At 36.3% G+C, this 144179-nt stretch overlaps 1 protein-coding gene across 3 annotated transcripts; it reads right to left on the bottom strand.

Annotated features, from left to right (window-relative positions):
- Positions 1-60654: 60654 nt before the first annotated feature.
- LOC121302429 (zinc finger protein 608-like) lies at positions 60655-107344 on the bottom strand. Of its 3 annotated transcripts, none has more exons than XM_041232410.1 (10): positions 107173-107344; positions 103839-104811; positions 86639-86891; positions 68760-68847; positions 65543-67988; positions 64170-64584; positions 63650-63804; positions 62788-62938; positions 61796-61877; positions 60655-61548 (listed from the first exon to the last, which is right to left on the bottom strand). In XM_041232410.1, exons 2-10 carry the CDS (start codon positions 104640-104642, stop codon positions 61542-61544), a joined length of 4401 nt encoding a protein of 1466 aa, XP_041088344.1. In that variant the 5' UTR covers positions 104643-104811; positions 107173-107344; the 3' UTR covers positions 60655-61541. The 3 variants fall into 3 exon arrangements, with proteins under 3 accessions (XP_041088344.1, XP_041088335.1, XP_041088353.1); XM_041232401.1 differs by lacking the exon at positions 107173-107344 and adding an exon at positions 105557-106261; XM_041232419.1 differs by lacking the exon at positions 103839-104811 and having other exon boundaries at positions 107173-107343.
- Between the last annotated feature and the right edge of the window lie 36835 nt (positions 107345-144179).

The following is a 144179-nucleotide window of genomic DNA, read 5'->3' as shown; positions in this document are numbered from 1 at the left end:
GCGAACACCAAACGTGTTTGCTTATTTTTTTCTTTAAGCAATGGCTTTTTTTCTGGCCAATCTTCTGTAAAGCCCAGCTCTGTGGAGTGTACGGCTTAAAGTGGTCCTATGGACAGATACTCCAATCTCTGCTGTGGAGCTTTGCAGCTCCTTCAGGGTTATCTTTGGTCTCTTTGTTGCCTCTCTGATTAATGCCCTCCTTGCCTGGTCTGTGAGTTTTGGTGGGCGGCCCTCTCTTGCCAGGTTTGTTGTCGTGCCACATTCTTTCCATTTTTTAATAATGGCTTTAATGGTGCGCCGTGGGATGTTCAAAGTTTCGGATATTTTTTTATAACCCAACCCTGATCTGTACTTCTCCACAACTTTGTCCCTGACCTGTTTGGAGAGCTCCTTGGTCTTCATGGTGCCGCTTGCTTGGTGGTGTCCCTTGCTTAGTGGTGTTGCAGACTCTGGGGCCTTTCAGAACAGGTGTATACATACTGAGATCATGTGACAGATCATGTGACACTTAGATTGCACGCAGGTGGACTTTATTTAACTAATTATGTGACTTCCGAAGGTAATTGGTTGCACCAGATCTTATTTAGAGGCTTAATAGCAAAGGGGGTGAATACATATGCACGCACCACTTTTCCGTTATTTATTTTTTAGAATTTTTTGAAACAAGTTTTTTTTTTCATTTCACTTCACCAATTTGGACTATTTTGTGTATGTCCATTACATGAAATCCAAATAAAAATCCATTTTAATTCCAGGTTGTAAGGCAACAAAATAGGAAAAATGCCAAGGGGGGGTCAATACTTTTGCAAGCCACTGTGTGTGTGTATATATAATATATATATATATATATATATATATATATATATATATATACACACACACACACACAACTTCAGCAGCTGTGATACTCCTTGATCCAAAGTGGTTACAAAATTTAAAATTATCCTGTTTGTATGCTAATAGTCTTGAGGCTTGTTTCATATAAACATGTAAATTGACACAATCTAGTTTTTATAGACAAAATTGCCTGTCCTTTAAAAAAATAATGAATAACGTATTTATTGGTTGACTTGACAGTACCAAGAGCTGAGGTTTGATAAACTACAATTTAGGAAGCTGTTAATTATAGACCTGCAACTAGGCTGTGATTGAATGTTGTGGATGTAAAACAAAGGTTATTTAATGGTAAGGAAATGATTAAAAAGTAACATTTTTCACCTCCTACCCCACTAGTTCATTCCACATAGCATCCAGAAGGTTTTACATTTAGGGACTTTGTCTACCCTTTTACATTAACATGAGTTGTCAATTTAATATCTGTAATATATGTTCCTATATTGGGTGAGTATATTTGAAGACTGAGTAAGGATCTAGGGACAGTTGGCTGGCTGGCTAATGTCATTACACTTTCAGTCTACCCCTGGTAAGCCAAAACTAAACGTCCAGCCAAGTAGGATTCAATGGTGGCTTTTGTTTTCTAATTTTGTGTAATTCATCTTTGTAGTGGTACGGACAAAAGACAACAAGGAAGGATGAGAACCATAATTGTATTTTTTAATTAATAACACTGCAATTAGGGACTCAGTACTTGCAACATAATGGTTTATGCATTGATTTGTGTGGTTATCTGTGTGCAGCTTTCTAATATGTTTGGTCTAGCATCAGTTAATACTCAGTAACTGAAAACAAGGATGTGTTCATCCCCTGTTTATTGTACATCAAATGGAAGTCTCAGAATAGTGTACTAATTATTACTTTTTTCATGAAAGACCTAGTTTTCTACAACGTGGTTTATTGTCAACTACAGAATTGATTTTCTCATAACTGTCTTTGTTCTAATCTGCTGCCTCTTTCAGCTTACTGACCTTGCAACTGAAACTTTTATATAGTAGTAATAATGATCATATTTTTTGCAGTCAGTGTAAAGTCATCAGATAATTATGTTCTAGATTATAAAAATAGTGTCACCAAATGACTCCCTGTGATAAGGAAAGAAAGAATCAGAGTTGTAAATCTCCTTCCCATCCAGAAAGGGTGCTGTGTAAGGCTGATTGGACGTTTCTCCATAGACTTGTTGACTCAACGGTAGATGGAGTCCGGAAGTCGGACATTTTGGGGGAAGCGCGCAGCCTGCAAGTGCTCTGAACAACTCCATCAGCTGCGGGGCAGGCAGAGATTGGATAGGCCAGGGCGCCGGGCTGATTAGAGCTTTTGTGTTGTGTTTGTTACGTGTTATTTGTTGGAATTTAGAAGAGGAGTGAGGAACCAGGAGCTGTCGCCACAAGCCAGCACTGACCCCTGAGCACTTCCTTCAGGGCACATCACCAGCACGCACCACGATTTCCACGGATTAGGAAGAGCACTGTTTCTTGCACTGTGGACGTAGGTTGGATTATTATGTATTTTTGTTTTGAGTTTTGCAAGACTGCTGTGGAACCATTGCTGGCAGAAGGGTGGCTCTTTATTTTTGTATTTTATAAACACAGATGTTTTTGGAGAATTACTGTCTGGATCATCAGTTTGTACACTGCACCAGTCGCACTTGACCTCACTCCCACAATTTGTAGCTTTTATTATAAACTATTCTGAATGTAGAACTTGTAGAATTTCACATTTAAAACCAATCTGAGGGAGTCTTTCTCCCAAAGATCTAGGTCGGTGCATAGCATTGATGTATAACTATCAGCCTTCTTAAAGAGTAAGTAGGGGTTCTGAAAAAAAAATATGTATATAATTACAATAATACAAATAAATACATACATAAATAAAATATACACAACTGGAGGGCACCCCATCACATTTATATATCCATACATCTGTACTCCCTTCAGCCACAAAACAATTGTCTTACATATTCCTTCTTTAAAATGTAGAAGACCTCATTGACTGGTTGCTAGAGGATATGTTATGTCTGGCCTCAGGTCATCAATAATTTGCGTAACTCAAAGGCTGTTGGTTTTAAGCAAGTTTAGTTAAAGGGAGAATATTGTGAATATTTAAGGGAGTCATTTCATCCATTGCCCTTGAGGTAATCCTGCGGCAACATTTAGTCCTGCAAGTAAACTGATCCACTGCCCAAAACCCAGTGAGGAAGATTTTCTCAATGAACATGCTGTTCAAATACAATAAGTGTCCTCTCCTCCTTCAGCAAACTGGTTCATTCAGTACTCAGTAAGAATGTTTAGTAAAGCATTCTCAGTGCACAGGGTTAGGCTCAAGCAGGAAAAGGTGTCGTAGTTTTTACTTTTAATAATTCTTTCATATCCAAAATATAATAGATTTAAAAACCTTTGCACATAATGTATATGTATACGCAAATAAAAATAAAAATCATACAATGAATAAAAGAGAGTCACATCAAACTAAAATCAGATCTTAATTATTTATAGTACATAATTGAAAGTCAAGATATACAAAGCAAATACTTCATTTTTATTGTATGAACACAGTGTTCAAGGAACACTGCTCAAAAAGAACATATCTGAACAGGAACAGGGTGGAACAGTAGGTATCAAGTCCTCCTTACACTGGATGTGTGACAAACTAAGAGAGCAAGGCAAAGCGATTAACTCCTTCCCATTGGTGTTTCCACATGAAAGACACTCACTCCTGGTTCCTCACTGTTCAGTTCCAAAGTAACTTGGGCAATTGAGCAGAAACAAATAAAACCAATCCATTTCCAAAATTGCACACTCGCATTGCTTGCTTCGTGCCACAGCCAGTGTGACTGTTCTTACTGATATAAATGTTTTTTTCTGCTCACCATGGGCTTTATGGGCTGGCTTCACAGAATCCAATTGCAACTTGTATTTGACTACCTTACCAAGGTAACATTATGCAGTCCAGGATTAGTCCTCATGAGTAGCTTATGAAGTTCTGATGAATAGTCAAATACTCTATGAAGACAGTCATATAACGTTTACACATACAGGAGGTGTGTCATCTCCAACAATTTAGCTCATTTTTAGTGTTTTTTTTTTTTTCTTGTGTGAAAGTTCCCATTGTATCTGAATAAGAAATGTAGCAGACACTTGTCTTAAGTGTTGTGAGTATATGGGTGGTATCTACTTCTTAATGATGTGTAGATCAACCATAACAGTAAAACATGCAATTGTAAGATATATTGAATTATATAACCTTTTGTAATTTCCAAAAAAGCTAGACATTTAGAAATACATAAAGAATGTTGCTAGTTTTGTATTTCTTGTCTAGCGGAAGTATTGGAAGGATGGATCCTTTAATTTGTATCTTTTGTTTTTAAGTAGAGATTCTTACTACTATCTGAGTACAACATTATAGAATTAAAGAGACATCTAATCTTTCATTTGAATGTTATCTTTGAAGTATAGCTTGAAGTGGTCAGGCCTTGCCATCAAGTCTAACTACTTGTGTGATTCCAGGACCAGAATCTAGATTCAGCTATTGGAACATTTCAGGAAAGCAGGGAAAGGTGAACAAAAAAATTTACTGTCTTAATAAAGGCTGGACTTGTTAACTGCAGGTGACATTCTCATGATGAACATACCTGGGGCCTGCAGGTTGTGTATTGATCTGATCCTCTACCTGCCTTGTTCTATGTGTTCATTTTGGCAAGGCAATTCTTCTCTGAAACCGATTAAAAACTGAAGATTTGTTGGTAAAACAATGTCTTGACACAACTGGTCCTAAATACCTTGACCTTGCCAAAGGATAGTTGAATAACTCTATATGATTTTTGCAAGGCTGTTGTGCTTTTCATGTTTGTATCAGTGAAATGAGGATTGATTCCCTTTAATTAATCATTCCAAAAAAACGCCCTACACCATTTCCCTGAGGAGAAGGTGCATGTTTCTACATATGTCCTTCTAATAGGTTTCTTGATGCAGCCTGGTCTGTGATGAGATAATGTTGCCAAGCATGTGTGGCTGCCATAGATAGAGAAACCTGCTCTGTAACTGATAGTCTGTCCTGCTCCTGTGACCAGGGTCACACTGTAAGCATTGAAGAGTTATTGTTTTATAAGGTCACATCCCTTTAAAGGTCACTATCAATCTTTTATATGCATACATAGTTAGATTTGCTGCAACCTTATAAAGTAGAGGGTAAAAACAACAGGTTAACAGTCTACAGAAGCACATATTGTAGCAATTACTTTGACTCAGACTGATAATAGTCCAGTACAGTAAAAAAACAAACAAACAGTTAACACAGTCCTCTTAGCAATATGCCACCCAGATGAATTACCGAGAAGAATCGTTATTTAAGTGCCATAATCATTCACACTCTTTCAGCAGCTTGTCAATCGAGTAAATTCTTAACAGATACAAATCAGCTGATGTTTAAATCTTTTAAATAGGGCCTGTTGTACAACCACATTCATAGAAATATTGTCTATGATTGTGCAAGCAAGTCTTTATAGGATTTTTGTTAGTAAATGTATACAAGAATTTCAATTTGCCACAGTTTAAATCAGTTTAATACAGATCTGGATCTTTTAGCTGGGTGTACATAACATAGGCAATATTTAATAGTTTAGAGGTGTGTGCTGCCATAGAAGGGAACATAATGCTGAAGACCAACTATGATACGTATTATAAACCTCACTGATCAGCTCAGGCAGGCAGATGTCCTCTAAACTTACTTTAAGTGGCACACATTTCAAGCTGTCAATTTGAAAACTGTCTTTAAACACAGTTTTTTTTGACCTTGTCAGCAGTTAAATGTCTCAAGCTCATGATGAAGTTTGTCTATCAGGAAATGCGGCATCAGGCTTTACTACTTCAGTGTAAAAAATCCAAAAGGGTTTTGGAAAGGTAAATATTAGTGATCCACCACAAGTTTTTTTTTTTTTAAATGTGTGTAATTTATTGCAGGTGCCTAATAAATCACACACATTTTTCTGTTAATACACCATACACAGGATGACAACATGTCAACCTATTAAAGTATCAATTTATGGGTAATATTGTGACATTTGAAGTTAACCTTTTTTATTTCACAACTCTTGGTTCATATAAATGAGAGAGAGAGAGAGGGGGGGGGGTATTCTGCCAATCTAATTTAAAGGGAGAAAAAGCAGCCACTATCATTATATTGATTTCCAATTAACAGACAACATCTGTCTCTTAGAGCTTGTAACAACCTGGCAAAATGTCAGAAATCCACTTAAATGCCATTTGTACAATTTAGAAACTTCTTATTGATAGTTAGACAACAATAGAAACCAAACAGAAATGTAATACTTTTTAGTACTTAAGAATCTATATGTGATTCATAACAAGCTTGGTAGATAATGCAACTATCAACTAATTCATTATTAATTGTATAAAAAAAGGGTAATACTTTACATTGTGTCTTTAATTACTGCAGATTTTAATTGCAGTTACTTAGTAAATACATCTGTACTTACACATAATTACATAATTATAATGTGTAAATATTTGGATATTCATGATATTACCCTTACCCTAAACCTAACCCTAACCCTAACATTATGTCTAACCCTAACCCTTTTCTGGTACAATTGTGTACTTACTTAAAGCATTAAAAAAATGTACACATTAAATAAATTGTAACTCTGCATAATAACATTGTACACATCTATTTACTAAGAAACTTCTATGTAAATACACAGTAATTAGAGACACCATGTAAAGTGTTACTAAAAACAAAACTGGTTGCATCCAACTGTGAGTAGGAAACACTATTGGATTACTTTATTTTATGGGAAAGCACTTGGAAATCACTTGGGTACTTACAACCTGGCTATACTATGGGTTTTAATTACATCGCTGTACTGCAAACATATATTTTAGAGTATCAAGGATGAAGAGATTATGGAAGGTATGCTTTTGAAAAGTCCTCTGCCCCCAATTTCTCTGCTTTTTGAACACCATCCATTTCATAGAAACCTACACATCTCCAATCCTGTGTCAGCTTCTGCAATTTCCTTCTCAGTGTCTGTGGTCTAGTGCCACGTTCTGTCTCTACTGCTTTAAAAAGGAAATACATTTACCGAGTTTGCATTTTAATTGCCACTTCAGAATCGATTGACCACTTTCATGTTTGGTGACCTGCTGTAATTTTAAAACATCGCTCTTAATCTACAGTACAAGGGTATTTCAAGGTTGTTACTGATGCTAAAGAAAGTCTATTTATTTCCTATTAGATTCCACTCAACAGTAGGAAGTATTTATTGTTGTCAGTAAAATGATTTAAACGTATTCATAGTTCTAGAGATCATTGTGATATGCATTGTATTATAAAAGCATAATAAAAGATTATTAACACATCTGTTTTGTAAATACCTGAATTCCAATCTCAAATGTTAATTAGCAGCATAATGACATTGTTTTTTGTTTTATTCCAGTTTTAAAAGGACAGTACTTTCTGACTACATTAATTACTTAAATAGCTAATCAAAATATTGCAACTCTATTACAGAATGCAGCACTTCTCTGTGGGGCAATTAAGTGGACCTGAGTAATCCCGGCTAATTAAGCCTCTTCCCACATAATGATTTTTATTTTAAAAATGTCTTTTAATCAGACATCTGTTCCCTGCTCTAAATTTGAAAGAGTTGTGCATGCATAGGATGACAAGATACCCGGAAGGGCACTTGCATGCACTGCAGCTCTGTGTCTTGGTGACAAATGTTGTAATTTGTTCAGTATGTGTGTGTGTGCAAGCAGCAGGTGTCATAATATTACTGGCCAGCTTGTGCCAGCACATTTGGGCAAAGACAGTGGTGATTGTGCTTGACCACTGGACAAAAGCTCTTTAGTTCAAGGAAAATGATGGTGTACCTCATACTAAGGCCTTGTGGGTGCTCATTCTTGAATGTCCTGGTGTACAATGTACTGCAGGGTTTTGTTAATATATTTCTGCTTCAGATATAAAACAAATAACAATGGTGGGTTTTTGCTGTTTATTGCTGTTAAAGGCAGTATATAAAAATACCTTTTCATTAAATTCTCATATATATATATATATATATATATATATATATATATATATATATATATATATATATATATATATATAATACATACATTTACTTTGTATCATCTTTTCTATTTTTCAATTTAGACCTTTTTAAAAAGTTAAGGCTTATAGTGAAGCAGGATAATATATGCATTGTTTCTATGTATTGTTTTTAATGTCATGTAAATGTGCATATTTCTCAAACTCCAACCATTTTAAAACACAGAAATAATAATGTATAAGATGGACTTCCTTAACACTAAAGACGCTACGGTTATACGCATTCCTAAAACCACAGCCAGAGGTCATTGTAACGGTTACATTCTAAACCACCTCAATATCAAAATAAAAGACAAACTCAAAAGTTTTATTCGAGCACATCATATCAAACATCTGCACAGCCGAAACACTGTATTTAAATGAACAATTAAACATAAACCAATTTATTTTCTAACTTACCACATATAAAACACTACTTAAAAAAAATGAAAAACTATAATAAAATAAGCATTGCTAGGTCCAGTACATTGTAAAATACAGCAACTGGCCACTGACAAGAACCAGCTTTCACTGAGTACTGACGTGCCATCTGCTCTAAAATGTTCCCTCCATACTTTGTGTCATCGTAGAAATCCACAGTCTCCAGTTTTTTCTTGTCAACAGTCCTGATAGCAACTGATGTATGAAGGGAGCTGAGAATAATTACATTTTTTCTTGACTTGCACTTGTAAACAGTTGGCATAGCACAATCGTTGTGTTTCAGAATTATACTAGAGTACAGCTATGGTTGCAAGATTTGCACAGAAGATGGAAGCTCTCTTTTTGCTTTATTCACTGTTCCAAACAGGCAGTTTTTTTTTTTTTCAACTCTTTTGCCAATCATGGTTACATCATGCAGTACAGCATTGAATGTGGTGTAGCATTCGCATATCGATCAACAAATGAAAAGCACTGAGTGCTAGCGTTGTTGCGTTTTGCATGTGCCGTGGAACCTGAGATTTCAGTCAAAATATTTTGTGCAGCCCATCTTCCCACAGCGTTTACACTGGGATTTATAATTTCCAAAATAATGCCATCCTTCCCTGTCTCCTGAATGCCTGTTCATTCTGGCGATGCAGCTGGAGTCGCTGTCCTTGGTACCGCTGCGGATGAAGCGGTTGGCAATAGGATAGTCTAGGTTATATTCAAAATAAAAACATGTATTGTAAAAGGTAGTCAAAATGACTGCTTTGGCAGTTTTAGGTGGTCGGGATTTTAACTTTGTTATTTTTGCAACTGTGTCTTTCATCGCAGTCTTAATTAATAACTTTCAGACACTCAGGGTAACTTAAATTTGAAAACCTCAGACTGTCAAAATGACTGACATGGCGGTTTTAGTGTTAAGGTATACTGGACCTGCAGTGCCTATAGAAAGTCAACACCCCCTTTCAAAAATTTTACCTTTTTTTGACTTATAGCCTGGAATTAAAATGCATTAAAATAGTCGTTTTTTTTTTTAAATTTATCTACACATCCTACCCCACAACTTCCATGTGAAAAAAATATTCTAGATATTTGTAGAAAATTAATTAAACACAAAAACTGAAATAGCTCGGTTGGATAAGTGTCCACCCTCCTTGTAATAGCAATCCTTAATTAGCTCATGTGTAACCAATCGCCTTCAAAATCACACACCAAGTCAAGTGGCCTCCACCTGTGTTAAATTATAGTGATTAACATGATTTTGGGATAAATTCAGCAGTTCCTGTAGGTTCCCTCTCCTGGGTAGTGCATTTCAAAGCAAAGACTCAACCATGAGCATCAAGGCGCATTCAAAAGAACTCTGGGACAAAGTTGTTGAAAGACACAGATCAGTGAATGAATATAAAAAAATAGCAAAGGCCTTAAATATCCCTTGGAGCGCGGTCAAGACGATTATTAAGAAATGAAAGGTGTATGGCACTACCAAGACCCTGCCTAGATCAGGCTGTCCCTCCAAACTGGATGACTGAGCAAGAAGGAGACTGATCAGAGAGGCTACCAGGAGGCCAATGGCAACTTTGCAAGAGCTACAGGACTGGTCAAAGTTTGTACGTGACAACAATATCCCAAGCACTCCACAAATCTGGCCTGTTTGGTATGGTGAAAAGAAGGAAGCCATTAATCAAGAAAGCCCATCTTGAATCCCATTTGAAGTATGCAAAAAAACACTCAACAGATTCTGTAGCCATGTGGCAAAAAGTTTTGTGGTCTGACAAAACTAAAATGGAACTTTTGGCCTAAATGCAAAGCGTTATGTTTGGCGCAAACCCAACAAAGCGCATCAACCAAAGAATGCCAGAAGCATGGTGGTGGCAGCATCATGTTATGGGGATGTTTCTCATTGGCAGGGATGGGGGCACTTGTCAGGATAGAAGGGAAAATGAATGGAGCAAAGTACAGAGAAGTCCTTGAGAAAAACCTGCTGCCCTCTGCAAGAAAGCTGAAACTGGGACAGAAGTTCACCTTTCAGCATGACAATGACCCAAAGCGCACAGCCAAAGCTACACTGGAGTGGCTAAGAAACAAAAAGGTAAATGTCCTTGAATGGCCCAGTCACAGCCCCTAAATCCAATCTAAAATTTGAGGCACAAGTTGAAGATTGTTGTCCATCAATACTACCCAAGGAACTTGACAGAGCTTGAACAGTGTTGTAAAGAAGAATGGTCAAATATTGTCAAATCTAGGTGTGCAAAGTTGGTAGAGACCTATCCCAACAGACTCACAGCTGTAATTGCTGCCAAAGGTGCTTCCACCAAGTATTAACTCAGGTGGGTGGAGACTTATCCAATTATGATCTTTAAGTTTTGTATTTTTAATATACAATTTTTGTTCTCAATAAAAACTTGTGTAGATAAGTGGGAAAAATATTTAAATGCATGAAACTCAGAGGCACTGACACAACAAAATTTGGAAAAAGTTCAAGGGGGTGTAAATTTTCTATACACTTTATATCAGACCACTCAGCGCGTCTGGTCCAGTTTGCATCCCTACCAGGGGTGCAAATCTTTTTGAAAATTGGTGCTAAACTGCTCTTCAATTAGTTTTTAGTATTTTGTGGATGAATGTGTGTGGGTCATGTGAGTAGTCCAGACCCAATGAGAAACTATCTTCATCTATGGTTGCAAAGTAATTAAAAAATAAATAAATAAATAAAAATTAAACCAGAATGTAACATTACTGGCACTATATGAGGTACCCTGTTACTAGAATCTAGCATCATACTAGTGCCAAATTTGCACCCCTGATCCCTACTTTTTAGCATAGCATAGAGGATATTTCAATGAATGCTGGCTTCATGCCAAAGTAATTTCACAAGTGTAAAAGACCCAAATGTATGTCAATAACATCAGGGCTACACCACTGTTTGGTGATAAAATGTGGTTTCTTCTTTGTATTTAAGAATGTAAGCTGTAATTGTGCATATAAGAAAAGATTGTTACGCAGATCTGAGCCTTTTCATAATAGTTGGCATGTAGCCTTCATCCTCTGCTATTTCACGTGTAAGATAACAGCTTGGCATTTAAGTGTAACAGTTGCTTATCCTTTCCCCGAAGATAAGGTTTAGGCAATTCTATATACATTCAAAGTCTTTAGATTTTATGAAACTAGAAGGTTGAAGTTAAAATTACTGTATGTTGATGTAGTGTAGCTATATTGTGTTAATAAAATAACATTGTAAGATAATAAACAGTAAACAAGTTGTACTTTACAAGTTGTAACCTAATAATTTAAGTGAGAAGGAACTAAATGTTCTACAAACATATACAGACCATGTTAGGCTATTTTTTTAGGGGTGGGCATTGATATGAAAATTTGATATTGTGTACATATTTCATCATCGATATCGATAATATTGAAAATCTTCCAAAAGGCAGAAAAAAAATAATAACACAATTGCAATATGAAACATGAATACATACAGGCGTTAACAGATATTTACATAACTTACTTTAACTAGCTTTGCTCCACAATATCCAAGGAGAAAAGCAAGGTCTTGTTATATTTTTTTACTACTCCATGCCATCACCCACCTTAAAACCAAAATATTTATATACTTCATTCTACACGGAAGTAATTGAATGTTCTCTACATATAAATGCACTACACATCTAAAAGTATGAAGTACGGTGTCATGCTGAATGTTGCATTATTTTGAGATGTGTTCTGATGTTTTAAAAGTACATCTCATTTATAATATCGAAAGTTCACATTTAAAAAAATACATTAATAACAGTGTACATAGGCAGCGCATGAGTCTTTCGTTTGGGAAGGCTAGTATTCCACACTCTTCCCCCTGCATTTATTGAACGGTGTACAGTAAGATACACACACACACACACACACACACACACACACACACACACACATATATATATATATATATATATATATATATATATATATATATATATATATATATATATATATATATATATATATATATACACACACACTAAGAACACTAAGTTTCATTCATTGAGTTGAGTTTGAAAAATAGTTGGACTGACGGACACAAATAAAAGCTGTAAACTGGATTCATTCTCCTAAGTCTTTTTGAGAACTTGTATAATGTATCGCACAAAACAAATCTCGAAACCACTTGGGTGCTACATATATATTTGACATTGTTTTTTTGTTTTTTTTGTTCCCAACATAAGGTTGGCCAAATAAATTAAGTTTAACATAGCACTAGCTCATACTTTAAAATATCTTATGCCTATTTAAGCAAATTAGAAAAACAGTAAGGATAACGAGCTGCACTGTTTTTTAAAACCTTTAAATCTGTTAACCTGTTCTGCAGTCCTACAGTACCTACACCAATTTCAAACACTATTTCCATCACTTCACACCAATTTAAATCAATTATTAATACTGACTATTAACCTTCTAAATACACACATACTATCGTACTTATAATCAAGGGGCATTAAACGTATTTCATAAAGTATATTTGCAAAAAAAACCCCAAAAAACTGCACTCTTACAGTAAACTTTTGAATATCTATATGGCACTCAGATTGGCGGGAAGAATGGATGTTGAACCAGCCAAGTATTTTCTCCTCGAATAACATTGAAATGCACCTAAATCACCCGCACACACCGTTATAGACATATAGATGGACGAATGTACAAACAGGCAGACACCGCCCTATCTTTCAATAATCTGATATTCTCAATAAATGTAACTAAATAATGTTAATAGCAAGTTTCATGACAACTGGCTAAGTGATTCTTCAAAAATATGCAAAAATGTAAATGTGGCGTTGTGACAAAATGCCCGCCCCTTTGTGTATTTTCTGTATATGTTGCATGTGGTGTGTTAAATGTTGATGTATAGTCATTGGTACATGGAATATAAACAGGTCTGTGTAACACGAGTGTTTAAAATGTATATTTCTATTTAGGCACAAGGATTGCACACTTCACGTGCAAGTAAAAAGTAATAATATGTAAGTATGGGGAATTGCACTTTATTAATTCACGTGTAGTTGTACCAAGACTCCAGTTGAATGATTGATTAGCAATCGAGTCTTGGTACAGCTGCATAAAAGCAATATGTTTTCACCCACTCTGGGTTGTGTGTTCGGTGAGTGGAGAACAGGATTGGAGACGGTGGTAAAGAGAATAAAACTAATAATAGCGTAAAGTAAAAGAAGCTCACCGTGTTTTGTTTAGTCCGTTTTGTTTGTCTATTTATTTTGGCGAATGTGCCGTGTCCTGTTTTTGTATTGTTACAACCGTTTGTTTTCTGTCTGTTTATTTATTAAATGCTGAGCGAATGCTTTCGCTCAGCATTTAATAAATAAACAGACAGAAAACAAACCAAACTCCACCAAACTCCACCTCTCTGTTGCTTATTTCCTGGCTCTAGTCTGACACCACCCACTCCGGCCGTCTTTGTGACAGGCGTACAGATAGACAGATATATACATTTATATTCCCAAAATATCATTTTTTTACTTTCAAGAATTAAATGGCAATAATTGTTACTTAAATGCTGTATGTAGCAGACAATTTACCTTTTATTCTGAAAACTATTCAATGTCTCTTCACACATCTACAGGTAATTTTAGCCAACTGGAAAACTGAACAGAAATCATTACAGACAGACCTTTCACAAATGCTGTGTTTCATTTTAGCACATCATAGCCCTTTAGTCTCTCAATAAAAGGTCTTCAAGTTTCCATTTTTTTTTTTACAGCCATTTTAGTACAAAGCAAAATGGTGGACAAACCTGCATCTCGACCTCCTGGACAGCAATTTTATGCCATAACAGAAAATTAATTACAAAATATACTGCCAAACAAAGATCGCAAACACTAAAATTCTCAGAAAAACTTTGCTTCCAGTGTTTCCTGACTTCTTAAAATTCAAACAAATCCAACTCGACTATGTAAATAAATACGACATTCACAAACTCAGCTGACTCCTCCGAGAACCCTATGCAGCAGTGAGAATGTCAGACAGACAGTTCTCGACCAAAAAAAACCTTTAATTACTATGTTCCCCATTGGAAACTATAATTCTTCCCTCTGGGGTCATATTTTCCCACTATTAGCCTCCTCTCCAGTCCATATTTACTATATATATATATATATATATATATATATATATATATATATATATATATATATATATATATATATATATATATATATATATATATATATATTGTAATTTGAAAACACTTTGTATGAAGTTGTATACTTCAACAAGTATGTGTGTTGTATACTTCAAAATTATTATTTTTTCCTTAATATAAAAATATGGTCTCATTCGTATACCAGAGTTAAGCAGTCCTATATATATATACTATATATATCTATATATATATCTATATAAGTAGATAATGACAATTGGGTGTATTATAGGTAGGGCTTCTGATTTTTCGGTTTTAAACGATAAAGAATGATAAAACACCCCAGATACAAAAAGCAATGGTGTATATCCAATAAACACCAGAAAAATACACTGGACATGGTTAATCAATTCACATTGACTTGACCCCTTTTCCAGTGAAAAAATAAAATAACATACAAAAAAAATAACATCTTTCCCAGTGCAGTTGGGCAGTGTCTCTCCTTCCTGACTTGCATCTCGCATTGATTCGTTCTGAATACTTTAAACCTGCCCCAATTACTGAGTGGCAGCAAATTCCAACATTTCTATTGGAGGCTTGTAACATGTTTGGAAGATTTAAAACAAGATTACAAGGAAACAGAGGATTGTTCTTGCTTGTGGGATTTAATGCTATATTACAATTCAATAGGGAGTATTACTTACTCGTGGAATATAAAACAGAATTGCAAATTGTGGTGAAATCGGAAAAATAAATATCTAAACACATAAAAAAACCCAGAAGAATATGCCCGTGACCATAAGGATTTCATTGTGGACTATACATAGTGTGACAGAAAAAACCGAAAGTAACCAAAAACAATACTTTTCATACAGTATATGAAATAGCTAAAAATAAAAACCAAAAAATGAAATTAATAAAAACAGAAAACCAGAAACCCTAATTATAGGGTAAAGCAGTCTAATGTACCATATAATAATACATACCTCTGCACAACTGTAAAAAATTCCTACATAAGTCAATGTACAGATTGGACCAGAGAGGTAACTTTCATATTCATGTCTACTATCAATCAATTGGTAACTGCCAATAATATTAAATCCACAGGCAGTGCACACATACATTGGTATCCATCTCATATGCTTTTATGTTTGTTACCTCCTGTGACGAAGTGCCCGCCCCTGTGTATATTTTCTGTTATGTTGTGTTTTTAATGTTGGTGTATAGTCATTGGTACACGAGATATAAACGGGTCTGTGTAACACAAGTGTTTAAAATGTATATTTGTATTTAGGCATGAGGATTGCACAGCAATTCACATGCAAGTAAAAAGTAATAATACGTGAGCACGAGGAATTGCACTTTATTAATTCACGTGCAGTTGTACCGAGACTCAAATTGAATGATTGATTAGCAGTCGAGTCTTGGTACAGTTGCATAAAAACAACTTGTTTTCACCCACTCGCGGTTGGGTGTTCGGTGAGTGGAGAACGGGAGAGAGAGGAGGAGAAATCGTTTACAATTGCTGGTGGGACCAGCATGATACTTGTGTGTTCAAAACTCACCGTGTTTGTCAATGTGTCTGTCCGTGCACTGTTTTGTTAAGTATAGTCTGTTTTTGTTTGTCTCTTTTATTTTGGCGTAGAGTGCCTTGTCTTGTTTTCTGTTTGTTTGTTCAGCCCTTTTATTTTACAATAAACCGGCGCAAGCAAGCGCCATCATGATTTCATTTCATCCATCCTGTCTGTCATTCCTTCTTGGTTCTGACGCCGCCCACTTCGGCCATCTCTGTGACACCTCCCCACAATGTCCACCTCATTTTTGGACTTCTTGTGGGGAGATTGGCAGTAAGCACTGGCTGAGAGTCATTAATCAAAATTACGAGTTTCAAGGCAAAGGTCTCAAAGGTGAGTCAGTCTGAACGCGCCATATATATATATATATATATATATATATATATATATATATATTATATATATATATATATATGAATATTCATATATATAGCAGTACATTATATATTTAATCTCAAGTTATGTTTCGTTTTTAAATATTTTTTGAGCTCGTTTTGCAAAATTCTTTTTGAGCACAGTTTCATTCAGTTTGTTTATCTTTATTGAATCTGTTTTAATGGGGGGGTTTGAAAAATGACTTTCACTGATATGCATCAAACAGTATTATGATATGCTAAACCCTGATGCACTGAACAAGCCTGCAGCTGTCCAAAGCTTAATTATGCATGAATGCAAAGCCCAGATGCTTGGATAATAGTGCCTCAGCAGAATAGCGTTTCTCACTCGCTTTGTTCCAATTATAATTGGGTAGATTTATATTTCCCCATGTATTCAGTTGCTCTTGCATTCCTCCCCTCCCCCCCCTTTTTTTTTACCTAGTTGTTGTCTTTGTTTGATTCGTTGTCTCTAAAGGAGCTATTTGATTCTGAAGTGTCTAATGGATCTTAGATGAGTCATTAATGTATTCTGAAAATCCTTTCAACTCACTGACAATTAGAAGGTAGGGGAAAATTAAGCCTCTTCTACCAATTTTATTCCCGATGGTCCACTACTTTTAAAACATGCATTCTTTAGTATAACCTGGCATCTGGTTCAAACAAAGGAGGATTTGAGCCAGACTTTTAAAAGAGAAAGAAGAATTGTGTAATAAAAATGCCACACCTGCTGAAAGACGATAACAGAGATAGTGACAGAGTGTTGGTAACTTCCTTTATGTATTTAATTTAAAGGCCCTTATCAGGATTTATGTAGAACAAGAGGACTGGGTAGGATCAGATTAGCATTTCAGGTATGAATAAGTAACTTTCAGCTCTTATTATACAGCCTTTACAGAGCACCTCATCTATTCAAATATGTCATAGGCGAAAATGTTACATACAGTACAGTATGTCTATAGCAATTCAGTAATAACAGGTTCATTTTCAAACCGTGTACTTTCAAAAACTAGCTTTCAATCTGTAATTCAGCTTCTTCAAGTAAATTGTAACCAAATGTACCTCTGATTTATAGAAGCAGCGTTTGACAGAATCCATTTCAGCACTTTGAATTGAATAACCAGATTAACTGATTTATTCTCATTGGGATTCGCACAACCTGATTTTCAATTTTCTGTCTCTGCCCTAAGCAACAAGATGTCTCCAGTGGCTATGCATCCTTTAGTATCCCAGTGTACCATTAGATGTATGTACAGGGTTATGGGTGAGTCGTATAGTATATATTCTCTTGAACTTCACTGATTGTGCATGATAATGTCATGTTGATCTGATGTAGCCCATAACTCAACAGCAGTGGCATCATCTGTATTAATCCCGTCCATGTGACAAATCAAAATGAAATGGTTACACAGTATCTCTTGTCATGTGTACCTCAGTGATATATTTTTCAACATAATCCTAATTGTTTTGATATTTTCTTCACACATCCTGGACAGTTTCTGTTTCCACAGTTGAAATCAAAGCATTAGGAAGTAGCACTGATCTGGATAGCCTAGTTATGTTCAGGTGACAAATAATTGAATGCTCCCAAAATACGTTAAAATAAAAAAAGCTTTTGGTTTAATTCCCCAACAGATTTATGACTATGTGTAAACAATTTTTTTTTTCAAAAGTGATTATACAAAAAAATATCTATCACATAAGACACAGCAATGTTAAGTGTTTGGTTTCTTGTAAATACTACAGGGTGTTCTTTAACCCTTTAATACTCTACTGCAGGGGCAGAGCCTGGGCCTGGGCTAGCTGTAGACTTTTGCGATGTCTTTCTTTGATTGTGTGATGTTAAATAAAATATCGAAATTATGTTCATATCGTTTTTTGTAGTTTTAATTACGCCTATGTATCAATCCTAAAATTCTAATGATGCAAAACTTTTAGCCATAGCTATTTAGGTAGAGTAGGGGGAGAAAGGAGAAAAGTTGTAGTTCAAGGAGGGAGCTGCAAGACTACAACTCCCTGAATGTCCCGGGATTGCCAAAGAGGAAGCACCTGTGTCGGTGTGTAAGGGTGGAAAAGTAAGCCTCAGCCTTAAGGTTTCATTACACTGTATATAATGGAACATATGATGAATCTTTACAGTATATATAAATCATTAGGAAATGTAGGATTCAAATACGGTTACTGTATTTTAACCAAACTGAATGTACATCTTCTTCAATTGAGGTTTTCTAACATGGAAAAAACAAGAAAAAAATAGAAGGGTGTTTACAGGGTAAATCCTGTCAATGTGCGCTCGCTGGATTAAGAGAGGAGCCCTTTTCAAAGGACTTGTTCCAGGACCCAAAATTCCTGGCTGCGGCCCTGTTCCCAATTTAAACCAGGAAAAGTCAGGGGAGTGATTTTCTTTTATTTAATAAAGAAAGTACTGTACAAATGTAGCTGGCAATCAACTAATAAACACACCACAAAGAATGTTATCTTAGGGCTCCTATCAGCACATAATTTGCTTTTTAATGTCTTTTTTTTTCCAACACTGTGTTTCCTACGTACCTTCAAGGCTTTGAAATCAGAATCAAAATGTTAGTACCAGGCCTTTGAAGAAAGATTTACTTTAGTGGAAAAACATTTTGAAAAAAAATAAAAAATAAAATAAACAATAATCATTCCACATAAAAATAGAGGTCAATTTTACATGGAGAGTGGGCAGCATCTCAGGGCAACATATATCCACAGCTCATCCCCAGAGACATGGTTAATCGAAACCTTTAATGGATTTGGTCTGATCTGTGACTAGCTTTGTTCAAGTTGCTGGATAGAGCTACAAGTTATCAAAAGACACATTAATTGCCTAGATTGTATGAGGCTAAATCTTAATGAGCTGTCATAGATGAAAGTCAACCCTAGTTTTTGGGATTATATACCAATGAAGAGATCATGTTTTGCGAGGTTACCGATTGCTAAATGTTTTCACAACCGCACACGTCTCAATCCCAATTAATGCTGTTAAGCAGATTGGTATCAATTTGCACAATTATTTCCTATTTACTAATCACTTTTACAGATCAAGAGCAGTGACTCGTTCATTAAACAGGAAGGTCACAATGTTTGTCTTTGTTGGTATTGGCATTGTTGTAATGCAATGTTTTCAAACTATTAATCCTGTTAGAGCAATTCTACTCTGAATCAAAGTCTCTCAACCCATGGTATACATACATTATTGGGTCTGAGAGAGTTCCCAGTATCTGTAACAGTTTAAATCATTCCACAAACCTACTTTCTGCTAATATTCGGTAATCAGTAAAGAGCCTCAGTGTAGCTACTGGGGGTTGAAGACTATCACTCATTCCTAATGTTATACAATATATATTAGAGGAATCCTGCCTACACATTAAAAGACTATTAGTGAATGACAATAGCGTGGGAAGGTGGAAGAGGGGATTCAAATTGGCTGTCTAATATCTAACACAAAGTTAAAACAGTTAATGGCTTTGCATTACGTTAACTGATATAACAAACCTCTAAGCTCCACAATCCTAGGTGCTCAGGAGAACATTTGTAAAAAAACACATCAGAATGTTTTTTCATTCAGCATCACTGCCAGACTTGTTAATTGTCAGAACTGATTATAATTTGCAGTTGCAATGGAACCAATAATGGCAAACAAATTGCAAATCTTGCTCTACTCTGAGCTGACTGTGATCCCACATCCAGTAAGAAATCACTGCTGAGTGTTTCTGCACACATTTGATGACAGAAAATACAAGTAAATCAGGTCTTAGAATAGGAACAAGCATGTTAGTGACATACATCACCTCTACGGTTGTAAATACAAAATTAGAGCTATCAGTAACATGAAAAAATAGATTACAATGGCATCCACTGTATGCACGTGTGGCTCCATATATTTGCAAGACTCCAGACTGTGACATACCTAACACTTACACCTGTCTCTACAATATCCCTGTTACTGTAATTGTATATTATTGCTATGGTTGTAAGATGTTCTCTCTTACATCAGTTCGAAGTGGAAATTGACATTTCTTGTAACAGTTAACTGCTGTTATCACTCCTTGGACAGAACGAGAAATGACTTGACTGCCTTCCCTTCCAGAACAAAAAAAAAATAGACAAAATATTATTTTCCTTTTCTGTATGTTTGCATGAACATCTACTCATTTCATACTACAAGCAGCTTATTAAAGGGAAGTGCTAAACAAACACAAACAGTAACATATACAACATGTTATAATATGGCTTGTTTATTGATAGATATATTGACATGTGCATGTTAACAGTTAAAATATTCTTTGCTCGGCTTTGTTTTAAATGTAGTGCGGGATACTAGGGAATGTTTTTCATGTTTTGTCATCAGACATTGCTGAGCTCAATTGTCACAGTGAAACCAGCTGCTACGAGACTTTTGGAAAGTAAACGCTCGCTATAGCAGGGCAATGCTTCACAATGTAATGCTTAGTGCTAATTGGTTGAAACACTAAATGCCAGTCCTCACACAACTGATTCATGACAATATTACAGGCAGTACAGATCAACTATATACTGTTCATGCATTAACAAGAGAAGTGTGTTCAGCTGCAATGACAGCACTTATCTCATCCTTAGGCACCAAAATAAATCAATGCACAAAAATTGATGCGCGAAGTATATGAAATTTACCTGCCACAGACCAATATAGTGGTTGATATACTGAAATCTAAGTGATGTCAGTATATCATGAGCTACATTGGTAAATATTGAGTTGCCCTTTTTATCAATCAGCATTTATTTCTATTTTTTTATTCATTCAGGGACATAACATACCTAAATGTTTATTATTAAAAATGATTGTGAGTTTAAATGATTAGTAAGTACACACATTTCGATATGAAAGCTGAACATCAACATCAGCAAAGAACAACTAAGTTACACGTTTTTAATGAAACAAAAATTGTAGCCAATGTTTTCAATAAAGTAAAATCAGGCTTGTGTGATTTTAAAGTGCCACCTTTTGATATACTGTATTTACTACTGCTTAATATAAGTTAAAAATACTTGTTCATGGCCCTGCGGCAACATTACCCAATTTTTTTTATTTTAAAACCCAACAATATTAAATTTTTAATAACGGTCTGACATTCTCTCTCTTCCTTAACTTCTTTCTTTTAATAATGGACTTTCTCTTATTTCAGACATTTTTTGTGAGTAATAAATAAATATATGCCTATATTTAAGTATTAATATTTCATGCAGTCGTCTCTACTGACTGCCTGCCGAGTTGACATTCACTTAGCAATGTTATTTCTTACTGTTAGCTAATAACTTCTGCTCCATGGGTTAGGCAAATTGGTGAAATAGGTGAAATTCAACAAGCTTGTGGTTTGAATTTGTCAACATATCAACATACTAACAATTCCATAGCTGTTAATATTGATATATAGGATAAAGGAGAAAGAATATATATATATATATATATATATATATATATATATATATATATATATATATATATATATATATATATACACACACACACAGTACTGTGCAAAAGTTTTAGGCAGGTGTGAAAAAATGCTATAAAGTAAGAATGCTTTCAAAAATAGACATGTTAATAGTTTATATTTATCAATTAACAAAATGCAAAGTGAGTGAACAGAAGAAAAATCTACATCAAATCAATATTTGGTGCGATCACCATAGAGGATGTGAATTCATCACAATGATCATGTGAATCCCGTTATTTCCCAGAGCACTCTTGGAAATTAAGTAAAACGTTTCTATAGGTGAGGGGAAAACTAAATTACGGACCTAGCAATAATTTTGTGTTTTGAACAAAGGAACAAATTTAACACAAATCATGTCTGAAACAGCAGGTTTTTAAAGGGAAATTTGAGAGGACTCAGAAAGGCTGGAAACATCCTATGAATATAAATATAAAGCTTATTGGTGTGCCCATTGTGCTGTGTTGATACATTCTGTGTAACACATTTTAGGTTAAAAAAAACTGATTTACTTTTAAGGAGTAGCTGGCATTGAAATGAATGGCCTTATTTTTAGCTTTTTTTTTTCACTGAAGCATTCAATGAATGCAATTGACTGCAGTAAACAGTGTCAGGTTCTGTTATATCAGAAGCTCTTAAAAAGATGAACAATCTCTTATCAGTGTTAGACCACACAAAGCCTTAAAGGCCAGGAAATTAGTTTGTTTCCTGACAATGGTTTCCATGACACTGGGAGAAAAAAAAAAAAAAAAAAAAAAGATTACTTACTAATTACAAGTGTTGCCACACATTGTGATATGATACTGCTTCATTAATGAACAGAAATAAAAGCTTATGTGAGTTTGCAGAAAATTTAATTATTGAGCAAATTAAACTACACTACTAAAGATGGATCACCTAGATAATTTGAAAAAATTATGTTTTGTTTGCAGTCTGTCATTTATTTGTATTTGTTGCTTAGTGCTATTTATTAAAATGAGAACAGAAATAGTTTTTAATTTTTTTTTTTTTTTTTATACCGCAATGCATGAATATAAGGTATAGTTTACCAGGAATAATCATTGCTGTGCTCAGTTGATGTTTGCTATGAAGGAAATAAATGAGCACAGTCTTATTAATGCTGCAATGACAATAAAACTTTTTTTGAAAAACAGGCTTTCACACTTGATCTCACATCAACTAACAAAACAGAACAAGCAATTACCTGAATATCCCATTCCCCCTTTCTGTTTAGGGCATAGCCATACAAACAAAGGTGTCCAGAGAAGTATTCTGCAATGTTTGCTTGAAATTTCACAAGAAAGCATTTAGTTCAGTCTGTATTGCATTACTTAGTTGTTAATAGGTGTTCAACATTTTTAAACAAAAAGCTTTGTAAATATTAATTTGGGTCTATTCAATTGATCTGAATAGTGGCAGATCTAAATGCAGCTGACATTTAAGTCATTCTTATGTTTTATATGTGTTCACTGAAAGAAATGCACTTAATATACATGTGAATTGTTATGGGGTTAGGGGGTGTGCTGAGTAATGGGTAGGAATGAGTATTCATAAAGCATGGAGGTTTTTCTACATATGTGTACAGAGTCCACTTCAGTTGATTCATTTTTTGGGCTTCAAAAGGATCAAAATCTCAAAGTATCAAATTTTGTCACTTTTTGAAGCCCAGTAATGCATTTTAATGTACTTCTGATTTTATTGCTGCTAGGTGTATATTGTGCTGACAATACTTAACCCATGCCTACTGTGGAAATGCATGTTTTTTTCAGGTCTGACTGACATAACTTTAGGACTTGTATCAGGACAAATAGCCACTGAACATATACTGTATTATACCTTTCTAAACAGCTGAGAGTCTGGAAATTATTAAGAGAATAACATGTTGATGAATGTGATGGAATGTACGAATATTTAATTTGAAAAAATATTTTTCTTTAGAAATGTCCTCATATGTGTAAATCTGCTGTAAAATGACCAGTGGTAGCAACAAAACTCAAGAACTACGATCTGATATCATTTTATAAGTAATGTGTAAGGTTTTGATTTTACACTAAATTGTTTGATGGGTGTGCAGGCTTGTCTACTGTCAACTCATCAACATCTTTTGTAAAAAAAAAAAAAAAATATATATATATATATATATATATATATATATATATATATATATATATATATAATATATATATATATATATATACTAAGTGTGCAAAACATTAGGAACACCTACTCTTTCCATGAAATAGACTGACAGGGTGAATCCAGGTGAAAACTTTGATCCCTTATTGATGCAACCTGTTAAGTACACTTCAATCAGTGTAGATGATGGGGGGACATGTTAAAGAAGGATTGACACAATCGAGACATGGATTGTGTATGTGTACCATTTAGAAGGTAAATGAACAAGACAAAAGATTTAAGTAGGTGCCAGGCGCGCCGGTTTCAGTGTGTCAAGAACTGCAACGCTGCTGGGTTTTTCATGCTCAGCAGTTTCCCATATGTATCAAGGATGGTCCACTGCCCAAAGGAAATCCAGCCAACGACAGGCCAGTGGTCGAAAATGGCTCATTGATGAAAGAGGCCAAGGGAGGCTGACACGAATTGTGCAGAGGAACAGACGGGCTACAGTTAGTCAACTGACAGCCCAGTACAACATTGGTGCCAAAAGACCCAGAAAAGAATGCACAACTCGTCATACCTTGACAGAGGAACAGAATTCCAAAACACAAGAAACTGCGGTTGTAGTGGGCGAAGGAATGAAAACACTGAACACTGAAGGACTGGAAAAACATTGCCTGGTCTGATGAATCCCGGTTCCTGCTGTTTCATGCTGATGGGAGGACTAGGGTATGGAGAAAACCACATGAGTACATGCATCCATCATGCCGCATTTCAACATTGCAGGCTGGTGGTGGTGGTGTGATGGTGTGTGTATACATATATATATATAGATAGATAGATAGATAGATAGATAGATAGATAGATAGATAGATAGATAGATATAATATACAGTGCCTTGCAATAGTATTCAGACCCCTGACCAATTCTCTCATATTACTGAATTACAAATGGCACATTGAAATTTCATTCTGTTCATTATTTTATTTTTAAACACTGAAACTCAAAATCAATTATTGTAAGGTGACATTGGTTTTATGCTGGGAAATATTTTTAAGAAAAAAACTGAAATATCTTGCTTGCATAAGTATTCAACCCACACACATTAATATTTGGTAGAGCCACCTTTCGCTGCAATAACAGCTTTAAGTATTTTGGGGTAAGTATGTACCAGCTTTGCACACAGTGTCGGAGTGATTTTGGCCCATTCTTCTTGGCAGATTTGCTCCAGGTTGTTCAGGTTGGTTGGACGACGCTTGTGGACCGCAATTTTCAAATAGTGCCACAGATTCTCAATGGGATTGAGATCAGGACTTTGACTGGGCCACTGTAGGACATTCACATTTTTGTTCTTGAGCCACTCCAATGTTGCTTTGGCCTTGTGCTTGGGATCATTGTCCTGCTGAAAGGTAAATTTCCTCCCAAGCTTCAGTTTTTTAGCGGACTGAAGCAGATTCTCTTGCAGTATTTTCCTGTATTTTGCTCCATCCATTCTTCCTTCAATTGTAACAAGATGCCCAGTCCCTGCTGATGAGAAGCATCCCCACAGCATGATTCTGCCACCACCATACTTCACTGTAGGGATGGTGTGTCTTGAGGCATGGGCAGTGTTAGGTTTGCGCTACACATAGCGCTTTGAGTTTTGGCCAAAAAGCTCTATCTTGGTCTTATCTGACCACAAAACCTTTTACCACATCGCAGCTGGGTCACTCTCATGCTTTCTGGCAAACTCCAGAAGTGCTTTCACATGGTACTTTTTGAGTAACGGCTTCTTTCTTGCCACCCTCCCATACAGGCCTGTGTTATGCAGAGCTCTTGATATGGTTGACTGGTGCACCATTACTCCACTCCCAGCCACTGAACTCTGTAGCTCCTTCAAAGTGATTGTTGGCCTCTCTGTGGCTTCTCTCACAAGTCTCCTTCTTGTTTGAGCACTGAGTTTTGAGGGATGGCCTTTTCTTGGCAGTGCCTGGGTGGTGTGATGCAGCTTCCACTTCCTGATTATTGATCCAACTGTGCTCCCTGGGATATCCAAACACGGATATTATTTTGTACCCTTTCCCTAATCTATGTATTTGTATTACTTTATCTCTAACTTCTGCAGAATGCTCTTTGGTCTTCATTTTCCTTCAGATTCACAGCCTTACCAATGATCCTTCAACAGTTGGGTTTTTATCCAGAAAATGTGACAGCAACTTTAATGGTTCACAGGTGGAGGCCAATGGTAAGGTAATTGTGTCCTTGTTAGGGCAATTTCTTTCATCGGTGCAAACTGGGAGCTTCCAGAGCACAGGGGTTGAATACTTATGCAAGCAAAATATTTCAGGTTTTTTTTTTTTTTTTTTTTTTTATTTCCCAACTTAAAACCAATGTCACCTTACAATAACTGATTCTGAGTTTCAGTGTTTAAAAATAAAATATCAAACAGAACGAAATTTCAGTGTACCATTTGTAATTTGGCAATATGAGAGAATTGGTCAGGAGTCTGAATACTTTTGCAAGGCACTGTGTATATATTTATATATATATATATATATATAATTATATAATAATATTCTATATATATATATATATATATATATATAATATATATATACCAGCCGGTAAGCATTCTTGATACATAAGGCAAATTTATTGAAGAGTCAGTATTTCCTGCACTTGAAGTCGTGGTATGCAATAATCAAAACCTTAAATACTATTGGCTTTGGGCTTCAGTGAAATGGGTTTTGATTCACCAGTTGATATTTTGTTAATTTGTTTTTGGGTTTATGAACATTTTGGATGATTTATTATGATTTCTGGTAAGCTTTGTACTTGTGCTCACCGAATCTCCCGACAGAAAACAAAAAAACTCAAACTCACTCAACTAGGTTTCCATCCATCTGACTTTACTTTCATTTTGAAACTTGCTGTATCGACTACAACTAAATAAAGCCATCCTTGATTGGTTGTTGAAGCCTTTAGAGTCATTAGGTAAGAAACAAATGGTTTATAAAGACTTGAAATGGCTTAAAAGCATCTTGAGATAATGAACTAACGCAGTATTTTGAATTGAAACTGCTCCACAAAACTGATCTGTTGCTAACACTTGTGCTGCAATGCTACAGCTTGCCAAAATATCCAACTCAGTTTGGAAGCCATAAAACTGCCAGATAATAATAATAATAATAATAATAATAATAATAATAATAATAATAATAATAACTAGAACTGCCAGACAGTTTTACGGCTCCCAAGCCCCAGTATCAGTACCTGTCTAAGCATGTTTAGTTCTCAATGTGCCAAGTTTAAAATCAGCAACTTCAACTGTTCCACAGAAGATGATTTCGAAAGGTTTTATCAAACAATGCGTACCGGTGCCAATTGCAATGACACTGCAGCAAAATGTTTTAAGCATCTGACAGCCAATGTATCCAGCTTGTTACCTGCCAAGTCAGAACCTGATCAGTCACGCAGCTTCAAAGCAGCAACAGTTTAAAATTTTGGGAAGACAAAAGAAAAAAAAAAAAACTTTAACAATAACAATAGGCTTCCCAGCCTTTGGCTTGGAAGCCTAATAAAAATGAAAAAAAAAAAAAAATAGAACTGCCAGGCAGTTTTACGGTTCCCAAGCCCCAGTATCAGTATCGGTCTAAGCGTGTTTAGTTCTCAATGTGCCAAGTTTAAAATCAGCAGCTTCAACTGTTCCACAGAAGATTTTGAAAGGTTTTTTTTTTTCAAAAATGTGTCAGGCAGCCATCTTGTTTAACCCGAGTTTCTTAAAAGTCAGTTGTATTCCTACAGTGTCAAGGATGATGCTTGTGAAGTTTCGAGTTAGTCAAGTAAACCGTTTGTCAACTGATGCAGGTTTAAATTTCAAATGTAAATGTATAAGTGGCGGCCATCTTGTTTTATAAAACATAACCATTTTGACATATTTGTATTCGATTGTTACTGGGACAATAACTACCAAGTTTGGAGTTTGTTGGTCAAATGGTGTTCAAATAGCAGCAGTTTGTTGAAAAAAAAAAAAAAATCTTAACAATAACAATAGGCTTCCCAGCCTTTGGCTTGGAAGCCTAAGAAAAATGCTGAAAGTATTTCATAAAGAACCCCATCCATTTTGTAATCAGAAAACTATACAACAACCTGATAAATTTAGGATTGCCTGATTGCACTTCAACAGCTCAGTCAATGTATGATGACATTGGAGATGATAAAGAAAACCATAGCTGAAATGAACACTAGTTGTATTTATGCTGTAGCTGTCCTCAGGTCTTTTGAAGACAGCAATATAATATAATATAATATTTTGGTCAATATAACATTTATGGAAAGAGAATTATTTTGCGCTTTCCTTTTACCTCTGTATAAATGAGTCATTTCAAGAATTGCGTCATTTTAGATATTTCTCTTTGCTCTGACTTCTTCCTCTGTGCCTTAACCCCCAGGCTCTGCTTTATATTTGATCAGTATAATGTATCTCATATTCCTGGCAGCACTGCTTCCCCAGAGTAAAACAAGATTTTAAATTGCTGCTCACGATTCCTCAAGCAAACTGAAAGGGCACAGAGTGAAATAGTGTTTCCCACACTGCTTCTCGATAGTTATTCATTATTTTGCATTGCTTTTTTTTTTTTTTTATAGTGGATGCATATTTTAAACCTTTGTCTAAGATAATAGATACCAACCCTTTAAATGCTAAATTAAGTGTGCTTCGAGTGAACCAGCGGTAGCTGTTTATGGTGTTTTATCTTTGTTTTCCATACATGACATACATCCATACTTGGGAGTTCATCTTTTTTTTAAAGGGGGAGCAGTAATAATGAGAACTTTTTGTGTTTCAAAACATAAAAAAGATAGAACAATATGCACTTTAAAAAAAACTTTTAAAAAGACGAATATTTAACTGAAGATGTGCACAAGCTGATTTCATTGTCATTATCAACATTAGCTCATCTATATGAACCCAGTAAACTGAACATGGGCACTAAATGAACCCAGACTAAACTTGCAGTTTATATTATGGTTTATATATATATATATATAATTATATATATATATATATATATATATATATATATATATATATACACACACACACACACACACACATATATATATATATATATATATATATGTGTGTGTGTGTGTGTGTGTGTGTGTGTGTGTGTGTGTGTGTGTGTGTTATAGTATGTTTACTATGAAACAATATGATCGAAACTGTATGTTTAAAACAAAATCATGAATAATTACTGTGTTAGCTATTAGGTCACAAACATCTGTCACCTGTTTCCTCTGGTTATTTTTAGGGTGCTAACCTTCAGTTTGTGTCAGTCTTTTTCTACTTCTATCACTTAACACTTTCTTTGGCAGACATAAATAATCTAATAGAATGTAATATATCTGAGGATAAAAATAAAACATAATGGAACAATATTTTCAATCATCATTTTCAAAGTAATGTAATTCAAATGCTATTGGGTCAAACTTAATAAAATGAAAATGGTTTTATAATAAATCAAAGCTCGCCTAACGACAGTATTTCTGTGTCAAAGACAGATGACAGAAAGCAAAAAAGCTAAATAAACATACAACCAGTATTCAGCAATAATTAATGACAAAATGACTAGTTATAAATGTGTAATACTGTGTATACTCTGTAAACTCACAAAAAGAATACATCATAATGAACATTGCATTTTTTAATTCTGTTTGTAACGGCTTCCACTCATTGAACTGTGTACAGTTTTCTATATCCTGACCCTGATCTGCTGTGTCCCAGAGCAGCCTGAGGCTTATATTAACAGCTTGCAGGCAATTTCTTGGAGAACACTTCTGGTCCTCATTACCCTGCAGCATTGTCATAGACAGTTGTTAATAAACTATTAAAGCTGAGGCCAGCAAGGTCATCGGAAACATGAGTGAGATAGGCAGTCAGAACATTGTGAGGATGGGGTGTCACTTGTATCAGCTAGTGGAACAGTTTATGTCTGCCTGCAAGTGTATGTTGTTGTTTTTGTTTTGGATTGGGTATTATTTTCATTTATCAGCGCTGGAACACTCTGGAAGTTAAATGTATTACCTACATTCTATTAATAAAAATTGGTATTAGAAATTCCTATGTACTTTATAGGATCTGATTCTGAAATATTTGTAATCAAAATTGTTATTGGCACTTCCAATTCAAATAAGAAACAACATATGGTTACCTACAAGCTCCTGAATTAAATGTCTGAGTTGTTTAATTTTGGCTTTGTTACTTTACTGGTGTGTATCCTTTGTTTCTGATTTATTTTATTTTATTTTATTTTGCTAATGACTGTTTAATGACTAGCAGAACACCAAATAAGTAATCTTTTGCATATGCCAGTTCTAGTGATTTCCACCAATGAGGATATTCAGAGCTCAGCCAATTGAGTTGCAGTTCAGTTGAGAAAACAGAATGCAAGGGAAACAAGAAACACTATTCAAGAGATAAAAAAAAAAAAAAAAACATGAAAAGTCTCACAACACAAGATGAAATGCTTTTCCTTGTTGACATCTGAATGTTCTATGATAGTAATATATTTAATAAATTACCAAGGGCACCTTGTGCTTTTGCATTGAAATTACTGTTATAAACACCAGTAGATGTTGCTTTCAGGCCCATGAAATGTAATGACTTTTCTCAATGCTTCAGATAACATTTGCTTTGCACTCTTTACATAACTGAATATGTAAGTCTGAAATCACCTGATTTTTGCTATTTATAAATTAACTCACCTTCGATATTTCCACGACAGCTTAATTTATTCAAAGCCTCTTTTTCTGCCTATTTTTTTATGCCATCCGAGATTAGAAACTCTCTAGCATCCTTATTTGACTCTTATTTGGTAACTTCTACCATCAGTGCGAGTTGGAGAGATCGAGTTCTACTATCAGTGCGAGTTGGAGAGATTGAGTTCTGCCATCGGTGCCAGTTGGAGAGATTGAGTTCTTTTGAGATTTGTTTGATCCTGATCTGCTGCTGATAGAAAAGAACTTCTAATTAATTACCCATGCGTGCATGTTGTAGTAAGCTTCATTTTGATTAAGTGCATTTCACAGTTGATGGATGACATTTACAGATAATTATAAAACATGTTTGGTGGATTCTAAAATGTTTTTGCTTTCTTTTTCAGTACTGCATATATTTGTATTTCACCCACTATGCAGTCTGTTGATCAGTTCCACATACAAACCATGTTTCTTGAGAAGGATGCAAATCATTAAAAACATCTGCATAGTATTTTAAAACTGCATTCCAGAACTGAGCATTGCAACTTTCTTGCAAGTTTCTCAGTACTGACTCAAAAAACCCACTGATCTGAGAGGTTGGCTGCTTAGTAAAGACTGCCCTCAGCTAGCATTCGAAGTCCACAGCCATACAGATGAAGGTACTCTAAAGATTTTTTTTTAACAGTTATGAGATCTGTAAAATGTTCAAAACATGTCATGCAACATTGAACCCAGAGGTTTCAATTCAAGATATTAAAGAATTAGAGACCAACCACCTGACTTTTAACATAAAGACTACTGGTGCTTATGTCTTCTCCACAAACTACAATTACATCTTTTTACTGTATTTACTGAAGACAATTTCAATATAAAACATCATAATGTAATCGTATCTAAGATTCAAGACTATACACAATTCTGATGTATTTTTATACTTTTAGCTTAGTTTGCAGCCCGCTGGTTTATTTTTGGAAAGGTTAAGTCAATAATAAATGGCCATAATAAAAAGACCAATAGCTAGTCTCTTGTTTGGTAAATATTTAATGATTTTTAGACTCTGGGTTCAAGACTATGAAGGCAGAACCATTTGAAGAGTGAAAGGATAATTAGCTCGTGTTCTAGCTCCAATGTTGCCCACACAAAATAATCTTTCTATATTTTGTTAAATTAAACAGAAAATAACCTTTTTCTTGAAGTTTAGATTTTTGTATTACACGCACTCACATTATCAGGACTTGTCTATTTAACAAGGAAGCCCTTGTAAATTAAGTTATTCCCATAGGTAGTTGCCACAATGCTGTAACTTATTTTTTTCATATTAAACAACATAGAGAACAGCTAATCTAGCCTGACAAAAATTAAGAATTTATGGGTAACAGCGAGTTATAAAACAAGGGAACGAAATATTTGTCCTTAAAAATATATAAAATGGGCAATTGTGCCTGAAAACAGTACAAAAACATTACACCACACCAACATTTAGTTCATTTATTGTTAAAGTGCATACATTGTTCTGATGTGATTTTGTGGTTTTACAGTTCAGTTTCTCAATATTTCTTTAGTCATATTCATGAACCAAGAACAGATCATAATATCCACAACAGAACATATTCACATACATTTACTGCCATTTATCATTCCACTGACTTCCTATCCCAGAGGAGAGTTGTGAAATGATAATGTTTTACGGGAGAAATTAATTCTGTGACAAGTGTGCAGTTTATTAGCCTGCTGTCACTTGTGTATTGTCAAATTGAAGAAAGCATTTTCTTATGCTAGCAAGTAATGGTTGCATTTAACTCCTATAGTCCCAGTCAAATGCAACTATAAACATGTAAGAGCAGATTGCTGTATATAGGTTTTAATAGAAAAACCTGTATTAAGTGCTTAGCATTTATCAATTGCGTCAGATGACCTTTAGGGAACCTTTCAAGACAATTTATTCTGAACATAGATTGCTATGGCAGAATAAAAAGATGGTGATAAAATTAAGAATGCTACTGTGTAGCCCTGTTTCCATTCTCTGTCCAGCACATGTTAGCTTGCTTCTTTGACATATGTTGTGATTACAATTGACTACTGCATAGAATAAAATTGTAATTGCAGCATCTACACTATATTGTATTATCTGTAACACATCAGTTGTATAAGCATTGTGGAGAAACTACCTCCATTGTAAATGCAGTAGATACAAATTCATCAAGTAGCATGTGGCAGGCTGGCGAGTGGATAGAGGCCCAGAGACAGACTGCAGTTCAAAAAAAATAAAAATTTTATTATAAATAAACACAAAAATAAAGTGCACAAGGGCAAAATAACGGGATTTAAACACAAATAAAGCAATACAAAAAAACAAAACTTACAAAATAACAATTTCCAGGCTGGGCAATGCCTTCACTGGAATCACAACTCACAAATCACAAATCACAAATCACAAATCACAAATCTGCTTCCTCAGCTCTCTCCTCCCAAATGAGAAGCAGAGGCCTCCTTTTATGTCAGGTGGCTGGGTGCTGATTGATCGTTAATTAACCTAATCAACTAATCAACCCCAGCCACCTGAACATCATAAACCCAGGCAGGTAGGGGAAATTAACCCCATCCCTGCCAATTTAAAAAGGGCAGAGCTTTGCTCTGCCACATAGCATTATGTTAATCTTGAACTAACAAATATTGAATAAGGCTATGGAATAGTCTGGACAAGAATATCTGGGATATGATCGAGTATCAGATAAATAACCCAAATGTATCAGCTAAATGAAGAATAATGACTAAGATTACATTTATTTTAATGAGTAGGTTCCAAGAATTTTAGAGTGATGTTATATTTAGGGATGTGAAATGACTGCTGTCTGTTTTTGATCATCTTGCCAGGGCACTCTTGTAAAAAAGGGCTATATCTCAATGTTTTTTTTTTTCCTGGTTAAAGAATACTAAATATATAAAAATAAATATGATTTCATATGTGAGGCAATAGTAACATACATACAAAGGAATAAACAAGTTTCTTTGGGGGGAAAGCATCTTACACTATACATTTGATGAGTACCAAAGGTCATGGGTAATCTCAAACAGATTGCTAAAAAGATTAAAAACTAGTGGAACAAGATAGGTTTGTCTTTAAGTCAGTAGGGCAGGCAAGATTGTGTTGCCTCGTGGTGCCATTGGAGGAAAAAGGCTTGACATTGTTGCATTTATCTAACCTTCACCAGGAATTTAATATTGCTCTGAGCTCAACAGAACCAAATGTAGTTTATTTCACAATATTACCTTGGGAAAGTAAACCTAAAAATAATCCCAGTGGAGAGCACACATGCCCATCAGTTCTGCTTCTATGGAGTCTGCAGTTCCCCAGCAAGTTCATTACCTTTCTTTGTTATCCAGGTGTACATGAATACCCAATACATACCTGTCACAATGCTCTACGTTGTTAAACCAGGATCTGTGATATAGACAAAGACATACTTCAGTGGTAAAACACAGCTTTATTCACATTTTTCCACCTGGCACTTCCACATCTCATCCATCACTTTCACAAAGAGTGCAAATGAATGTAACTGTTTCATAGCTTCAGGCACTGCACATTATGTGAGTTCAGAGGGACTTGTATAGTATTGTATGTGACTTCAGCTTGTTTTCTTATCAGGGTCTCTAAGCAGCATATATGATACAACACATTAACTCTTGTTCTTATCTAGCATGAAGGCCACAGGGTACTAGATAAGGTAACTGTTTGGCAGGCATTTCTCCAATACTTCATTAAAATGGGAGGCTGATTTAAATAATGTTTATATTTTCAATGATTTCAATTAAGATTGGTGAATATTTCACAGTTCTAAGGCTTAATACATTCTTATTCATGCACATTATTTATTTTCAGAATCATATCTTAAATTTGACCTGCTTTGCCACCAAAGATATTTGTATTCAGCCTTTGTAGTTGTACTTAACCATCATTTTTCTCCATCAGCTGTGACGATCTGTGTACTGTGTCTACATAACAACCCAAACAACTATGTTAATGACAACATCTAATATAAACAAGAGCTATTCAATAGCTAACACTGGTCATAACTATTTGAGGGCAAACACTAAAATAAACAGAAATAGTATATTCAGCTGCAGTACAAATACAATGTGGAGTCAGTTTTAACTCTTGAAATATAGCCAATGACCATATGTCCATCAGATGTTACTTTTTAATATTTTTTTATAAGCCAGTTGCTTTCCTCAGCCAACCAAAAACACGATGATACAATACTGCTTTGAAACATGTGGTATCTTGAGGGTTTGAATATCTTCCAGGAACATGTAGTTTTATCGCAACAAGGAGTAAATGATTCAGTGTTTGGAAATGTCTCAGGAACCATATTGATCACTGATTGCAAAACATGAAATTGCAATTAAACAATAACATTCTACTTCTCAGAAAGTGACCTATGGGTTTATAAATACACTGGCTACATTGTAAAGCAGGCCTTTAAACGTAGCACAATTCCATTTATATTCACAAATAAGCAATACATGGTGTTAATCAAAAATAGTGCATGTCATATCTGCTGTTTATTGTTTATTCATCTACAATTTATGTAAGTCATTTAAAATTCTTCATAAAATGTGTCATGTTGATTAATGGTTAAATAAGAATATGAGCTCTGACATGAACATGCTTTTGTACATTTTTGTTTTATTTCAGACATAATTATACTTTAATTACGTACACTTCCTATAAAGCATTATTAAATCATGTATTCATAAATTCTAGTCTGCAGGGCACACTTCTCAGATAGGCTTTGGGTGACAACATGTAAAGTAACTGGAGAAATGGGTGACTAGGTGCATACACTGGTTGGATGGATGAAAAGCATGATAAGTAAGTCTGTGTAAATATGTTGCTCTGAAAAGAAGTCAGTTAGCATGTTAACATTTCTGTATTTAGTTGGCATAATGAAAAGCTCTTCTCCACGTCGAGATGTTGTTTGATATTCATAGCACTGAGGGGAAATTGTGATCTATAACCTGGCCTTTTTGTGTTGTAACAGCACAGTGCTGCCATGAAAGTGAAACAGCAGATCTTTCATTTACCACGGACATTCCACAAAGAGCTTATAATTCAGTGTTAGCTTATCAACCGTCAAATCTTCCACTCCAGGGAATGTGTCAGTCAGCAGAAGGTACAGAGGCAGCGGCTTGAATTGTAATGGTTTCCATTTCAGCTGGCTTGCAGTCCAATGAAGACAAGCAGAAGCCATCTTTCTAGTTTCTATAGTCGTAGGTGCTGCAGTTTCCTTTCCTGCAACTCAGTTTAAAATGTAATCTCATGACTCACGGCTCATAAAAGCCCCTCCTGTCATATTTTTATACATTGCAAAATCAGTTGAGTTGCAGTTTATGTGCAAGAAGGATGAAGCTGTGTTTTGCATTTTAATAACACTGATCTTTATATTTAAAACACACAAGAGTCAGATAAAAGCATTATTTTCAATCCTGTGTTTGTATAAGGTTTTTTCTTCCTTTATGAAGATTGAAAGCATTGTTCTGGGAAGACAGGTTCACTTTATTCCAGGAGAATGTTCATTTTAAGTTACAAAGTCAAACATAATTGGGGGCTTAAATTGCTTTCCAGAATATTAACCCCAAATACCTCTTAGAGCCTATTGAAAGCAGTATGTTTTTCGTCCCAAATGCCTCTCACATTCAATCTTCTTCAGGTTACTGGCATTTCACTTAGTGTTTATAGTGAAAAAGGAACCAAGTATGTGTAGAGTAATGTGTATAGGTATATTTCCTCTCTTCCTTTTTTACTGGCTATATCAAACACTTCAACCCAAATTGCAATAGTGTCTTTCTCACCTCAGCATATTTATTTCCTGCACTGCAATCTTTTCTGTTGTGATTAAAAATGAAACAACCAGCTGCATCTCCACAGCAACCTACCAAATGGATTTATGTTCAGCATGAATAGCTTTGTGGATTGTGCACCGTGCATGGCTTTGATCCTTGGTCGTGGTTGGCACAACCTAAGCTCCTGTCAATAATTAATACTTGTTCACAGACTAGCTGCTTATGTTAAGGGTAGGTAACGACTGCACAACTAGGTTTGAATTCAAATTGTAATGGGGATCAAAGTTGTCTCTCGTAGCCCCTGCTCTAGGGCAGTTGTTTATTACCACTGAAAGCATTTAGCCCCAGCAGGCCTTTTACAATTCTGAACACAAACCGGGGTACCAATATAAATACCTAATTTTAAATACTATTGTTCACATATAAGCTCATTAAATATAATTTAGAATGCAGGAAAATATTTGTTTGGGCTGATTTGTATGTAACAGAACCAACATAAATTAGTACACTTAAATTTACTTAACCTATTGCATTTGCCAACACTTTTGATCCAGCTAAAACATCCAGTGGCCTTTATATTAATAATGTTGTCTGGGTTCCTGGACCCTGGACTACCAGTTGGTAATGCTGTCATCAAGCTTTATGTTTTAAATTTTTTATTCATTTTACATAACAGATCTGCTGTTGTCAAAGTCACCAAGGCAAAAAAAAACAACCAAACAAAAAAGAAACATTGGGAGCGGTCTGTGGCAAAAATTCGGGTTAATACAAGAATATTAACTAAATCTGTATGTAATGTAATAATTGGAAAAGATATGACAAGAACAGAATAGTGCATCTGGTTTAATCAACAGTATAAAATGTGTCTGTAATTAAAAGCTCAACCTGACATTTCTGCTATACCACTACAGGGTTCTACTGATATTTTGAATCTAATAGGTTTTTACAGGAACACACTCTGTGTGGCATTTCCATCACGGGGTTAAACAAAAAATAAAGGTTAGTTTTCCCTGGGGTGGCTGACTTAAGATTTATTATTTGACTTTCATTTTGATTTAGCTTTAATTGTTCATTATAATAACTTATAATTCCCCATTTAATTAAACAATGTAAACAAGTAATTTTAATAAACTGCAAATTCATCTGGGACTCTGGTATTCACCAGTGTAAATACAGGACGTGTGCAAATCTCAGTTGCTGTTCCTTTCAGTAAGCATCAAAAGCAATGTGTCAGGAGCACGACCTTGTCAACAGCAGACGGCATTGTTTGTTAGTTTTTTTTTTTAATTTGTTTATTTTTATAAACCCTTCAGCAGGTTACTTTCATTAGACGTTTTTCTTATTTTTTACTGATTAAAAAACAGTTTGTTTTGTGCAGGTCTGAAGGAAATATTCTTCATGGATATCAGTCTCTGTAAGAATTCATTTTTACATACACTGCATTATTAAGTGTATGTAAAATGCAATGTAAAAGTACAGCAAAATTGTAGGTTATGCCATAAACAATGGCAGTACTAAATGTTGCTGTTTGAATGGGAGTGTTTCTTCAGTACTGTGCTTGTGTATTAACACACCAAAGCTGCTTCAATGACAGTAATTTCAAAAGTAGTATTAGTGAAAGAAATAGAGTCAAGGGATAAGTTAACTTAAATATACAAAGGACACATAAAATCCTTCCTTCCTCTTTGAACTACTCTTCAAATTATACCTCCCAGAAATCTAAATAATGAATATATTATAGGTCATTCAAATACAATTTTGGCTAATGTCCTATGTGTTGGTATAGTCGGCCTGTTTAATATAATCTCTGTATTCAGAGACAACATTGTCACCCAAGAGATTTTTTTAACATAGAGCTAAATAATTTTCCATACAGTTGTGCAGTTTTTACTATGCTGACACTGCATAGTCCTCACACAATCAACATGTTTTATAGGTTTTGAACAGTTTCCACAAATTTATATTCTCTCTCTTTTTTATTGATAATTTAACTACAGTATTTTTTAAATATGACATGCACCCTGTTAATAAAGTGCATTACTGAGCAGACTTGGCTTATTTACATCTCCTGTATAACCAGTGTTGGGCACATTACTGAAAAAAGTAACTTATTACATGCTACTCGTTTCTTCAGAAAAAAATGAATATAATGTCCTTACTTATTACCTAATAACAAAGTAGTGTGTTATATTACTCATTCCCTATTACTCGTTATATTTATTTCTCTTGTCTTGTCCTGCGAAACAGTTGTTGTGACTATCGTTTACTGTTTTACTGTATTAATTTATTAAATGTGTCCAACAGTTTTAGTTTTTTTTTTAATATATATATATATTGTTGTAGTATGACAAACAAACAAACACTTAATAATGTACTGGATATAGCAAATAGTAAATTGTAATCATTACAATACATGTGACTTTGCGGCAGTCATAAGGAGTGAAAATTAAAAAAAATAGCAACTGAAGTTACATAATGGCTTATAAGAGAACAGCAAACATTAGTTGGAGAAAAACATTGAGTTAGATATGTTACTTATTGTAATAGATACACACACACACACACACACATATATATATATAAAAGAAGATATTCACTAGTGAGAAAAATGGCACACTAAAATCATCTAAGTTTGAGCTGGAAAGATATTTGGAGGAAACATACAGATTCAAAAAGGCAAGAGCCTATGTCAATTCCTTCAGACATCCCACCTATTAATCCACCAGAATACCAAATCGAGGACTGTGCACCTAAGTGGAAAAAAGCGAGCAAGCTGTTAAAAAAGCAAGGGCGTCATCATCTCCAGGGCCTAATGGAGTTCCGTAAAGAGTACAAGAGTGCTTCAGGAGCTCTACGAATCCTGTGGAAATTGATGAAAGTGGCATGGGACAAACAGATTGTACCAAGAGCATGGCGCCGAGCAGGTGGAGTCTTTATACCAAAAGAAAAAGATTCTGTAAGCATCAGATAGTTTCGCCTTATTTCCCTATTAAACGTAGAAGGCAAGATTTTCTTCAGCATTGTTGCTCAGAGATTGTCAACCTACCTATTAAAGAACTGCTTCATTGATACTTCAGTACAAAAAGCGGGAATTCCAGAACACATCAGCGTAATCTGGCAACAAATTAAATCAGCTAAAACGGAGAAGAGCTTCATGTGACATTCTTGTATTTGGCTAATGCATATGGTTCAGTGCCACATGAACTTCTTTGGGCAGCATTTGATTTTTTCAGCGTACCGATGACAATAACAAATTTAGTGAAAGCCTTCTTTGGAGATTTGCAATTTAGTTTTTCAACTTCAGAACACTACATGGCATTGCCTAGAAGTTGGAATAATGGCAGGATGTACCATTTCTCCACTGGTTTTTACCATGGTAATGGAAGTAATTATTTGGGCATCAAAATGGGTAGTGGGAGGAGAGCGCTTGGCTTCTGGAATGCGACTACCACCAATTCGAGCATACAGAGGGAGTTGATCCTGGGACGCCAGAGTCAATGTTGAGCCCTCTTGAGGTGTCGTGGGCTAGTCGACGAAACACTGAGGACAAAAGGTGCCCACTTCAAGACCCCAGAGATGTACACTACTTAGCTCAATCCAGACGGTTGTCATGCTTATGTGCTGGGGAGACCACACCGTGGTTGATCCCCAGAGCCAGCATCACAGCCATTGTGTGTGCTAATGCGCTGGAGAGGCAAAATAAGCTGATCCTTGGAGCCATTATTACACTTCAGCCATCAACACCAGAAAGAAGGATATCTACATCAACAGATGGAAAGGAACATAAATGGATGGAGATGCAGATGGATCACATTAGTTTACTGTAAAGCTACGTCTTAGTTGGTGCTTATCTTGGCGAGAGCCGAGTTCAAATCAGCAGGAAGTTTTTAACATCTATTCTCATGTAATGGAATTATGCATCAATTATACTGTAGTATTTTTGGTATACATGCAAGCTGAGTTCTTCAAAGCATGCATTCAGTAAACTATTTTAAAGATTTTGTTTTTAAATCAAAATTGTCCTTGTTGTATCGCATCAAAATGAGTTTAGGTTACTGTAGAAGAAGCTGTTTATTAACCTGTCAGGATCTCTGTTATGACTTTATTAAGCTCTGTATTCAAGGCAGTTAATCCTGATTGTGTGCATGAACGCAATGGAAGCTGTTATTACTACTGGACTAATTTGGGTATTTTAAAAGCCTAAAGAATGTGTGCTAGTATATCCTCTGTTTATAGTGAGAGCTGTTCATGGCATATTCACATCACCTTTTATTTGTAGTTGTGTTTTTCACTGTGTTTTATTTTGCATTTTTTGTTTCCTTTATCATACACTGTTGTGTATGGATGGCTATGGTGATTACCATTGGTGGTACTAGCCTGAGTCACTTGTTGAGTGCTGCTGTAAAATAAAACCTGAGCGCATCAGCGGCATTTCGACTGCACTTCCGTGTCTTCTCAGTTTGTTAATGGATTACCCACACTCCCTTTCACAGGATTTATTTTTTTGTGTAGTGTTGAAATAGGGGTTATAAATGATCAACGTGGAGGTTTCTTTGTTACTGTAACTTATGTTGCTAGTTATTTGAGTTACTAGTACAGTATGTAGTTGATTTACAGTATTTTCATAAAACTTTAACATGCATTGCTCTGTTATTTGTTTTTTTTTTGTCAATATGACAAGGTTTTAATAGTTCTTACATTTGAAAAAAAAGGAAATAGTCCAAACCATATACAATAAACAGATGGCCATCTAAAAAAACATTTTGTCTCACAGCTGTCCGGAAAATATTATAATAACCTGCCAAGGAGCATTAAGATTACTCATTTTGGTCTCTCCTGAGTTTAGACTACAGTCAAAGATGGTTTGTCATTACCTTGCTACTGCAGCACAATCCTGAAGCATAGTTTTTATTGGGTTGTCAAGATCCATAATTCACAAATCATTAACTGCTTCATTAACAGTGCTGCTGCTCTTTGGACCCTTAATGTATTGTGGTCACAAGACGATATAAGCAAACACTTATTATCTAAGGCACGCATGCATCATTTCTGGCTTGTGCAATGGGTTATTGAAAGCAGTGAACATAATAGCATATATCTTTTAATAAACACCCCAGCGGGATCATTTTGACTTTTTAGCAATTGAAACATTCCTAATATTCCAGCAGAGTTCACATGTTTCAGATATTTGTATCAAATGTTCACTATTTCTTACGTGTTGCTGGGGACAGGTTTACAGTTACACTGGGAGTGTAGACATGATTCTGAGAGCTAATATGAAGTAATAATGTCTTATACTTCCTGGAGATGTGTAAACAAAACACTCCTAGGTGTGAAACCACTTGAAAAGACCTCAACAAATTATTTCCCAAGTCTCGTTTGTAATGTATAATGAATAAATAAACACAGAGCTTTACCTCCTGCCAACACCCTATCAAGAGAGCTGAAATCATTACCATCTTTTCAGCTTTTCATTTTAACTGAGTGTCTGAATTATCCAGTAATGAAGCAGTCTCATGAGGGATGTTATTTGTTCTGTTTCTTGACCTGGAACAGAAAACCGAGGGCATCTTAAAATGAATGACAAGTAGCACCAAAATAAATAATTTTTCTTATCAACTCACTTCCAGTTTTTTTTTTTTTTTTTTTTTAAGTATGATATTTTTATTCATTAATCGAATCCTCCACTGCAAAACCACTGTTTTCAGGGAGAAGAATGAGTATAATTAAAGCATGGCCAATAAGCAGATCAGAGCTAAGTTGAAAATGTAACTATTTTAGGGCTTTATCACCTCTTCTAGTAGCTGTTTTGAGAAATCACCTCCCTTACTCTATTAGACCATGAACCAAGGCCTGAGAAATTTCATACTTCCAAACATTAACCCACAGGGACCAGTAAACAGCGTCGGAAGCTCTTAAACACATTCCTCAGTCAGGTGTCAAACAGAGCTATGGCACTAACACAGCAGTAAGTTTTGTTTAGAGTAGCTCAGAAAACCAGCCAAGTGGCAAATTTAGACATCTGCGCGAGACTACAGTCCTCTTGTTTTTTTGGGGGGGTTAATCTGTCAAGATAACCATTTCCCCTTTCTCTTATGCAAACACAGACTTCCTTGTTTAAACACTATAACAGAACACACAGCTTTTAATCAGTCAGTGCTAAGTACACTGGCAGGAGACTGAGCAAGGTATAAAACAGCTTGAAAGTAAACGTTGAGCATTTCTGATAGTTTTCAAACTCATTCTAGGACAGTGAGTAGCTTGGGGTAAAAAAAAAAGTGGCACATTTTAAAGTGTATGCTGAGGGTTTATTTTTTGTACAAATGTACAATGTTATTTAGCCTTCGCTGTAACAATAAAAAGTAAAAATATGTCATTAAAACAAAAACAAAAATGAAATCATACAGTAATTTTGTATTGTATTTTTTGTTTAAATATTTTTTTTTTTATTTTAATCCTTAATGGTAGTAATGTGAACACCAGTTATGGTATTCAAACAATTATATCTATTCTGTAAACATCATGTTTTTAAAAAGTGCAGTTATAAATACTAACTTCTACAGAAAGGAATATATATTATATATATATATATATATTATATAATATATATCTTATATATATTATATATATATATTATATATACAAAAAAATATATATTAAAAAAAAATTAACCAATGAGCAATGTTTTCTTGTAACAGGAAAGAATGATATTGTTTCTAATGGTTACATATCATTTAAAAGATTCCTTCTAAGAAGGGTCTGGAAACTACACTTATGTTTTAGTAGTCAATCTATTGTAAGTAAATCAACCTTTATGTGGTTTAGTTATCAAGGGATGGTAGCAAGAAAGTAAAATTCATAATTTTGCTATTCTTGAACATACAGGAACCGTACTCAGGAGGTCTATAAGGACAGTTCTGCTCCGTTCCGTTCCCTACTTCTCTTAATAGACTTTGACACGTGCGGGATTTCTCTGTTCGACAAGACCTTACGGATTTGGGAACTCTAGTACCTTCTTTCAGAGACTAATGCTAAACCCGTTGACATCAATGGAAGAAAGTCTCTGAATGAGATCATCTTGACTTCCCCACTCACATGCTCAATGCCATTCTTTCCACTTAAAAACAGGTCAGCCATGCACAAGAGTTCAGCGCTGAACTGTGACATTTCTGAACGCCCAGCGACAAAGGATGTGATTCAGGCTTCGTTTTACAAGGCACACAAAAATGCAATTAGAACTGGTGTCATACAATAATCCTGAGTCTTCACATGCCCACACAGTGTTTTCAAAAGCCAAGCTTTGAAGCTTCAATAACATTTTCTCTTCATTACTTTGGATGCTGCTGAGTAAACAATATACTCCTACAAGTTCTAAAATAGGCAAGTGGTTACAATTTTCAGTCAAAAGGTCACAATAGTAAGATTTTTTTTTTTGTAAAAAGGTTTTTACAGTTCCACAAACTGTCACATTAGTTGTAATAACCACTTTTACATTACTAAACCAGAAGCATCCGTTTTATTTTGTTTAAAGCTGTAAATATTGTATATGCTTACCATATTTTTGTTTTTACAGATGATTTTAAAACTCAGATACCTGAATTAATATATGTTACAGTATAGTACTGTACCACAGTAGCCATAAAGGCACGCATCTGGTTTGTTAAGTGTTTTTTTTTTTTTTTTTTTTTAGTGTTTCACTGTGCCCTCATGCACAAACCACATCCCAGAGGCATTAAGTTGGTAGAACAGCTGTCTTATTTAAGTGGACAAAAACAGCACTTGATAGCTTGTTTTAATTTTGCTGATATACTTTTCAACTTAAAAGACAACAAATACAACCAAAACATCTCTGTCAAGCGTTCTATTCTGCTTTTAAATAAACTGTAAAGACATGTTGTATTATGTTATGGAATGTTCTTGGAGATTACATGGGGAAACGTGGAAGGCATTCATCCAAATGAAACTGAATAAATGTAGTGAAGTGAGCTATAAAAAGCCATAATACTTTATTGGCCATAGCCTCTCTGAGGTAATGAACCAGTCAGTTTTAAAGAAAAATCAAAGACGTCATCATGGGAAATAAGACAGTGTATTATGGAACTGGAATATAAAACCAAAATGTAGCCTTAAGGCATTGTGCCCCGCCCATGTGTGTGTTGTGTCATTAAATGTTGCATGTTTTGTGTTAATGTTGGTGTATAGGTATTAGTGCACAACATATAAATGGATTTGTGTAACACAAGTAATTTAAAATATATAGTTGTATTTAGGCACAGGGATTGCACAATCACTTCATGTGCAGATAAAGTAGGTTTTCCAGAATATACTTTACAGGGAGCTGTTTTTTTGGGATGGCACCTATTTTAATTATCCAAACAGTGGTGAATCTAATCATTGCCACTGTTTAACATTAAGATCATTTAGTTCTACATCAATGGTCTTTGCTAATAAGATATTGATTATTTTTAACAGGACATGTGACTGACTGGTGAATTTGTATAGAATAGCAGGATGGACACTCTTTAAACATTGGCTTAAATTCAAACAGTTTAAAATGATCTCCACACATTAATAAAGACTTCCTAGGGATTATTTATTAATCCAGTGTTGGTAATTGCAGTGGAATCCATAACAAGTGGGCAATCCGGGGAACAGTGTAGCGTGCTGGGGCTGATGCGACAGCATGAAGGCCCCGACAATATGTACAGTAAACAGTTGCCGCAAAGGAGTATGGGATCGTTGAGTAATTATTGTTACTGTTGTTTACTGTATATAGTTGAATAAGCTCTCCCTTGTTTCTAAATGTGTTCCCAGTGTCTTCCTGTGTGAGTATTTGCTAGTTGTTTGTGTTGCTTCTATGTAGTCATCATTGTGGGGTTCTCTGGTCTGTATAGTGGCCCCCTGTGCTCAAGCCTTCTATCCCTTTTTTGTGCTATTTCCTGTTAGCAACATAGCATTAAAGGGGCAGAATCCTACCCCAGAGGCTGTAAGGCTGGGGATGTTGCCTAATAAAAGACCATGTTTTTCATAAGAGCAATTCTATTGTTCCTTGGTTTCATTATTGACTCGACAGGAGGCAACTTTTTATACAATATGTATTCTTTACTTACTTAGAGTGTTGTAGCCTGCAATGTTAACAACAAACTCATTGCTTTACCTTGGTTGTATCCTGTGTTGTCTGTAACCCAGCAATATATTTTTCAAAATAACCTGATTGAGAATTCATCAAAACAAAGCACATCACTATTACGTATGAATGGTTGCTACAGTAGTTCTTGCTGCCTTCTGCAACCATGCTGGTGCTCTGACTAGAATGAATAGCATATAGTGAGAACAGAAAACAAAGAACAGCAATGGTAGAGGGACAAGATCTGCATACACTACGATGCTTATAATTGAAATTCTCTTTCTCCTTGAGAATGCTCTAGACATGGGACACAGCGAAGTACAGTCATGTGCTACTGCGGAGTGTTCTGTAACACTTAAAGGCATCAGGGTTGAAATCTTCAAATTCATTCAACGTTTTTCTTTCGTACGTTCTAATTAATTCACTGTATATTATTGTGCTTCTCCTTTATAAAGCTGTAGTCTGCAGCCAAACGTAAGAGACCATGCAATTTGTTTTCCAAGTGCTAGTGTAAAATGGGAGCCATGACCATTGTGCCTTATAACCTGTTCTGTGGTATTAAGGGTCTGTGAGAGGGAGACCCTTTGGTGCTTAGGTGCATGTGTGCCTTTATGGAAGCAGATGGGAAGTAAATGAGCAGGTCGGCTTGCCCGTGCTGAGCTGAACAGGAGGTTTGGATTGGCTAGAGGGCGTGCCCGGGGATGCTGCGTGGAGCTCAAAAAGCATCAGCACTATAGCTCGAGGCTACTGCACAGCCATTGCTACACAGATGGGCCCTGAGCGAGAGCTGGCGCTGTGTTTACATCAAGGAGGTGGTCCGCTCCGAGGGATTAACTACAACAAAACCCTTCTACTGCAAGACAGTGCTCGTGAAGACATTGCCCAGCCGAGGTTGTTTGGAAAGGTTCTTTGAAGAGACAAGAGTTGCCATGAGAAGGCCGGGACTCTGGGAACCCAGAACTAGGTCAGTTTAGGGGATGCTGATCCCAAACAGTATAGAGAGGGTTTGTGCAGAATAGTACGTTCTTGGAGTGGAACGTTCGTTTTAGTGGGACTAGCACTCGCCATTTGTGTGGCAACATTTGTGTTAGCTTTGTTTTGTTTTATTTTCTTTAATAAGTGGGACACTAGGGTTACCATCTCCGAGCCTGTGTCTGTCTGCCTTATTATTATCTAATGACGACCCACACGTGGCAAACCCACCTGACACAGGGGAGCTGTATGTTTATTATATGGTAAAAAAAAAAAAAGAATCCTTATATTCAATTCTTAGTAGTTATTATTTTAACAGAGTATTGTACGCATACATGGTTATTTAAAAAAAAATTATATATATATATATATATATATATATATATATATATATATATATATATATATATATATATATACGCAATGAACAACAGTCTGCTTTCATTCCAAGACCACATGGAGTGTGTAATGTATGCTTTATTAATTCCTACATACATGCAGCTGCCTGATAATGGGGACATATTGGAAGTATCTACATGTAAGTTAAACATAGAATGGTTATAAAGCCAAATTTAGTTATTTTTTTCTTTAAAAAATGAAATACAAAGAGATATCCATATATATACAACATCCATATATTGATGCTCTTAATTGTTTTAAAGGCTGCCCTTAGCAATTGAATTGGCAGTTCTCTAGATAAGTGATACAAATGGACAACAGGTGCCACAACTAGCAAGGGGTCATGTTTATTGGAATCATATTATCTCCTCAATCACAAACACCAAAAAAATAAAAAAAGTTACCTCCACCCTTTAAATGTACTTGTAATATCAAATGAATTAATGGTGTAATTATCATTTTCATGACTTGTTTGTATTTACCTGATCACTGATATAAGCAAGACTTACAGTATCTATATATGAGATATTGTTACTTAGAGAACAGTGCAGTATGGTGGAACAGATTTGTTATATTTGTTTGTAAATACTTCTCTATTTTCCCCTGCCTGCCCTCATCTCCCTAGGTTTGCATGGCTCTTAAAAGGAGTGTCTAGCAAAGCAATACACGCCGCCCCCCCCCCCCCCCCCATGTTGATTTATAATATCTCTTTCTCTCTCTCTCTCTCTCTCTCTCTCTATATATATATATATATATATATATATATATATATATATATATATATATATATATACACAAAGTTGTTCATCATTTTTAAGGTGGTTCAAGAACGAAGGAAGTACATAGGACATTCCACTCATTGGTCAGTGGTATAAAAATATGCTAAACCAAAATGTGTCATTTCAAAATTGCCTGTAAGATTGGTATATTGGATTTTAAAATTATAATTTAGATTTGTGGCCTGCATTAAATCATGAGATACCGGTACCTTTGTGTACTTCTGAAATAAGAAGTGCTGTCTCATATAAACTGCATGATCCATGGACAAGCAAACACTATCTTGCAGACATGATTTCCTGTTTACCTAACTGCTCAGCTGCTCTTGATTTGGTTTGCGCATTATATTTTTCACTTTTCCATCTAATCAATAACAGTAATAATTAAAATTGATAGCTGCAAATAACTTGGGACAAGGCTGTTGCCAGAATACTGATTGTGTATTTGGCTTCAAAAGATAAGCAGCAGTGTGGAACACTTATTTTCCAATTTGCTTTTAGCTGTGCACAAATTGCTTTAACTGTATCCAGCTGATTTAGACCTTGCCTGGAGGTGAACTAGATTAATTGAGAGCAGCACATTCATTGCTTATAGAATGGACTCTGTAATTGGAGGGATTTGTTCGTAACGATTATAAAATAACAACGTTTTTTTCACTTGGCTTTTATTTGTTCTTGGGGGAAAAAAACAAAACAAAACACAATTCAGATCAAGCTGAAACCAAAATTACCCTGTGAGTCTTATTTAAAGCACCAGCACAATTGAAGTCAATATTTTTTACACTGTAACATTAGCTCAATAATGTGATATTGATTTTTTTTTTTTCAAGCAATATAGAAAACAATACAAAATCCTGTTCATTTTTCTGTGACTAAGATTTTAAAAAGCAGACATGAAATGAGATCCTGGAGCAGTCTGTGAGCATCAAAAATTAAATGCAGTTTCCTCATAGTGGTAATATATCAGTTAAAGAGGTCAATTTGGATTTTCTTGCACAGTATAAATGTCAAAACAATCTGGCTACCATTAGTATTCACCTAGATACTACGACTAATTGAGGAAGGTGACATTTGTCTAAGAACCAGAACTAATTCAATATTAAAAATAAAAATGACATACTCAATTTTATACCTCTTGTTTTACATGATATGTTTTACTACTGTACAATACTATCATATTGTTTGTTTTTCAGCTAGTGTATGTGCTGTCCTTACAAGCTAAACAAAGCAGGTAAATAGATCTGTTATCGTGGAGGTTTTGTAAACAATTACATAAAACTCTGGTTTTAATTATCAGAAAGATGTTCACATACACAAGAGAAGGGGGTTTCAAAAGGTCTTAAATGATAACTCCAGTGTTAATCAACAAATCGGTATGTAGCGTTGACGCTGACATTTTCAAGCGGTCGTTATGCCTATCTCGTTATTAAATAATCGTGCTAATGTGATTTCTTAAATTAAGTTGATTTATGAAATAATGCAAATATCTTAATGAGTAGTGCTTCTTGCGACTATTTATTTTGTTTGTGTGAGAATTTAATAGGAAACCTGTGTTAATTGTCATAATTTATCAGGAGTTAATTTGCACTTGGAAAAGGAGGGTTTTAATTAACAAAAAAGTATATAACTCACCTTGAAACAGTATTTAAGTTCTTTGGTGTTAAAAAAAAAAAAATAGAATAAACAAACTACAGTATGGCTTTGCTGGGAGTGGAGGAAGTAGCAGCAAATGAAATTTTAGTGCCTGAGCCTGAGATTGACAGACCCCGGCTGCGACAGAGGCGATACCATGAGCTGGTGTACAGGACCAAGGTTAATTCCTTAGATTTACTAGAGGACAATCTAAAACCTCAATTGCGTCTGGATAGGGCAGCTATTGTCGGCCTCTGTCAGACTGCAGACTTTCAATTGCCTATGACAAGGGCCATGCTGTACCCCCACATATGAAGGTGTCGGCAGCATTGTTCTTCTATGTCTGGTTCATTTCAAAGGGTCACGGGTGACTTGATAAAAAGGGTTAACGATTATATTAGTATCCTACTTCATTAGAAGCAGCTACAAAATATTAAAAGGGGGTTGTATGACACTGTACTCAAATCACAGCAGCACCATACATCCTATAACATCTGGAATGTATGTGCAGATTTCCCTGGTTCCTGTCATGACTTACATTTTGACACAATCTGCTGTGTTTAATCATTTCAGAGACCCAATACACCAGATGGCATATTAGTAGGTCAGTATTGTAAGACTACCTAGATAATTCCACATTTGTAGTTATGAAAATATTTTTGCCTTTTCTACACTTGTGGTTCTGTATGAGATTTATTCACTTGTTTTAACTGTTTGTAACCTTATGGAACATTTGTTGTATTGCTAAAATGATATATTGTTATTTACACCCAGTTTAATGTTACTGCCAAGAAATAAGTAATGCAACTATAGCCTATCTGAACTCTGGATATGTACATTATATGGCAGCTGACCTCTACTATAGATTTTATCTATAACAAAATCAATGCCAATGTAAAAAAAAACAAGTTAGAAAAATGCAAAAGCAGTTTAAAGTGGTGATATCCAACACAAAATCCCAAGTTAGGAAAAGTAATTGGGGCAACCTGGTCAAGCAACAAGCAAATAGACAAAATTGGAAAGGTGCTGGGGCCCAACATTTACACAATTGTTGCTTCTAACCTGGCTTCTTTTTTTGATTGCTCCATTTTATCGCTCCACTTTACATTGAAATGCTAATTCCCTTATCAGCTGGGATTAACCAGAGTAAAGATGCTGAGACATATATGTGTCAAGAAAAGTACTCAACACAGACTGAAGTGTTCTTGGTTATCCTTACACGCACTACTACAGAGAGAAAGACAGACAAGGAATGGGAGAGGCGTTATGACAGACGCAGACAAGTATGCTTTGGGAAGACACATGGACAACATGCATGTAAGGCACAAGGAGATCAGGGCACACATGGACAGATATTTAGCCCATACATAGAAGAATACATGAAAGAGCATGAAGCAATATATTTCCAGCAATGAAGCTGATGAACAAGACCAATAATGGCAACGAGTGCAAGGGATAATGAGAATGGAAGGTAAGTGTATTGGAAGTGACAGTTGATGGGGCCGGCGTTACAGATCCAGGGCTGGGGTATTGGAACCTTTTTTTTTGGTTGTGCATTGTCAATGTTTTGTGATGCAGATGTGACTTTTGAATGGTCACAATCCCCTTGAAGTTGTACAAAGAGCCTTTCAATGTAAAGTGGAGCGATGAAAAAAAGAAGCCAAGTTAGAAGCAACAACTGTGTGAATGTTGGGCCCCAACACCTTTCCAATTGTGCCTATTTACTTGATGATTGACAAGTTTGCCCCATTTGCTTCTCCCAACTTGGGCTTTTGTTTGATATCACCACTAATAATTGCTGTTTGGTAGGTATTGATATATTGATATTTAAGTAGGTACAAATGAATGGTTAAAAAGGTACATATGCATGTCAGTGCTAAAGGGTAGTATACTAACACATTTTAATGCTGAAAAAAAACATTATGCATTATGTTATAGAGGTGTTATAAAGTTAGGCCAATGTAAGACATTTGTAAAGCATTCAATCTCTTCATAAAAGGCCATATCCATGTCCTTTGCCTTTCTTGGCCATGGTTTGACTTCAATGAGTGCATCATTTGCATGCACCCATTTTCCAGTTGCACCTATAGCAAGAAGATTCACACACACACACACACAAATAACACTCTGTCCAGTGGCCACACCCCTGCTCGTGCCACAGTTCTGACTGAGGTCTCAGCTGTCAGTCTCACGTGCAGGAACACCCAGTGTGAGTGTAGCGGAGCGAGCCAATTGCATATGAAGTGGGGAAGCGGAGCGGTGTAGTTCCTTGAGCGGACATTTCCGACGGTGTTCGGCCATGAATTTTGGACAAAAGAGTGACAAATACAGAGGTAGTCACTTTACAGTATTTTCCATCGTGCCTGTGCATGGTAACCATTCATTTTCAAGTTTCAAACCACAATTAGACACTTTTACATTTTCAGACTTGAGAATTGCATTTAAAAAAAAAATGTGATTGACGTGGCACTTTATTAATTATGATTGATATATATGATTGATGTATCTACTATAGATACTAATGAGAGCAAAACAAATACAAAAGAAAATCAAGGGAACAGCAGATCTTTTCAAGAAATCTGGGAGACTTTGTATAAATTGATTTTATATTTTTAAACGCTGCAATAACAGTTCTGCTTGTGAAGCATCCACACTATAATTTGACAGAACAGGTGATTTATTTGTACTGTGCAGAACCTTATTTTCCCATTGGTGCTTGAGCCCTGGAGTACTCACGAATCATCACCTGTGCACCTATTATCAGTGATTAAAGCCTGGTTTTCAAACAAAATGATTATCGTTCACCAATACTGTATTGGTATAAGAAAAGTGTGCTTTTAAGAAAGTAATTTCAGTGTTCAATCACTTAAAATATGCTGACGATAATGTAAACACCAATCTACAGACAGTGAGTCCCAAGCTTTAAACATATTGCTGTTTATAGATAAGAACTTAAGTTTGTTATGAATGTTGTGTTATTATGTTTTAAGCAACATACTACAATAGTGTTCATTATGGTAATTATTTGTTTATTAGTTTTAAAATGTTTAGTAAAAGGTGACCTATTGTTTGACTTAGAAGAGAAAGGACAATGTAAATAATTAAATATACCTAAGGATGAAAAGTTTTACGCAGAGGTACCCAGTGGCTCACCTAGCACTGCCTTTATGAATGCTGTGTGTGTCATGCAAACATATCCCACTCACACCAAGTTGCTTATTCATGCGTTCCACCCACAGGAAGCCCTGCTTTGGAATTTGTGTTCCTACATGATTTGGGATGTAATGTGAGGCAAGTTGACCTCACTGTGCTTCAGAGACAATGACTGGCTAGGCGGTAGACAACTCCAGGCACAAACTACCCAGTTTCGGTGGGTGAAAAGAAATGATTGTCTTGACAGCAGGAGCCCAGGTTCGCCATTGATCTTCAGTCCTCCTAATCAATATGTGGTGTGCAGCTGTGATATTTCCATTTGGCTTGAAAAACAGGTGTAAAATTCAGAAAAGCTATTCAGTTCAACCAGCCTCTGTTTTTGTACTGCTTTTGTTTTTTCCATGGTTAAGCATCATCTGTAATGTCGTTGGTGCACTTGTGGATGTTAACAAACCCATTCTAATATTTAACAATAGAAACGCATAACTGATAGTGTAGATTGCTCCTTTATAATTTGTATGTTTTATTTTAAAATATTTAACTAATTATTTAATGTGTCATTTTCATCCTTCCATTTGTGTCTTTCTAAATTAATACCATACAGGTCTACTAGAAATTTAGATTATTGACCTGTTTAAATTGTATGTTTTATATATTGAAATTCAAATTGATTCCTAAACCTAATTAGTCTTAAAATTAGAAACACAATCTTCAATGTTACATTGCTTTAGACCCACACTGAACCTGGGCCATGACCCATGATGTCATTACAAACCCAAGGGAACAGGCTGACATGTTTATTGTTCTGAGAAACAGAACTATGGGGGAAAATGTCACATCAAGTAGGTTTATTTATTTGTATAAATTGAGGAATATGAATTTTTTTTTTCCTCCTACAAATCAAATGCATGCTGTTTTTCTTTTTTTTGAGGGATTCGTCTGAATATGTATCAAATGTGTATGATTAAATAATGCTGTAGGAATTTGAAATATCATGTATGTATTACCCTGATTCAGACCACTAACAACATGCTTTTCAAAAGGGGGCAATTAAAAATGGCACCATTGCAAATGCTATGAGTTGGTTCATAAAGTAAACTGTACTGAATTGATTGATATTCACTTCAATAAAAAGGAAACAAGTCTAGATTACTTTAGAGATAATGACTCCAGTGTAATCCATTCAGCAGCTTTATTAGGTTTTCAATGGAAGTGTTCTGCATGGTTACACCTTTGATGATATGTCTTGTGTAGAACTCATTAGGCTAGAACAACAAAGGTTACCTACAAAGTCAATGTCTTCTGAAAGTAAAATAAGCACCCCCATAAGGAGCCACCTGGCATGGAAACTGATTTTGCTAACTCTAATTACTTATATTGTTATTCATACCCAGACCAACTGGGTAAAAATGAAACAAAAAAGAACAGATTTTGTACATTTTACATGACTGCTCACATATACCAATCTTTTGTGTACAGCATACAGCTCATTTCTATTTCTGCTATTACAATTCCTACTTGGTTTGTAGATTTCCTTGTGGTGGAGGTCACAACATTGTAAAGTAATGTAAAACACATCATTCAGGCGCTGAATTACGTGTTTTAAATACTGTAAATGTAAATATAGAAAAACAAAATTTCAACAGCTCAACCTTTGTATTTCTGTGAAGAGTTCATTATGATTATGTGGACACTTGAACTCATCTTCCCTCTTCTTGAACCTGAGCAGGATTCTAGGAGGAATTAATATTTGTTAGGGTTTTGTAAGTTATTAAAACATAATACTTTAAACACTGCACTTTACCATGGTATTTTTGCACAGTATTTTTGTACTTCTCCCATGCTTTCCCCATGGTAATACCATGTATTAACCATAATTTAGCCTGGTTTACCATGTTTTTTAATATGCTTTATCATACCTCATTGTTCTTTACATTGCTTCCCTATGCTTCACCATGCTTTCACTATGCTTTTCACTATGCTTTATTACTATGGTAAACTTTTATAAGGGAGACCATGCCAGTAATATTAAACAGCAAGAAAATAAATTATTCTGATGAAGGATAAGATAAGAAGGAGACTCACATTACAATAATAGAATAGGATTAGCTAGAAGAGGGCAGCCTGGCAGCCTGAGGCCAGCTGTAACATTTATGAATAAAAATAAATAAATACAAATTAACCTTTAACCACAGTGCCAGTGCACCATTGGTAGTTTTTAGTATAATAGTAGGTTGTACCATAATGTAATAGATAAATAAAATTCCTAATCTTTAAACAAATAATTAATTATAGCAAAATAATACTGCAACATCTTAATAAGTATAAGAACCTATTCTAGAAAGCCTAATCTCACTTAGCATTTAGTGCTTTAGCTCTGTTTCAGGCAACATGTTTTCATTGTTCATTCCAGTCATTGCCCTTTGTGTAATCCTCATGGGTCCAGTTCTTTTATTGGATGGCCTAAACCTATTGTTCTCCTTATAAGCTGATGTTGAAATTGTGATAGCTCGCAAGCCAAAACTATTCCTTCTCTACTGTGCACTACAAAGAACCGTAATTTCCCTTTCTATGTTGACTTTTTCTCTTATCTCCTTTGACTTCCACATGTATGATCTGGGTATTACAACCAGCCCAAAAGCCTTGATATATTTGTCAGTGCTCCAGCAATTCAACACTTAGACTATAAGCAGACATATGTAATTTGAGGTCATAAGTAACCAATAATATAACCGTGAGATTTAATTTGAATAGCTCAAAAACGTTGTCTTTCCTGTTCCATGCTCTGTTGCAAAATTGGTTCAATACTTTGCTGAAAAAAATAAGTTTCCTTATATATATTTTAAATGGAGTTATATAACTGACAAGACGAAAGGAATGGGAACCCACGCATTACAGTAACATGCTGACAGCGGAGAGAAACTGTAATTTAGAGATTGGATGGATACTTATCCGCTGTCTTAGTTGTGGGAATTAAGACATAGTGTCAAGGTCACCACAGGTCATCATTTTCACTTTCTCAAAAGCTTGCCAAAATGGTTGTAATATTCTCCTACTCTTACCATATTCTTATAGGAATGAAAAAGAGTGTGTGACCTCAATCAAATGCTATCACAAGCTGAAAAAGCCCTCAGAAATCATTTTAAAAGGTGTCATTGTGTCAACGCCTTAGTCACATATTCCATTAGTGGTTTTGTCTGAGTTTGAACAAGCACTGCTATGGTAGTAGTTAAAGCAATAATCCTTCTCCATGTCCCTTCAAGTTAAAAAAAAAAAAAAAAAAAAACTTTTGGTAAGATAAATGGCAGATTTGCCTTTAATGTTTCAAACAGATGTTAATGTTTACATGTTTACATTCTTGCTGACTTTGCATCATCAACAGGCAAAATAGAGGGAAACTGGTTTCTGTGACTTATTTGGTTTCCTTTGTTGTATAGGTTGCTAGAATCTGCGTTGAATATAACCTGTTATTGGGTCACCTGAATTAAGGGGTTATCTGCTTTTCACAGCAAACTCCTGAAAGATACAAACAAATGACAAAGAGACCTTTGTTCAGTCCCTTTGGTTAATTTGGGATTCACTGTTAAAGGCTACAATAGCTGGATTGTTCCTGTGTGTAATAAATCTTATGCTCAAGAACGATAAGGCAATCAGCTGCAGTGCTGGGTCTCATCTTCCTTCATGCAAATCATCCCTGTCCAGGAGATATCTTTGTTTCTTGGGGTTTTAGAGGTAATTAAGTCTCCATAACATCTTGGTAGCAAAGGCTGCCAATTGTCCTTAACTCCCCAAATCAGCCCCTGGCATTTGTGAGTCCTTCTGAATGGAGACAAACAATGTAGTAAAAGAAAATCATAGGTTTCAATATCCAGTAAGAAAACAGATTTATTTTAAATGGAGCACGATTTGTAAAATAATCAAAGTCACTTTGACTTTTGGGGAGCTTCTCAGTGATGATCACACACCACCACAGTAATGGCAGACAAGCTTGTGCCACATGGAATTCATTTGATAGCGTACATAAAATTGTGTAAGGTAATATCTACAATAATGAAACTGGAAGTAGGGTCAACGTGAAATCTTTAAAACATGAGTCAAATTGTTTTAATCTTGACCTAGCATAATGAAGTTGAGCAGCTTCTTCAAACAAACAAAACAAAAATGTCCTAAAGCGATTATTGGAAATAATCTGATAGTTCTGTTTATAGAGTAAATACTCAAATTAGTAATATATTATAGTGCCAATAAAAAGTCACAAGGTAAACTTTATTCCAGTTTATAGCTAGTACCATTGTTATTCCACTCTGTATACTGAAAAACCCAAATTAGGTTTTATTAAATGGCTCTAAACTGGATTTAGCGAAATATAATTTTTATGAGAATTCCATTTTACCTTCCACTAAAGCGAAGAACCTGGGTAGATATATATGCCATAGACATAGATGCCAGACTGCTTTCTCATACTTGTCATTCTCAACATATTACTCCAGTGCTCAGGTCCTTACATTGGTTACCAATGAGCTGCCAAATTAGGACCACCTTGTCTCCAAGAACTACTAACTTCATATATTCCTAATCGTTCTTTGAGATCAGAAAATGCAGAACTTTTAGTTGTTCCAAAAAGTCACCTTACATCAACTGGAGCCAGATCTCTTTGCTGTTGTCCGTCTCGGTTGTAGAACTCTATTCCAGCTACCAATAGGCAAGTTAAAACATTGAATTATTTTAAGTCGGGCTGTAATGAACAGTACATTTTGACCTTGAAGGTTCAGAACACATTTTCAAACAAAAGTTTGAACCTTTGATGGTACTAATTTGCATAATTTACGGGTTCCTTCGGACTCATTCGGTGAGAACCCCCCTAGTGCGAGATCGAGGTAGCGTGGCTGACCAGGTCGGGGGAGTGAATCCACACTTACCCCCACCCCCCCCCACCCCGCAGAAACCCTCACCGTGAGACAAACTATAGTCATACCAGTGCATAACATAAAAACAAGACACCTAGAAAGGAGACGGGAAAAGGATGTACCAGACAAATGGGAGAGGGTTAAGATAGAGTTAGTGTGGGATGGTAATGTAAATGCCTGATGCCTGCCGCTCAGTGGAGACGGAAAAAAAAAAAAACTTTTCTAGTAGGGGAAAACCTCTGGTGGCCTTGGTGGTCAGGTAGCCCCCACTCCAGGCATGCTCACTATTTTTTGATGGGCTGCTGCTATGTCTGTAGGGGGTGAACAGATGTATGAGTCGATTGCTGTGAAGGTCCATCGCCCCATGTTCTTGATTAGTTGGAGATTGATGCTGGCTTTAGCTGTGGAAGTAGCTGCCCTGATTCTAAATGAATGAGGGGTATAGAATTGGGGCAGAAGGCCAGTTCTTGAAACAAGGGTAGTGAGATGGGATGCAAACCAGTAATGGGATATAATTGTGTGGGAGGAATCAAAGGTCTGAGGGAAGGTTCTTTAAGGGAGAGGTACTTTGTCATGGAGGAGTAAAGGCATATTGGAGAATTGAGTTTTGATAGTTGGTTGAAATGATCTTGCGAGAGTTGGTCTGTTTTGAAGGTCAGGAGCCAGATGAGGAGGTGTGAGTCAGGGAACATGAAGAGGTTGTGGGAACAGATGCCAGATGCAGGGAAGCTGGAGGCTGATGAAACAGTGAATTCTGAGCATCTGAGAAAACCGAAGAAAGTTGTTAGGCACAAGACTTCCATGACAAGATCCTCGAAGGGGGAAAAGCAGCCTTTCCAAAGAGTTGAGATAAGGCAAAGCAGGACTTCGGTTGATATGTTGTTATGTTGATCAGACGGTAGTGTAGGATGATCTAGTAGCTGGGACTAAGAGAAAGAGCACCATATTATGGGTACCAGGGAGGTGGCAGGTACACTGCAGTTCATTTTGCACGCCAGCAAAGCATACATACACAATTGTCGTTGTTACTTTCATCACACAACAAACCTAAAGGACGAGCTATGGCACCTACTTTAAAACAAGAAAAACACCCTCTAAATTCAATGTCATCATTAAACAAAAGGCAAAATACACAAAATTGTGGTATTGCAACATAATTCATTACTCTGTACATATTTGGTGGCTCAATAATACCACTGTCAGTAACATTTCATTGCCAACTATATTTTAAATGAACACTCTAGGACTGTACATAAACCCCTATTATCAATCTGAATTTCTCCATTTTCCTTTGCAACAAAAGATGTTATTAATTGAAGCTCTGGTATTCTGAGGTCACTGGCTTTTTGGTGGTTTTATGATCTCTTGTGCTTACCCCAAACACCATTCTTTGCTCCCACAGTTAAAATCAGTCCTGCGTAGTTTACAGAAAATAACACTTTTCCCCAGTGTTGCTTCGGATTATGTGAGAATATGTTGGTGTCCAAGCAGCTTGCAATTTGCATCAATATTTTTGTTTTTTTTACCGGGAGGGCTTATCGCACTCAAAGCCATCATAGATGGTCAAAGTATGTGAGCTTGCCTCACGCACTGAGTGCATGCCTGCCACAGGGCTTCCCTAGGTCCTAAACCTTTGAAGGTTTGTCAGGCGGCATTCACACACTGTTTTTTTTTTTCCTCTTAACAGAAACTATTTTTACAATGTGCGAATACTAGAAATCACACATGAAATGTCACTCGCATGCAAAATTCGATCTTTTGATTTCTAGAATGCATATTATTAAAACAAAACTTGTACTAAAATCCACTACCAAATTATTATAGGTAGCAACTATATGGCGCCGCTGCCATGCATTAGAGCAGGGTATATTATGCCAAAGCATTGGGGGGGGGGTACCTTAAACTCCTTTAGGTCAGCAAACCTTTAATATCTGCAAAAGTAAGGTATGGCCTGTGGTTACTGCAATCCCCATCTGTACCAAGCAGGGTTTAAAACTACCTTTGAATTGTGGCTAGCGAACGAACCTTTGAACACAGCCCTATTGAAGTCTAAATTGAAAACACTTTTTTAATGTCCTTTTATATAATTGGATGTAACTGGAGTGTATTACATATTGAGCGGTTTTGTTTTGTTTTTAACTTTGTGCCGCACTCTGGGATGCCATGGTGTGACTGGTGCTATTTAAAAATAAATGTTTATTGTACTGTATTGTAAACACTAATACAAAAGTTGTAGTTATGGTTAACTTAAGAATAATAAAAAAAAAAAACAAGTATATAAAGTTAACAAATAGGGATCCTCCTATTGCAATGATAAACAACAGATGGTCTTGGAAAATCTCTTTTAATGTTATATATTAAGACATCAGTAAGTGTGACAGCTGGGTTTACCTGTTAAAGTATAATTAATGAGGAATCCCAACATCCATTAATATTGCTACAGAGAAGGATGGATGTTGACATATCACAGCAGTCATTTGTGGTATTTTCTGGTGCTGTAACAATGTAAGCATGTGGCTATATCATTGGTGCTTTGGTCAATCTAAAGAAAAAGCTGGATACTAAGGACATGTAAAATGGTGGGACACAGAGGTTTGCATTGGTGTCCTGGTTTGCCCTTACTTATCCCTGTGGCTGTGCTGTTTGCAGATACCTGCATTATACCTTTTCAGATCATTGCTTTTAGTGAATCACAATTTGATAACAGATTACAACTCAATGTTCAAATTATTGATTATTATTATTTATTCAGACCTGTTGTGAGGATACCACAGTCATGTAAATGTGACCAAAATCTTGGGTATTATCCTAGTATAATGCAGTGGCATTAAACAAAACAAGACAGGCAAATCTTTATAGATGCATCACAGAATTACGCACAAACATTAACACACGCAGAGACAAGCATACAAAAAACAAACTTTTATTTTGATTGCCAAATTATTATCATTATTATAATTATTATTATTATTATTTTAAGGCCGGTATAAAAAAAAAAAAAAAGAAAGCATTCAATATACACTTTACATAAAATAAACTAGATTACAGCATGGAACAAGTAACCAGGCAACGGCATTTAAGTCTCTCCCCTAAATGTGGATAATTGTAAACATTTAAAAGACTGCAGGACTATTCAAGTAATAGAACAATCACAAATGTCTTCAGCTATGCAGGCTATCAGGTAAATTGCCATTCAAGGTCATATAAAACAAACTTTCTTTAATATTATTCACAGACTCTTATTATATTCTGCCATTTAAAATCTATACAGTATATACACCACAGTTTTATGGTACTGGCACCCAAAGCCCTCAGAATGAAGATTCTTCACAATACACAGTACAACAAACAGAATACAGTCAAATTTACACAGATGCAATTTCCTTTTCTTTTTAAATACAAACCCAAGGAGCCACTAATAGTATACATATACATTGTACCAAAGTGTCACTTTTACAGCTAGCCTCTTAGAGGGCATGTAGGGAATATTACAATATACATACGTTCAGGCACACCGTTACATAACAATATACTTCTATACAAAATAATAAAGTGGCCATTTTGTGGCTAACACTTTTCCAAATGTGACAAACACATTTATTTTCCAATGCTTGCCATTAGCAGCTGACCCTGCATGTGTGAGCCTGGTTACTGTTACAAATAAAAGGTAAGAATATATATTTCAACAAAAAAGTCTAAATTACAGCAACATTGGTAACTCTTATAAAATATTCAATTCAAAAAACAAAAATGACAGTTTTTTTTTTTTGCCTGCCATCAAGGCAATCACATGTCAACACCATGGAACTGATGTCTGTAATAAAGCATTTGGTCATGTGATCCAGTCACATGTCTATGTACAGTTCTCCAAATCATTCTCTGAAAAAGAAAAAACACATTTAAAAAACGGACTTTCATATGCACATGCGATAAAGGTCACTGAAATATCTGACAATCGTTTTTTAAGCAATTTGATAAGCATAAATACATTTGCTTGATTTTTAAATGTTTAAACATCTTTTGGAACTCCATACTTTCACTGTCAATTATTCACACCAGATTTTAAGCCTGTCATATGTCTGTTATATTGCATCTAAAAACAATTACAAATTAGGAGGATATTTACCTCCTTTGTGTGGGAAAAATACCAGATGCAGAAGCCTGAGCAGCCACCTGCTGACTGGCAACAAGGGCAGCAGAGGTTAACCCTGGGGGAGGAAAGCGGAAACTTAGTAAAGGCTCTGACTATTCCTGCAAAGACAGATTACATCTAATTGACTGTGTGCTATTGGAAATGAACAGTGTAGCAGCTTATGGCATTACAGCCACAACCTTCAGTAAAAAAACAAAAAAACAGTCTAACATTCAGTACACTTACACAATGAACCGTGGTGCTGGGGCGGAGATAACAAGATTTTTTTTTTTTTTTTGCCCATTACAAAAAAAAAAAAAAAAAAAAACTGTGATCCCGCTGATAGATTTCTTTTTTATTTTTATTAATTTTTTTAATATTGTTCTTTAAATGGTGCGCTGACAATACAAAATACTGGGAATATGCAGAAGGCTGTGGTAATGTCCTTACTGGAAGGATTTCATTATATACAATGTCATTAACCTTTTTGCTCTTGTATGCCAGAAGGCAGCAAACTCTGATGGTTTTTGACAACCAACAAATTCACTGCCAATTACCACAGGCTGCAAATACGGCTTGCAGCAGTTCCCAGTTAGACAATTGAAAACAATTATTTTTTAATGAGGGCCTTTTCTGGGGGATTCTAGGGGTTTGTTAGGGCCCACCTGCTTGGTTAAAAAAATGACCGGCAACAAACTTCATCAGTCATTAGTTAAATAGGCTGACCAGCTCTGTGAAGACTAAGTTGGACATCGCTACAAAATAGTGAAAAAGACAGCTTCCATTAAAAATATAGAAGAGAAAAAACACTCCACATGTGGCAAACTTGCAATTAAATGCATAGCTGTGTATTTTCGTAAACTTGGTTTATATAAAAGTAATAAAACAATACTAGTATCTGCCTCATAACTCGCTAACAGGTACAAGGACAAAGGGAAAGATAGGGTTATAGGCAAAAACTCTCACTAAATTATTTTTGTTCTTACCTGGGTAAGGGTCATACTGGCCCGGTATGAGGGGATAGCCCATTCCGAGATGTGTGTGATGATGTGTGTGAAGGTGTCTTGCAAATGGGGAATGGCGATCTCTCTCCCGCTCTGCTTCTCTCTCTCGTTCAGAAGGACCCCTCTCTGCAGGCTAAAAAGATGAAACAAAGAAATTGGATCTTTAATTATTGCAGTGCATACATTGTAAATTCCCAACTGGAGATTATCTTAAGGAAAAGATTGATGTCATTGGTTTTATTTTTTTATCTAGACAACCAATAGTACCTTCTTGGTAAGGAAGCAAAGCTGATAGTTTTGTATTGCCTCTGTAGTTTCTTTAAAAAGGTGGTGGTGGTGGGTGGGTGGCCTATACACCTCCCACTGTGCAAGTTCCTATTGTTTGTTTGTTTTGGGATGTGCATGTCTGTGGTTGGGAAGGTGGTTGTCAGTGCCTTAGATCAACACGTTACGTGATAAGATAAACACCCAATTGCAGGAACAAAGGCTGCATTCTTTTTTCCAAAGCAATCTGCCCTTCCAGGCAAGCTTGCATCACCCCTAGTCAAAATGTATCCATTTACACCTGCCATCCTCCCAAACTGAAATTACGGGACTCATTGACATTTCTAGGTGTTCCTCTACCTTTAGAACCACAGCCCCTCCTCCTATTTTGTTTCACTCATGGCCATGAAGCTCACAGCTCTGAGCTTCAACATTACACACAGATGACTGACACCTACTCTTAATAAAATATGCTGTAAGAATAATAACCAAGCTCATTCCATGTTTACACAAGACCAACCAGGAATACAATAACTAGTTTAAAAACAGTACAAAAAAAAAAAGATTTCAGTGGACTCACTCCAGGAGATTTGCTGCGATACTGATTGGCATGCTGCTGGAGCAAGTCTAGTGCTTTTGACTCTGAAGCCGGTTTAGTGCTTATGCTGGGGCTGGTGTTTGCTTTCTCCACTTCTTCTCTGCCTGCCATCTTCCCATAGATGGGGTAATGGAAGCCTAGAAAACAAATGGCCTTGTTCATTAGTGTCCATTATTGTGATAAAAACAAACAACATTACATGAAAATTAAATAAACAAAATCAGCCTAGGCGCTTCCCATTTTAATTGCATTTCAATCCAATACGTAATGTAGCAAAACGTAATGAAGTATACAAATATAATAGGATGCAATATCCCAGAAATCTTCAACTGAAACCATTGTTGGATAACAGCAGCACATTTTAAATTTTAGCGGTAATTTATTAATAGATATATATTATATATATATATATATATATATATATATATATATATATATATATATATATATATATATAAAAAGGAATAATAACAGAGAGCTTGGAGAGGAATCAGAGGCTTACCAGGGTAGCTGTGCATTAAAACAGGGGAGACAGCACGGTAGGCCGGGTGGTTGGGATCATACATCTGCAAATAAGGATAGGCGTGCTGGTACTGAATGTAGGACTGGTGCTGGCTCATGGGTGATGAGACTGCAACCCGAGCACCCCGAGAGTCCTTCCCACTGACCGGCATCCTGCGATCGTCTGTTTTTTTACAGTCCTCCAAAGAGCCTGAATGACAGTCCTGCTTTTTAAAGTCCTTGGACTCCTCCTTTATAGTGGCTTGTGAGAATGGAAGGTTGAGGCCAGCAATCTCCTTTCCTGTAGTCTTACTGAGACAGTCCTCTTTAGGCTTCTTATCAAGGTCTTCTGGTTTCTGTTGCTCCGTGTATTTGGGCTGGTAGACATAATGGTGCCAAGATCGGGCATCCGGTTCCTGTAGCAAATCAAATAAAACAAAAAGAAAAGTTGTCATGAGTCAAGTTTAGCTACAACCAGCCACACAGTACTATACAACTTGTCTTTTGAAAGCAAAACCTTTGGAAACAAATTTAAGTTGAGAGATATTCACAAGAGTAACTGAGGAGGCAGATGTTTTCTTTTTGTGCCACCATTATATTAAAAGCAACTTATTATGAAAAGTATGACTCTGCACACTTCAGGGTTGTACTCTTGTTTCACGTGTGATACAAGGATACTATATTTAAAATTGCTCTCTATCTGGAAAATGACCCCAAAGCATAATTACAGACTTAAATCACATTACATTTAATAATACAAAATGTACAGTGCAACTCAGTTGTGTTACAAATCTGTTTTTAACTGCTTCTGTTAGTCTTTTTTTTTTTTTGTGCATGGAAATTTCCTTTTCCACAGTCACACATTTAAATTATATATTACAATACCAGGGACATTTCTGCTACTATTGCTTTGGGCATTGATCAGATTATTTCCAACCCATTTCACAAGACTGTATGTGGTTATAAAGCTGAGGAAAATAATGCTGCTTATAAATTGCTTAGAGGAGTAATAAGATTACATTAGACCCCGTTAAATCAAAAGCTAGCATTTAATTCTAGATTTATTTGGAAGTCTTTACAGTGTAACCTGAAGGATAAGTAAAAATGAAGAACAAATCCCACAGATGACACATGTATATGCAGTGTAGCCATTGAAGAACATTCAACCTTAAAAGTAATTCAGTGTTGCAACTGATTCTCATCTAGCACTAGATTTAATTTTTGACACATTTTTCCAGTCTAGTAAGTCTCAATGCAATGGGATTCATTATGCGTCAAAACCTTGGCAGATTGGATTGTTTAAAAGGATCTACATAGCAACACAGGTAAGCACATGGTGCACTAAAAGATTATCTGTACTGGGAGATGTCCTACCTGTTTGAATCTCAGTGTAGGATCCACCCCCGTTTGCTTCATAGAATCCATTACAGATTTCATTTCAACTGCTTCTTTGATCAGTTGGTGATTCTCCATTTGCTTGGCTTTAAAATTTTCCGATTGCAACTGCTGCTGTTGCTGGCGGCTCGAGAGAACCTGGCATTTCCCAGTGTCCTCTGTTTTTATGGGAACCGCAGGTCCAGCTTTACTGCTACATTTCTTGTTGGATTCTAGGGTAGCTGGAGCTTTTGAGATTGTGGCTGATGGGATTGTCTTCTGCTTCAGGTCCTCCTTTCCTTGTTCTTTATGCTGGTGTTCAGCTTTCCTTTCTCCCTCCCAGGTGATCTGAGCCATTTTCTGCTCTGCCAACCGTTGGTCCTCATAATACTTTTCGTACTGCTGCCTATATGCAGCGTTGGAGGACATTAAGGATTTCTGGTCCATATAAAGTCCATAGGCATATTGTCCATAATAAAGTGACTGGGCAAGTGCAGGGTGTCTCTGGGTAATCACAGATTGGTGCTGGGCCTGTAAATTTGAATTGATCATTTCGCTCTTTTTAGAGTCTGAACTTAAGACCGCCACCTTCTCCTTTTTGTCATTTTCCTCCTCTAAACCCTCTTTCTTGGCTTTGCTCCCTGGTAATGTGCCACCATTTTCAGAGGCAGGAGCATTGCCCTGTCCAGACTGCATATAGTTTGGGGAATAGTAAGGGTCATATCCATGGTAATAAGGAGACTGTGACTCCTTCACCTGGGCTGCTTGACCAGGGGTAGTTGGAAGGCTCTTAACTACGCTCTCCTTATTGGAACTCATCTCTAATGGAGAGCTCGTTTTCGACCTCAAGCCTTCTGAACGGCTGTCCGAGCCACCATCATCTGCAGCATCTGATATGTCTGAATAGGCTGGACTATTTGTTTTGGTGGTAGTGCCATCACCCCCATTCTGTGTCAAGACAAGTATTGGGGTCATGGGGGATTGTCCATTGCACTCCAGTCTGGATGAGTTCCCTATTGAGGGGCTGGGGGCATTATCCGTAAATGTGTAGACCTTATCGGCCTCTGCTTTTATGCTGGCCATCCTGCTTTCTTGAGATTCAGATAGGCCATTTGCTAGCACCTCATTTTTGTTCAAGTGGTCCTTTAAAAAATGCCCTGGTAACTCTTTTCCAGTATTCTTGGGGTCCTCAATCTTTGCAAGTTTTGTTTCTATCTTGAGGTTCCCTGCTTCTTTGCCTTCCTTTTCTTTCAACTTCCGCTTCTCTTTTTTTTTCTTGTCTTTGAGTGAGACCAGGGCAGGGTTTACAGTACTGGGTTCTCCCATTATTGTAGGCTTTGGTTGGATGGGCTTCAAGGGAGGGCTCTTTGGTGTTGCTTGGACAACTGTGGTCGTCAGTGAAGGTAAGCCTGGAATTGTACCTGTGGTGGTGGCAGTGAAGGTGGCAGTAGGGATGGCTATCAACTGGGGAGGTGGAGGGGCTGGAGCAATAGGCCTGGTGGTCTTGGGCTTGGATAAGGATTTATCCAATTTCCCACTGCTTGCTTTTTTTCCCTTGTCCTTGTCACCCAAACACTTCTGGTCAATCATACCCTCAGCTTCAAGTTTTGGCATCTCCGCAGCCGGATTACCATCAACAGCAGCAGCACAGTTTTCTAAAGCTGCAGCCATGTTTGAGATGACAGGAAAGTTATTTAGATCATTGGCAAGTCCCTTCTTTTTACCAGTGTTCTTGCCAGCCTTAGAACTCATCACAGGACTCTGGGCACTGTTAAGCACTTCCCTTTTGCCCTTTGGCGTTCCTGGTGCACTTAAGCTGCCAGGAGAATGTGGACCTTTTGGAGAACCAAAGCCTGTTTCTCTGCACTCCAGAGCCACATTGCTCAGGGCCTCCTCACAGTCAGAAATTTTATCCTCATTCTCTGGCTCAAACTCCATCTTATTTTCAGGGTCTAAGTGCGCATGTGCCTGGTGGTACCGCAGCCCATTGATGTGCTTGTATTTCTTGTTACAATTGGGATGAGGGCAGTCTATGAGCACTGGAGAGGTGCAACCTTGCTCCAAAAATGCAGCCTCAGACCTCCCTTGAGGGATGGTGGGTGTGCTCCTAGAGTTCATTCGAACCCGCTTTCCAAGCTTTATGTCTTCTGAGCTGCAGTTGAGGTCCAGCTCCATGGACTGCTTGTTCTTCCTCTTGCTGATGGATGTTGGGCTGGCCTTTATCTCCTCCAAGGTGCAGTTTGGGGGTGTCCGTCGGCCACTACTGGAGTTCAGGCTCCCCCGCCTCCCTTTACCATTGGCCCCGCCCCGGTTCTTGTTTTGCAGTCCCCTCATCTCAGTAAAGCTGGGGTCCACACCAGGAGGGTTGGCAGCTACAGGGCGTGCCCGTTTGCCTCTGCCCCGGCCGACCCGCATCTCAAGGTCACTTGTTGGCGATTCACAAAATCTAATGGCAAAGGGATGCAAATTATTTTCCACCAGAAAGGACTGAATGAGATTATTTACTTTATTATTTAACCCTTTGCAGCCCATTTAAAGGGAAAGGGAAAATTGTAATGTCGGACCTGGTCTGACATAGTACCGCAAAGGGTTTAAAAAAAGTAAGTGTTAGAAAAAACACTTAATAAATAAATAAATACATACATACATAAATAATAAAAAATGAATTAAGCGTATTAAAATTAAAATGTACATTTATTAGCAGTTCATTAATATCTTATGGCTTATGACACTGGAAGAAAGCATTTTCTTCTAACCGTAAATGTAATTACAACAGGATTTAATACTTTAAACATAGGTGTTGCAGTCGTTAAGCCAGAGAGGGGGCTTACAGTTAGCTTAGATCCATATAAAATCTGGGTGGAATGTATGCTAAAATCATTGGAAGTCAAATTTTAAGCCTTTGTTTACCACAAATATTTAAGAAAAGGTTTTTGTCTCCTATGGTTCTCAGATTAATTTGTCAAGTAGAATTACCAAATGCACCATTTTTTGATGCCAGAAACATACCTGGTCTATTCAATTGATCTAAACAGATGCAGACATTTAGGTAAAAATTAAGAAACCAGATCTATTGTAGAATCAATTGACCTGAAAAAACAGTGGGTATGTGGAGGGAATGCTTAAGTAGTTTAGCACTCTTGCCATCAAAATTACCCTACAACTATACAGGGTCATGAAGCACGTTTTAATTCCAGCAATGAAATCAATCCAATACCTGGGAGGGGCCCAGTCATGTTTTGTGCAATCCAGTAGTGTCCCCACATAGGTCTTGTTCCTCCATGTCACATTCACAACAAGGACACCTGCAACCCAAAAATAAAAAATGTTTATGTTATAATTAGAACAGGTAGAAGCAAGCCTGACATTACAATGTACACTTTCTTTTCATTCTGTTTTCAAAAGCTGCGGTCTGCCTCCTTCCTCTTTTTGGGTTTCACTGACCTCAAGCGAGGCCCCACAGGAAATTGTTTTTTTGTGTGTAATCGAGATACAGCTGACAGAAGGAAATGGATTTTCGCCACGTCCTGCTGTAAAACAGCAACACTCACCTCTTAATTTTGCTATTATTACACGTAATTGCTTTTTCTTGGCAGGCAGCCAGCATATGCCGAGCGCCAGTCAGTAGAGCATAAAGCCGATGTTGACCAGGAAACATCTTCTATTTTGTTTTCACTGATGTAGAAACAGCCTACCAAAAACCTGCCTTTTTCTGTCTTTGGTCTCTTATCAAAGCCTATACTCGAGAGCCATCTCAGCCGAGCTCTACATTCTGACTGGACAAAATAGCCTTCTCAAAACAGGTTAATTATAGCTTGCCCCACATTTCCCATTTAAATTTCACTTCAAAACAGCTCACAAGAAACATATTACACAAACATGTGTTCAGCTACAATTAGTATTGTAAACTAAATGTTGTTTTTCTTATGTGCAAAAAACTCTGAGACCAGCCCTAGAATAAGCAATCCTTGCCAAATATATAACAAAAGAAGAGAACATCTGTATGCAAGTTGGGAGTATATTTGTTATTAGTACATAGGTTGTACCCTAAATATTTTTTATCATCCATAGTTGAATGAATAGCTGCCTGCCTAAAAGGTTGTTACAACAGTAGCTACACAAGCTAGCTGAATCTTTGTACCAGTAAAGCCTCATGTGCAATGGAAAATACATAATTAAAACTGCTTAAAAAGGGAACATGAAAGAAACACTAACTCCTCCATTCAAAGCACAGTAATAAAATTAAAAACAGGAAAAGTCAGCACAGACACTTAATGTTTGTCTGCAGTGAAACGCTTTTGTTAGAGCTAATTCCCAGAAGGGTTTCATGTTTCCAACAAAAGCTGCCAGTCTGATTGGCTGGCTCCTGCTGGGAGCACTGAACTGTGATTGGCTCTCCTGAGCCCTGCACCACAAAGTACAAAGAGCAAGTAGCTTGGATAAATGAACATGAAAGACAGCGATGGAGCACTAGCAAAGTGTGTGCAAAAGGGTTTATCAGGCAAGAATAAACTAAACAATGAAGGGGTCTTGGGTGAAACTGGGAGCGAGTAAACCAAAGACTGGCTTGTTTACCAAAGAAGGCTTGTCAGCAGAATGAAAAGATTTCTGTTTAACTGCTTTATACACAATTATAAAATAAAATTTTAAAAAATGAAACCTTAAAAAATTGGTAACTAAACACAGCACACTATATTACTATTTTACCACCATACAATTATCACAGTAAAAGGATTACAACAATCTATAGCCTGTTTTGCAATCTAGGTATAATGTTTATAAAAAAATAAATACAAATTTTATTGCATTTTTCCAATAATATAAGATGCACCTTTGAGCTGTTGTCAAATTCTCAGCAGACCATTTCCAATTTAATTTCATGATCTTAGTGTGGTTATGCTTCTAAGACTGAAATTAGTCTTTCTACATCATCAAATGGTTATTCAGTGCCTCAGCAGGATATCAATTCCACATTTCTCACTGTCTCTTAGGCCTTAGGGTATAGTCCTTCATTTCTCAGACCTTTTTTTTTTTTTTTTTTTTTACTGTCCATACAGCAACAATTTCGTTTAATCAAAAAGGTGCTTTTCCTTATGTTTGTCGAGAGATGCCAAACACTTAAGCCTTCATTAGCAACGACGTAAGGTAGAGTCCTGCGCAGGTACGATTTTTATGACCCGCGTCTGACCTGGACCCTCTACTACAGGACCCGACCCGAACAAGCAACTCACTGCAACACCGTCTTCTTACCTGCGACCGGCTTTAGTAAAAACACGCTCTCACTTCACACACAGATATCTCTACCATTCTCAACGGATTGAGTTTATACAATAGGCTATACAGCGTGGTAGCTTTTATTAGTGGTCAGAATATATTTTAACATTGTAACATTAACTATCTCTACGTATTTTAATATAAAATATATGTCTATTCCTTTTGTGCCACCAGCTGAAAGGCAGCTATACCTGTGCTTTCACAGAGTGTTTTGTGGCCGTTCACAAAAACACAATGACGGTTTTACAAGCAACGAATCCAGTCACATGTTTATTATTTTAATTTGCTATGATTCCAAAAGAATTCCACACTTGTGATTTACCTCTCAAACTATTATCCAGTACATAAACCCTGCGCTATCTTTTGTTTCACCTCATCCACAGACATTTTTAATATCACCAAGCAGACGTGATAAAAAGATCTTTCGACACATCAAACAAGCGAGAACAACACTGCTTAGTCAGCTGACTCCTCCCTGCTTTAGTGCTGGAAATACTGGTACATTTGCCTTCTAATACTAGTACCTGCGAACACAACGTGGGCGACTTTGGCTCCTATGGGAGTGCGCATCACGAATGTAGTCATTTTGAAATCGTTATAAGATTATCAGTTATCATGAATCAAAATATATAACTATCTATTCATATACAATTATATCAACTACAAGTGCGTATCAAAATATTTTATGTATTTTTGAGTTGACTGTTTTACTAAGGCCTAAAAATCACAACACAACGAAACGTGCCATATTAAAAAATATCATAATTTCTTAAAATATAAAACCAACCCCACGAAATAAGATTTTTATTAGTCTTGATTAAAAACTGCACATAAACACCCATAAAAACACAGTCGATTTTATTATAAAATAGGTGATTTATTTTTATTTATTTTATTTATTTTTAAATGAGTATACCGTGTCATTTAGACTTATCCGCTGTGTCACAACGCTCTTAATTTTGGACTGGCCACAAAAGGAACAATACAGCACGCACTCAATTTTTTTTAAAGGTTTTAATCCCCTTTGTCCGGAAGAAATCCCCCAATCAGAACATTAAAAAAAACTCAATTTAAATATTTGGGGCGCTTTAACACCAAAACCACCTACAAACACAAAAATTACACTATTGGTAGGTCTAGGTGTCATGTAAACATACGTTTTCTTTTTTTTTTTTTTTAATTATTAACCAACCTTTTGTGGCCTTGGAGATAGAGGGGTTTGATTAAGTGGCCGCAGATATTTTCAACACCCCACATGTCACTTAGATCCTCCCATTTTAAACTGCCAACCACTTCAGAGTAAAGCTTTTTTTTTGTTTAAACTCGTAGCTGATTTAGTAAAAATAAATGGCCAACCTTTATTATGAAAGCTTAGGACTGACAGGCGCTTAAAAAAACATGATGGTGGCCTGTCAAACGAAGCGAATTCTGGTGCATTAAAAAGCCTTTTTAAATGTTTAAAAACATTTTTGGAGTGTTTTCATTTTAGATATGTTTAAGTTAAATGAAAACTGTTTGCAAAAGCCAGTTCACTGTTTATTTTATTAAAATCTAAAATTTTGATTGACCTCCCTACTAATACGTTATCTGGGAAAGGGTTACAGACGAGTACACTGAAAGGACAGAAAACGTTTTAGGCGATTCAAAAATTGAGACCTTAAAATATTTTTTGGACCCGCATTTGAACCGCGAAATATTTCTCATTCCAACCCGAAGCCGACCCAGTTTTGCTGATTAAAAACAACTTTGAGCCCATTAAGTTAGCGAGAGGGTCTTAGTTTGTTTTTGACATGGCAGTGATAGAAGTTACTTAAAAGGAGTATTTTTTTATATACATTATGGAACATTGTATTATGAGGCTATTATTCCAGTTGTCAGAAAAACATAGTAAGTCATTTTCTGCTATGATTCACTGCAGGATTATGGTGCTGCTACCATACAGGAGCAAAAAAAAAAAAAAAGAAAACTGATGAAGACAACTGGTGTTTTTTTCACATTATACAGAGTTTTAATTAAAAACTTGCACACAGTTATGATAGTTTTTATTATTTGGTACTCTAAGTGGCACAATTAAAATACAATTTTAGGATTAGAGAGTATTCCGACAGCCCCACACCTTTAGCATTAACTATGCAAAGCTGTGAAATTCATCAACTTGTCATATTAACATCTTCAACAGAAACACTGCATGGAAATTGCACTGCTGGGAAGATTAACATTTCCATGAATTACGATGAGATTAAACAATACATTGTTTGTGTTTTTTTTTTTTTTTTTTTAGAGCGCGTGGTAGTTAGACGACTTGTATCACAATAGTGTTTTAAATGTGGGTGCTCCCTGAATGTTGAGTAATCCCTTTATAAAGATATTTTTTTTATTTTTGTGCTGCATGGCATCTAAAATGTATTAAACAAACACCTACTGCAGTATTAAAAGATAACACAGTGTTTTCCATCACTGTCAAATCCCTCATGACAATACCTCTGTTCTAAAGCCCAGTGAGCTACAGTATATTGATTAGGAAAAATCATTCAGCTTCTTGGAAAACTAGACTCAACCTTATTCACAACCATCCATTTCTTTCTTGAGGAGACACTTGGTCAATAATAAATGACTGGTCAGCTAAAACCATATGCAGTCTACCACATGTGGCTGCATATGCAACCTACTCTTGCATACTACAGTGATTCTAATACTGTTTATGATATTTCTGGTACTATACTTGTGTAGAATGCAGGTTAAAACAGTGCTAAAATCGCATAATCAAAATATACTGGGTTCACCTAAATATAATAAAACCAATAGGAAGAAGTATCATGGGGTAACTCACAGGTCACACACATACTGAACCCCTGTCAAATGCGAAGTAGGGCTATGTACTGCGTTTGGCCAACTTTTCTTGGTCCCTATTTAAAACTGCAGTATGCACTCTAGTCAATGTACTGCACAGAGTCTATGCTACATGACCTTTAGTATACAAAATATATAGATTGAACTTTGCCATCAATAAAACTGCTATACAAAGAAACAAGAGCAGTGCAATTCCAAAATAAATAGATAATATCATTTAAGTTGCATTCGTCACTTCTGTTAGCTTTAACCACCTGCAACACCGGACTTAGTCATCATGACTTGCATGGTTTTGGTTTATTCACAAGGTTACATTTAAAACCAGGCATATGATACAAGAATAAAGAATTAGTGTCCCTTTCACCTAATCATGCTGCAAACAGGATGTACAGTACTGCCATACAATACAAGGTGATCTGGTAGGAGACCAAATAAAAAAACCAAACCTTATTTCAAGTTGTGGTCAGTCTCCAGAAAGGTGTGTTCAATACCACCACCACCAGCAGTGTTGCCTACAGTAGCTTCCTTATGATGAACACCCCCCACAGTACAGCACATAGCTGCACATCAATTATCATAAGAATTAGCATTGAGGACCTTCATTTCGCCTGTCGCCCTCATTTCCAGCTGTTACTTTAATTACAGGATCACTGAAACTGTTTATTACAACCCCTACTTAAAAAAAAAAATGTGCAGAATGCAAATTACTGTAGTAATTTATTAGAATGATACAAAGCATTAGCCTGTTGGGCTCAATGAATAGACAAACAACACTGACGCACGCGACACAACCAAATGAACTAAACTGCTTTGCTAACCTTCAGACTAACAGTTTGTCCTTTTATCCTTCCCTTAAATAAACGTTAGGAAGCAGAGATGTTTAAAGGTCTGCAGCAACACAGGTTCATTACATGTAGTATTCCTAAAAACTTATTAAAGCCTGTTTTGGAAACGCTGCACTCTTTGTCGCAGCCTCAGGCTCTTTTCATCTGCAGCTTCCAAGCCAAACAAAAAGCATTCATAAAGCCTTGTTGGCTGCCAGCTGCAGTCTCCATAAATTATCAGCCTCTTAACAAGCTCCTTTTCTTTTGCAGAAGGGGGACAAGAATTTATTTTTCACCACTCCTTTAAATGTTATCCAAAAAACAGAAATACGAAGAAGTCACACCATTTAAGGTTCTTGATGAATAAACCACTGTAGTCAACATTCTATTAACCCTGAATTGCACAGCTTGTTCAGTACTCCAGCGTGATAAATGGTATCGCCTAATTCGAAATTGAAAAAGACTTCTAGGTCGAAAGATTTGTCATTGAATTTAAATGCAGCACTACCGAGTATGTAATCATTACGGATAATTAAAAACATGGCAAAGCCTTAGAAATAACAATTGTATTCATTCATTATATTCACCTTATTTCTATACTAGATAAGACTGCAGGACATTTATTTTTATATATCTAGCATAAAAAACAAAAAAAAAAAAAAAAAAAAAACCCAAAACAACACAATAATTAAATGTGGTAGTTCAACAATCAGATTCCATGTAGAAATTTGGTTAGGTTAAATCCACCTTAAAATCACATAGCCTTTCAAAAAGAGACCAATGGCTGTTCTCACATTCTACCCCCTGTCCAGCATTTCAAAGTTCTTCTCATCTGTATAAAAAAAAAAAAAAAAGCCAACTACAGTTCAATCATGTGCTTTGAGACCAGAGCCCTCCTGTAAACAAGCCTAATGGAGTGCAACTAATAGACTTCCTCAGGAGCATGGGCAGTTAACAGGATCTTTGTCAGCACTCACTGAAGCAAGTTGGGGGAGGGGGAACACTAGTATGGGGAGCAGGGCAAAACATACAGGTTTGACAAAACTACCACTTCCAGTAGCTGGTATTAGGTTGGTGGGTCAGGTAAATAACCCATGTCTATACCAAAACAAAATAGTTAAAAAAAAAAAAAAAAAAAAAAAAAGACTGAAGTTTGATTACTGGGATGTTAAATGTTAAAAGGAAATCAAGGCGGTATTTAAATTTGAGGTTTGAAAATCTCCCTCTTCTGTAGCAAGTGGGAAAGCACTCCCTAACCTGGTGTTCATCTTGAACTAACTTTATAAGTTGCACTGCCCAGAGGAGAACAGACTACCTGGAATGCACTGTAAGTGGTAAGGACCTTGCTGGTCTAATGTATATGCATTATCTCATGCCTTGACAGAGAAACAAGCACTGCTATAATAAATACCTTCCACTGCCATAATTTGCATAATCACAGTGAACTGTTAGGCAAGCTGCATTCTGTCTTTGGTAAGGCAGACTTCTGGAGATAAAATACACTACAGTACGTGGGAGTAAAAACACAAGATTCTCATATAAATTATTGACTGCACTTTGGCCTCATCTGAAATGCTAGCCTTTCCAGCTGACAAGCTCTGACTCTGGTGGCACATCAACCCCTTTCACAAAAAGCAGGAACATTATTGCTTTGCACTGGAGACTGCAGTGAGAGCCAAATCAATCAAGCCTCTTGACAGCTTTCACAGGGTTTTTTTTTTTTTTTTTTTTTTTTGTGCAAACTCAATCCAGTCTTGCTAGCTTCCATTGTTAATTTATCTCATCTTATCCAGGAAATTCTAGAGTTGTCTTTGTCCATTTAATTTATAGTCTAAGTTTACATAAAGTGTAACGAATTTAGAGCAGTGGAATAAACCAAAAAAAGCGAAGGTATTTCAAGCACCACAATTTCTGGTTTCAACCGAGGCTCATAAAAACACATTATTGTAAGAATATAGAAAGGGGGAAAAATGACAATTTTGGTCCATTATATTTATTTGTCATATTCTACCTTTTACTCCTGAAATACTTATAAATCACAAATATAAATCCAACCATAATACAACTTTGCAAAAGAAAGAGCCCAAGAATGTGACTTACTAAGGCATAATCTCCTTAAGTCAAAGGTGTTTAGGGCCTTTTCATAGTCCCAGGCATCTATTCTCTATTAAAAATATATATTCCATTTGGTTCTTTGGCTGGAGTATTTTCCTTGAAGATTGGATAGAGCTGATAAGATATTTACTGAGCTTAGTGGAATGCTGATGGCTGAGAGAACAGCAGCCTCCATCTGTTTAATCCCCCTGATACAGCAGCTACTCCTTTCAGCTGTCACTCACCGAAGCCCTGTTTTGCCCTGCTAGACACTGTGAAAGCCAAGCACACATTTACAGATATTTCAAAGGATTCGTTCTCATGCATTGCCAATGTTTTCCTGCTTCCCAGTTACAGCCTCTGTGTCCTGAATTGCAAATGTAACATTGATTTTGTTAATGCATTAGCATTTTATAGCATGATGGTAATTCATTTGAATATAAAAGACATCATGATTAGCCTTCTGTATGCAAACATTTATGGAATGCATGTTTTGTTTGACAGTTTTACACTACAACCTTTGTTACAATGTCACCCCAGACTTGAGGTTAAATTATTGGATCGTCTACATTTTCTGAGCGATCAATACAAATTCACAATATTGGTAACATGAATTAACATATTTCTCCCCAAAGGCAGCATTAAAATATAAATATAATTATTCATATAAAAAAGTGCAACTAAAACAAACCACCACATAAAGTGGTTTGCAAAAAGCTGATTTGCAAATATTCTGGCTTATTTTAGAGGGCCTCACACATTGTCCTTCTAAATTAATACTTAATGCAATAGCTTTGTGACCTGACCTGCTTAATTCAGTTCAATCTGCACTTCCTTTGTCATGAAGGAAAAGGAGAACATTTACTGTAATTTCAGAAAGGATTGTCTTCAAAAAATGTACTTGTAAAATATTAGTTGCACAAGTCAATGCCTATATTTAAAAAAAAACACACACACACACACACACACACACACACACACACACACACACACACACACACACACACACACACACACACACACACACACACACACACACACACACACACACACACACACACACACACTACAAAAGCTACCTAGACAAATGTACAAAGACAAATAAAACCAATACAATGGAGTGGCAGTGATTCTGTGAGCAACACTGCTCTGCAATTAACTTTTGCTCAATCAATATGCACAGAAGAGTTGCTGACCCAACTCAAAAGACAGATTCCAAGGCACTGTGGAATTTAATGAGCATCCAACTACACTGTTCTTGCATAGGCACTTAGCCAGTAGCGTAAGCCCTTTTGAGAGATGGGTCATTGTTTTGCACCAGGCATGATACAGCTAAAACACGCTTATTATTCCTTGTACAAAACAGTGTACATGTTTCGCAAATTCATTTTCATGCTATACATTTCTGCTACAGTACCTACAAGTGTGCCTACTATCATGTAAATCCAAGCACATATTTCAATTCATCTGAAAATAAAATGTTTTTAAAGCTATGTTGCGATCTGTACTGGGCGGGGTTACCTACTCAAAGCACACAATTGTAAAAGAAGAAGATTAATTATTCTCTAAACAAAACAAGCCAACATATTTTTTGATCATTTTGTTTCCATTTGTTTCAGTGAGCTAAGCCCAGCCATACCCATGGGACTGCTTTATTTTCTGTTAGCAAATCCCAAGTGCATTCACTTTCTACTAATATAAAACCACAGGTCCACCTGCATACGATGATCTCCGATGGGACCAAAGCCAGGCAAAGACCAACTAATCCACTGGCATGACTCCTGTCACATGAGCTGATCTCATCCTTCCATCATCAATATCATGCAGTTATTATTAGCTGTGGCAGCATAAATCACTGTAAACGTACAAAGGTTTATCATTTTGTCCTGTCACCCATTTAACCTGTGTTAATCTGAATTGCGCTAAAAGTACATGGTCACTTTAATGTTTAAAATGTATGGATGCTTCAGTTAAGTTAAATATGAATAATGTATTTATTCACGTAAGGTTTAAAACGGCACTCCAATGAATCAGATCTGAAATTCACTCTGTGCTTTTCATTCATTTGCTTTGTTGCATGAACAGTTTTTCAATAGATTAATGTTTAACCTCAAAAGATATAACCTGAAAAAACATAGATCTGTGACACCCTTGTTTTGTTTGTAATAGATTGTATAGGTTATCTCCTGAAGATAAATTTGAATCTGTGATGAAGGTGGCCCAGAGGTGCACATAATATACTTAAAACCACAAGAACCCCATTGAAGGATCAGATTAATTGTTTTAGCACCTGATTACAAGGACCACATTCTGAGAAAAAAGTCTGGAGTTTAATGTACTGTATAGTCTATCCTGGGTTTTTATATTTTTAAATGCATTTTAGCCAATTACTTTCTAGCTGGGTGTGCAAAACTGGATTCAGACCACCCACACACAGTGACAATACACTCTGCCACTCACTCCCCTTCTGCCAAGGAACAAGGGTATGCTGCTTGCAATTACATTTTAGCTTTCTGTTCACGAACAGTCTCCAGCTGGGAAAATGGAGTGTGTACAGTATGCTCTGGCTTCAACTGACATCTCTCATAAATTGCAACAGAAACACTGCCTTCAGCACCTTAATAGCCAACAGAACATAGATCTACACATCAGCACACAGCACGGTAGAGAAATGATGGTGACTGGAAAAGAATGCTTCAAGCTATGAAAGGTCAACTGAACATAGAGCCAGATTAAAGCTGCTTTCCCTCCAAATAGCTTTCAAAAGGTTGAATATAACGGAGTATTTTTAAATGGTTTAAAACAGAGAATAGAGCTTACAAGCTGAAAAAAGGACGGGGTTACAACAAAAAAGAATGATAAATTATAAATGAAAATGTATTATTTTTAGGGTTACCATTTTAAAGAGGAAATACTTTTTTTTTTTTTTTTTATCTCCCATTTATCAACTTGGCATTAGTCCAACAGTTTAATTATGAAACACATTTCTGCTCACAAAGCTGAAGTAAAACTTAATCAACAACAGCACTCCATGCAAGTGCACAAACAACCACGGTAAAACCTACAATTGGCTACTACTAACACAACACCCATTATAGGATTTTTTTTAAATAAAAGAAATACCTCAAATTATGCAATCAAGTCACTCCTTCAATTCAGGGCACTTTGCCAGCAATCTGTCAGAGGGCAGGAAAAGGTCTTTAATCTTGGTTCCTCTGCAAGTAAACTCAGAGTCACACTTAATTCATTTCAGTTTATTGCACCAATATACAGCAATTAATTTACTACTGCCTCTAAATCCTAGATAAAATTACAATGTTCATTTATGTGCCGTGGCATTATTGCTACAGCAGTAGGATTCTATCACTAATATGTAATGACTTGAAATGTTTGGTTTACCTGATCCACCACGGATGACTTTGGCTCTCCCATTTTAGCACAAAGTTGCAGGGTATCCAAGGCATCTCCAGGCAAATAAAACATTACTCATGAACTCTTTCTACAGCAAATAAAACACGAGGCAATCAAAACCTTCCTTTTCAGTTTGTAGTAGTTGCAGCCAAGGAGTTGACTAAACAACACCCTCTAAAGTAAAACCTGACCCAAAGCATTCCAGTCACCATATTCCAGATCTTTTATTACAAAATCTGTTGACAGACTGATACAGATTTAAAACACATTCACACACACACAAACAAAAAACATATCCAAGATTGAGAAAAAAGCTAAAATAAATGGAAAGCTACAGGACAGAAGCAGAAGCCCTAAACCTACCTTCAAGCAAAAAACAAATTAGCAGTTTTTCCTGCAACATGCTGCTTGTCCAAATAGACACTGCATTTCACAAAGGCTGTTCCTGCTGTACACTTCAAAGAGAACACCTCGGGGGTGGAAAACATTTTCTCCAGCTTATTTCCTGTCACTTTCTTGTCTAGACTGGCATAGCATTTTTTGTCAAACTCCCAGCATTACCTTTACCCCTTGAGCAAACAACGATCAGACTTTGCATCTGGTAAGGACTTGAGGCAGAGATGGTATGCCAATCACATTCAAAATACAATGATCTGCTGCATACAACCCACTGCAATTTATTAAAATAAACCATTTCTGAAAAAAATAATAAAGTAGAACTAGGGCTTCTGTTTTTCTGGTTTTATTAATTAAATTTTTTGGTGCTTATTTTTTTTAGCTATTTTCGAGTTTTATGTAAATCTTTTTGTGGGGGGGGGGGGGCTTTCGTTTTTGGTATACTGTATGAAATTTGTGTTTTCTGTTACTTTCCAAAATGCTTGAGCGTTTTTTTTTTTTTTTTTTTCTGTTAAAATATTTATAGCAGTAACTTGACAGTACTTGCACACTTAAGTCGTACCTTCTTTCCTTTGCTGTCTCAGGTTCATTCTTCTATGGTTTTTGTTTATCATTTTTGTACATTTCACCAGATATCTGGTTTTAAATCCTCTGTATCTTAACAGTAATACAGCTTTAAATCCCACTAGCAAGCCTAGACTCCGATTGTAATCTTGTTTTAAATCTTGCAAGCGGAGTCTCCAATAGATATGTAGGAATGTGCTGTCACTCAGTAGTTGGGGCGGGTTTAAAGTATTCAGAACGAATCAATGATAGATGTAAGTCAGGAAGGTGGGACATTGCCCAGCAGCACTGGAATGTATTTATAATTATTTTTGTAATAGGTTTTTTTTTTAATGCGAAAAAGGTAAAGTCAACGTGAATTGATTAACCATTTCCACAGCTTTTCCAGTGTTTATTGGCTATCAACCGATTAATTTTTTTTTTTTGTAATCGGGGGTGTTTCAAATCGAGTTATCGGTTAAAACCAAAAATCAGAAGCCCTATGTATAACATTAGCTGCCTATATATTTTTTACTAACAGAAAAAGACAAAAGGACAAATACATTGTTCATTAATAAATCACAAATGTGATACCCCGAACTGAGATGTCAGTTTGTTTACAGTGAATGGCTACTTGTATCTAGTGTGCCTTACACCACAGTTTTTGGTTCCAAATACATTTTCATGCATTTTTCTGGGCCAAATAAGTCACAATAGCTAAAAATTCAAAGACAAAGTGTATAAATCATCCAAATGATAAAATTCCCAATGGGGCTTTGCAATGATTGTTTGGTGCACTGGTGAAGCTTAACACAAGCCAATAATCCAACGACAAAAAAGGCAATGCATTTTATCACTGTATCTCTATTAAAAGCTACATTCATGTCACGCTTCTTTATTAAGCAAGTCACAGAATATGGGCTATTGTCCCTTAAGGCTACTATACACCCAGCTCATACTCCGCACTAACACAGTTTAACTAGATTCACTTTTACAGTACAAACCTGACCTCAAACCCACTTTTACATTCCACTGAAGGGTAAAGTTTCAGATTGCAGAAGTGTATTTGCCAGACTATTGCCCCTGTTGGTTCAAGTTGTTTGAATAAATTCCATAAACAGATAATAAATGTGCTTTAAGTTTAACTGCATCTTGGAAAGACTGATGTTTTTTCATGCCTTTGTTTTAAAAAAATAATAAAAAAAAAAAATTAGGAAGCTTTATCCAAAATAAACAAGGTTACATACTCAAATTTTACAACTTCAAATACTTTCACTTTTGTGTCTAAAAAACACTGGGCTGATTCATAACAGATGGTACATTCCAGTGAAATTATTGATATCCGTTTTCATTGCTTGTTTAATTAAGGATTATGGTTCATGCATAAAGTTTTTTTGTTTGTTTGTTTTATTCACAAGCATTTTTACAGACATCTAGGGGAAATACAGTGACATTAAACACCAACACCATTACAGATATTTAGTAACCAATGCTGTTACTGTGGTAAGAAGTAGTATCTGAATCTAAACCAAAAGCATTTAGGAGGTTACTGTCTAGAATGTGTAATTTAGCACATTCTGAGCATATATTCCATCCCCTTTGGGGAAGAGAAAGAAGTCTGTATTAAAAAAAAAAACAAAAAACAACAACACTAACAGATGGTTAAGATGCACCCTGGCCACACAAACACACAATGGTAATACAGCTAATTTCCAACAAGGTTGGGTTGCTCAGTTTAGTTAAAATTGCACTGCAAAACACAACTGAACAAAACGCCACTTTATGTCCATCAAAAGAAATCTTTGGTGGAAAATGTAAAGCACAAGTGATTTCAACCTTTTATGGTACATTGAAATGTTTCACCTAATCTGGCGTTTGTACAGATACAGGACATGAGTGCAGAATAGACCGAATGTCAGAGTTTTGTAAGTCAAAGCCAATGGTACAGTAGCAAACATTTTTGAAATATTCCAACTGTACAAATTCTGTACACTTCAGGCAGAAATAGGAACAAAATGGAAATAAAACCACTTGGGTAATATAGGATTTCCAAATGACCTCTTCTAACACAATGCTGTTTGCTTCATACCAGAGAACTTTTACTAAAGGTTAAAAAAAATCTCCAATACACAATTTCATCTTAACAATAGAACCTAATTTTAATTAGAATTTAGCTTGTTTTTACCCAGGTATCCAAAAGAAAGCTGCCAGCCAGCCACTATTTTCAATATCTTGGCAACCCAGAGCAATGCATATAGCGAATGCTACGGTGAAGAAGAAAAAAATCTGAATGTGATTAAACAACTAGTACATTAAAACCACAAATTATTGGAAAACCAGAGGCTTATTTAAATGTTGATGATAAAATACTTTTCAGGATTCTTTTGTTTTTGTATAGCACTGAAAGGTATTCATGTATTAATGAAAAAAAGGTTGCCTTAGCAACACTGTAGTTAATGAAACTACTGTACTATAAAGTCTTCTACTGTGAAGTCTTATGCTAAGCCCTGGGCCTTTCCACAAATACTCATTGAAATATATCACACGTGTAAGTAGGGCTTGAATTTTTCGGGTTTGATTTTTTGTTTAGTTTGGGGGTCAGCTTTTATTAATATTTGGAAAAATCAGTTATTTTCAGTTATTAAAAATAAAAAACACCACGAAACACACATCGCACTACCTACACAAAAGGTACGATGGTTTTCAAAAAATTCACAAAAGATAAATAAGAATAAATAAAATTGAGCCAGCAAGACAAAAAAAAAAAAGTCAATCGTTAAAATCGTTAAGATACAGAAACAGATTAATAATCTGAATACCAGAAAATGATTCTCCAATGAAAAGGTAAAATTACACACAGCAAGTCAATCCTTGCACTGGGATTCTTACCCAGAGCCCTTGCAAGCTCAATGCTGCCTCAGTTTCTCATCTTAAAGTGCTATGTAAATGACAATTTGGATTGTCATGCCATGCTGCTGAATGTGACTAATGCTGCTGAGTGAAGCAAGTGTTGCTGTATGCAACTACACCCTTAACGCTCCCAGCAGTACCCCTCCCCCACCCACTCTGATACTGCAGCAAGCTGCTTCACATTCTGCTAGCCGCAGACCAATCAGCTCCAGTCAGATTCTCCTCGCTCTCCCTTTTGCCCACGGTATGTTAATTCAAAACAAGGAATAACTTTACTGTGTCTGTAGAAGAGGTTCTGGGAAGCCAGTTCTGGATTTCATTCTGTTGGTGGGATGCAGGTAATGTAGTATTACTGTACTGTATTGCAGTTTAAGAGATTCACACACAGTATTGTCTGCCCTTTTATTCAGTTGGCTGTGGCTGGCACCTATCCAAGTTGTTGAGTGTCACTTGCTATGCTGCATTTAAATAAGGGCATTGTTTAGCTGGTTTTCCATGCAGAAAGGCAGATTCAGCTTTGTGGTGATGTTTAGATTAAAATGATTCACAACAGCTTGAACACATGACACAAATTTACAACCAAAAATTGTTTAACTTTATAATTTTTCAGATCAGTATAATTATCCCCCCAAAATAAATCTGGCCCTTAAGGGGGGTGGGGCCTTGATTTTCTGTGTGGATTCATTAAACAAACAGTCTCCAAAGGCCAAGCTCAGGATTTAAGGTCTGGGTTAGAAGCAGTGAGCTTGTAGATCACACATCACTGGTTAAAATACAAGCACATTACAATCACTGTAACATTAACAACAAAGCAAAAAACTATAATAATAAAATTACAAAAAAAATTAAAAGCTAACTGAGCAGCCATTTCCATATTAGAAAGGACAAAAGACTTGCACAGCTGCTTCGAAAAGAAGCACAAGCCTTGACCCTAAACCCTTGATGTCGTCTTGTATTTCTACAGGCAAACTGTAATGCAGTGTGAGCAACACCTTCTAAAGCTTTCTAGCCCAATGGTATCTGTTCCCTAGTAAGGAAGAATGCTCGCACTCAACCTGACATCTGATCTCCTTGTAACAATGCATGCTGTAGGCACAATGCTTTTCAGAGTTCAGAATGTCTTTACTATAGGGCACGAAACAACAAGCCACGCCACATTTATTTTTTTATTTCATGACAAAGGCCAACAAAACTAAACTGGTACTACAATATTATGATAGAGTATACCAAAATGTACGTGTATCTACCCCAATCGTGATTGCACAGTACTTCAGCAGTTCAGAAAGCTGCACTACAATGAAATAAAATTGCAGACACTATACACATGCTCAAATTAATAGACTCAGTAATACAATTCTATGTTTAGCTATCTTTTTTCACAGCCAAGACAGTTGTGTCCACAAATCACTTTAGTTCAGTGTTTACCTGCAGAAAGAATTTTCACTGAAACCATGACACCAACGAATGTGAAACTGAAAATCTCTCTTTATTTCTGCATTCAATCTTTACAGTAAAGAAACCAAACAAAAACCAAGGGATTCTCATTGTCCACCAAAAATTATCTACAGCACGTCTGGTACAGTTTGTACAGTATTCCGCTCTCCAGAATTACAAGAAATCCTATAAGCTCAAGGCTTAATCAGGACTGATAAGATAAATAAGGAAACAAGATTCTGATATTGCTAAGACAATAAAATGAAACTGGATATGTTTGAAGCAGTACAGCCCTTACTGTTCAATACACAGTACTGCAACACAGAGTGCTTTACAATGCAGTGTACATTTCAGAGGCAAATCCTTTCAATAAACTTAAGGACCAAAAAAAAAAAAAAAAAAAAAAACACAGGCACTGCTGTCAGTCAGGCAGAAAATCTGCACAGGGTCAGAAGACCAGTTTATTCTACATGAACGACTACTAAAAGCCACTACAAGTCCTTTCATTCTACCACAGGAAAAAAAAAAAAAAAAACACACCCACACATTCCAAAGCTGATTAAACATTTCAATAAACAGCAGCTTAGCTGGCTTGTCAGTCAAAATAACTTCCTTATTTTCATGATTCTGTCTTTTAAATGCCGTCAGGGTATATTAGGAAAAGTCACAAACAGACAACCACATAACTTTCAGACACGCACAGTAATTTAAATTTGAAAACCTCAACCAGTCAAAATGACTTCCGTGGCTAGTGTTAAGGTGGTGTACACGAATAAAATATTGTAAAGACTCCTGGTCTTGAGGCTCAAAGGAGGAGACGGAGACGGCATTCAGGTGCTAACAAAACTACTTTATTAATTAAACAGGGTCCGTGTTTGGGTCAGGACCACATCACAAAAACAATAAATCTGAACTTACATTAATTAAGAGATATTACTACACATTTTTCGAGTACTCCAGTTATAAATTAATGCTCGAGAATTTATAATTATTTAAATTACTCTAACTTACCCATAATATCTATCTACCTACCTACCTGTACACACACACATATATATATTTCATAACCCGACAGCTGAAGTACATTTCACTTTTGTTGAGATTAGAGGTAGGGGTCACCACCTAGGCATGTTTGATTTGAACCCTTTTACTCAAGGTTCTTTTAAACTCACAGATTAGGGGTACCGACAACAAGTGATAACATTGAAAAACTGTTAACATCTCAGGTCATGAAAAACTAAAATGGAGTCTTAGGTAAAATTACAGCTAAACCATTTTTTTTTTATATATTCAAACATTACAATTAAAACGCCAGTGGGAAAAATAAATGATTTGGGAGAAAACAACCCAAGTTTCTTACCTTCTTCAGTTTCATGCCATACTATGCCCTCGAGGTTAACACTAGTTCCAGGTTCACACGGCCCAAGGCATTCTGGTTCCGTTAGAACTCCAGCTTCACGTGTATTTACTCCCATTGAACGAGTCCTTACTAACAGTTGTTCAGTTGGGGCAGAAATATTTGAGGATGGAGAAAAATAGGAAGGCAGGAGCTGTGGTGGTATACTGCTAGAAATTGGTGGAGGAGGTGCAGGCACTGTAAACAAGGGATCCATCTAGAGAAAAAAAAACATGTGAAAGAATTACTTTGGAAGATTTATACATCTGCAGTAATAGGTACTGTACATTCCAAGAAAATGAAAGGGAATAGGAAATATTACAGCAAGGAATGTGTGATTTGTGGCTACCCAAGCATGCTACAATTGCAAGCTTTCAGTAGACCATCAAAGCACTCATCTGTCAAGTTTCCGTGCTCTGAATCACAGTACTTGGTTTTGTTAAGATTTCAAATGCTGCATGATTATTTTGCCATGTTTTTTCACAGATGTTTTATTTTGTCATGGTGTCCATTACCAATACCGGCATACAATTCTTTTTGAGAACAGATATGTTCTGTGAATTCCTCTTCCAAAACAATAGCCCTTATTTAAATATAAAATTCAGTAATGTACACCACCAAATAGAAACCAGAAACACATTCAACTCAAGAATGTATATTTATGCAGTCAACAGTAAGTTAAACCAGCCTTTTCGAGTTATAGATATACCAGAAAAAAGGATATTATTTTCTACTATTCTGTGCTTGAGGCTAGACAGCAGCTATAACAATAACATGAAAATACATAAACATTGTGTTGTGTCCTGCCTAACAAGATCAGTTTATTGTGCTCTTCTTTCAGGTCAGTAGCTATTTTTTCTTTTGGGGTGGGGGTAGGGGGTTGTAAGGGAAAGAAAGGTCAGGGAAGCAAGGGTCATTGTGAATGCTTTGTTATCTGCTAATGAACGCCTAATGTAGAACATACAGAGGGCGGGAGCAATAAACTGGTACTTGAGTCTTTCTCCAACAGCATGGGGAAAAAAAAACAAACATATATTTAAAAAGCCTGGGGCTTGATGGAAAAGTACTTTAATGAGAGGCTCATTTTTTAATATTGACCAATTCTACTGCTGCAGCAGGAAACCAACTGTGATTTATTTAGTGTTTCTTATCACCACAGGTTCCTGGATGTCACAGGGAAACAAGTGGAACAAATAAGGAAGCCTAGAAATATAGTTAAATCCCTGGTAATGGACCCACATTTTAATTTGCAAAATTCCTGACGACAGACATTTATTGGTCAAATTAACTGTGCACCAAAATTGTAGCAGCAATGCAGGTTTTATAAAATCCTTTGTGTTACATTGTGAACATGTCACCAATATGTGGCCCTAGTGACAAGATCTTTCCGATCCTGCTTTATTGCGAGTATTCTATAAAAGGTGTACCACTTCACCAAAATATTACTGCATTTTAAAAGATTGTCCTGTCAACATGCTTTTTCAAGGAGTATCCTGAAAGATTGCTGAAAGCCCATTAGAGAGCAGCGAGGCAGCTATCTCCATGGAAAAAAAGGGACATGAGTCAAACAGCTGGTGGTGGCTGCCTGTCAGATTGAAGAAAGTTAATGTCAGAAACAGACGGATAGCCCTTTTTCACTGTTTTTGAGACTTGATTATTATTTGCAGGTTTTGGTACTGCATATGCAGAGTAGCAGCCTTGCTATTCATCAAACAAAAAAAAAAACAATATAAATATAAAAAACGTATGTTTAAAAAAAGGTTATTTTCTACACAAATAACATAGATTACAGAATACAACATGAAGGTGACAAAAGAATGGTGTGATGCAGCCTCATTGGGGTAATGCATCTAAACAAAGATTAAAACACTGCAGAGAAGACTAAAACGGCCTGACATAATAGTGTGTGTGCGTGTGCGTGCGAGCGTGTGTGTGTTGGGGGGGGGGGGGGGGGGGGGAGAACGGTAACTGGTTTTTTAATAAAAGTAATTTAATGGTTAAAAAAAAAAAAAAAAACAAACACTACACAACGAAAAAAAGAAGAAAAGGCTATGCCAATCGTCCAGAACAATTTCAATTTCAAAACTGAAAAATGGTACAAACTAGAATTGTTTCCTTACACACTCTGTTGAACAGAGAACAGCTGGGGCTAAATCTGAAGCTAATCTTGGGAAATTAAAAATAGTAGCTATAATACATCAGGAAAATCACTGTAATAAAAAAAAAAAAAAGGCTTTTCAAAAATGTGTGCTGTGCAATTACTGTTAAGTGCTTAACAAAACAAAAAGCATTCTGAAAAGTAAATCTTAAAATGGAGTTCAGACAGCTGATAAATGGCAAGAGTCATTTCAGCTGTATTTTAGACAGGAGGCAGGAAAAGTATGTTAGAATGGAGGCCCATAGCTCATTTTACAATCTGAGGGTGAATTTAAGAACCCTGCTTCAGTGTAAAACATGAGATTAGGCGGGACAGTATGCTGGCCTCATGGCCTTATCTCATTGGGAACCTAGGAACGATGGACCTGTGCATGCAACACAAAAAACAAATACCCAAAAGCAACATGAAACCACCAATTCCAATAAAATCAAAGACTTTCTGCTCAGTGACACTGTATCTGTCATATCGGATTTGAATGATGGTAGGATCAGTTTAACAACCATGGGACTTGATTAGGCTGTTTGAAAGCTTATGTGGGGCGTCAGAGTGCAGAGTTCAGACTTTCTGAATGAAGAGGCTACTAACACAGTTTATCAAATATAATTTAAAAGCATCATGGATTTAGATTGCACCCCTATCCAATCATTAGTAATCAGACAGCAGCTATGAGAAGACATCAGCTATGGGCGAGTGCCAAAAGCCCTTGAGATCCCCAAAATTAAACAGCCAATCCTCTGCTTTACAAACGCACATCAAAGGGAATATTAAAAGCTGAAAGCTTGTCATTGTAATTCAGCCACCAACACAAGGTATTTTTCACTTCTCCTCCTGCATCTTGACCTGGCCCATAAAAGAAGCTGGCAGGAACTACAAAAAGTGCCAATTTATGGGCAAGTGTTTCATTACACTAAGGGAGATGAAAAATCTGCACTGTAACACTTCTGTTGCTTAAATAGGACATACTGTACCTTTTCAGTCTACCTATTAAAAAGGGCTATTTCAAGGTATTTTATTAACATCTTATGCCTTTAAAACAGAATACAAGGGAGAAAACAGTAATTTGAAAGTAGGATTTGGTTACATCCTTTTCAAATACACAGCTGCATATATTACACAAACACTACTAAAAATACACATCTACCAAGGCGCCAAACTGTGATCCAGAATCTCATATCAATGACAGGTTACAATCAACAGGGCTCCCATTACAACCACCTCCCTCTCAAAACACCAAGGTTGATAAGTCAATTTTTTTCACTGCCTGGAGGAAGCTCAAATGTCTACGATTAAAAGAGAACACATGGACAAAATCCTCACAGTTGCTGGATTAGTCACAGACCTTGTGGGTAAGCTGAGAAAGCAAATGCTGCTCAACACAAAGATTTAGAACCACATCCACCACAGCAAATGCTCTGCTTCCCAAATTATGCACACACTCTTAGACTAACCAAAATGAGAAGTCATTTTTCTCATGACTGCACAAAAGATTAGTATATTGTGCAAAGTACAGGTGATTAAAGGGTTTATGGTGCGATGTGCTCTGTGTGCAATATTTTAGTTATTTTTTTCTATTAAACATATTAGTGAACAACCTTTGATCCGTGAAAATAATTTAAAAAAGTACCTATTTTGTAAAACACATTATTATGCTAAACTCTTAGCCTTTCAAGAGACATTACTTTCTGTAATAAGTAAATTAGGTTGAATTTATTGATTTTGAACTGGTGTATACAGTTTGTCAAAAGTTTACATACCCCAATGGAAATTTAGAATTTCTAGGAATTTCTCAAAAACAAGGAATGTTAGAAAAAATGTAGCAAAAGTTTTTTTTTGTGGAGGAGGGAAAAAAAAAAAAGTTACAATAAAATAGATGTCTACAGTTATTTATTTCAGCAATTTTTCTTGCAAAACTCCAAAAAATGTGAATTCCAAAATAGTGACACCCTTTGATACTATGATAGTATTCTCTACCAGATGCTAAGAATTTCAATATGATAATGCAGATCCTAATTGTAGAAAGTCTAGAAAATGCTGGATTGTATCTGTCATTACCAATAAGTCAATATGGGAAAAACTAAAGCACTATCTTAATTATTTATTGTCATAAATCTGGAGAAGGATACAATAAGATTTACAAGCATTTTCAACTATTGTTTCAAGATGTACAAGATTCATGATACAACGCTTCCTTGGTCTTGAAGAAAGAAGGTTATTTCAGCAAAAACAAGTAGAAGAATTGTGAGGAAAGTCAATAGCAATCCGAGATTGACTGCCAAAGATATTCAAAGTGAACTGGCTGCAAGTGGGACTGGGATTTCCGTTTCAACCACAGGTCAAGTATTGCATGGTGAAGGTCTCAATGGTCACAGGCCAAGGAAATTTGCTTAAAGATTGCAAAAAAACAGTATTTGAATGATGAATATGAGTTCTGGTCAAAGGTTTTGTGGAGTGATGAAACAAAAAAAAAAAAAGAGGCATTTGGTCACACTGATAGTCGTTACTTTTGGAGAAAGTCTGGTGAGGCATACAAAGAAAAGAACACCATACCTACTGTCAAGCATGTAGGTGAGAATATCCTTTTTCCTTTAATGGCACAGGAAATTTAGTTCAAATATATGGTAAAATGGATTCCACACCATACCAAAAGATGTTGGCCAATCACCTGAAACCCTCTTCTACAAAACTTGGTTTAAAGTGCAACTGGACATTTCAAAGCAACAACGTTCCAAGCACACATCAAATTCTACTTCAGATTGGTTAAAGAAGAATAAAATCAAGGTTCTGGTGTGTCCTAGTCAATGTCCTGATCTAAATCCAATTGAGAATCTTTGGTATGAGTTGAAGAAGGTTGTGCACAAGAGAAGTCCTCAGAATTTGAATGAACTTGAACAATTTTGTGTCAAAAATCACTAAAGAATCATGCCAAAAACTTACTGACAAATATCCTAATCGTTTAAAAGATTTTATTATTGCTAAAGCTGCCTCAGCTATTAATTTCATTTTCCTTGTTAGGGTATGAATACTTTTGAATTCACATTTTTGCAAAAAAAAAAATAATACTGAAATAAATAAACTGTAAACATCTATTTCTTATCCACAAAAGCAAAACTTTTGCTACAAAAGATGTTTTCTATAAATTATTGATTTGCGAAATTTCTAGAAAGTATAAAAATTCCATTGGGGTATGTAAACTTTTGACTAACTGTATGTGTAAGTTATGCAATGGTTTTAAAAAGAGGAAGGGGGGGGGGGGAATCACTGCTGAAGTGACTGTAAAAAGCAGTGTAGCTCACAATGAGAGTGCTCCACAGCACCTCTCAATCTCAACGCATCCTTCACTCAAGCTTTACGTTGCTTTCATGCACCATTCCTACGGAAGGCCACCTGGGTCAAAAATGCCTTTTTTTAGTATGCTTTTCATATATTTAGTACACATTCTAAATTTGACTTTAGTACATGTTGTAATTGTAATTATTATACTAAATTTGGCCAAATCAGATCACTGAAAATGAAATGAGAACCCATAAATTAAGAAAATAGTACGTGTAATGAATTATCCAATTAAAAGTCACCTCACATGTACCATTCCCGCCCAACTGGTGGTGGTACATGGATTTGGCGTTGGGTAAAGTCTAGTGAAAGATGGATAGACCAGGAACCTCCGAGATGAGCATCAACTGGCGGCGTCAGAGCCTTAGAAATCACTTTAATTCAGTGGTAACCCCTCTGTAACTAACGTGTATGGCTTTCTGTTTTTTTTTTTTTTTTTTTTTTTTATTAAATTTCATTTTTCTGTGCTTATTTTTAGCTAATTTTGAGTTATGTAATTTTTTTTTTTTTTTTTTTTTTGGGGGGGGGGGGGGGGCTTTTTTTGCTTTTATATATACTGTATGAAATTAGTGTTTTTGGTTACTTTACAAAATGTCTTGGGTTTCTGTCAAAATATGTACTGTATGGTAGTAACTTGACCACACTTGTGCACATTTAAGTTGTACCTTCTTTCCTTTGTTGTCTTCCACAATGAAATCCCTGTGTGTGTTTACAGTTAAATCCTACAGTATTTATCTTAACTGTTACAGTTTAAAGATCCCAGAAACAAGCCTCCACTACTGACTGTATCTGTTTTAAATCTCGCAAGTGAAAGTGATGACAAATGTAGAAGTGAGCTTTTGTCCTCATAGGAATGGAGCTGTTCATCAGAATAGGACTGGGTCTTTCAAACAATATTCGCAAGGTGAATCAACCATGTATTCAGAATGAATCAATGACAGATACAAGTCAGGAAGGAGGGACATTGCCACTGCACTGGGAAATGTATTTTTTTTTTTGGGGTTTTTTTAATGGGGTAGGGTAAAGTCAACGTGAATTGATTAACCATTTCCACAGTTTTTCCGGTGTTTATTGGCTATACATCAATTTAGTTTCTTTCAATCAGGGGTGTTTTGTTTTTTTTTTTTTTTTTAATCGGTTTAAAAGTGAAAATCAGAAGCCCTATGTAATTAAATGTTGAAAGATCTGACATTGAATTTAATGTTAGCTATAAACTCAATATTTAAGTGTAAAACTGAAATAATTATAATTAAAAAAAAAAAATTGTGTAGTGTTCTCAAAACCCATGTATTCAACCTTAATTTATAAATTCCTATTTATATACCTTTTTGCATTTTCCTTTGTTTTGTACATGTTGAATTTGTTTTGCATTGTTATTGCCTGTAATATTGCCTAATTGATGTAAGTCGCTTTGGATAAAAGCATCTGCTAAATAATTAAATAAATCACCTGAAAATAAAGAGATGACATCAAAAAGGTGATTGGCTACACTGGTAATTATGCTGCACGACTGTAAAATGACCAGTCCCCAAATAGGTACTGCTGTAAAATGACCAGCCCCTACGTAGAAAATGCATAGTTTATTTTCATTTACTTAGAACACGTAGCATTTTATGTATTGTGATTGGTCCAAATAAACATTTGAAACATGTACTAAATAACGCATTTTTGACCCAGATGGCCTTCCGTGGGCATGGTCCATGAAAGTAACGTGAAGCTCGTGCGAAGGATGCGTTGAGATTGCGAAGGGCTGTGGAGTACTCGCGTTTTCTGCAATGTCCATGCGGCGTTCACTCTATAATAATGCAAAATCCTGAGTGAATCACACAAATCAGGGAAAAAAAAAAATGTCATTAAAATTGCATTTTTAGTTTCTTAAATCTAATTACTGGGCTTTGAATGATCTAGGAGTGAAGCACACTGCTGCAGCAGATCTTTATATCATTCACAAAAGAAAAGAAACCCCATTCTGTCACAGGGTGACTTTGCTGTTTTGAAATCATAATATATATATATTGTTTTTTTTTTTCTTCCTCATATGCACTTCAACATCTAGAAATTCATGGATAACGCTTGGTGGGGATCAATGGTCTTTCAAAACATGCAACAGCAAATTAACCGCTTCAATTCTGTACAAGCCATTACCAAGAGCTGCTAATTAATTGGGGTAGTAAAACAAAAGCTGATTTACACGGAATCCTTTCTTTTCTCCCACTTTAAACATTTCATGAATGCAGACTGAACTGCATTTGTAAAGAAAGGAAAGGAGGGATCAAAAGCAGCATAAATGTTCTGTTAGATTTACTATTTCAGAATGCCCTAAATAAGTCTGCTCTGCCAACAACTGGTGCCCCGTAGCTACAAGCAGCTTGCATTGTCAGGTTTCTGTCACTCTGGGGGGGGGGGGGGGGGGGGACCGATTTCCCATCCCCCCCAACCATTCTTTGGTGATAAATGCTAACTGCACTCAGCAATGAGATCTTTCCACTTTCATCTTGGAACAGAAGAACAGAGATAACAACAATTCCCAAATAGCATTACTCCTACAGTAGTCCTGAGCATTTGGACAACAAATTAGACCATTTTTTACAGTCAGCACTCACATATCCAACCCTACCAAATTTTGAATTCAGTGGTGGTTTAATGCGTGCGATGCATATCTGATTATTTAAAGTGATCTTATGTGTATGTTGGTGAGCACGTTGTAACCTGCCTCCTAACACACACACACTCTACTTTGTACAGAAAGAAAAAATATTGTACTGTAGCAGTATGTAAAACTCCCCATTAACGACACTACAGAAAAATGAAATCAAAATGTAACCTATGCACAGAACTGCTAAGAACATAAAAGGCAATGCAGTTTGTCAAAAGATTAAAAAAGCAACACCAGTTTCCAGAATTAAAACAGAATCCAAGTCAGTCTTCAAAATTGCAGAATATAGTGCTCGATAAGGCCCTAATGTCACAGTTCACTTGCAAATGAAAATGCACAAAATCAACTAAAGACCACAGATTTTTTTTTAAGCAAAATGCATACTGTTTAATGATTAACTTTTACATTACCATGCCCTGTCTTGTTTGCTTTGTTTTTGGAGGAAGTGCTGTGTAACTGCAGTGCACAATAAAGAAAGACAGATTTGCCATGCCAGGAAAAAAAAGAAAAAAAGCACAGGCTGTGACAGTTAAACAAGTCAACCGTACCACTGAGGAGGCTCTGCAATGTTCTATCCCTTGTTCTTGAGTATTTGCCTGCCATCAAGAGATAGTCTAACAACTACTGTACTGCACAACAATGCTAGTATTTAAAATGTCTTGCTGTCGCAAACGTTTCATGTTTTACAGTAGGTGTCTTGCGGCTCTCAACCATATGGAAATTTTGGTATGAGGCTCGTAGGGACATGAAGTTTGGCCACCCCTGGCCTAATGCAAAGTTAATTACAAAATGCTTTTCACAGACATAGGGGTAATTGGGAGTTTAAAGCACAAAACTGCTAGCCGGCTTTAGGAGGAATTACAAAAGTACCACCTCTGTAATTGCTCCTGTCATGGCCAGTTTGCCTTCTATTGAATTTGTCATTTTTGGTGACCCAATGTTCATTACATAATGGGGATTTGAAGATCAAACAGCAACATCATACTTCGTAATCTATCATACCCCCTTTTGTTACCACATGAATTAATACGGCTGCTGAACTACACAAAAGGTGCTTCTACTACTATGGTTGGCTTCCTATTCAGCTTCATTGCTAAACACATTTACATCTGAATTCACAAACCTCATGCCACCCTTTAAGCCATGACATGGGCTACTATCAAATACATCCCTTTATTAAATTGTGCATGATTGTGAACATTTCTACCCAGTCACCGTTTGACAGATTTAAAAAAAAAAACAAAACAAAAAAAAAACTCATGCAATCAAATGTTTAACTAAACACCATTTTCATAAAAATCGGCAAAGGGCTTTTTAAAATGAATGAATGAATAAATAAATAGTTACAACAGCATTAACTATTTTTAAGTCATTTCAGCAAAACTGCACACATGGCATAACATGGCAATTGTAGTCGCTGCAGTTTTACATCTAATTGAAAGCAGATTAGGACTCTGCCTCAGGGGGACTTTGTCAAGTGTAGAAAATGGAGCAAATGAAGAGAGAGGCAAAAACACTGCAAAGAGCTGACAGTTTTACAACACTCTTTGCAATAAATGGATACTAGATTTAAATGAAAGTACTTGACACTGGCTGGAGCTTTCTTAGTTGCATATCAGAAATAACAGTTCTAAGCTATAAAAATATTTAAAGAAATGCATCAGCATACTTTGCAAAGAAAAAAAGAAAAAGTAGTTGGTTGTAAAAATAAAAGTATAGAGCATCAGTGTGTACCCTAGGCTATTAACCTAAATACAAGCAAACCACTTGCCAAGTTACTGTAACAAAGAACTAGACTGAGAAGCCTGCAAATTGCAAGCAAAAAATACTGTGAAGAAAAAAAAACAGTGATGGTGTAATGGAAACTGCTGCCCTTCAGTGTCTGGCATCTGCTGTAGCATTCATGGGGAAAGAGGGTGAAGTATTTGGGCAATGAACAAACAATTTGATTACTGCATCTGCTAACAATTCTATCTTAAAAAAAAAAAAAAAACTGAGAAGGTTCAGTTTCTTTTTTTCTCTTAATCTACATCGATTTAAAAATGTTGTACTTCAAGGAAGACTAACGCAGGGTGGAAAAACAATATATTTATTAGATCTTGTTTAGAAACCAGCGAAAAACACATTCCACATTTTCATAAGACTAAACCACAAATGAGTCATTCATCAAGACAACGAAGGAGGTGGCATTTTCAGTGATGGACGTTGACCTCATTTTCCGCAATGAAAAATAAAAATACTGAGCCATCTTTAACTCTCTTCTTCCGTCTCTTGGGTAGAGATGGGGGCAGGCTTGTCTACAAATGGCAATCAATCAAAAGCTGGGTAAGATTTTAGGAGGTTTGGACATAAAGGCAAGCAAAGAAGATTAATTTAGTCTATGGAGTCTTACGTTTTCCAAGAAAAGCAGATGTGCAAATTTCTGTGGCTCAAATTCCAGATGTGGAAAGCTTTAAAGAAATGAATGGCTACATGAAACACCCTTTATGGAAATTTTGTTTTGAAAAAAAAGTGCCTATTTATGAAGACATTTGAAAGCAGCATTGCCAAGATTGCTTTGAATTTTCTTCTGTTGTAAACTAAGACAACTATAGCAAATCCTTTGTGTAGGCTACTTTACAGTCGAAGCACATCTCTGTGGCTGTCAATATCAATATGATTAAAACCACAAGAAAAGCGAGTGATGCATTCTTTGTTTTATATTCTTTTAAGCATTTCCTTTTTTTAGCCAATAGACTGTTTTAAGCTTCAATGGTAAATAAAAGTTTAACAATCATACATTGGAGAATTGAAGTAGTCACAATCTAATGAAGTTCCTTTCCGCTTCCAAAAAATTCAAAACAGCCCCATTGTCTGCCAATCCACATTGTAATCTATGCATGAGTGTCTGAATAGTTTTACAGCTGATCATTCTGATGCAAGTGCTTTGTTTTATTGCCAAGACCATTTAGCAAGGATTAAAGGGAAACTACAATACAGATGATATGCAGCAAGTACTGGCCACACAAAGCACCTACTCTACTCTACTACTGGGTCTCCCTGGGTTCATACTGTAGACTGAACATTGTAGCCTTGATCTATTTTTCCCTAACACATGCAATAATATCTGAAATGAACTGCTGAAATGTAATACAGCATTATCACAATCTGTAGGGATTTTTACTAAACTTACTAAATTACTTTGCTCATTTCAAAATGTCTCTTTAGTTATCTATTTAATTCTTTTTTTTTTAATATTAAAAGTGAATGATTTAAAGTCTGGATCAATGTGGAAATATAGCTTTACAATAAAGCTGGATATTACTCAACATGAATCACAATTATTATTATTTATTTTTAAAGGTCACACGACTACAAACATATACAGTACATCAGAAAAATGTAGAAATCCACAATTAGAAATGTTGGAAAGAAATGAAAAAAACAGATGCAGGTTGTGACATTTTAAAGACTGCACCAGAGTGGTTTTGTTATGTTCAATGGACTGAGCACTGAATAAACCGACACTCCCATCCTACAGCATGCTCTGGAGTATGCCTGATAGGAATAATCTTAGCTCAAGGACAAGAGATTGTGACGAAGTGAGACCTCGGTACACAGATGGCTTTTGTATGTGCATAATCCTGACTAGATATCTTCCGTCTGTCACAGGTTATAAAAGAAATATTACCAAGCAGTAGTTATAACATTTTGTAAATATGGTTTATAAAAACCACAACCTTAAAAACTCAAGACAAACAACACTCCATGTGAACCATAGCCTGTGACTTTCCAGCCTGTGTAGTCCAGACACTGCTTTTAATGGTCATGGCCCTCCTGGGAAAAGCAAGAATGCATTGTGTTTTAATGATCACAAGCAGAGTTTCCTTGCCTTTCATTTTCATCACAACTGCAGTTGGTCTTCCCTGGAGCTTTACCATTAACATGTCTGTTTCCTGTCAGCCCACTCAGAGATAATGTCATTTATCTCAAGGCGGCACAAGACCCGTCATTAGCCTCAATAAAAAGACCCTGGACAAAGGCCGGGTGATGGCTTATCAAAAGCTCAGAAAATCGTCAGCAAAGCTGACTGACTAACACAGGGAATTGTACCAGCCCAACTATGGAGGTCTGACAACTTCATACAAAAATTTCAATTGAAGAAACTTCATAATTAAGAACATAAGAACATAAGAAAGTTTACAAACGAGACGAGGCCATTCGGCCCATCTTGCTTGTTTGGTTGTTAGTAGCTTATTGATCCCAGAATCTCATCAAGCAGCTTCTTGAAGGATCCCAGGGTGTCAGCTTCAACAACATTACTCGGGAGTTGATTCCAGACCCTCACAATTCTCGCTGTAAAAAAGTGCCTCCTATTTTCTGTTCTGAATGCCCCTTTGTCTAATCTCCATTTGTGACCCCTGGTCCTTGTTTCTTTTTTCAGGCTGAAAAAGTCCCTTGGGTCGACACTGTCAATACTTTTTAGAATTTTGAATGCTTGAATTAGGTCGCCACGTAGTCTTCTTTGTTCAAGACTGAACAGATTCAATTCTTTTAGCCTGTCTGCATATGACATACCTTTTAAGCCCGGAATAATTCTGGTCGCTCTTCTTTGCACTCTTTCTAGAGCAGCAATATCTTTTTTATAGCGAGGTGACCAGAACTGCACACAATATTCAAGATGAGGTCTTACTAGTGCATTATACAGTTTTAACATTACTTCCCTTGATTTAAATTCAACACTTTTCACAATGTATCCCAGCATCTTGTTAGCCTTTTTTATAGCTTCCCCACATTGTCTAGATGAAAACATTTCTGAGTCAACAAAAACTCTCTTTTTCATAGATTCCTTCTCCAATTTCAGTATCTCCCATATGATATTTATAATGTACATTTTTATTTCCTGCGTGCAGTACCTTACACTTTTCTCTATTAAATGTCATTTGCCATGTGTCTGCCCAGTTCTGAATCTTGTCTAGATCATTTTGAAGAGTATACCCAGCATTTATTTTATTACCCATTTTCATACTCATTAAAAATAAATAAGCAGATTTTATTATGTTTACGACACATCACACCATGTCAAAATAATAGATAAGACATGCATTTTTGATGAGACATTCACACTGCCTGCAATGAGATGGGTGACACTGAAGCGACACAAGCGATGCGAAATTTGCCGTGACATCACAAGGTACTGTAGCGAAAATACAATTTTATCAGCGGGCAAATCTCATCGTATCCGGAGCGTGGAGACCTTACCACTGTTAAGACAAAATGATTTTGGTTACAAAAAGAAAATCCAAAATACCAGATTCCACATAAGAAACACACCATATATTTACTTTCAGGAAGCTCCAAGAAGAATACATTTTGAATATAAGGCTGTTTAAAGAACACATTCTTAACCTCTGTGTCATCTCCCTAAGGCCCTTTAAACCAGCTAAAAGTGCTAAATACGGTTAGTGTCTACACTACGCAGCGTTTAATACTCAATACTACCCCCTGAGGTTCTAAATTAGATCCCATCAGGTATTGTGGTTTCTCATAAGCGTGGACGCTGTGATACCAAACTACATTTTCTGTGTGTCCTCCAATATCCCAAAATGTTTTTTAATATGTTTTGGCATGTGGACATTACACATACAGGACTCACAACAGGCGTCTGAAGAAGTTGAGAAAGACTATCAATACTGCTGCATCATATACAATTTTTGAGGCTTGCTGTAAAATGGTGGATCATGGAGTGACGTGATCAGATGCCGAAATCAAGGCACATCTATTAAATGGGAATCAGAGTTACAGTGGAAATTCTATTTAATATTTACATGTACTGTAAATGGTAGGGTCTAGCATTGTATGGCAAATATCTACGTGTTTTTTTGCCTTGCTGAAACAGTAGGTTTATAACTTGTTTATAGTATTGTTAAGTGGCTAAAGTTTTTCCAGTGCCGCTTAAAAATGCTAAGTTACTTTAGGTACAGTGGCTAACTAAATGAAAGTCTTAGAGGGAATGTAGTTTTGGTATAATATCAAATATATGCAATGTTGTTGCTTGTTACTGAGCTGTGTATCAGGGGCGCACCCAGGATCTAGTCTCATCTGTCAACAGAGGGGAAATGTGCTAATAAAGTTCAGCAAAGTTCAATCTTGTCTCTGTGTCGCATACATTACACACACCAAGCTAAAGAACATGCTGTCACAACCAACCCATTGAAGAGTACTGAGAGCTGAAACAAGTATTTGAAACAAACCAATTCTCACATAGAGGAATAATCAACAGTGTTTCACAGAATTATTATAATTTTTTTGGCCGTTACGCAAACTGAAAACAAAGCGTAGCGGCCTGAATACAGCATCATTTTTCCAGGTAACAATGTAACGGTCCCGTCACGTTCAACAGCGCTGGCGAGAGCCCTGAGCGTGGACAGAGCCTTAATTGCTCAACCACTCTAGAAACCCTTTACGATTTTTAATGTGCTGATAAAAGTATGCAATTTAAGGAAACACAATATCCCCCCCCCACCCCCCCATTAATTGGACTAGCTTCTGAACACTTAGTCGTTTGTTAATTAGAAAATATCTTTTTGTTCTATGCCTGCTCGTGCACACTCAGGGGTCAGCTGGGAGATCACCCAGAACAATTTCACTGAACAGAGGGCAGAACCTCTTCACCCCAGTGCAAGAGGCTTTGGTCTCCCAAATCATAGTTACGAAGTTCCAAGCAGCTATACAAAGGTAGATAACATTAGTGCTAGTTTCAGCTTAATATCTTAGATACAGATATAAGGAAGGTTGGTGGCAAAAATAAAACGGGCCTACAATTCTATTTGATAAATACCGGTACAATGTATAAAAAGCAAACACTTTATTTTTTTTTTACATATTTCCCTCCCTCACAGCCAAACACAAACCACTGAAGGCTTAAGCAGCACTCTTAACAATTTACAAAACATAATCTCAGATGTGAAATGTAATACTTTCAAAATACAATGTATAAAAAGCAAACACTTTATTTTTTTTTTACATATTTCCCTCCCTCACAGCCAAACACAAACCACTGAAGGCTTAAGCAGCACTCTTAACAATTTACAAAACATAATCTCAGATGTGAAATGTAATACTTTCAAAATGTGACAAACAAGCACGGGGGTCAAATTCGATCCCGAAACATTAACAGTATTTTCCAAATGGACCTCAAACACGCACAGCTAGCACTCTGTCAGCTGTCAAAAAAACAAATACCATGCTGCTGCCTTTTAAATGAACTCAAGGTTTTGTCAGTGAACCAGTTTGGCAAAGAAACTGCTTTTCTAGTGTTAAAACACTGCACAGTTCTGGCTAAGACACAATATTTGTTCAACAAACATATAAAATTCAAGAGTCATCTTACCTTCAGAGACCGCCTACACAACTAATACCACAGCCAATCAAATGCTTAATTCCATTCCTCTTGTTGGACGAAAGAATTACAAGACCCTGTCTAATACTGCTCTGCTGATGGACAAATATATTTATTTAGTAATCCTATATTGAAAGCATTTTGCAAAAACCCAGAGGAGTGGTTACTAAGCTTTCCAAGTCTACTAATTCAGACATGCCAGTAACAGCTTAACCACAAAAAAATGGTCTGCTTGAATACAGCACAAACATCTTAGAATTATAGGCTGTTTTGACTTGATCTGTACATTAAGGGAGTGGCAAGGTTTACAACATACTTGTGGTTTTCTGCATAAAAGAGCCAGCAGAAATAGTCACAGATTTAATTGGCTTTTATAAAGCTTACATGACTTACTGCAGTGTGGAAACAGAATAAATAGGCCACAAATAGATGTAAGCATGCAACTTTTGGGATTCGGTACCAGTCTGTATTTACACAGCAATCTATACTTTTATTTATTTATTTTTTACAGTAGCTAGAAATAAAAATACTTAATACAGTATTGATAATAAACTTCAGAAGGCTGTAATTTGTTGCCATTTAGAAGAGCGTACATTTCAATGTCTGAACACCACAAAATCAACTCTTGGCTTGATAATTTAGAATGACTATTCAAAGACAATCTCAATCAGAAATGAGGAAACCACGCCACATTGGATGCCATGACACCTGCCTCAAATGGAGTAAACACAAGGGCTGAAAATCTTAATTCAAATGCAAAGGGTGCAAAAGTGTTGTTCCTGCGAAATTCAGTGACCCAAATGAAATGGCAGTGAATGGCATCTTATAATGTGTTGCCCCCTCTATGAAGCAAGTAAGGGGGTTGAGCGAAAGGGAAGTAAAAATACAGCTTTCTTCAGTAAAACTTCGATAGAGCCTCCCCCTGAGCACCAGGGAAATAATGATGGCCCCTAACCTTTTTTATTTTAAGGATCTGGTAAATGACAAGCAACAAGTGAAGAAAAACTCTCAAACCACTAAGCAACTGGCAACTCTTATAGCCCTTGGAAACTTACATCTCATATCACTTTACACTCCCCTCGTTTCCTTCAACAGCAGCATCCCTTTGACCTTTAATTATCCAACAATAGTCCCTCGAGAAAACAAATACTTAAATAACTAGTCTCAGTTCAATTAATAAATCCTGAATGAATCAAAACCTGCCAACACCACAATAGGTGTAATAAGTCTTATTAAACTTATTATTACACATAAAAGCCCCTCCCCAACTCTGCAGGCAATGACAGGAGACTAGAACAACGTGTAACTCTTTGCTCTCTGTTCATATTCCTGGCTGTTGTACAACTAGAAACCCTTTAAACATCTGAATTTGAAACTGGCCCTTAAATATCCATGTCAACAATCCACAAATGCTAAACACCAGAAGGCACATGAACAATTCTGCACACACAAAAACAATCATATAATCTGTCAGATTAAATCAAGAATACCAGTATTTGATTAATTGGATCACCAATTTAAAAGAACAAACTGCCTATCGCCGTTAGACCTGCAGGTCTTATCTAAATTACAGTTAAGTAAATATGAGAAATGTAGTAGTCTAAATTAAAGGATTTCTCAAAATTAAAGTAAATCGTACCTTTTCGGATTTCAATTTCTTCATTGGTCTGTGGCTCTCCTCTTCATCCTCCTCTTTCTTTACAACTATAGAGTTCCCAATTATCCCTGAATCCAGACCACTTTTGTTAACATCTCCCACCACAGTGTCCCCATGATATGGGCTCCCTTTAGCTCCAAATCCGTATAGATGTCCAGATGAGGGGCTGGCACTTGAATTCGCATGTCCAATTTCATGCTTTTCCTTCCTTGCTTTATTGACATCCTTATCCCTTTTTGAGCCCCTGCTCTGATTTTTACCATTTTTTTCTTCTTTGATTTTAGTGCATGAAACAATTGCATTACAAGTGTTTGGGCTACTAACAGCTTGGCCCAGGGCTGAATTCATGCCAGATGCCTCCCCAGGGCGCCCTTGAACTTCCTGCCTCTTACCAGCACTGCTGATCTCAGGAATCCCATACAATGCAGCAGAGGAAAGAGATTTATTCGCATCCTTACAAGTTTTGCTCCTTTTCACTTTGGATTTGCCAGTCTCCTTATTGGAATTTCCCTGGGGAGCAGGGGGCTGAACAGATGTAAATTTTAAGCCATCCGATAAGGCTGATGTTGCATTAGCACCACTGGATGTCAGACCCCCACAATCCTTTGAGCTGGTGGTGTTATTAGCAGAATTATTCATCTCCAATTTTTGTCTGTCTTTCTCCAAATCAGCGTCCAAGTCAATGATCAAATTGCCAACCCCAATTTCCCAATCATCACCACTGTCATAAGTATCAACTGCGTTTGGATCCACACTTTTTTCACCTGTGGAACTATTCATTGACATCCTGGAGGTGAGATTTCTGGCATAAAACGTGGATGAATTCCCCCGACTTGAACTTGGTGAGAGGACATTCGTTGTTCACCTGCGTATCTAACACTCCTTTCTTTTTTTCCCCTTTAATTATATCAGTGCATCCTTAGCTCTACAACCTTATGTCCAGATCCATCACATCCTGTGGTAAAAGCAAGGGAAAAAGTTGCATGGCTATAATCAGTCATATGCCATTAACGGTCTTAATGAAAAGCGTTATTCTCTTCATTTTGGGGATTTGTAACTTACAATTAAAAATACTACAGCACACAAGCTCCTTAAGTTACCAATCCTATTATTAAAAACAGTTCTGGAAACTAAATAAATACTGTAGCCTGTACAGTAATTAATTGACTTTGTGCAAAGCCTGTTTTAATGTTCATGTATATAGGTCTATATGGTTGACATGCCTAATTAAAAAATCAACTCACAAGAAAAACGCTTTCTTTTGGCAATTTATAAGAAAACCGTTTATAATTTATATATATATATATATAGATATATCTATATATATATATATATATCTATAGATATCGAATTATATGTGATGTAGTTATATATATATATATATATATATACATATACACACAACTAATATTATATATTAAATATATAGGTTTACGATGTATGTGATGGTTTACATACCAAATGCTCTGGTGTGAATAGTACACCAGGTGGTTTACGAGACACACTACAATGGTGTAATGTTATACTAGTGAATGTTTTAATGCCAATTACGGTTTTTAAAAAATTTTTTTAATTTATGCTATATATATATATTATATATATATTATATATATTATATAGATATATATATATATATATATATATATATATATATATCAAAAACTGATGCGATTTAGAAAAAACACACCAATAATCCTTACCTTCAGTCATTTTTTTTTTCCAGCAAGGCGACGAAACAAATAGCCTACCAAGATTACAGAACTGCCTCATATTAATACCATAGAGCCCAATCAAAATTCAAATTGCTGTATAAATGCCAGTCAAAAAAGGGAACCCTCAAGTTAAAATCCCAGATCCTCTTTCTTCTCTTTACAGCAAAAAAAAAAAAAATGTATCAGTTACAATCTGACACGATTAACAGGACTCTAGTCTCCAATAAAAAAGAAGGAAAAAAAAACACCAAGGTAAAGTTTTCAAACTTCACATTCCACCTTCAATCCAAGACTTCACAGCCACCCAGATCAGTAAGTAATGAGGCCATGAAACAAACCTACAGGCGTCCGCTTGTAACAAGATAGATTTTGCTAACCCCGGGATAAATTACGAGAGAAATAAAGGGGGTGAAAAAATCTGGAGTGGAGTTCGATGGCTGTCTGGATTTGGCACCGGTTCCTTCACTTCAATATCCAACATAATTTCGGTTAAAAAAAACACGAATTGCTGACCGGGGGGATATATCCTCACCACGACAGTAAAAACGTTATCGAGATGTTCTTTTCATTTGCGGAAACATTTCTTCTTGGGCAATAGAAGTATGTATTACAGTATCGTCAGTATCAATTCATTTTGTACTCAGTGTGCACAATTTTTAAGTAACCATAAAACGGTTTCTTAATAACTACCAATCAGATTGTTAAATGTTCTCATGTTTGAAACTCGCTGACGATTTTTAATTAGCTTACGTTACCCAGCTAAAGCTGCAATGACTTTTTGATGGAAGCAGAGTGGTTTGCTGGACGGATCGGGGCAGGGGGGATGGGCACTGTGAGACACCAGCCAACCATTTTTATGGGAACTATTTTGTTATAGTTCAAGCTTTCAAATCAAGTGAGAAAATATGATTCAACTGGTTGTCGTGACAACATTAATCGATGAAAAAAAAAAAAAAAAGGACAAGAACTAAAGTACCGGTTTTTTTTTTTTTTTTTTTTTTTTTTTTTTTATGCCGAGATATTTCTCATAGCAGAAAAACATTGGTGGAAGAAACAACTAGTATTCTGACAAATTGCAACTGGTTAAGTAACGTATAAAATTAAATAAAATAATAAAAAAATAGGACGGAACAAATCAACTGAAGTGCTTGCACGTTACATTTCTCAATACAGTAATCCAGAGCAAGCCTCTTAAATTAAAAAAAAAAAAAAAAAAAAAAAAAAAAAAAATTCACAAAATAAGAATTGTGTATCATGTGACTAATGCAGATGTATTTAACTAGCATTTGTAACACCCTGGTGGCTGCACCAGCGCCCCGATTGTCCTCTGTGATTTGATATTTACATATTATCCAATTCATTGAAATAAAATTCAGTATGACCTTTTTGTTTTCTCCTGATAATGAATGGAGTGTTTTGTTTATTTTATTCAATGGTCAATGTATCCCGACGTAAAACAAGCTAATGGCTTTAGTCTGGTTCACGCCAGTGTATTTCCTTAAGCGTGAATATGCTTTCACCTGATCACAACGCCAAATCATTTAACACTTGCCTTGCCGAACGTGGAAAGGCTGTCCCCCACATACACACAGAGTCATACTTACGATCTGCATTGGATCGGGTGTGCCTTTTCCGTCGGGCTTCATTGAAAGTTTGAGCTGATTTAGTCCAAGTGTTTTAAATTATACACATCAGCCATTAAAAATAAAAATCCCTCGCGCTTCTACTACCAGAGAGAGATTGCAAACTGAGAACAGCTCAGCTTCTACCTGAAAGGACTTTTCTTTGTTCCCAATGCCCTTCTGGTTACAGCCAATGAAATCCGTGCTTTTATGGAACCTAGCCCTCCTATTGGTCAACAGATTCTCCACAGCTAGAAAGAGCGTTTTTAACACACTGAAGTGAACAAGCAGGCAGAGTGGGCTGGAGCGGCTTTGCTCTGGGTTTGCATGCTTCAACAAAAATGACAATTGATTTTCACTTAAATTTAAAAATAGATTTGCATATCCTCAAATGAAAAAAACAAAACAAAACACTACAGTTTCATTATTAATAGACACGTTCACTGATATGTACCGCGCACACGTGGGCCATCCAATACGTCATGAAAAAAAAATACATCTAAAGCAAAATTATGGTTTGTCTTGTAAGAATATAAATAACAATGTTGTTAAGATTGGCGCGCAAGTGAACAGCTATTACTGGTTCGAATAGGAAAAGTGCGTATAATGCATATAGCTAACTAAAACATGCACACACACTGCATAGATATTTAAATCTGAACGACTAGTTACATTTAGTTATTCTCATTGTTTCACGCTGGGCTAGGATAGTGTAGCTGAATGCCACCCGCAGGGCGTGTTTCAATTGCCAGTCTAAAGAGAGGAGGATGGACTGCTCGCTAAGAAAAAAAAAAAAAAAAAAAAAAAACTTCTCAAATCCAGTCTGCACGGTGTCTCTTGCATATAATTAAGTTTAAGCCACTAGAATGGATCTATATTTTGTTTTGTTTAAGATGCCTAACATGACCGTCTCAAGGTGAAGGTTGTTGTGTTACCATAATTAAGAACATATTTATTCGTGTAAGGGTCTACGTTTAATTATAAATAAGAAATGAAAAACGGGGTTTAACACGTGGACATATGGTCAAATTAAAATAACAGTGTCTAAAGCCAAACCTCAAACTAGAACTTTTTTTTTTTTTTTTTTTTTTTTATACCAGTGCTGATGGGTTCTTTAAGTTAAATAAACAACTGTGATTTGTTCCCCTCCCCCAGCCAGTGCGTGATAATGTGAACTGTGTTACAGCGAATAAGATTCGAGTCTGTTTAAAGAGCAATTACTGTACACTATTTGTATTCAGCTTAGACTGAAGATGGAAGAGTCACTCAGTTTTAATGTACTACAATCAATAAATACCAATACAGACCCAAAGCACTATCTCTTGTTCTGTGCGTAGACTGGCATTCTTTTTTTTTTTTTTTTTCAAAACCCCAAATCTAAAAGTAGTATTATGTTTTGCTTTGGTTAAATGTTTTAACGTTTTCCATGTCCTTTAAATTTTTTTTACCTCCGACTAAACTTCTTGTTGCTGCTGTTCAACCCATTGCACTATCATCTAGAAACATCACTGTGGTTACACAGCAATTATATTACAGATGGGGAAAGGTTTTTTTTTTGTTTTGTTTTGTTTTTTTAAACTGTAGACAGGAGTGGCTGGAAAATTGCTTCTGTTTAGTTTTATCCGTAACAAAGTGTTTTACGGTCTGTCCCGTCACACGCTTTTAGGTAAAAACTTGTATGTGTGTTTGTTATTTATTTGTAGCTTAGCTTTAGTCGATCAATTTTAATGGATGTGTAAGAGTGCTGAACTAAGCCTACGATTTTATTGATTTTTTTTGTTGCAGTGGTATCAGTTTAATTTTATGAAGCATCATGCTGCGTATTATTATTATTATTATTATTATTATTATTATTATTATTATTATTATTATTATTATTATATACCTGTACTTCAAAAACATCATAAGTTGTTTACCTTAATGTATAAATGTAAGCATTTTAGTGGCGTCTTCACCGAACATACCTGAGAAAAAAAAAAATTAAACGGTTGTATTTATTTACTCCTCTATTAGATCGTCTATTTATTTCAGACTTGTTTTGATGTAAGTGTTGGGTCTTAAAACAATAAAAAAAAATAAAAAAAATAAAATAAAAAAAAAAAAAAAATTCTGAGTAAAGTAACTTATTTTGCGGTTTTCACATCACAACAGCAGGCCAATATGCTTTCTGCATCGCGTTTAGCGGTACATCACACATTGTCTTTCCATATTGGTTGTGAATGATCTTTTTTTTTTTTATCTTTCTCCGATTTTTGATCAATCCGTCAACATTTTACAAAAGAGAAACATCTGGAAAAAGTGGGTCAGAGGTATAAAGAAGGCTTAACCTGGCCTTTAGTTGCACCAGTGAAAGGTCAAGTTTAAATTCCTGCATGGCCAGGGGAGGGGAGAGGAGAACAAGGGTCAGGTTAGTCACTCTTTGTACATATTTAACTTCTTCTAATACCAGTGTTAGCTGTTTTTTGTTTTCTATTTTAATATATATTTGTGACACCCACCAGCATAACCCCCCCCCCCCCCCCCAAAAAAAAAAAAAACAGCACTAGTGATCTTGCACAAATTCCATAACTTAAACAATAATATAAATGTGGCAAACACTGATGCTAAAAAAAAAAAAGTTTCTACATTTACCTTAGTTCTTCCTACCCAGTTCTGTAGAATTAGAAGTTTCTTTGTCCTTTTACAAATAAATTCTGTGAAAGTGGCACTGGTAAATGCGATGTAAACCAGACCCTTGTCAATCAACAAAGCATTTCACATTGTCTTTACAAATTATGCAAGAAATAGTTACAGTTACTGTTCTTAAAATACTGCCTTTGTTTTGTATTAAATCGATAATTTAATTATGATATTTCAGATAGTGTAGTTTCTGTGGTATACACGTTACTGTTGTTTGCCTTATATGTAACAAAAGGGAACTATCTGCTCAGATGCACATGGATAAAAGGAGACAAATAGATGCCATGCTATGATATATAGTGAGACAAAAGAGTAGGAAAAATACATCTACAGGTCTAAATCTTTTTGTGATAATGCCCCTTACAATGGCAATTTGATGTGCCTGTAATTGGTGCAACATTTTTGAATATTTTGAGTACCAATTGATCAAAAAGGTTAGATCTTCTAAAAGCTTGTGGGCTGATTTATCTGTTTGTTTTCCATTAGTCGAGAGATGAAACAGATAACAAAGGATGTTCTTTTTCAGCATTGAAGACAGCATTCTGAGAGCATGTTAAATGTGCTCAGGCATTCAGAGGCAGTGCAGAGCAGTCTTTTGCTGCTCAATAAAAGACGAGAGTACACGATGTGCATGCTAAAGAGTGGGTTGCCTTTCAGTCCAATTTTATTGTTTAATTCTTTGCGCAGATACAGGACCCCAGATCCAAACGGTATGGAAAATACAAACAATGGCTAACTATGTACTGTAACTCCTATGGCCTGTGTGGGATACCATCTGTTAAATAGATTAGAAAGACCCTCATACTGTGTCTCCAGTGGGATGTAGGCAGAAGTACATTGTGAAAAGGGCTTCCACGTGAGTAGACTTTATATCATATTCCATTTACAGCCGCAAATATTCTGTTCTGGAATTTAAATTCCATTTCTCTTTATGATATCGACAGTGCCAAAGTATATCAAAGGAGCCAGTAGACATATCACACACATTATATTCCATATACCTGAAGTGATTGCAACCCACATAGTGTACTGTGGTTTGTCTATCTTTGTAGATCTCAGTGTTTGAAGAGATGTCTGTCTCTCTTTTTCTCCCTCTCAAGCAGTCTAATTTAGGATCTATTTCATGTTCTTTCTTTGCAGAGCCTAATGTATGTGATTAATCCTGATTCTGTTTAATACTGCAAAGAAAATAGCAACGACCTTAGCTGAACACTGGCAAAGTGATTAATGTTACATGAACAGGGATATTTTTTACACTGGGACCTGAATAACAACCATGCTGTATTCTGTTACAGACCTTTATTCAAATTAAAATGTGGCACGATTTCAAAGGCTAATATTACAAGTCTCATAAATAGAGTTATTTGGCAAAGGCACCTTTTAGACGCTGTTCAAAATTGTTCATATATGTTATGCAATGGTTTTAGTTTCTGTATTATCTACATTTACACAGAATTTTCATACAAATAACATACAAATACATATATATATATATATATATATATATATATATATATATATATATATATATATATATATATATATATATATATATATATTTTTTTTTTTTTTTTTTTTTTTTTCTTATTCATTGTTTTAGTAAGTGGACTAGCATATAACAGCTAAATTAATTGAACTAAAATGGATAATTTCAGATTTTTACAGTAAAATAGTGTAAGAAAAAATATCAGTGATCAATGATAGCTAAGATGTAAATTTAAGAGTTACTTATAAAATAGTCAACCTCTTCATCTTTATTAATGTGTTAAAATAAATACAGTGGAATTACACTATTATTGTTTTTCTATGTATGCTTGCAAATTGAATAACAACCACTTTTTAATGATAATCAGCCAAAAAAAAAAAAAAAAAATCTATAATATAGTGCTATTTTTTTCTGTGTTGATTGATAACAACTATTTTTAGAACATTTCAGATGTGCATTTCCTATTGCAATATCCTATCTAGGAACATACAATGATTTACATGTTGATGGGGAATATCTGCTCAACCAGGAATAAACAGATTACTGGAGGCTTTAATTGAAATGTATGGTTGAAGTGAAAAAAGGACAGCCTGCTTTGCATCTCTGCCCATCCCCCATGACATTACAATAGTCCAGCTACTCCTTTACTTGATTATGCAGCAACAAATTAACTTGTTGGCAACTGAATAGGAGAGATGGAGGGAAAAGCAAATGCATACATTTAATCTGGACAGTGGTACAGTATTCTTTCAGCACTATGATAGATAAAATCTATACTGCCGCATTCACTTGCTGGAGTTCTTTATGATGCATCCAACTAAAAATAAAAAAAGTAAAATAAAATAACATTCTTCAATTTACTTTGAATGACACAATTAAGGTAAATAAGTTTCATGATATGATCTTGTGATATTTCACAGGAAATTTATATTTCAATTTTTTTTTTGTTTTTGTTTTTTTAAGAATTTGCTTCTTGTGGCAAAGTGCCCCCCCACCCCACCCCCGTGTGTATTTTGTGTTGTATGTTGTGTGTTAATGTTGGTGTATAGTCATTGGTACATGGGATATAAATGGGTCTGTGTAATACAAGTGTTTAAAATGTATATTTGTATTTAGGCACAAGGGTTGCACAGCACTTCACGTGCAAGTAAAAAGTAATAATATGTGAGCATGGGGAATTGCACTAAATTAATTCATGTGCAGTTGTACCGTGACTCCAACTGAGTGAATGATTAGCAATCGAGTCTCGGTACAGCTGCATAAAAGCAGCATGTTTTCACTCACTCGGGTTGTGTGTTCGGTGAGTGGAGAACAGAATTGGAGATGGAGGTTAAAATAATAATAACAATAATAATAATAGTTAATAGTTAGAACTGTCTTGACTCAACGTGTTTGTTTGTATATTAATCCACTGTTTGTTTAGTGTTAGTCCGTTTTGTTTCATCTCTTTGTTTTAGTTACCAGTGCCATGTCCTGTGTTTTGTTTGTCTTGCAACCTTTTATTTTCTGTTTATTGATTAAACTGCGCAACAGCACAATTCACATTTCACCTGGCAGTACTGAGTGTTTCTTCCGGGTCTGACGTCAATCCTGTTACACTTCTGTATACATTTGTTAGGCATGCCATTTGACTTAGTAATTACAATAGTTAACAACAGCGTTCTTCTGACATTTGTAATACATGTAATGCAGTAATTTAAACAATCCAATACAGTTACATTGGTTTACAATGTGTACTAGCAAAGCAGAACCACAGATATTTCAACCACGTCTGCAGATAAGTTTATTTCTTTGCAGCATTTATTTGATATTATCTGCTTTACACAATGTGGATACAACACGAGCCTCCAGCAGTGTAGCGATCCACACTGAAAGCACTTTTATTTTCTGTACTGACAGTGTTTTGATATACTTTTCTGTTTCCTTAGCTGTCCAGACTGTTTGGCTGTTTGTAAATTGCTGCTGATGAAGCCTCTGTTTGGCAGCCTTCCCAGATAGCAACTCTCCTGTAGATTCTAGTCTTTTCAGGAGCTGTGTGCCTTCAGCATAATAGGAAACATTGAAAGCAGCAAGGCACTTGGTCGACAAGGTCGAAGTGCCTTTCATTCCCGCAATAATCAAGTAGTGTAGCTCTTCCTCAGACCCAGGGAGAGGGAGAAGATAGATGTCGAAAGAGCAATTACGTTTCACGTCAGCTCCATTAAAGACTGCGAACAAGAAAGAGCTAAAGAGATAAAAAGTCTGCCTCTAATCCTTCTCCAAATGTTTTCTTGCAAATCATAGCAAATGTTTGAAAATAATCACGAAGGCAGAAGACTTACTGTTTAAGAAACGTGCTTCCCAGCAGGTGAGATACCACTTTATGAAAGGTAGGGCTATCAGCACTGGTAATGAAAAAAAAGGTTGTATCCCCAGCTCTCCTCGTCAACATCTCCCACACCCCCCGCCACACCTTCCACCCCCCAACCCTTTTGTTGTCCTTATTTTTCTCCCCCTTTGTTTTTCTTTTTTTCTTTTTCATTGATTTTTTTTTTCTCTTTCTTGGTCTTTTTATCTTCTCATTCCTACCTTTTTATCTCTTTTTTCTCCTCTCTACTTCTCCACAACAGATTTAGTGCCTGTAGCAAATAAAATAATTAAGCTAACTCCCCGTTAGGGCAAACATATAAACATATTTTTTTAGTGGAATTCACAGACTAAAAGCCTACAGTGAGCAGGTTTACTGAAAATATCCCCAGGACTGTTAGTGATGCTTGCCCTTCCAATTCACATGTGGGTATCATTTTACTATTGATGTATGAAGGCTGGCAAATAACCATCTCTAATTAAGTGCATTACTCAGTGTTGGTTGGTTACCTTTGTGAATGTGACCTCTGCATAGTACATATTTATTAGAATGCAGGAGTAGAACTGTTGATGACCTGAAACAGCTTTACCTCTGGTAAAAAGCTGCTGCTTAAAAGAATATGAGGCATTGTGTGTCAGTGAAGTCATGTACTTGAATAGCTCTCTTTCATATTACATGTAAGAATTTTGTGCAATACATTTATGAAAGAACCACAACCTGAACTAGCAAATCGTCTCCATGCTCCAGTGAAGTTTTAATTGTTTGGCTGATATGCTCAAGTCCATGGTGTTCCATGAAATATGGTAAAGTTTACATTCTTCTCTGAACTATGAATCAAAAAGAAATGCCCACACAAATGCTGGCATGTTGGCAAAGGACTTGGCTAAGTAAATAGAAAAGCTGTGTTTATATCAATGCTGTAGTCGTACAAACATCAATGGACACATTCATTTCAGTTTCTCCAAAACCACAAATCTGATGAGTGTTACTTTCACTAAGGATAGACAATTGATCAGTAACATAAATACAAATCATGCAAAGTTCTGACTTCCATTTAGAGTGCCTTAATGAAAATTAGGTATGACCATCTTTGGATTTATCAGTTTCTAGATAAATTGTCAAAGCATGTTAAAACTTTTATTGAGATATATTTTACCATTATTTCTCAAGGCTCGCTCCTTTTCACCAACCTCTTCAACTTAATAAAGTAATGTTTTTTAAGGTTCCGCTTATAAGAAACAAAGTCAGATACACAATATTTAATGTAAATGTTGAAGCACTTGTTGACTGCTAAAATATTTTCTTTTCATGTTTTCTGTTTGGAATGAAAGCTTGCTGACACAGCAGCACAAGTCAGAACCAGACAGCTAGGAGAAGTGGATTGGACAGCTGTAATATATATATATATATATATATATATATATATATATATATATATATATATATATATATATATATATATATATATATATATATATATATAAACCAATTATTAATCTGAATACAGTCAATTGGCTTCTATAATTTTAGGTGATTTTTTTTTTTTATCAATATACATTTTTAGAACCATATAAAGAAATCCATTTAAAATAAGACAGGCCATGTTTTCTCTGAAAAAGTAGAACAGAAGAAAATAACTTAATTCTCAATCTTGTATTGTGGAAATTATCCATAAAAGTTTGAATTCTATAAAAGATAAGATCATGTTATATGAAGGTGTGACCTGAACTTCCCCTGTCCACAGATCAGACTAGGAGGGAGGATTTAAGTGTGTTCTTTTTTGTTTTCCATTGTTATGTAGCCCAACGTTTATTGCTTGTGTGTTCTTCCCAGAGTAGTTTAACCAATGTGTACTTAATCTGTGGCCTCTTATCTGCAAAGACCACCAACTGTGCCTATTTCAGAAACGCCTTTTTGAGGAAAACACAGTTCAGTTAGGAACTGAACTAAAACTTTATCCAGTTCCTAAAACCTTTAATCTTTGATAAAAAAAAAACACACACACGCACGCACACACACACACATTGTACATGGCCAAAAATTTGATGTGTACACATTCAGTGGAAATACTGACACTACAAACCAGCATTCTGCAACATTATTGGGTCTTGATCAAACCCCTATTGACATTAATGGTGCAATATCTTCTATAATCCGGAACCTGTCCATTCTGGAATCTGACATGATTTGTGTGTCTTGTTTGCCTAAAATCAATGGAAATCTGAGTGTGCAGTCTGGCACCAAGTCATCTGATTCAAATAGTTTGTCATTTATGTCTTTATTTTTTTTTTTATTTACAGTATTAGATTTTACAGTACCTATGTAAACTATCACACTGTATAATCTGGCACAATTTTCTGGTCCCAAGTGATACAGGATATAGACATATATTAATCCTCTAAAATGCAGTAAATATTCTTTTTGATTAATGGTGGGTATTTTTACCCTGAGGTGTAAACTTCTAGTCACCAATTCAAGTAAGCATTATTGGATATTGGATCCCTTGGTACAGGGGACTAAGTGATCCAAAGTGATCTAACCAAATTTAATGAAGACAGTGAATATGTGTCAGTAGTTAAGATCAAAAATATCTTTACCAAATGTATATCATTCATTCGTATTTAATGGCAAAACCTGTGTGTAAAGTTCTGTAATTTAAAGTTTAGTTAACTAATAACAGTACATTCAGGTAGACAAATGACCAAAAGAGTATCTGACACCACTGTAGCTTTATACAGCATTCACATTGACTACATTAAAATGCATTTTCGACAAAACAAAAATATACTTTAGCAGTTTTTGTAATATTGTCAGATACATTTAGTAAATATAGCAGAAATGCACATTTTCTATCAAGGCTGAAGGGAAATCTTTTCTAAGGCTTGTAATTTATCTCTGTTCAGTGGTTAAAGGCTTTTTCCCTAAGCCATCACTGAGACTGGTTTCATAAATATTGGGTGACACTCATGAAAGCTGTTGTCAGATTTCTTTCCCTGAAACTCTTCTTAAGGCGTTGTGAAACGCAGATGGAGTAACATGTATAGTATCAGATTTGTTCATCACCCCAGCCCCCACCTCCCTTAGGGCTGATTGGTTATAAAGAAACTATTCACAGTCAACTTGCCTATTTCACTCTTCCAGGCAGGCATATTTGTCAATTGAATGAAAACTAAATTAAGGTACTGTTTCCTCATTTTCCCACATTATAGTATACTATAGGTCATTCTTCAGGAAAGACTTGTACTGTATATATCAATTGTTTTACACATATTTGTATATTTGTTTAAACAACAATAACATTTCCATTACCCGTCATAAACAATACTAGGACCATTATAATATTTTTTCTTAAGTCAAAATGTAACTGCTCGTGAAAATGATCAATATTAAGACCCCCTAAAATTTCAGTTATTGACACATTTTAACACAAAAATATGACCGCATCTGCAGGTTGACCTCCAACTTTTTTTTTTTTTTTTTTTGTGTTTTGTTCCCAAATGCTCTGGGAACTGCTGAAAAGCAGTCTCAGGAAACTTCACAAAGATGAAAACAAAAGCAAGCAGAGTTCAACGTGGGGGATGGGAGGTAACTCATTTCTGTACTATTGTTAAAGCCCTCGGCAGGAAACAGTTTCTTGCAGATGTTTCTGGAGGAGACACAATAATGTTCATCAGGTTAACAAACAAGAAATAAGCCATTTAACCTCCTGCATCATGTGTGACTTGACCTCAAACTTTCATCTCATTCACATTAGTGAGAGAAGAAAAAACTTGTTAACTGTGCTAATACATCATCACGTTATGCTGCCTGATAGAAGCCAACCAGCTTTACATTATCTTTAACCCGATTAAAAACAAACAAGGCTCCTCATTATTTGTTCTTGTTTCTTGTAAATACTGCAGAGGGTACGTAACATTTTAAGAAGACAGGTTGTGTTCGTGCAGTATGTGTCTTTATTCGGGTTAACATTAATAAAAGAAACCCTATAGCTCACAGTATGTACTTATCATTTTTCAGATTTAAACCTACAAACCAGAAATATGAAAACAGTTGGAAAAACTCATAACTAAACATTTCCATACAGACAACATTTTCCTTGACAAGTTCCATTTCAACCTCTTTCTACAACAGAGTTGCTTGAAAAGCATAATGGCTTCCTGAGTGGAAAGAAACTGGATGAAGCTTTCATCAGCATGAGCTTGTATAGAAATACACCTGTGGCAGGAAAGGAGAGTTTAATGGGCTCATGTTTTACAAGATTATTCACTGAAAAGAACTGCTCAACTGCCAGATGCTGTTTGCGGTGACAAATTGCTCACAGTGAAATGTTTAGAGAGAAAACTTCGCTTTGTTTATGATAGAGTTGCTCGCGGATTCCTGTGTCACAATTTCAAATATGAGTCAATGTTTTTTTTTTTTTTTTATCATTATTCCTAAACAAAATGAATCGCACCTGCAATGTTGACACACCAACTTTCTTTGCAACAACAGCCTGAGAAATCATAGGAGACTCCTCTTTCTTCAAGAGTTCAACATGGTTTATGCAATTTACGCAAGTCATAATCACGTACTCACTGTACTGTGCTACGTGACCTGTCATGCTCTGAGAAACGGTCTCCGTTCATCATTTGAAAATACTGTATCCCAATTAAACAAAGTGATGCCACAATTAAACTACATAAATAGCATTGGGAAGAACTGTCTCCCAGAAATGCATCCCATTTAAACAGCAATCCTGATTATCAGTATCCCCAGTAGGAGAAGCCGACTGCATGCATGATATTGTCAATTGAAATCTCCAACCACAAGTTTAAAAAAAAAAACAACAACAAAAACCAATACACACTTAAGGAGCCCACATACTTTCATGACGGGATATACAATTGACACTTTCTAATCACCTCTGTCTCTTGCCATGTTCGCCAAATCAAATATGCACTTATTGGACACACATCAGGGTTTTCAAATATGCACATCATACCTGACACACAACAGGGTTTTTCAGATCTCATTATGACTAATATAGACTCTATGATGTTTTTTTGTTTGTTTTGCATGAAAACTTCATTGGTGTAGACTGAACTGTTATTAAGACAGGCACATTTCATTGAACCAATGATAAACCATGAGGCAATTATCAAAGTAACAATTACACTGTTTAAAATACAGTGCTTCCTTGATACTTTGCTAAATGTCTTATACAGAGAAAATAGTGAAATATTGAAAGTAGTGCATGATCAAAGGTGCTTTATTTAGTAAAGTTTTGCAAATGTACAATTTACTTTTCAACATGGCCTAACCGTGAATTAACCAAATTCGTGAATTATTGAATCATGAAATGACAAGGGAGCACTGTTTAATTTAAATTGAGATGCTTTGGCTGGGAAATTCAGCTTGCCATAGTTTACTGACAAGTGGTCTCCACAGAGCCCATGTACACTCACACTGTAAGTCATTCACTACCCCAGGTGCTAGTTTCTGTAGCCTAGATAAACAAGGCGGGTAGGATAGCCAGTTCCAGTATATACCCACAGTTAACTATACAAGAGCCAGGTATACAATGAATGTGTACTGAAGCTTGAATATATTACTAACATTACATGGCATTACATTAACTGAGTTACTGAAGTACCCTTTTATACTTAAGGTTGATTATTCAGTTTTTCCTTTTTATATAAACAACTTTAAAGTAAGCAAAAAAAAAAAAAACACTTAATATGCAGCAATTGTGAGAAATGAAAACAAATGGGACACATTTTCTGTTAAGATATATACAGTAGAACACCTGATACTGTCACTAATGGAAAAAGAAAAGAAATCTCTGGTGTAATGTATTGTATTCAGTCCACATTCCAGAATGCCCTTTATTATTATGCTTTCTTTCTCTGTATCTTGTAAACAACAGTGTAACCTTTACTTCATTGTTTGACCTGTTTTGATATCAGCCTTCGACCTTTTCTTATCTGTGCTAAGAAACATGTTTTGAAAAAAAAAGAACACAAAGCTCTGCTTGCTTCATTCATCCATACTGCTTTCATAAATGGACGATTGCTTTTATTGTTTCTAGCCAATACACCTCTATAAACAAAATATTCTTCCCCCCTTAAAGAATACAGCTGATAAATACTGTTTTTAATTTTTAATTTTTTATTTTGTGTCCCTAGCCAAGAAAGCTTTAATTGCCTAAAACTGATATCACATTTGGTGCAGTGTATGAAAACTAAGCAATGCTTTTTAGGGCAACTGCCTGTGTCTCGTTTTACAATCTGTTTTAGTTCCTGTGAGAACTGCTCTCCTTTTATAGTATGAATCCTGTTCCCCTTGAAGCAAAATTACAGCAAGGGGGTGGAGAAGTGCATAAAAAAAGCCTTCTTGATCTGTGTGAGAATGTCTCAATGGATGTTACACCAGATATGTTAAAAAAAAAAAAAAAAAAAAAAAAAAAAAAAACTTAAAATTGTGTTGGAAGACCATTCAGCTCCATTCTCCTCCGAACCATCACAATTTCTGAAAAAAGATAACAGGTCTCCTTTCCAACAGAAATGGTGTGGATAGATATGCATGACAGAAGTACAGGGGGAAGGAGAGAATAGTGAGTTCTTAAAGTCAGACATTAAAAACAAGTTTATATCTGGGTCACTGGACAATTGCTGGTATCTGAAAAAGTAATTTCGATATACTGTGAAATGTTTTGATTCTTCACAAGTGCAGAATAGCATGTAATGAAATGAAATGCATGTGTTTTGATTACTGCCTGTTGTTTTTTTCTGAAGTCAGTTAATCGTCAATAGCTGTAAACAGTGTTTAACTGGTTAGGGCCAGAGAAAATTGTCTGTACAAATTGAGAGAACTCTGTCTGAGACTTGAGTATCTGATATCTGCTGGAGTATAAACAGGGTTTGAGTCTCTAGTTAAAGAGCACTATATAAATCATGTTTGTTTGTAGGAGGCCATATGAAGTATTTTAAAATAAAGGCTGTCCTGTATAGGGGTGTGATGATACTCATATTTTCTGAGTAATTACCTTCAAGAAATTTGAAGTTGTTAGCCACTAATTAAATGGAATAAAACATGGTAATTAATAAACACAAACAATACAGTCTCTCATTTTCCTTTGCTTACACAATTATTGAGTATCAATAAATATCAATTTTACAGTGTTATTTAATACAGAACCTGTTGTGATCAAACTAAAACTCTTTTATATTCTATGTGATCATTTGACTTGCCTTTCTTCCTTTTGATATGATTTTTTTTTCTCACTTTCCATAGAAATGTGTCATCTCTGCAGTGAATTGTGGGATTGTTGTCCTGGGCAAGTTGTATTCTGTGATTAAACTTGACACAGAAATACATATGTCAGTTGCCATAGCGGTAGCTTGTGTCAGGTTTCAGGAAAGGTTTACGTGATGAATCGGTTGCATTTGCAGCATATTTTCATTGTTAGTTTGTGGTCTCAGTACAGCAGTATGGAAGTATAAACTATCAGCTTGCCGGATGAGAGGAAAATTAGTTTCCAATCAGCTTTTAAAACACTTAAAGAAAAAGTTAATTAATACTAATCGATACAGAATTATAAAGTTTTTATAAAACATTTTTTGGTTTAGAAATCAACATATCAATAGATATGCGCATTTTGAATTATTTAATGTCTGAGCACACCTCTAGTCCTGAGTTCACCTTTCTTTCATAGAAAGGGCAATGTGTCCAAATATTTGTTAAACTAGGAAAAAAAACTGTCACCTGTTTGTGAGCTTCTCCCTTCATTGTACCAGGCCAAGTACTAGACTACACTTACAACTGTAGGAGTATCAGACAGCTTCATTCAACGTGAGCTGTCAGGATTATTTGGTGACAATATAACTGCAGATCTACGTGCTGATAGCAGTTAATTGACAGCACAAGGGACTGACTCTGTGTTGGTAGAGCTGGAGAGATTTTGAGCCCTGTGCATTCCATTTGGTCAAAGATAGAGTACAGGAGACATACTTGTGTAGAAGACTGTTTAATAAACTTTTGGGGATGATCGAATTGTTATTCATAGTTTCAAATTAGATTTTGGTTCTCTCTTTCTTGACCAGGTACATTTTAGTTTCAAGTTTACTATGTATTTAAAGCTTCGAAGGCGAAGAATGAAAAGAATAGAAGAAGGAACTCATTAACAAAGCATTGCAAGTTCAAAAAAAGAAAGTATGTAGGCTCAAGTCTGCTCAGAATATGCTTGTGTCAATGTTTTAATGCTTTGTGTGACATTGATCTATTTTGCAGATACATTTGAGTATTATTATAGTCCATATATTTATATATTATACAATCTCATATTTTTATACAATTATCACAACATATATGGCCTTTTAAAAATAATTTATCTTAAAAATAAGGTTTAATTAAGACCAGAATTATACAAATGTTGACAATGGAAAATATTATTAGCCACAATTTTCACCTCTGTTACAGTTACTGCCTAAAATTAAATCATGTATCTGAAATACCTATTACTATATAACTACGTTAATAATTACATTTTTAAGTAATTGCTGAAATGAAAGGGATAGTTCTTTATTGAGCATTTTTTAATTATAAACTTTAAAGGCTTAATCAATACAAGAAGGAAATATTGTTTGTAGATTTTATATAGCATCTTCTTTTAGCTAGCTAAACAGGATTTTGGCAAGAACAACCAGTCTTAATTTTAAAATTAATCTGATATTGTGATATTGGTGAAAGGAGCATTCAGCCAAGTAGATAGTGTATTTTTAGATCAGTTTCCTCAAACAAAGTCATATGACATGATTGTGTGCCAAAGAAAATGCCATAATAAGCAATAGGGTTTATGAATTTCAGTCTTTATTGGTCAGTCACTATTCTACAATAATCTTTTTAAGTCCTCATTGACTAGCTGGTTATTACATGTGACATTTTGCCCCTGGCTATCAAATAGCATCAGGAATGTAGCCTGCTAATTTGAAATATTGCCCTTTCCATCATGTCTCTATTGATTTAATTAGTCCTTTTTGACTTCCATTTTCTTCAGAATTAAACTTATACCACAAATTGAATTAGAAAAAAAAAATGATTGTGTAGCAATACTGTGGTAACGATTTGGCAAACAAAACTAAGAGAAGCGACGTTATCTGTAGCAGTGTAACCCTAATGAATTGTTGTACTTACCTGCGTTTATGTATATGCGCATGGGTGCACATTGTTTATGATGAAAGCTTTGAGCGGTGATGAGAAGGAGCCATGATTTATATTATTATACAACCACGTATTATTTTATGTAGCTTAAGTGGTGAACTGTGATTTTCAAATGACTGCAGAATATGAAATTAGCAATTCGCTTTGTACTCAGTAAAGCTTTTACTCAAATGGTCAGTTTTAAATAAAAACATAGTTCTTAATAAGCCTTCTTAATAGTGCATAGATTAGAATAATCAGTTCCTGACACAGCTGTTTCCAAGAACAGAAGATATTTTTCACCTCAGGTGAAATCATCTTAAGCTAATATATTCATAAGCCTTTGCACCCTACCAATGCAGAGTATTAAAAAATGGATGAATCTTCCATGTTGTTGTTATTTTTGCATTACTCAGTTTACAGGTGGTTTTTATACTATATTGGTTACACCCCTGGAGCAGCGTTTTTTCCATATTAATAATGAAATTATTTCTGAGGACACAATATGCAATATATTGACTTTATTAATAAATGCAGAAAGTTGCTTTGTACAAAAATGCTGGCATCTCATTATTTACCTTATACTGGTAATGCATGAAATCAATAAAACACAAATTTTACTTTATTTGGTCTAAAATGAGTGCTGCTTTCTGTAATAATAATAATAATAATAAGAAGAAGAAGAAGAAGAAGAAGAAGAAGAAGAAGAAGAAGAAACAATTGAGTGCGAACAGCCAATCAGCTTCCAGATCTAGTGGGCTTCTATTTTGCCCGCTGGAACATTGAAGTGCTTAACTGTGAATTCAATTTTAAATCAATCCATGGAATACCAGCTTTTTTCCTTATCATTAATTTTTCTGATGCTGGTCTAGAGACAAGCGAAATCATATCAGTGACAGGACACCCTAATGGACGTTGAATTTGCAGCTACTAGACAGCAAATCAACAGGGAAGACACGATTGCTCCACAATTCTGTCAACAGCTGGATCCAAACAACACCCTCCCTCAAAACCAGCCAGTCAAACTCCCAACCCTGTTTCAGTTCTTTCCGCACCAGCCAATCCACTCCCTGCCTGCTTGAATGACGCCCCGCCTCCAACAACAAGTTTCGAGTCAGACTCAATATGACGCAGACTATTCAACAATTGTACATATCCTGATAAATTATAATAAGAAAGAGTAAGACCCCAGTAAATAAATATGTTAGCAATAATAATAATTTTAATAATAATAATAACATTTTCTCTATGTGTATGTCGTTTTTCTATTCTAATTATGTTAGGGACTGTTTTCCTGAGTTCAGTGTTACCTGGCGAAATATCAGAAGTTCAAGGTAAATATAGGTTTTAAAGTTTTTTTTAAAGAGAAAATAAAGAAATAGCAATACAGCCCTTTCGATATGGACTCTACCATGTGGTAGATGACCTTAACTTTCATTAGAGCCCTTGCCTACAGCTCCGGAGGCATAACTCCAGTCGCGGTCATCTACCACACGGTAGAGCCCACATCAATGGGCTCTATAGCTTAACTAATCGTTGCTTGATAGAAAAAAAATCAAGCATTTCTTGTAATAGTAATGCTTTGAGCACTCCAGAGCAGCTATCAATCATATTGTAGGTTCAAAACACAACAAAGCCCTCTTTTGAAACTGCAATATTGTATGAGACAGAATTAGTTTGTAATGCCTCTAACATTCTGTAATGTGGGGAAACAATAGTAGATAACATTAACATTGACGTAAAACTGGCCTTAATACGATATGGGTAAACAACACAACTGTAATTCAATACTGCCCTGTTGTAGTATACAGCTGCATTAAAGTGGCAGAGCAGAGCCATTATTTTTTGGTCAGTCCTCTGATTTATATAGTATGTAAAACCAGTAATGTGTGGAATACAGAAACATATTAGAGACTGAATCTGTAGGGGAAAGCATAGCTGTGTTATTTACTACCGCATACACCCATATTACAGTTAACATGCTGTGCCTTTCATGCTCAGTTTTACATTTGCTGTGCCAATAATAAAACAAAAAAAGATGTGGGTGAAAACTGGAAATAACCAGTAACTGAGTAGTAAACCACCTTTTGGAGTCACGCTAATCTGTCTCTATTCCAATAAGCATGTGAAAACAAACCATTTTAGACATATGGAAGCTGACACTGGTTCATTGTAACGCTTTCCAGTGAGTGGGTAACCTATCACTTAGCATAACAAGCTGAGGCAGAAGTCAAACAGTAAGAGTACACAGAGCAGATTTTCAGGACAGGCTTAAACCCACCCACTATACAGTTAAAGTTTAATGGCTGTGTAAACATGATAGAGGACAGGAAGACCCATTTTACTCGGCTTTTGAGTCTTTCTCATGGAGCTGACTGTAAGTGGGTGTGACAACTGTGACTTGACTAATACTTTGATAGGGAAAGCTTTTATTAGCAATTCAAGACAACCATGCATAATCATTGCTGATCCAACCCCTTTAATGAGCTGTAAAATACCTGACAGGAAAGTACCAAAGACCACGAGGTAGTGATTTAGAGGCAGGCAATGGGGAACTACCAGGGGTGTGTTTTCCTATTGTTTTTACTATGCCGATTTAGGATTTCAAGGACTGAACAAACCATGTTTGAATACACTGTGGTTTACTGTGATGTGATTTAAATATTGAATGCAGGACTCTACTTGTCAAATAAGGATATTTTTTATACCAGAATGATAGATTTCCTCTCTTAACCTGTCCACAGATTTGAGTTATTGGCACCACAATGTTTTGTAATGAAACACTCCAATAGGAAAAAATGGGGTTAAAATAAACATTGCTACAGTATATCCATAGATTAACATGTTTTAAAGAAATTATTCTAACATATTGTCTGCACAGATTGCATACAAAGACTGTACTTAAACTGTGTCATTAATTTCGTGTGTCAAGTTACACCCAATTTCAAAACATTTGAAAATGTCTCTTTTTTGAGTGTCTCTTTTATAATTAGGCATTTGTTACTTTAAGATGTATTTTTGAAAAGGGCAAGGAAAATGATAAAACAAAACACTGGAATGGGCTAGAATTTCAACCAGTGGATGAATCCATTCAGTTACACTGCTTTGCTGACTTAAGCAAAATCAACACCTTAATGTTGTTGACAACTACTAGTTGGCTATTTTACATTATGTTAAATCTGTTCCTAGTTTCCAAGAGACTCTGCACAGTGAAGGAAGAAGAGAGTCATTATGCCGAGCTTTTAAACCCATCCCCTTGCTGATTAGCACTATTTTTGCGGGTCATCTTTAAAAAAAGATTAGATCAAAAGAAAGGATACATACACCTCCTTCTGCTCTAAGCTTTTTCCATTTATTGTTGAACAGTAAGTACGTCAACATTAACTACTTAGAAGGAACACTAAAAACAAAATGCAACAAGCTTTGAAAACACACTTTAGGCAAATATTATTATGATGAAGTAGATTATCTGCAGAAAAACTGAATCTCAGCCAAATAAGTTGCATTAGTATATTAATGTTAGTTGGTTTAAACCTAGCTATATAAATTAGGTTATGTACATGATGTCTTATGTACTGTATATATAAATGTACAAGCCTTTTGGCGTGGTTAAAAAAAAAAAAACATTATTATATAATATATATATATATTATATATAATATATATTATATATATTATATATATAGATATATATTCTAAACATTGTTAAAGTCACTATTGATTAATTAAAATTTATACTTAGTGGATGTCGTACCACAGAAATATTCATTGAAACAAAACATGTGGTTGGTAGTGTATAATAGTAATAAAAGTTTCAAAGGGTCATCTACCTACTAACGGTTTCTTGCAGACCTATAATGAACTGGAATATTCGCCTCGGTTACATGGGCTCTGGCCAACACAATTACTTTAATACTGAATCCAATGTAAAAAAGTGGGATTATTTTCATTCACGTCACTTTTTAATGAAAGTTAATTTTAACTTCACTAAGCTACTGTAGGTTTTGACAGTTATGAAATACATACAGAGTAGCACAATAAGCAATTAAGAAATATAACAAAATGTGACACAAACTCATTAACAAGTACAGTGTACGAACAGGTTTGCATTTATCTCAGTAGTTCAGCACAGACTGCACCGAAAAACAGCAACAACAACAATAACAACAACAGTCCTGCTGCCTAGACCAGTTTATAAAAAGAGATTTAAATCTTAAATGGTGCAATGCACGTCCTGTTGATTGACTCCTATGCAAATCTTGTTTGATTGTAACACATGCTCTCGGTATGTTGAGAATGTGGAGGATGGATAAGTCTGGGAAAACAGTTGGGAATTCTGCATTTTCTAGACACTACAGCTGAAAGCGAAAAATAAATGAGCAGGGGGCATCAATCTTGCTGAGTGCGAATGCATGCAGTTAGCTCTGAAACCTCTGCTGGGGATTTTCCTCTAAGTTATTCAATTGCAAAACACATTGGCTAATGCTGAATTTAGAATGCACGCCTTTAGTACAAGAAGCTCTTGTAAAATGTTTCGTATGCACAGCAACCCATGCCACTGGAGTGGCTAAATGACTTTCAAATTCCATTTTACCTTCTGGTGTTTGCTCAGGGCTAATCACAATATAATATTTCAGTGGCATTTTACAGTGCCACTGGGGTCTCGCAAAAGGAAGGTAGTAATATCTAGTGCTGTGATTGATTTGACATTATTCTGTTGTAGTTTGTTGATTTTCCTTTTTTATTCAAGCAATAAATGCAGTCAAGCATTATCTGAAAGGTGTATATTAAATAAAAAAGCTCTGCCAGTAATTTATTTATTTATTTATTTTTTCTTATTGCATGCAATGTCTCAGGGATCAGATATTTGTAATATGATATTATTCATTTAGTGGTGTCATCAAAAAGTATTTCCTTAATACATAGTTATACCTATTCCCCAGATTGATTCTAGGAATAAGTCAATCATGATACAATACTAAGCAAAGAAACAAAACTGTCATTTTCACATTTGAAATGTAGCTATATTTCAAGTTTGAAAATCAAGTTTTTCATTTGAGGAATCACATTTTAGGTAAGACGTTGCGCAATGACAATTCTCCAGTTGTATTCTGCCTTGACATTTCCAATTCAATCACAGCATTTTGGAGGTTTGTCATAGCTACAGCTACAGCAGTACTGTAACAGCAGGTACAGCTAATGCATTCATGAAGAAACACAACATCAGGAAACACAAGATCTAGTCAGGTTTAATGGTAAAACTAATACATTTCTTCAAACATAAACTTCATTAATATTAATTAAAAAAAAACAGTGCTCTCTTTGTCTGCATTTCCTATGTATTTATTGGAGGTGGGGTGGGGTGGAGTCAGGTGAGGCTGGGTAGGGTGGATACTAGCTCTTCCTTCAAATAACAGGATGTTTCACTGCCTGCATTATTAAATGTCAGTGTATAGTCTAACTGTCGGTAAACAGTTACATGAAAGTCACACACATATGAAATATTGTATTAAATTAGAGGGCAAGGCACTTATGTATTGATGTGGTACTTATGAAGATATTATGTCTTTTTGTATCTTGTTTGTCGGTGAAATGCATCCTGTTTTTTAATTAACTATAGCCGCTTGTTCAGTAGTAGAATTTCTGCATGGGTTTCCATCATCGTGGACTGGTTTGCATAGCAAGTGAAATCCCTGACTAAATGCAATCACAGTCTAAGCTGTATAAGGCATGCTCATTTATATCTTATACATAGAACAGCAATTGATAAAGATTAAAAACACTGGTTAGCATTTTCTACTATGCATGAACATGCATGAGCTAATGGCTCAGCAAGCACAGGGCAGACAGATTTATAAAATCACCCATCCAGTTACTAACGTACATTTAGACATAATTAGAACAGTCACTAGAAATAAGCATACAGTACTGCTAAGTATGTGGCATATAAAGGAAGATTATAATAGGTCTGAGATCCCAGACAACCTTATTAAGTATTTTGTAGGCACTGCAGTTAGGAAACATAAAAACATGCAGTGTAGTATTATTGAGGGTTACAGAGGGAAATAGGTGAAAAGCACAGCTAGCTGTGCAATCTTCCCATCAGTAGCCTATTCTGCTGAGCCCTGCCTCCTGCCTCCCCTGTTGGAACGGCTATAAATTTGTTCCAAGCCTGTGGTTCCTGCTGAGCTGTGCATTACATCATTGTCTATTTCCAGCTTGCTACATTAATCAAAACCTATCCCACTTATTAAGCCACTCGCTGCAGCTAAAGACATTTGAAATGCAGAGCACAGGCTAACAGAGGCTGCTAGGCAGCAGGAAGGAAAGAAGAGGAGGAGTGGATTCTAGTCAGGTACAAATTGAATTTCAAGTAACTTAGCAGCTTCTTCAGCAGCAGCTTATCCCTCGGTGACATGGATAGTGATTGTGGCGGCGATGGCAGAAGAGGAATTGAAACCCAGGGCCATGGTATAATCATTGGATGGTTATGCTGCAGCCCTTCCCAGCAGTCTCACTGGAACTGCTGATGACTGTGACCTTTGCAAAAATGCACAAAGCCTTGATTTCTGCATGGTTAACCTTTACAAGCTGGAACCCTCCTGTGAGATCTTACCACAACAGAGGGATGCCTTAAAAAAACACCTTTTCATAAGAGCATAGTGATAGACCAAAGTGTGAGATATAAATATTCCTTAAAAACAGTTTATAACGGAACAGGGGTTTCAAATCAAGGAAGCAGTGGATCAGCACGTTTTAAAATTAGTGATGCTCAGTAATCCATCCTTGTATGGGAAAGGTATTATGCATGGAAACATAGCAAGCAATGCAGGACTCACTTACACGGAGAGGCAAGCAGAGACAGATTAAACAACACCTCAAACCATGTCGCAATTCCTGGATACTTATGCTTGTACATGGTCTAGTTGTATGTATGTGCCTGTTGTGTATTGCATTTTTTTTTTTTTTTCATTTTCCCTTTCTCACCGTATCTCATGTATCACTGGTCCAATTCACAAACTCATTATCTGAAATAATGATATCAATCTGTTTTGATTATGGTACTCTGTTTTGAGTTTGGTATGAAACCTTTCTACACTGTAGTTAAAGAAACCAAAAATATTCTTCAAAGTTTAATGAATAACATACCTGTTTATTGATCAATGCCAATAAAACATTCCTTAAATAACTAATAAGTTAAAGATTTGTGAACAAGGCTGCTTATCATGTAGGTCATGGGTGTCCAAGCCTGGTCCTGGAGGGCTGGGGTCCCTTCTGGTTTTTGTTCCAACTGTACTCTAAATTACTTAATTTGACCAATCATTGCCAATTATTGTTCTAATCAAGTAATTTAGGGCACAGTTGGAACAAAAAACAGGATGGACACCGGCCCTCCAAGACCTGGATTGGACACCCCTGTCGTAGGTGATTGGTTACTTATGGAGAAATGTCACTAAATCAATCAATCAATCATAGGTTTTTTTTTTTAGGGGCTGATATAAGGATAGGCATAGTTAAAAAATTGTGGCTGCAAAATTCAAATTCACTGGCAGCCAGGCAATTATTTTGCACTGCGGCCTACGTAAACATAAAAGCCATACAGATTACTCAACATGAACAAATAATGAGCTGTAATCTTGATAATGAGGGGCCGCACCTACAGCCCAGAGGTGAGGTGAGTTAGGAGTACAGAGAGCAAAAGGCACTGTATGAGTTTTGTGGAGGACGGAAAACAAACCAAACAAAAAAATATGTCAGAGTAAGGGCAGAAAAGAAGGGCACGGTAAAGAAAAGCATGGTAAGGAAAAGTTTTCTGAGGAGGACCTGAAAGTCCTTACAGCTGAGGTCACTCAACATGAGATTGAGTTATTTGGAAAAGCCTAAGGTAACATCAGTTATGCTACCAAAGAGGCCATATAGTCCTCTATAGTGGAGAAAGTCAGTGCTGTCGGTGTTACCAGGAGGACAGTCAACCAGGTGATGAAACGGTGTAATTTAGCTATTAAGTCTAGGATGACCTGTGGAGTGAGACAATAACACCTTACCACCAAATCCTCCGGCATCACAATCAAAGTAATCCTGGGTTTCAATATGCAGGCTCTTCACCGTCTTGCCCTTCTCTTCTGAAGGTTTTCCTGCCTGTCCTCAACAAGAGCCAAGCATCGGCAGGATGTATCACAGCAGCCATCCTGAGGCCAATGACAGGTCTCTGAAGGTGTTTGGTTTTTACAGCTCTTAATTTCTACAATGGTTTGCACCCTGTCAGAGCAGGTGCAAAGTTTTTGGAGGGTCAGCAATTGCCCAAGTACAAGTCAAAATCCTTACATCTCGTTATGATGTTTGTGCCTGCTTAGTATTCCAGATCCCAGCCCAATTCCATGCTCTTTTCTTCATTTGAATACATATTTTAAATACAGGTGTTTTGCACTTTACATGTATCCTTACATCAACCCCTTAGTGTGATATTACTATCAAAATATTCTCTATGAGAATATGTCACTCTCTGCCACTCCACTTTCTTCTGATGCTTTTTTTGTTTTTTTGTTTTTCACATCTGAAAGCTACAGGTATGTGAGAAAAAAATAATTATGGGCTAGTGGGTCGAGACAAGATTCAAATCTGTCTTGCAAATACTTTCAAATTCCTGCAACTGTGTGCAATTTTATATCTCAAACTCCTAGATTCTCAGTATCCCACCCACACACCCTTTGTGCTATATTCTTGTCTACAGTACTAGTAGGAATTTTCTTTTGGCCTGAGGTTTCTTCAGTCAATTGCTTGGAATAGTTATACAAATATATTATGCATTCAAACTATGAACCTGTCTATCATGCAATCACTCCTTTCAAATGCTCTTTATGACTCAGTCATGACATTAATATCTTTACATAATTACCCCTTCTCCTTCTTTAAACAGTACATGCGTACGTGTCTAGAATGTACTTGTCTGCACAGATTAGAAAATCTGGCAAAACATGCACATTCCATCCCTGTACTGTAAAAGATTGTATTGCTTTCATGATAAGGAACCTTCTATTTTTATTGCTCTCCCACAGGCTTATTAAAACCTGGACTGCCTGTTAGCACTACACTATGAGATGTAGTTTATTGCAGCTTTCTCTACCAAATTAAACATATTTATACTTGTGATATTACAATTGAAATGCTTGGTTCTATTCACCCTTTGTTATGTAAATAAGATTTCTAATTTTAAATAATATTTATTCTAGCATAAAACATGTTCAGTTGTCCATCACTGAAAAAAACAAATGCAAGTGTTTTGAATGAATGATGATGAGTCTTTGCTTCTAAATACAAATACATTGCCTGGAGTCCTATGTCTTATAGACTATGGACACAAATGTAAGAGCTTTTAGATGTCTTCAGCACAAAACTGCTTGGATAGAGAAAAATATACTGAAGTGTATACTACAGAGGACATAAAAATAAACAAAACATGGGAGTAATGCAATTTTAGTCTTCAGACTAGGTCGTTAGTGGTTGAAAATCATACTCCACTACATCAATTTATGTAATATGAGGTCTGGTGTTTTTAGCCCATCACCATGTAGGCATGTGTCAACAAAACATTGTTCTTATCACAGTTGGTACTAATTGGCAGGCATGCAGGCACCATTGATGGAAGTTTGTTCAGAAAGGCCAATGATTACAAGGGCATCCAGTTCGAATTACACTATTGCACAAGATGCTAGCACCCTCCTCCCATCCTCCGTCAACTACAGCCAAGGCAGTTTTTATGTCCTGCTTTTGAACTAGTATGACTTTGTCTGTGCCTGGACCTGCCTAGAAAGAAAAACAATATATATTAATATGTTTACTTTTTCAGTTGCTGGAATAGTAGTCACAACACAAGTACTCTTTTTCCTGAAAAGACTGGGTCTGGTTTCCTCTCAGTTGTTAGCCCACTGTTGCCTTGTAAATTATTCTTATAAACTTCCATTTATAGACAAGTTAAAAAAAAATTAAAAAATTCTAGCCATCAAAGCAGCCCCACGCATTTTGTTATTGTGTATGAACAGGGTCTTTTAATTCACACTTTATGACTTTTTCATGAGGGAAAACAATATATAGACACCTGTAGCTATTTTGAAGATTAAATAAGATAAGGCTGAGAGATATCAATAAGGCTAACATGGTTTTTCAAAACTACAAATTACTTTTAAACATAAATGGTTTGCTTTGAAATGAGAATGACCCACATAATACTGGTTCAAAGCAGTCAGTTTTAATCATTGCCTAAAATGGCAGCTACAGGCAAATGTTTACAAATAGGGCTGGCATACCATCTACATTGTGGGCAGTAGCTTGAGATCACTTTGTTCCTCCAGGAACATACCAGCTTGGCGCTTTGAAGCCACTGATTACGAGATATGATGGTTTTTCCATATTTACTGTCTTTATAAAACAATTTAATGAGTTTCCTTTTAATAATCAGCCTGAGCTCTGGTTTTATGCACTGTTTCCTCGAGGCAAAAAAAGATCTGAGCTGATAATGTAATCACTAAAACAGGTTATCCAAGGTTGAAGCACTGATTCAGTGTGAAGTCTACACAAGAACAACTTCTACCTTGCCAATAAGCCAATGGGCTTTAAAAAAAAAAAAAAAAAAACATGAATCAACTTACCTAACAAAATCGCAGGCCACTAATTACTATTATTCAGACACGAGTAGAGTTTATAGAAATTAATGTTTAAAATAAAACCTACTATAATGGCTGGTAATAAAAACCAATCTCTTAACCATCTCCACCCGATACAGATTTATTATTTTTTTTTTTTTTAAACAGCAATTAACCATGTGGATACCAAATTATGAAGCAATCTCTGCTGGTGGTGTATACAGTTTTCTAATGAGAACAGAAATGCATACAAGTTTATTCTATTTAAGCCTTTACTATTGCTTTGCAATCCCAAAATATGAAATACTGTGATATGATTTTAGTTTTCAGGTAGCCCTCCAAGCCTCTAAAAAGGTATATGAAAAAAAAAGAAAAACACTAGATTATTACCATTACCCAGTCTTGGGTATGCTCTTCTATCATTTGTGTATTGCTTATTTACATATAAGTGATTACACTTTTTAAAATCAGTATTTAATAGTCATGTTACTGTTGTCCAGAGAGAAGCACTAGGAAGCACTAAGGGTTAACTACACATAGCTGCAAGAACCATGAACTTTACTGGAGACCATCTGTGAATTTTAACTAAACTGGTATAAAGTTAAAATTAGTTCATATGTGCTGTTGTAAAAGTCACTTGTTTGTTATGTTTTTTTTAGAGATTAGTGGTTGAGCTTTACTTCCCTTGTACAAACATCAGTGACAAAATACTTACATCAGTGACAAAATTCTCACAAACTGTATGGCTTTGAAGCTTTTTGCTGGCATCAGCATTGTTCAAATAGAAATAAAAAACAGATCTGCTTTATGATGATGTTAACGTTACACCTGTTTATTGGCCAGGCTGAATGCCTATTATAACATCTATTGAAAAGTTACAGAGAATACAGGGTTTACAGAGGCAACATTAATTTAGGCCAAACCACTTTTATAAAACTGTTTATTGATATAACCTTTAAGCTAATTGATTCATTTTTCACTAAATGAGGTTACTGGATTCATTGTACCTAACTTGCTGACCAGAATTGATTAGTATACCTCAGTGCAGTTAGTTTGCATTCTCTTAACTGGCATTGGTGCGCTTATATTTTCATACTTATTTGAGGTTTTAGCTCTGCCTATTTGTTTGGTTGCTCCGTCACTAGGTGTTAGTGTGGACTATATTTAAATTAGAGCTTTTGTTTACTACCCACCCCTCAGGATAGTCTTCCAGCTCTGAGGTGCTGTTTAAAAATACATCTTTAATGCTTGCTTTCTGCTCCATATGGTGTTCTGGTGAGATTACAGCTCTCCCTTAAGTGCTCCCATGTCTGAGAAGAATGTAACTAAAACAAAGCCCGTCATCTGTTTTTGTCTGTGCTTTCCCTGCATGAGCTAATGAGGAAGCGTTAATTACAAGGCGTCACAGAGTCCATAGTAGTAACTGTGTACAAACAAATCAGATACAGAAATACTGTTAAACTGGCAATTTGGACTGCAGTAAATCAATATTTGTTTTCTAAAGCCCAGTTTTAACCTAGAGTAACCCAATAAGAAGCCACTTCTTGTTTCGTTGTTCTGCATAATCAAAGTCCACCAAGTTTCAAGGAAGTGTTTTCCCCATAACCATGTGTCAGTAGTCATGGAATGTATTATACAAACCAATATAATAATGTTCCGTTGACTTTATGTGTTTGAAAGAAACTCTGAAGTTTTATATAAATATAGTTCTAAAAAAACACAACTATGTCAGACTTTGGACATTTATCCTCATACAGCTACCATAACCTGTGTCTTTCGTCTATTCCCTACATCACACTCAACATGCCAAACTGAAGCATAATCACTGTGATGCCTCACCAGATAAAAAAAGAAAAACATATGGCTATAGTATGGTATTTATTAACATCAAGGCATTAACCCATTTAAAATCATGCAACCAAAGCCCTTGTTACTATAACAACTATAACACATCTCATTGGAATTTCTTCTGGCTTACATTAGGGCTGCTAAACTCATGCTTGCCCATCCCCCACACATGGATGATTACAAAGCGTTCAGCACAAATGAACTCACTAAAGACATAGTTGTAGCTCCAAATTCCTTCAGCGTTGAAAACTGTGGATTCTGCGACTGTGCCATTAACTTGTTGTTACCAAGCTGTTTATCCAGATGTTACTTTTTAAACAACAGCAAAACAATTATTTAGTTAAGACGTAAACATGCTGAGTTTGAAAACACTGTTGTGGAGGAGTCATTCTTGGGACAAGTCTTAGAAAACCTCTCTTGCAAACAATAGAGCAGCATACTCAAGAGAGATCCAAACAACCTATTTAAGGAGGAATTAATGAATAATGTTGTTTTTGGATTTCTATTTCTCTGAGTACTATGTATTTAGTTAGTCCCTTAAATTAAGTAATATTGACTTGTTCAAACAAGGAGAAAAAAAAAAGTTTGCACTTGTGTAAATATACAATACCTAATGCTTCCCTGGGGGGAAGCTAGGAGGCTTTCTCAGATTTCTTAAATTACACTGTCATTAACAAGGTATGCTTTGGATGGGTGTTTGGGTTTAAAGGTGTTGCACCAATTAACTGTTTCACCTTCGGTGTTACTTTGTTTAAGCTTTCATCTCTTTAACATTGCATGACAGTGCATGCTAAAAGTCATGCAACTACACTTTTGATCATTCACACCAGTACCGGTAATGTTGTGAACAGCACATAACACAGTGACCCTCAGCCATGGAATAAATATGTATGTCTAAATATATTTTAATATGGCTCACTGAATTAAAAGCTAAATACACTTTTTATTGTGTACAGTTACAATTCATGCTAACCTGTGAAATATAATATAAAATCACCATCATAAATGTGTAAGATTGCAATATTTCACATGCAGTGTAATGGATGAAATTACAAATGTAACAATATGCAAAGGAGTGAAACTGTTGTCCTCAAAAAGCTCTTCTATAATTAGTCTGCACTTTAAGAAACTACCAAACAGAAATAGAAAGAAAGGGGAATAAATGTGTGACCTTTTAACTTAAGTACTGACCATTTACGTAATGTATTGCTCTTTTTTATATTCAAAACAGTACAGTTACAGATTAGATGAGTAAATAAATGTATACTTCAATTTATGAATTTAGCTGTGGGCTCTGCCATAATTTATCTCTTAGTACCCTTGCCAATCCATCTGGGGCTTGAAATCATTCTGTTGAAGTGGCTTGCTCCAATAAAGAGGGCCGTCAGTGAATTATTCATGCAGAGAGAGCAAGCCTAATGCTTACGGTCACTTCTTTCATTAACAGTGCAATGCAATTGCACACTGTAGCCGTGGTGTCTCTAAGCTGTTTTTCATGGGGTAGAAAGTGGGGGAGGGGTCTGACAAACAGCTTAGCATTCCTGCAAGCACTTGCAAAAAGCAGTGTCTCTATTATTTTATTCAGAGAGAGCAAACCAGTAGCTACATAATAATACATTAATGGATGCAATATTTATAGTGTTTGTTTAATAATTATTTATATTATATTATATTTATATTTAAGGCTTTAGTACTTTGTACGTTTTCAATATAATCAAAAATGATTCAGCACATCCCTACTACTTCAGATACATATTTGATGTTAAACTAAGTTTCACCAACCCTTTAACAGAACCTACAGATTTTTACAAATGTTAGATTTTCTTATTGAGTAAACAGACTATACATGTGTAATGGCTTGCTCAAGTTTGATATCTGTCTCATGTACAGAAAGTAAAAAAAAAAAAAAATTAAAAAAAGAAAACTAAATCCTAATTGAAACCTTCTAGGTCTGGTTAGCTGGAGTTGGCCGCCTTACAACATTGCACCACTGACAGCTGCTTTATCTCCCCTTCATATTTTAGTACTCTGATGTTATTCAACTGATGAGAAACTGATCAGCCTAGCTGTGATACAAGTCAGCAGCTCTGCTTGCCAGTGGACAAGCTGCATGCTTAGACTAGCAGTTACTCCTATCATCGAAATCTACACTGCTGTTAGTTTTACTTATGAAAGCAAAACATGCACCACATATGAGAAGCCTTGCAGTAATTTATTCACAGTGTGACAAGTGATTTCCTTTTTCATTTTGTCATGTGGAAAGCTAAGCATGGAGGAGGGATGGGCGGCCGGAGATATCCCTTTGTGTAAATGGAATCGTTGCTTCTATAAATCATAAACACATTAAAAGTACTGTGAGGTAAACAATGATATATGTGAATTTTCAGCCCAGTCAGAGTCAATACAAATCAAAGAGGCTTTATGAGGGTATTGATGTTTTCAGATCACATGGCCTTGTCCCCTCGGGGGAATGCTGATCCAATTGATCTCTTCACTTTAAAACTTGCTTATGTTCAAGCTGGCTAATTACACTGCACTAAACCATACAGGCTTACAGAGAATTATGCTAAAAACAACAATTTACTTGTTTTTTTAATGCAACCTAGATCATTGCGGTCTTTCATTTAGTTTGGTTCATCTGTGACCCGAGCAGATAATACAAAACTGTGCATGATAAAAGACAGACATTTAGATATACTGCGCTCTGAGTAAAATATTTAAATTGCCATGCATTTATACTTGGATATATATAATCCACATGGACAAAATTCTCTGATTTTGGTTCCCCTGTTTATCGCAGGCTGCTAGCCCTATACCTTCAAAAACAGATTGGGATTGCTTTACTCCATTTTTAAATACTGAAGTTGCAAGAGAATTGAAAGACAAAATCCTCATTTTAGACACTAATACAGCAAGTCAGATTGGAATGTTTTATGTTATATTGTTAATGAAAGGTCATGGGACACCATTAACACTTGATTAACTCATCATGCTTTAGAGACCCATTTACAGCGAGCTAGTATAAAATGCCCATTTGGTCAGTGCCTCCCCAGTGTTAAACAATATTAAGTACAGACAGAGTAGTGCCTTAATGAGACATTTACTAGGGTGGTTTATATTTTGTTAATAAAAAGGGCCCCTTCATCCTGCTCTTTCATTACTTAGCACAGTCCTTAAGCAGATTAACTCAAAAAAGAATGTGCTTATCAGTTGATTCTCTGGATTGCTAATGCTGCATTCTTAATAGATTGCCGCTGGATCAGGGATTACTGTGATATGAGTTCTTATAGCCATTGTTAAATAACAGAACACTGTTTTTGCAGTTTATATATTATGAAGAGCACTGCTGACATCATAATGAAATGGCCAGAGAATAATAAGTATAGATCTTGCTTTTTAGTTAAAACAAAATCCTTTTGTTTTAGCCTTTTTATTGAATGTGCTAAAAAAACAAATGATTTGTCTTCTGGTTAATATGATTAAAAGCTGTTGACTAGAGAGGAATTAGCAGCAGCGAACAGCTGACTGTCATGATGTTCATTCCAAGATCCTGTTGTCTTAAACTACACTAATTGGTCAAAAGCCATGTCTTCCAGAGAGAATAACTACATAGTTGCCTGTTTCACCAGAGGGGTAAAGCAAGGGTCAGAAGCCATTCTGTCCTAATACAGCAGGAACTTAATAATGTGCTGATCTTGTGCAACGTGGCTTCTAAAAATATACAACTGAGATTATATTTAATAGAAATGTCTGCAGGAGAAAACACAGAAAATAATTTACAAAACATAAATATGTGACAAAAATGTTTCTTTTAGCTTATTCTTGACTGGATCCATTAGACTGCTTGAAATTGATGTCGCTCAGACCATCCGTGGAAAATATTTTCTTTGTAGCAATGAGTTGATGGTGCTTTTAAATGACTTACTGAATGAATACTGAAAACTAAAGGGATTTGATTTCAGCACTCTAATGTGCTTTAAGATGGTATTCACAAACATTGCAAACCATGTCTTCTCGTAACTAGAGTCATGACTGATAAGAACTTTGAATTTCATGGGTAGTTTTGTTTTATTTTTGCTTAAATGAGGGGGGAGGGAGAGGTGTGCAAAAACAAATCAATTAAAAAAAAACTTGAAAAGTCTTCATTAGATAGGCATTCACCCACTTTGCTACGACACTATGACACTCCTAAATAAGCTCAGGTGTAACCAATTGCCTTCAGAATTCACACAATAAGTTAAATAGAGTCCATCTGTGTGCAATAAAAGTGGTTCACATGATTTCAGATTAAATACACCTGTCTCTGTAAGGTCCCACAGTTGGATAGTGCATTCAAAGCAAAGATACTACCAAGGAGCTTTCAAAACAACTCCAGGATAAAGTTGTGGAAAGGCACAGATCTGGGAAGGGGTATAAAAAGATTTCAAAGGCATTGAATATCCCTTGGAGCACAGTCAATTTGATTATTAAGAAGTGGAAGGTATACAGCACCACCCAGAATCTGCTTAGAGCAGGCGTCCTCCCAAATTGAGCAGCCGGGTAAGAAAGGCATTGGTCCAAGAAGCCACCAAGAGGCCAGTGACAACTCTGAAAGGCCTACAGTGTTCCAATGCTGAGATGGGAAAAGCTGTCCATGTGTCAACAATAGCTCAGGTACTCCACAAATCTGGCCCGTATTGAAGAGTGGCAAGAAGAAAGCCATTTCATGAAAAAAGCCCATGTAAAATCCCACTCGGAATTTGCAAAAAGGCATGTGGGAGACTGTGAACAGGTTGTGAGTGGTGCGGTAATAAATCCAATGCACATGAGTCTCCCAAAAATATCTGTGTTTATTTAAAAAACCACAAAAATATAAACAGTCCTCCCCTCTACCAACTATGGTATCAGGGAGAAACATGGCAGGTTTCAGTCTTGATAAAATAATAAAGCACTCCTTAACCACAATCGTTCTGTGCTCCTTTCGTCCAGGGATTGTGGTGCGTGTTTAGTGCTGTGCTGTGCTGTGTTGTGCTGTGAGGGACGTGCTCCAGGGTTTGTGCTGGCTTTGTGGCTGCAGCTCTCAATTCTCACTCCTCCTCTAGAAAAGACACAAAAACACGAGACAGACAATTATACACGTTCATTCACTCCGGATCTCAAATCAGCGCAAGGGGCAGTACTGATATAGCTGCTTCCCCTTTGTTCCCAGAAACTCCTCCCTGCAAGCAGCCCATCGCCATCGTTTCTCCACTGCAGGGCTGCCCCGTAGCTGCTTGAAATAGAGTCCTTTCAGGTACATGCAACTATACGCTCCCCCTAATATGGTCACCTTCCGGTTTCCACTTACCGTCAAAGCAGTCCATCTAGGAGGAAGCATACCACCAACCTTACAGAATGCCCTTTTTGATCGGGAGGGACATTTCAAATTCGGATCGTTTCTCTCTCTGTCGCATATCTCACTCCTCAGAATGATGCAGAAGGAACTCTAAGTTCCCCAAAGGTCCCCCCTCCCTTGAAAAAAAATCTGCATTTTGATGCTCCTTACCCACACAATGTTTCACAGTATAGTGGAAGGGTTGCAGCGCCAGATAAGTAATAGCAAAGGGTGTGAGTGGCCCATTTAATGGCCAAACACTCCTTCTCAATGACGGGGTAGTTGATCTGTGGAGCCATTTTCTTGCTCATATAAATAATTGGGTCATATAAATAATTCATTGTAGGGTTTTAATAAATTGATATGATAAATTTCAGATTTGTTGCAGTGATCAGGTTGTCTAATTTCGTAGTTTACTTTACCAATTGCCTGCATCACTTCATATGGTCCCTGCCACTTAGCATACAGTTTAGATTCTGACGTGGGAAGTAGCAACAGTACTTTATCTCATGTCCGAAAAGTCAGAATTCGTGCTTGTTTATTGTACTGCTGCTCTTGGCTATGCAGAGCCTGTTTTAAGTTCTCATGTGCCAAATGACCAACCAATTGCAGGCGGTCTCTCAACATAATTACATATTTCACTACATTTTCTCAATCTTTATTTTGCTCTTCCCATCCCTCTTTTACAAGATCGAGGACACCTCATGGTTGTCTCCCATATAGCAGCTTAAAGGGAGAGAACCCAGTCAAGCTCTGAGGCACCTCTCTCACTGTAAACATCAGGTAGGGAAGGAGTTTAGCCCAATGTCTGTAATCTTGGTTGACAAACTGTCTCAGCATCTGTTTTAATATCTGGTTAAAAAGTTCCATCAAACCATCCGATTGCGGGTTATAAACGAAGGTCGGAATGGACCGCATTTGTAACAATTTATACAGTTCCTTTAAACATTGTAACATGAAATTAGTTTTGAGATCAGTCAGAATGTCTTTGGGGATCCCTATTCTCGCTATGATCTGTACTAATTCTTTTGCAATTGCTAATGCACTAGTGGACCTCAATGGTACTGCCTCCGGATATCTAGTTGCGTAGTCCACCACTACTAAAATATGCGTATATCCAGAGTCAGGCTGGCTCAATGGGCCCACTATATCCATTGCAGTGCATTCAAAGAGGATATTAATCAGGGGCAGTGGAACCAATGGGGCCGGGCGAACCCGCCCCGGCACTACTTGTTGGCACTCTGTACAGGTCGCCACATATTACTTTACCTTGCTGTACACTCCCGCCCAGTAAAATCGAGCCAATATTCATTCCTGAGTCTTTTTGCTACCTAGATGGCCCGAACAAGGGACATCATGAATCAACTTCATGATCTCATGTCGAAAGACTGAGGAACGAGTAATTGTGTTACAGTCTGCCCTGTGCTAGGGATATTTTATACAGTAAATGCCTGAGTACAATGTGATGAGGGTATGTGAGCGGAAGATTGCCGTCTACTTCCTTCCCCTCGATAGACTGAACCTGCTCCCAGATCTTAGCCAGCATAGGGTCATTTTTGTTCATACGCTAAATCAATATCTCGATCCCAGACTTTCGGGATATCGAGTGGGGCAATTGTAGCCTCAGCACTAGGAATCTCAGTAACCAAGCCTGGTTGGTCACACTGGATCCCAATCCCCTTTCCCCGGTATTTGTCAGACACGGAGGAGTCTCCCACCAAACCCCAACCTTGTTTCATTAATGCACCCTCCCGTCTTTCCACCCTTCTCTCTCATTTAGTTTTTTGGGTGGAACCGGGAGGGGAACAGATCAGCATGTAGAGGAAATATACTTCCAATAGCTTCCCTTGCTGCTCCTATGGTCTTACCAGAGACTGGCGTTACCTTTTTTTTAAAATTATATCAAAATCTGGCCAGTCTCGGCCTAAAATAACTGGGTAGGGCAACCTTTTTGCCACAGCCACGATTATGTGGCTGGTGTGACTACCAATCATCACATCTAATTTAGTGATGGGTTAGTCCTTGTTATCTCCATGGATACAGAAGATGACCACTAACCCATGTGACCACCAAGGTACCCCTTCCAAGAGAGTTTCTCAGATTAAGGTCTGCCCGCACCTGGAGTCCACTAATGCGTGGGTACTCACATCACTAACCCGCACATTAATAATACAAGTTCCTCCCAATCATTACCCTTGGACTTACTGGTCACTGATGAAAAGCAATGAGAGGCTGCACCACACTCCATTGCTGAGGGTCAATTTCGGGCAAGGTGGCCGACTCCATGACACCGGTAACACTCCAAGGTAGAGGGCGCACATGGAGCTTGATTGTCCCACTGCTGACCTGACAGCGGGGAGGGGGCCCCTACTCTACCCAAGCTGGGGGTCAACTTCGGTCTCCATTGCTGCGGAGCGAGGCCGCCCATCGGGGACCGAGAGGGTGCTGATCCAGAGTTGACGGGTGCGCATAGTTGAGGGGGCCTTGATCCTGGGCCCGCCATACAGGGTCTGTTGAAGGCAGGCACCGGTGTTGTATTTTTCTGGGTGGGCAGCAGTGTGGGCATGGAGTCTTCGTACCCCTCAGCCAGTCTGACCACTGTGTCCAGCGTGGTGGGTCAGTGACGACTGACCCAATTACTGGCTTCTGGCCCCAGCAATCGTACGAATTACTCGATGGTGACAATGTCAGCCACCTCTTCAGCCATGCGTTCACCAGGGCAGAGCCACCGGGTCACCTGGTCCACCAACTGCTGGGCCATCACCCTGGGTCGGACTCCTTCAGGGCATTGTTACTCTCAGAACCGGCAGCGGTGTGTCTCCTCCGTGATATATAGTCGCTGGAGTATGGCTTTCTTCACCAGGTCATAATCCAAGGCCTGTTCCTGGGTTAAAGCATGGTAGGCTGCCTGGGCTTCCCTGATCAAATTGGGTCCCAGCTGGGTAGCCCACCACTCTAGAGGCCATAAGACTGCTGTCTCCTGCCACTCGAAGGATGTCAGGTAAGCCTCGGGATCATGCTCCAGTGACATCTTCACCACATTTGGTTTTGGAGGAGTCACTGCTGGTACAGCCACCGCAGCCCATCTCCATGGTTTCTCCACTGCAGGGCTGCCCTGCAGCTGCTTGGAATAAAGTCCTTTCAGGTACGTGCAACTAGACGCTCCCCCTAATATGGTCACCTTCCAGTTTCCGCTTACAGTCAAAGTGGTCTATCTAGGAGGAAACATACCACCAACCTTACAGAATGCCCTTTCTGATTGGGAGGGAGATTTAAAGTTCGGATCCTTTCTCTCGCTGTCACAGAGACTCTGAAAAGATGTGGCAAAATATTCTGTGGTCCGATGAAACAAACATTTAACTATTTGGCCTAAATGCAAAACGTTATGTCTGGCGCAATCCCAGCACAGCACATCACCCAGGTAACACCATCCCTACTGTGAAGCATGGTGGTTGCAGC

Source organism: Polyodon spathula, chromosome 2, assembly GCF_017654505.1.
Source record: "Polyodon spathula isolate WHYD16114869_AA chromosome 2, ASM1765450v1, whole genome shotgun sequence".
In the NCBI taxonomy this organism is placed as follows: Eukaryota; Metazoa; Chordata; class Actinopteri; order Acipenseriformes; family Polyodontidae; genus Polyodon; species Polyodon spathula.
The sequence above is the reverse complement of the archived record's forward strand: the minus strand, read 5'-3'. Positions and strand labels throughout refer to the sequence as shown.

Bases quoted from the DNA above. Each gene is read 5' to 3' on its own strand.
- LOC121302429 (XM_041232410.1), bottom strand. From the start codon at position 104,642: ATGTCAATGAATAGTTCCACAGGTGAAAAAAGTGTGGATCCAAACGCA. The intron at 67,989-68,759 runs GTATTGGATTGA...CTTTGCCATTAG, and splicing joins CATGACTGGGCCCCTCCCAG to ATTTTGTGAATCGCCAACAA. The intron at 63,805-64,169 runs GTAAGCCTCTGA...TTTGTTTTCTAG, and splicing joins TTTAATGCACAGCTACCCTG to GCTTCCATTACCCCATCTAT.